We start from the raw sequence: 144179 nt of genomic DNA, 5'->3' as shown, positions 1-144179 counted from the left end.
CAATTACAAACTGGCTGGATTGGAATTCAAATCTTATCACTTGATTTTGAATTCTGGGTTCTTTCCTGGCAGCTTTCCTCCTCCCCTCCCTACCCTTTCCCCATCCCTGTTCTTTCCTTCCACAAATGCCAAGTGACTACTGTGTGCCAGGGCAGTGTTAAGACCTGGAGATGAATAGATTCTGTTTTAGAGAAAATTCCTCGTCTCTCTCTCAGTACAGAAAGACATATGATGATTATAACCCAATGTGATGAGAGCATTGATAGAGTCATGTTGACTGTGTTGGGTCACCAAGGATGTAAGGCAATTTACCTGTCAGAGAAGGAGGAAAAGGGGAGATGATTTCAGGCCAAGAGACAAGCAAACATTAAAGCACAGATTTGTGGAAAGGACATAGCATTTTCAGAGAAATGGTAAGGGGTAGAAGATGGAGTGGGGCCTGGAGCCAGAATGTGACAACCTTTGTATGCCAGGCAGAGTACTTTGGACTGTAACCTCTATATTTACACAATTCCTGAAACTTATAAGGGACGACGCTCTCTAGGCTATCACCCCCCCCCCCCACACACACACACCAAACTGTTTAATTTGTCAGGCAGGCCAAAAAAAAAATAAATTATTTCTAAGCTTGCCCAGAGACACAGTGTAAATCTAGGGCTGAATGGGGCCCAAACTCTGGTCTCCTGCCCTCTAGGTCTTCTGATGTTGATCAAAATGGAGGATAGGAGGCAGATATGGAGAAAATAACTAAAAAATAATGGGCAGATTCCAGATATCTGGACCTGTCTCAGGTAAATCAATATGCAGACTATGGCCTATTCACTCTGGCTTTTACATTACTTAAACACCTAGGGATTGGATGGGAAGCAAATGTTAACTCACCAAAGTGAATCTCCAGAATATTTTCAGGGATGGTTGCAGTTCCATTGAAAACATGCGGGCCACAACACATTAGCCTCAAACTACACAGGAATCCCCATATAGTACTCCCTCTGTTCTCATGTATTATCTGACTGCATGTATTAATGATTATTAGCCTACCAATTCCACTTCTTCACAGTTATGGAGATTCTTATGAATAAAGTCCTCTCACAACCACTGGGATCTTCAATAATCCCAGGAGGGAAGTTAAGAGGCAAATTTAGCTCCTTGTTTTGCAGAAGAAGAAATAGTTTCAGAGATGGAGTTGCCCCCAGCTAAGGGAAGGAAGCAGAGCAAAACTCCAAATTCAGTACTGTTGCTACCAATCCAGTTCCTGTCAGGAAATGTAATCAAAGGAACACTAAAGCCTCGAGCTATTTGAAGACTCATTAATAGCACTTTCATTAAAAATACCTCACAGTTAATTTTTATTTGCTGCACATTTTCTCCAGACTCAGGTCCTAAGACCCAGAGGAGCCATACTGAACCATTTCTGTGACCAATGTGATGCTTTGATGCATTTACATTAAGAGCCAAAATGTCAAGGAAGGTCCTTCTTACCTTTCAAAAGAGGGCACTTCAAGGGAAGAAAGGCCCTTAAGGAGTGCATGACCACTTGAGCAGAATTTATGCTTAGCACTCCAAGATTTGGAAATGTACCAAAGAATTGACTTATTTTCCCCCACCAGATAAAATAGCCCTTACAAACCTGAGTTTTTCAGTGACATTAAAGCATTTTTCTACCTTTAGCTGCTTTTCTTTGATAACTGACTTTCTCTTCCTTTGCACCTCCTGACCTCAGGGGATGGGCTTCAGGGATCTGCCACTGTCTTTCTCTAAACATTCTTTCTCTATGTATCTTGTATCTCTATCACTCTGTGTATGTTTCTAAGAGATCTCATCTCTTCTGTGCTGAGACTCCCACATGTCTGTATGTGGTATCAAACCACATATAATATAATAACAAAGGTTAAGATATTTGAGCAAAGTCAACCAGTTTAAAAGTGCAAGATATGAACCCAAGTAGTCTGGTTCTAGAGCCTGTATATTAAAGTATCATCCATTTTGTCTTGATTTTAATTTCAGCATTCAGAGCCTCTCACCCCTTGCCCCTTGTCCCAGTTGTATCAGGTTTATTCTAAACCTTATATCTTTTTTTTTGGTTGTTGTTTATGAGAAACAGACTTTATTATTTATTTATTTATTTATTTATGTATTAGTGTTCAACGATTCATTAGTTGCATATAACACCAAGCTGGTATAGCCACTCTGGAAAACAGTATGGGGGTTCCTCAAGATATTAAAAATAGAGCTACCTTGTGACCCAGAAATTGCACTACTAAGTATTTACCCCAAAGATAGAGGTGTAGTGAAAAGAAGGGGCACCTGAACCCCAATGTTCATGGCAGCAATGTCCACAATAGCCAAACTGTGGAAGAAACTGAGATGTCCTCATATCTTTTTTCTAAGGTTTATTTATTTATTTATTTATTTACTTGAGAGAGAGAGAGAGACAGAGAGAGGGAGTAGGAGAAGGGGGGGAGGAGAGGGAAAAGGAGAGGGAGAGAGAGAAAATCTTCAGCAAACTCCCCACTGAGTGCAGAGTCCACTGGAGTCCAATGTGGAGCTGGATTCCACAACCATGAGATCATGACCTGAGTTGAGGCTTAACCAACTGAGCAACCCAGGTGCCCCTCCAAACCTTATATCTTGAGTTAAGCTATTCCCCTGCCTCCCATTTTCTTTCCATTTCTCTGTACCTGTTACAGACATTTGGAGGCTTAATTCAAGTCCTGTTTTCTCTACAAAACGTTTCCTAAACATGCCATTATTAGGATATCTAACAATTTGATTGCAATTAGCGTAGTATCTCAGAATCATCTCAGAATCTTTTCATTGATCTCTTAGTATTCAAGGATAAATATCTTTTCAATTTTTTTTTAACTTTTTCAAGATCAGAGACACGTCTTTGCTTTTACTCACATAGATTTAGCACAATACCTAGGTACATACTTCTGCTGAACCCATTTTCCAAATCTAAATAAATATTGGTTTGACAACAGTTCAAATTACTTGAATCTGGAATGAATGATTTCAGTCCATTGAAACAGTGTTAAATTAAATAATCAATTGCCTTATCAGTTAATCACTTCATGTTTATCAGAATGTAATCAGATTGAGCTGAGTGCCAATCAGTGCACTGAGTAATAATCGTATACTCCTTTCATAAAACTCTCACAACAGTCCTGAGAATGACTTCCCACCTACTGAATGAGCTAATCCTTATGACTTGCATGAAAAATATTTTTACATGTCAGGCCACTTTTCATGGAGGAGTGTCTAACCAGGATCAATATTTGACGATAGCTTTCCAAAACAGGGCAAAGTTGAATTCATTCAGTGTAGAAGTGTAAGAGTTTGTGTCCATCTCTTTTTATTTTTTAAATTTTTTTAAAGATTTTATTTATTTATTTGACAGAGAGAGACACAGCGAGAGAGGGAACACAAGCAGGGAGAGTGGGAGAGGGAGAAGCAGGCTTCCCGAAGAACAGGGAGCCGGATGGAGGGCTCAATCCCAGGATTCTGGGATCATGACCTGAAATGAAGGCAGACGCTTAATGACTGAGCCACCCAGATGCCCCTGTCCATCTCTTTTTAAAGGGCTATAGATTAAGCCAGTGCCTTATTATAAATTAGAATACAGATAAGAAAGGTTCCTTAGGAGAATCCTTTTAATGTGAAACCAGCAAAAAGGCTTAAGGTTTTTTTTAAGTGTTTTATAGCAAGCTAGCTAGCTATAATGTTATATAGAAGGATATATACTGTCTATCTATCATCTATCATCTGAATAAGAATCCTTAAGTAAGTTCATACCTTTTCACTCAACATTTCCACTTACCTCTAGAAACCTATTCCAAGGAAATAAAGGTTCTGACAAAGACATCTGCACAAAGCTATTCAGTGCTTCCAGAGGTTACATTTTTTGCCAGTACAGCAAGCTGGACATTGGAAATAGAAATTAAATTGAGTTATAAAAAGACAAAATTATTTTTCTTGTACATGCATGTTTATAAATTTACTGAGATTCATACCTGATATAGATAGACAAACATATACATATACATATAGATTTATGGTGGACCACATTAAATGTTCCAGGGAATGACTAAATAAATATGGTATAACTGCAAGAGATAACATAGAACCATTTCAAAGAATATTTACCAACAGGGGGAAATGTCAGTTTTATGACATTAGGTGAATAATGGAGGACACAACAGAGTGTAATGATTATAATCTCAATTAAGAAAAACAAGTAATACAAACACACATACACACACGTTCAGAAAAAAGGACTGGAAAGAAATGAACCAACAAACTTAACTGTGGTTGTTTCTGGGTTGTGGGATTATGGGATTTTTTTCCATTACATATATTTTCTTCTCTGTATTTCGGGGGGATTTTCCCCAATGATCATTATTTTTTATTAATTTATTTTATCTGAGTATAGCTGGCACACAATGTTATGTTAGTTTCAGGTGTATAACATAGTGATTCAACAAGTTTATACATTATGCTATACTCACCATGAGTATAGCTACTATCTTTCACCATACATTACAATACCATTCACTACATTCCTTATTGGTAAAGAAGTTAAACTGTCGCTATTTGCAGATGACATGATACTCCACATAGAAAACCCTAAAGACTGTATGAAAAATTTACTAGAAGTAATAAATGAGGAGGATGGGGCAAAATGGCAGAGGAGTAGGAGACCCCATTTCAATGGGTCCCCTGAATTTAGCTGGATATCTACCAAACCATTCTGAACACCTACAAAATTAGCCTGAGATGTAAGAATATATATCTGGATCTCTACAAGCAGAAAAACATCACCTGTCATGAGGTAGGAAGGGCAGAATCCTGAATCTGTAGGCAGATATAGGAAGATAAACAGAAGGGGGAGGGAGCCACCATAAGCTGGCGCCTGGAAAGTGATGTAACACTGGAGCACAAAAGCATCCTGCCCCAGAGAGCAGGCAAAAACTTGCAGAGCGGTAGCAGCCATGAAAGGGCTTTAAAGCAGCGCTCAAATAGGATCCAGGAGCTGCAGGGGGTGTGCATGCAAACCTGGGACTGCTCCTGGTTTTAGAAACACAAAAGGCAGAGACAAGCCCTGGACCCTAGATGGACCGCAGAAAAGGTTGTTGTGGGCATGCACAGCTCATGGAAGGCTGTGATTTTCAGCTGCACCTACAGAAATGGAGACTGTGTGTTCTGGAAGATGCAGAGAAGAGTAGACTGGGATTTCTCAGCTCTGGGACAGAAATCTGGGTGTGGCCATTTTTGCTCTGACCCTCAGAAGAGGCTCAGAAAGCCTACCAGAGAACAAAAGCTCAAAAATCCGGTTTCCACTGAGCCCAGCTTCCCGACAGGGGGCAGGGCAACTCTGCGCAAGCAGGGTTGCCTGAGAAACAGTGGGCAGGCCCCTCACCCAGAAGACAGGCTGGGAGAACAGGAGGACAACAACCCTAGAGCCACCATAAAACTGTAAAACCCCAACACCAGGGCAAAATATTATATTGAGCTCCAAGCGTTGCTTCACGGCTTGTGTATTTTTCAGATACAACTCTCTTTTTCTTTTTATTCTTTCTCTTCTTCTTCTTCTCTGTTTGGTCTTTTTACCTTTTTCTCATTTCAACTAGATGTTAAATATATCATATTTCATAGTAGCTTTTTAACTTGTACTTCTCCATACATATTTTTTTATAGATATATGCTTCAATATAGTCTGTTTTTCCCTATTCAATATTACCTTTATAAATATATACCAGTATTACTTTTCCTGTAATTCTGGGAAGTAGTGTCCTCTAACAAATAGAAAAAATACATCCAGGGAAAACTGAAACACCCTACTTTTTTTTTTTTTTTTTTTTTAAGATTTCATTTATTTATTCATGAGAGAGAGAGAGAGAGAGAGAGAAGCAGAGGGAGAAGCAGGCTCCCAAGGAGCAGGGAGCCCGATGCGGGACTCGATCCCAGGACCCTGGGATCATGACCTGAGCTGAAGGCAGACGCTCAACCATCTGAGCCACCCAGGCGCCCAACACCCTACTTTTTTGCCCACAATGAAAGAGTATAGCCTCTTTCTCACTCCCCCCCTTTTTAAAAACATTTTAAAAATTCAAAATTTTATAAATTTTATTCTTTTGCTTTGTTTTTTTCGGTGGTGGTTTCCAACAGCACCAGATATTTCCTGGGGTGCATCTTGGCTTGGGTTGTGGTTGATATTTTGGACTCTGTACATTCCCTCAGCCATCCCTCAACAGAATAACTAGGAGGAGGAACTCCCAACAAAGAAAAGAACCAGAGACAATGTCCTCAGGCACAGATCTAATGGGTATGGATATAAGCAAGATGTCAGAGAGAGACTTCAGGGTATCAATTATGAAGTTAATAGCTAGGCTTGAGAAAACTATCAGCCACAATATAGAATCTCTAAGGGCAGAATTAAGAACTAATCAGGCCAAACTTAAAACTGATATGAATGAGATCTGGTCTAAATAGGATACTCTAAAAGCTAGGGTAAATGAGGCAGAAGAACAAATTAGTGATCTAAAGAATAAGTTAATACAAAGGAAGGAAGGGAGCAGGGAAAGGATGGCAGAGGAGAGGGGGACCCTATTCCAACTGGTCCCTGGAATTGAGCTGGATATCTACCAGACCACTCTAAGCACCCACGAAATCAGCCTGAGATGTAAGAAGATCTGGATCTCTACAAACAGAAGATTGCAGGTGGTAGGTTTCAAGGTACAAAGTGGGGAGCCGTGATTCCAAGGGCAGATATCGGAGGATAAATGGCAGTGGGAGGGAGCCGGGCCATGGGGATCCTACACCGCCAGTGAGCGATAACCTCCCGCGCTGGAGACCGGGCACAGACACACACATCAGTAGCATCAGGGAAAGGACTTTAGATGGAAACTGGAGCAGCGGGGCCATGCGTGTGAACTGTGGGTGGCTGGCGGTTTTAGAGGCACAAAGGGCAGAGACGTGCCCCCACCTGGAGGCAAGACCGGGAGTGCTGTGGAGGGGCGCACAACCCAGGATGCTGCAGGTCATAACAGCACAGACAGAAATGGAGAGACTGTGGCCTGGAGAGCTCACTGAAAAACAGACTGCGATCTCTCTGCTCTGAGGCAGAGGGTTGGAAAAAGTCTCTTTGAAGAGAAACAGAAAGCCACCAGGGAAAGCCGCCAGAGAACAAAAGCCACAAAAAACCGGTTCCCATTAAGCCCATCCCCTGCAACAGGGGGACAGGGGAACTCTGTCCAAACAGGGTTGCCTGAGTAACAGTGCGGCAAGCCCCTCCCCCAGAAGACAGGCTGGGAGAACAAGAGGCCAGCAACCCTAAGGTCCCTAGAAAACAGGTGCATCTTGCTTGGGTTCTAGTCAATAATTTGGACTCTATACAATCCCTCAACCACCAGAATGACGAGGAGGAGGAATGCCAAAAATAGGAAAGACTCAGAGATTATGATTTATGCTGCAGATTTACAAATGGATGCAGATATAACCAAGATGTCAGAGATGGAATTCAGGCTAGCAACAGTAAAGACAATAGCTAGAATGGTGAAATCAATTAATGGCAACATAGAGTCTCTAAGGGCAGAAATGAAAGCAGAATGGGAGGAACGTAAAAATGCTATCAATGAGATCCAATCTAATCTAGATAATCTAAAAACTAGGGTAAGTGAGACAGAAGAAGGAATTAATGACCTGGAAGACAATTTAGTAGATAAAAAGGGAAAAGAGGAGGCCAGGGAAAAACAACTCAGAATCCATGAAAATAGAATCAGAGAAATAAGTGACACCATGAAGCATTCCAATGTGACAATTATTGGAATCCCGGAGGGGGTGTAGAGAAAGAGAGGACTAGAAAATATATTTGAGCAAATCATAGCTGAGAACTTCCCTAATCTGGGGAATGAAACAAACATTCGTGCCCTGGAAGCAGAAAGGACCCCTCCCAAGATCAAGGAAAACAGGCCAAAACCCCAGCATGTATTACTAAAACTCGCAAATCTTAGAACCAAGGAAACCATCTTAATGGCAGTTAGGGGGAAGAAATTCCTTACATACAGAGCTAATGGCATTTAGCAGGAAAAGAGTCCTTACTTACAAAGGGAGGAACATCAGAATAGCGTCAGACCTATCCACAGAGACCTGGCAAGCCAGAAAGGCCTGGCAAGACATATTCAGGGTAGTAAATGAGAAGAACATGCAGCCAAGAATACTTTATCCGGCAAGGCTGTCAATTAGACTGGATAGAGAGATGCAGAGCTTCCAAGGCCAGCAGAAACTGAAAGAATATGTGACCACTAAGCCGGCCCTGCAAGAAATATTAAGGGGGATTCTATAAAAGGAGAAAGACCCCAAGAGTGATCTACAACAGAAATTTACAGGGACAATCTATAAAAACAACGTCTTCACAGGCAACATGATGACAATTAATTCGTATCTTTCAATAATCACTCTCAACGTGAATGGCAAAAATGCTCCCATAAAACACCACAGGGTTGCAGATTGGATTAAAAGACAGGACCCATCCATATGCTGTCTACAAGAGACTAATTTTGAACCTAAAGATACATCCAGACTGAAAGTGAAGGGATGGAGATCCATCTTCCATGCCAGTGGACCTCAAAAGAAAGCTTGGGTAGCAATTCTTATATCAGACAAATTAGATTTTAAACTAAAGACTGTAGTTAGAGACACAGAAGGACACTATATCATTCTTAAAGGGTCTGTCCAACAAAAAGATCTAACAATTGTAAATATCTATGCCCCCAACATGGGAGCAGCCATCTACATAAGCCAACTGTTAACCAAAATAAAGAGTCATATTGATAACAATACGGTAATTGTAGGAGACCTCAATACTCCACTCTCAGCAATAGACAGATCATCTAAGCAGAAAATCAACAAAGAAACAAGAGCTTTGAATGACACACTGAACGAGATGGACCTAATAAATATATACAGAACATTCCACCCTAAAACAACAGAATACTCATTCTTCTCGAATGCACATAGAATTTTCTCCAGAATAGACCACATACTGGGTCACAAATCATGTCTCAACTGATACCAAAAGATTGAGATTATTCCCGGCATATCCTCAGACCCCAATGCTTTAAAACTGGAACTCAATCACAAGAGAAAATTTGGCAGGAATTCAAACACTTGGAAGCTAAAGACCACTCTGCTTAGGAATGTTTGGGTCAACCAGGAAAACACAGAAGAACTTAAACAATTCATGGAAATCAAGGAGAATGAAAACCCATCATTCCAAAACCTATGGGACACTACCAAGGCGGTCCTAAGGGGGAAATATATGGCCATGCAAAACTCACTCAAAAAAATAGAAAAACCCTGAGTTCACCAACTAACTCTACACCTTAAAGAACTAGAGAAAAAGCAAGAAACGATGCATAAGCCATGCATTAGAAGAGAAATAATTAAGATTAGAGCAGAGATCAATGAATTAGAAACCAGAAACACATTGATCAGATCAACGAAACTAGAAGTTGGTTCTTTGAAAGAATTCATAAGATCGATAAACCACTGGCCAGATTTACCCAAAAGAAAAGAGAAAGGACCCAAATTGATAAAATTATGAACGAAAAGGGAGAGATCACGACTAACACCAAGGAAATAGAAACAACTCTTAGAAATTATTATAAAAAACTCTATGCCAATAAACTGAGCAATCTGGATGAAATGGATGCATTCCTGGAAACCTATAAGCTGCCAAGACTGAAACAGGAAGAAATTGACAACTTGAATAGGCCAATAACCAGTAATGAGATAGAAGCAGTGATCAAAAACCTCCCCAAAACAAGAGTCCATGGCTGGATGGATTCTCTGGGGAATTCTACCAAACATTCAAAGAAGAAATAATACCTATTCTCCTGAAGCTGTTTTAAAAAATAGAAACAGAAGGACAGCTTCCAGACTCATTCTATGAGGCCAACATTACCTTAATCCTCAAACAAGGTAAAGACCCCATCAAAAGGAGGATTTCAGACCAATATCCCTGATGAATATGGATTCCAAAATCCTCAACAAAATCCTAGCTAATAGGATCCAACAATACATTGAAATGATCATCCACCACGACCAAGTGGGATTTATCCCCAGGATGCAAGGGTGGTTCAACATTCACAAATCAATCAATGTGATAGAACACATTAATAAGAGGAGGGAGAAGAACCATATGGTCCTCTCAATTGATACAGAAAAAGCATTTGACAAAATACAGCATCCTTTCCTGATTAAAACTCTTCAGAGTATAGGGATAGAGGGAACATTCCTCAAGTTCATAATATCCATCTATGAAAAACCCACAGCGAATATCATATTCAGTGGGGGAAAGCTGAGAGCTTTTCCCTTAAAACAGAACACGTCAAGGATGCCAACTCTCACCACTATTGTTCAACATACTACTAGAAGTCCTAGCCACAGCAATCAGACAACAAAAAGAAATAAAAGGTATTCAAATTGGCAAAGAAGAAGTCAAACTCTCTCTTTTCTCAGACGACATGATACTTTATGTGGAAAACCCAAAAGACTCCACCCCCAAATTACTAGAACACATACAGCAATTCAGTAATGTGGCAGGATACAAAATCAATGCACAGAAATCAGTTGCTTTCTTTTACACTAACAATGCAACTGTAGAAAGAGAAATTAGAGAAACGATTCCATTTACAATAGCACCAAAAACCGTAAGATACCTCGGAATAAACCTAACCAAAGAGGTAAAGGATCTATACTCTAGGAACTACAAAACACTCATGAAAGAAATAGAAGACGACAGAAAAAGATGGAAAAATATTCCATGCTCATGGATAGGAAGGATAAACATTGTTAAAATGTCTATGCTAGGGTGCCTGGGTGGCTCAGTCGTTAAGCGTCTGCCTTCGGCTCAGGTCATGGTCCCAGGGTCCTGGGATTGAGTCCCACATCGGGCTCCCTGTTCGGCGGGAAGCCTGCTTCTCCCTCTCCCACTCCCCCTGCTTGTGTTCCCTCTCTCACTGTGTCTCTCTCTGTCAAATAAATAAATAAAATCTTAAAAAAAAAAAAAAAGTCTATGCTACCCAGAGCAATCTATAGCTTCAATGCCATCCCGATTAAAATTCCAACGACATTTTTCAAAGTGCTGGAACAAACAATCCTAAAATTTGTATGGAATCAGAAAAGACCCCGAATCACCAAGAAAATGTTGAAAAGAAAAACAAAGCTGGGGGCACCACATTGCCCAATTTCAAGCTATATTACAAAGCAGTGATCACCAAAACAGCATGGTGCTGACACAATAACAGACACATAGACCAATGGAACAGAATAGAGGACCCAGATATGGAACCTCAACTCTATGGTCAAGTAATCTTCGACAAAGCAGGAAAAAATATGCAATGGAAAAAAGACAGTCTCTTCAATAAATGATGCTGGGAAAATTGGACAGCCACATGCAGAAGAATGAAACTTGACCATTCTCTAACACCATACACAAAGATAAACTCAAAATGGATGAAAGACCTAAATGTGAGACAGGAATCCATCAAGATCTTAAAGGAGAACATAGGCAGTAACCTCTTTGACATCGGCCACAGCAACTTCTTTCAAGATACATCTCCAAAAGCTAGTAAAACAAAAGCAAAAATGAACTTTTGGGACTTTATCAAGATAAAAGTTTCTGCACAGCAACGGAAACAGTCAATAAAACAAAGAGAAAACCCACAGAATGGGAGAAGATGTTTGCAAATGACACTATAGATAAAGGGCTGGTATCCAAGATCTATAAAGAACTTCTCAAACTCAGCACCCAAAAAACAAATAATCAAGTCAAAAAATGGGCAGAAGACATGAAAAGACACTTCTCTGAAGAAAACATACAAATGGCTACCAGACACATGAAGAAATGTTCATCATCATTAGTCATCACAGAAATTCAAATCAAAACCACATTGAAATACCACCTTACACCATTTAGAATGGCAAAAATGGACAGGGCAAGAGACAACAAATGTTGGAGAGTTTGTGGAGAAAGGGGAACCCTCTTACACTGTTGGTGGGAATGCAAGTTGGTACAGCCACTTTGGTAAACTGTGTGGAGGTTCCTCAAAAAATTAAAAATCGAGCTACCCTATGACCCAGCAATAGCACCAATGGGTATTTACCCCAAGACACAGATGTATTGAAAAGAAGGGCCATATGCACCCCAATGTTCATAGCACCAATGTCTGCAATAGCCGAACTGTGGAAAGAAGTGAGATGGCCTTCAACAGATGAATGGATAAGGAAGATATGGTCCATATATACAATGGAATATTACTCAGCCATCAGAAAGGATGAATACCCAACTTTTACATCAACATGGGTGGGACTGGAGGAGATTATGCTAAGTGAAATAAGTCAAGCAGAGAAAGTCAATTATCATATGGTTTCACTTATTTGTGGAACATAAGGAATAGCATGGAGGACATTAGGAGAAGGAATGGAAAAATGAAGGAAGGGAATCGGAGGGACAGTGAACCATGAGAGACTATGGTCCCTGAGAAACAAACAGGGTTTTAGAGGGGAGGGGTTGGGAGGATGGATTAGCCCGGTGATAGGTATTAAGGAGGGCACGTACTGCATGGAGCACTGGGTCTTATACGAAAACAATGGATCGTGGATCACCACATCAAAAACTAATGATGTATGGTGACTAACATAACATAATAAAATTAAAAAGAAAAAGAAAGGAGGGTAGTTAGGCAGTCTAAGGATAAACAACTAGAAGCCCATGCGATCAGAATTAGGGACATCAATGACACCATGAGACGTTCCAAAGTCAGAATTATTGGGGTCCCTGAGGGGGTGGAGAGAGATAGAGAGGACTAGAAGATATATTTCAGCAAATGATAGCTGAGAACTTCCCTAATCTGGGGAAGGAAACAAGCTTTTATGTCAAAGAGGTAGAGAGAACTCCTCCCAAGATTAATAAAAATAGACCAACACCAACACCCCAGCATATAATAGTAAAATTTCCTAATCTTAGAGCCAAGGAAGCTATCCTGAGAGCAGGTAAGGGGGAGAGATTTCTTACGTATGGAGGGAGGAACATCAGAATAACGTCAGACATGTCCACAGAGACCTGGCAAGACAAAAAGGGCTGGAAGACATATTCAGGGTACTAAATGAAAAGAACATGCACCCAAGAATACTTTATCCAGTAAGACTGTCACTCTGAACAGAGAGAGAAAACGACCTTCCAGGACTGGCAGAAACTGAATGAATATGTGACCACCAAGCCAGCCCTGCAAGAATTACTAAGAGGGATTCTATAAAAGAAGAAAGACCCCAAGAGTAATATAGACCAGAAATTTACAGAGACAATCTATAGAAACAGGGACTTTATAGGCAATATGATGGCACTAAATTCATATCTTTCAGTAGTTACTCTCAATGTGAATGGCCTAAATGCTCCCACAAAAAGGCACAAGTTTGCAGATTGGATACAAAGACAGAATCCATCAATATGCTGTCCACAAGATACTCATTTTGAACCTAAAGACACCCCCAAGCTGAAAGTGAGGGGATGGAGGACAATTTATCATGCCAACAGACCTCAAAAGAAAGCTGTGGTAACAATTCTCATATTAGACAAATTAGATTTTAAACCAAAGACTGTAGTAAGAGTTGTAGAGGGACACTATATCATACTTAAAGGGTCCTTCCAACAAGAAAATCTAACAATTGTAAATATCTATGCCCCCAACACGGGAGCAGCCAACTACATAAGCCAGTTGTTAACCAAAAACAAAAAACAAACAAACAAACAAAAAATCATATTGATAACAACACATTAATAGTAGGAGACTTCAACACTCCACTCAGAGCAATGGACAGATCATCTAAGGAGAAAATCAACAAAGAAACAAGAGCTTTGAATGACACATTGGAGCAGATGGACTTCACAGATATATACAGAACATCCCACCCTAAAACAACAGAATACTCATTCTTCTCGAATGCACACAGAACTTTCTCCAAAATAGACCACATACTGGGTCACAAATCAGGTCTCAGCTGATACCAAAAGAACTAGATTATTCCCTTCATGATATCAGACAACAATGCCTTGAAACTGGAGCTCAATCATAAGAAAAAAGTTGGAAGGAATTCAGACACTTGGAAGTTAAAGAGCATCCTGCTAAAGAATGATTGGATCAACCAGGAAATGAAAGAAGAACTTAAACAATTCATGGAAACTAATGATAATGAAAACACATTGGTCCAAAATCTATGGGATACTGCAGAGGTGGTCCTAAGAGGGAAATATATAGCCATCAAGCTTCTTTCATAAAATTAGAAAATCCCAAATGCACAAGCTAACCTCAAACCTAAAGGAGTTAGAGAAAGAAGAGCAAATAAAGCCTAAACCAAACAGGAAAATTAGAGCAGAGATCAATGAAATAGAAACCAAAAAACAGTAGAACAGATTAAAGAAACTAGAAGCTGGTTCTTTGAAAGAATTAATAAGATCAATAAACCTCTGGCCAGACTTATCCAAAAGAAAAGAGAAAGGACACAAACTAATAAAATCATGAATGAAAGGGGAGAGATCATGACTAACACCAAGGAAATAGAAACAATTATTAGAAAGTATTACCAGCAATAATATGCCAACATATTAAGCAACCTGGAAGAAATGGATGCCTTCCTGGAAACTTATAAACTACTTACATTGAAACGGGAAGAAATAGAAAATCTTAATAGACCAATAACCAATAACGAAATTGAAGCAGTAATCAAAAACCTCCCAAAAGACAAGGGTCCAGGGCCAGATGTCTTCCCAGGGGAATTCTATCAAACATTTAAAGAAGAAATAATACCTACTCTACTGAAGCTGTTTCAAAAAATAGAAATAGAAAGCAAACTTCCAAACTTCTTCTATGAGGCCAGCATTATCCTGATCCCAAAACCTGGTAAAGACCCCATCAAAAAAGAGAATTACAGACCAATATCACTGATGAACATGGATGCCAAAATACTCATCAATATCCTAGCCAATAGGATCCAACTGTACATTGAAAGGATTATTCACCTTGACCAAGTGGGATTTATTCCTGGGATGCAAGGTTGTTCAACGTTTGCAAATCAATCAGTGTGATACAGCACATTAATAAAAGAAAAGACAAGCTCCATATGATCCTCTCTATTGATGCAGAAAAAGCATTTGACAAAATACAACATCCTTTCCTGATTAAAATTCTTCAGAGTGTAGGCATAGAGGGAACATTCCTCAATATCCAAAAAACCATCTATGAAAAGGCCCAACAGCGAATATCATTCTCAATGAGGAAAAACTGAGAGCTTTTCCCTTAAGATCAGGAACACCCATGACAGGGATGCCCACTCTCACCTCCATTGTTCAACATAGTGCTAGAAGTCCTAGCCTCAGCAATCAGAGAACAAAAAGAAACAAAATGCATCCAAATTGGCAAAGCAGCAAACTCCCTCTCTTTGCTGATGACATGATACTTTATGAGGAAAACCCAAAAGACTCCACCCCCAAATTACTAGAACTCATACAGCAATTCAGCAAGGCGGCAGGATAAAAAATCAATGCACAGAAATCAGTTGCTATTCTATACACTAACAATATAACTGTAGAAAGAGAAAATAAGGAATCCATTCCATTTACAGTAGCACAAAAACAGTAAGATACCTAGGAATAAACCTAACTAAAGAGGTAAAGGATCTATACTCTATAAACTACAGAACACTTATGAAAGAAATTGAGGAAGACACAAGGAGATGGAAAAATATTCCATGCTCATGGATTGGAGTAATAAAGATTGTTAAAATATCTATGCTGCCCAGAGCAATCTACACTTTCAGTGTCCTCCCTATTAAAACACCATTGGCATTTTTCAGGAGGTGAAACAAAAAATCCTAAAATTTGAAAGGAACCAGAAAACACCCTGAATCACCAGGGGAATGTTGAAAAAGAAAACCAAAGCTGGAGGCATCACAATGCCTGACTTCTAGCTATATTACAAAGCTGTGATCATCAAGACAGCATGGTATTGGCACAAAAACAGACACATAGACCAATGGAACAGAGTAGAGACCCCAGAAATGGACCCTCAACTCTATGGTCAACTAAACTTCGACAAAGCAGGAAGAATATTCAATGGCAAAAAAAGACAGTCTCTTCAATAAAAGGTGCTGGGATAATTGGAGAGCTATATACAGAAGAATGAAACTGGACCATTCTCTTACATCATACACAAAGATAAACTCAAAACAGATGAAAGATCTCAATGTGAGACGGAATCCATCAAAATCCTAGAGGAGAACATAGGCAGTAACCTCTTCAACATCAGCCACAGCAACTTCTTTCAAGACACATCTCTAAAGGGAAGGGAAACAAAAGCAAAAATGAACTTTTGGGATTTCCTCAAGATAAAAAGCTTCTGCATGGCAAAGGAAACTGTCAACAAAACTAAAAGGCAACCCACGGAATAGGCGAAGATATTTGCAAATGACCTATCAGATAAAGGGCTGGTATTCAAGATGTATAAAGAACTTCTCAAACTCAGCACCCAAAAACAAATAATCCAGTCAAAAAATGGGCAGAAGACATGAAAAGACACTTCTCCAAAGAAGACATACAAATGGCTAATAGACACATGAAAAAATGCTCAACATCACTCATCATCAGGGAAATGCAAATCAAAACCACAATGAGATACCACCTTACACCAGTTAGAATGGCTAAAATTAACAAGACAGGGAACAACAAATGTTGGTGAGGATGTGGAGAAAGGGGAACCCTCTTACACTGTTGATGGGAATGCAAGCTGGTATAGCGACTCTGGAAAACAGTTATGGAGGTTCCTCAGGAAGTTAAAAATAGAGCTACCCTATGACTCAGCAATTGCACTAGTAGGTATTTACCCCAAAGATACAGATGTAGTGAAAATAAGGAGCACATGCACCCAAATGTACAGAGCAACAATGTCCACAAGAGCCAAACTGTGGAAGGAGCTGAGATGAATGGATAAAGAAGATATGGTTCATGTACACAATGAGCTATTACTCAGCCATCAGAAAGGATGAATACATACCATTTACATCAACATGGATGGAACTGGAGAGGATTATGCTAAGTGAAATAAGTCAAGCAGAGAAAGACAATTATCATATTGTTTTACTCATATGTGGAACATAAGGAATAGCACAGAGGACCATAGGGGAATGGAGGGAAAACTGAAGGGGAAGTCAGAGAGGAAGATGACCATGAGGGACTATGGACTCCGGGCAACAAACTGATGGTTTCAGAGGGGACGGGCATGGGGTGATGGGGTAGCCAGATGATGTGTATTGAGGAGAGCAGGTGTTGTGATGAACTCTGGGTGTTATATGCAACTAAAATGAATTATTGAACACTACATTAAAAACTAATGATTTCCTATACAGTGGCTAATTGAACATAATAAAAAAATAAAATGAGATGCAAATCCCTTAAAAAAAAAAACCCCAAAGTAACACATGAAATCAGTGAAGCTGTAGGATACAGAATTAAAATCCAGTAATCAGTGGCATTTCTATACACTGTTAACTAAGCAGCAGAAAAATAAATTTAAAAAACAATTCCATTTATAATTGCATCAAAAATAATAAAATACCTAGGAATAAACTTAACTGAGGAGATGAAAGATCTGTACTCTGAAACTATAAAACACTGATGAAAGAAATTGAAGATGACACAAACAAATGAAAAGATATTTCATTCTCATGGATTGGAAGAATTAACATTGTTATGTCCACATTACCCAAAACAATGAACAGATTCAATGTAATCCCTATCAAAATACCAGCAATATTTTTCATGAAGCAAGACCAAATAATACTAAACTTTGTATGGAACCACAAAAGACCCTGAATAGCCAAAACAATCTTGAGAAAACCAAACAAAACTAAAAAACAAAGCAAGAGGTATCACAATCCCAGATTTCAAGAATACTACAAAGCTGTAGTAATCAAAACAGTATGGTGCTGACATGAAAATAGACACATAGATCAATGAAACAAAATAGAGAGTGCAGAATCAAACCCACATTTATATGGTGAATTAATCTATGACAAAGGAGGCAAAAAAAATGCAGTAAGGAGAAGACTCTCTTTTCAATAAATGGTGTTGGGAAAACTGGATAAGTACAATAAAAGAATGAAACTGGACCTCTTTCTCACACCATACACAAAAACAAACTCAGTGTAAATTAAAAACCTAAATGTGAGACCTGAAACCATAAAAATCCTAGAAGAGAACACAGGCAGTAATTTATCTGACATTGGCAGCAGCAACATTTTTCTAGATATGTCTCCTGGGGCAAGAGAAACAAAAACAAAAATGAACTATTGGGACTAGATCAAAATAAAAAGCTTTTGCACAGTGAAGGAAACCATCAACAAAACAAAAAGGCAACCTACTGAATGAGTGAAGATATTTGCAAATGATTTATCCAATAAGGGGTTAATACCGAATATACATTTAGAAACTCAACACACACACACACACACACACACACACACACACACACACACACACACACAAAACCAAAAAACCTGTTCTCTGTACTCTTAAAGTTTTATATTTTCAGTATCTTTTACTTTTATAATAGCAAGAAAAAAGAAAAAATATTTTACACAAAGGAAGGTTGTGTGTGTGTGTGTGTGTGTGTGTGTTTGGGAATGGGGTGGAAGAACACTAATGAGATAAGGTTCTTGGCACTAGGGGACTGGAAGAGAAGGAATGCAGCCAAGGTTAGAGCAGCCCAATGGGAAGCTGAAAATAGCTATTTAAAAGAATTGGAGCTCTTTGGTTGCTTTTCAGAAGGAATTTAGAACCTGAAATGGGTATATTGAAAGCAAATTTTCCATGTTTGTATTCTCTGTAATGGTAGGGGTTAGGAAGGAGAAGGTAGGTGCCTGGGCAAGGTGGTAGCAGTGGGAGGTATAGTGACAGAGCCTCAAGCTCAAGTTCAGACTTAGGACAGAAATTTGGTTTTCATCCTACCACTCCCTCCATCCCCTCACCTCTGCCCCACTCTCCATACCCTAAACAGGGCCTAACACAGAATAAACTGCTGTGTTTCAGTGTTTGTTGATGGGAACATTGAGTGGCAAAGAGATAGAGGCCCTTCTACCTAGAGGTTTCTTTCTAGGCTTTTCCTCTGCTTCAGTGTTTTTTTTTTTTTCTTTCTTTCTTTTTAAATGGAGGCTGTTTTCTTATATAAGCAAACTCAATGACTATCGTATGTTATTTTTAGCTTGTTTTTATTTTCTTATACAAATATTATATATTTATTACAATAAAATGTAAAAATACAGGTTTGCAAATACAACATAAATAAAGTATGAATGAATGAATGAATGAATGAATGAATGAAACTACCTGCAAATCCACCACCACCACTTAAAGATAACCCTGATACATTTTGGTGTATATCCATTCAGACATTTTTCTGTGTATTTATTCTTGCAATATAATTATGTTGTTTTGTATCCTATTTCCTTTCACTTAGCAACTTAACATAAACATCTTTCCAGGTTTTTAAACATTTTTATTTTTGGATCTTTAAAAAGTTTCTTTAAGGTATTCAACACTTTAATGTACTCCCCTTGTAAAAAATGAAATATATAAAATGTACTGATAAGATCAATGCTGTGTTGGGGCACCTGGGTGGCTCAGTCGTTAAGCGTCTGCCTTCGGCTCAGGTCATGATCCCAGAGTCCTGGGATCAAGCCGCACATCGGGCTCCCTGCTCGGCGGGAGGCCTGCTTCTCCCTCTCCCCCTCCCCCTGCTTGTGTTCCCTCTCTCACTGTGTCTCTCTCTGTCAAATAAATAAATAAAATCTTAAAAAAAAAAAGATCAGTGCTGTGTTTAACCACCAGTCTCACCTCTACACTAGTCCTTGTCCCCTTCTCCATTCCTCAGAAATAACTACTATCATCATAGGTGTGTATTCTTACAGGTGATTCTCTAAAGATTTCTATCTATCATCTATATCTATGTATCTATTATCTGTCTCTGTCTCTGTCTCTGTTGGAATAGAAAAAGGGTTAGTAGCAGTTGCTCCCATTCAAAGGGCCAGAACCAATAGGAAAGAATATCTCATCTCCTGAATACATTCACCCTTTAAGTCTGTTTCTCATTGCTATAGTGTCACAATCTGCTTGGAAGGTATTGTTTTATGAAATAGAGTTAGCTGTAAAAACACTGGTTGAATGTGTGACCTAGTGCTTCAGTATTAATCTTTGGCCAAAAGAGAATGGTCCAGTTTCATTCTTCTGTATATAGCTCTCCAATTATCCCAGCACCTTTTATTGAAGAGACTGTCTTTTTTTGCCATTGAATATTCTTCCTGCTTTGTCGAAGTTTAGTTGACCATAGAGTTGAGGGTCCATTTCTGGGGTCTCTACTCTGTTCCATTGGTCTATGTGTCTGTTTTTGTGCCAATACCATGCTGTCTTGATGATCACAGCTTTGTAATATAGCTAGAAGTTAGGCATTGTGATGCCTCCAGCTTTGGTTTTCTTTTTCAACATTCCCCTGGAGATTTGGGGTCTTTTTTGGTTCCATACAAATTTTAGGATTGTTGGTTTCAGCTCTGTGAATAATGTCGATGGCATATCTTATTTATGCATTTTTAATGCATCTGTTCTTTATTTATTTAAACCTATAAGGTGGACTAGTTTCAGCCCAACCTCTAAGGAACAGAATACAATGTTATGGGCTAAGTTGTGTCTCCTCACCAAAATTCCTATACTAAAGTCCCCAGAACCTCAGAATGTGATTGTATTAGGAGATAGGGCCTTTTTTTTTTTTTTAAGATTTTATTTATTTATTCATGAGAGACAGGGAGAGAGAGAGGCAGAGGGAGAAGCAGGCTCCCAAGGAGCAGAGAGCCTGACGCGGGACTTGATCCCAGGACTCTGGGATCATGACCTGAGCCGAAGGCAGACACTTAACCATCTGAGCCACCCAGGCACCCGAGATAGGGCCATTAAAGGGTTGATTTTAACTTAAGATATGACCATTACGATGGACCATATTCCAATCTGACTAGTGTCCTTGTAAGAAGAGAAAATTTGGACACAAAAGAGACACCTGGTATATGTGTATGCAGAGGAAAGACCATGTGAAGATACCGTGAGAAGGTGGCCATCTACAATCCAGGAAAGAGGCCTGGGAAGAAACAAAACCCGACAACACCTTAATCTTGGAGTTCTAGCCTCCAGAACTATGAGAAAATAAATTTCTGTTTTTGTTTTTTTTTTAAGCTATTCAGTCTGTGGTCTTTTGTTATGGTGGCCTTAAAAAACTAATACAGGCAGGAATCATTTTTTTTACTCTACTTTCCACTGATATCCCTCTTAAGGCATCAAGAGTGCCTGGCAAGGCGAGGCCTTCTTAATGGTCTGGTAAGGTCTCTCTCTGCCTCTTTAACTAGTATGACCAGGACACCTCATGGGCAGAAGAGCCTAAGCACTAAGACCAGTTTCTTGCATCCTTTACATCAGGTCTGAACAAGGTACAAGTGATTTTTGTCACTGGAACATTTTGTTCCCTCTTTGAGGTCTCCAGAAGTGGCCAGAGACAGGAAAGTCCTGGCAGGAAGAGCATAGATGGGACATCCCACCAGCTTTTAGGTAAGGCCAAATGGAAAGGCAGAAAAGCCCTGGATATGAGTAAAGAAACCTTCTGTGTACTATAAGTTGGCTATAGGCTAATTGAATTTAAATTTTAAAAAAGGAAAGCTTCTGTGTTCAGCTCTGTTCTTAACTAGTTGTATAACTCTAAGCCCTTAGCGTCTCTAGACCTTGGCTTTCTCATAAATAAACAGATGATAATGTATATCTCACGGGTCTCTTACAGTGATTAAATGAAATATCATGTAAGAGCTGATTATTATAAATTCTGGAGGAGTTGGAACTTGGATAGTTACTATGAAGGCATGCCAAATCCCACAAGGGGCACACCCTCCATCCAATCCCAGCTCCTCTACTTACTCATGAAGAGGCCAAGTTAGACCAAATTTAATTTGGCTTGGAAACTGGCCCAAACAGAGTCAACAAGAAGCATATGAGCTGAACCCTCTGCAGAAAGAGTTGAGCTTGTAAAAAGAATTTGTACCCATATTACTAATATAATGGGAATTGAACATAATCCTAGTGTCCATCAAGGGACCTAAGTTGAATCTTTAGGAAGACATAGCAGGAATGGAATTTGGTATACAGAAAACAGTAAACTACTCAATTATGTTATAACTTAGCTGAAGTTACTGTTGTGTTGTCATAACAGAGAGGATGAGGGTGGGGGGGGGAGGTTGTCCATGGAGGCTAGAGAAAAAGGAGACAAATACAGAATGTATCGATGTGGTACTGACACCATCCACGGAGAGAGCCCACTGAGTCTATGGCTCAACCTGTGCCACAGGAACAGATCTGGGTAATTCAGCTTTGTTTATGGTGAATAGGAATTAGTGCCTCTGTGCCTGATAAACTATGGATGAGGTTTCTGGTCTCACCAAGCTAAATCCAGACCTTGAACCTATGGTGATCCTTTTCTGAAGCCCACTCTCTGCCAGTGGTCATCTCTTTGTAATAACACTTAACTAATTGGTGGGGCTTTTTGGATCAGAAGTTCCTACACAGTTCTGAATTCTTCCTGGCCTTCTTTGTCTCTTCTCCCCAAACTTCCTTAACACACACACACACACACACACACACACACACACAATGGAGGAGATATGGCCTAGAAATGGCCTAGAAGCAGCATGTGTAATCCAGCTTAGGGATTTTGGTAGATAGCTCAATATGTGTCAGTTGTGAGATGTGGTGGCCAAAAGTTAACACCATCTTTGACTGCATTGGCAAAAATGCAGTTGCAGTGTCTGGAACCAGGAAGGTGACAGTCTTGTTCTACTTAGCACTGGTCATACCACAGAACATTTTCCTTTATGGGCACCACACTCTGAGGAACATTGATAAATGGGACAGCCTCAGCCTCCACATTTCCCTAGATATGGTTGTGGGTTCACACTTCCCCCAAAGCAACCTTATCCTGCAAGCTCACCACAACCCAGCCCTGCTTGCAGCCTAGCTTCAAGCCATATCAGGAAGCTCTCATCAGCCAGAGAGCCATGAGTCCTGAAGAATTTGAGGTCTTATATTTTTCTGCCTCTCAAGCATTAAGGACTTAAAATCATGAGTCAATTCAAGTAAAGGCCATTCTATTTTATTATAAAGCATCATACATAGAAGCCATTCAGGCCACTGCCACCCACCATAGGCCAAACTGTTTTCTGCTTTAGGAAGACTTCCTTAGGTCCCAAGCCTATGTAGGTATCTCACAGTCAAACATAAAAAAGTGGAAATGTGGAGGTACAGAACAGATGAAATGGACTACTTCCCCCAAATTCTTTGGACTTGCATACATTATGAACAGTTTGGAGCAGTTCTTGCTTAGTATTATGGTTTTCCTAACGGTGGATGGTGTCTCTCCAGTGGATTCCTGGAATTTGATGGATCACTCTGGGGCCATACTTTACCCTGCATATCATGGCTCCTGAAGGTGGAGATGGTTTCTCATGCAGAGCATGTCAGCAATTATAAGCATCTTTGAGCATGGTGTTACTGTTTTCTTGAAAGAGTAGGTACAAAAATGTCTGAGATGTCCTTATAATCCTGTTGATGTGGTTGATGTTCTTGCCTTAGTTGATGTTGTTGCTCTTGTTCTTATAGATCTTGATATTCCTACTATTGCTCTGAGTTTTCATGTTACTAGTATTGTTGCTTCTGCTGGTGTCAATAGTGCTATAAATCCAGTAGCACACAGTCCTACTGGATTTCCCCAAGTCACAGTTTCCCCGGTTTCCTCAGAAGGTACTTAGTCTATCCATTGCATGTTTTTATTGGCTTCCCTAGAAAGATTCTAGCAGTGGAGTTGCCCTGGGGATACAGAAGATAGTCTCTCATTTTTGGCCAAACTGTGGAAGGAGCTGAGATGTCTTTCAACAGATGAATGGATATAGAAGATATGGTTCATATACACAATGGGATATTAGCCATCAGAAAGGATAAATACCTACCATTTGCATCGACACGGCTGGAACTGGAGGGGATTATGCTAAGTGAAATAAGTCAAGCAGGGAAAGACAATTATTATATGGTTTCATTAATATGTGGAATATAAGGAATAGCACAGAGGACCATAGGGGAAGGGAAAGAAAACTGAATGGGATTAATCAGCGAGGGTGACAAACCATGAGAGACTCTGGACTCTGGGAAACACACTGAGGGTTACAGAGGGAGGAGGTGGGGGGATGGGGTAACTGGGTGGTAGGTGTTAAGGAGGACATATGATGTGATGAGCACTGGGTGTTATACAAAACTAATGAATTGTTGAACACTCCATCAAAAACTAATGATGTTGGCTAATTGAACATAATAAAAAAAGAAAAGAAAAAATAAGATATGAGATAATGGATATGGGGTGGGAAGGATCAAGGATATTAATTGCAATTACTATCTATAACTCTTTCCCCTAGAATTTCAGGGATGCTTGGCAACCACCCATTGTTCTCTTGCTAGCATAATCTTGTTTTTTTTCCTGAGGAACTCTTTCTTTTCTCCATTTTGGCCAATATTTGACCACTTGAGAAAAATTGGGGCTCTTGACTTCCTTTCTAGAAATAAGCAAAATAAGAATTTGGTCTACTCAGAAATGGAAATGGACAGTTCTACCTTTAGGCAGTGTTAATCATAAATATGGTGCACATAGATTTCAGATTTCCCAAGATAGCTTCAGGTCCAAAAATTTTGTCCTGTTGATCCCATAACAACATGCACATTTTTCCAGACTGGTTGTTCAAATCTGGGTTCAGAAAATATACTTTAGGGAGATGCTAAATGGATTTTAGCATTCTCTTCAATTACTTTCCATTGATTTGAAGACAAATTCTAAACTCAGCATGACATTCACGGTCTTCAGCGATGTAGACCTATACATCTATTCAGTTTTATCTCCTGTCACTCCTCAACATAAATCTTGCATTCAAACCATATAGAATTTTAGTCACCCAAACTTACCTGTCTGTTTTATATATCCACATCTTTACACATGCTGTCATAGGATACTCTTTAGAGTGCATATGGTGCCTTCCCCCCCCCAGCCCTACCTATAAACTGCTTTCTATCTTATTTATCTTTAAGTCTCAGTTCAAATCTTCTTTGTGAAACTGTTCCTGTCCTCCCCAGAAAGTTGATTACTCCTGTTATGCCATTGTAGCTTAAACATAACATATTACATATTTTCCTTGAACATATTATAGTGATGAGCACATTGGGCTAATTGGAAGTCTGTTTATTTGGTTATCTTCCACACTAGACAGGGACCTAGCTCAGAGTAAGTACTCATGTGTTTGTTAATTGAATAAATGAAAGAATTGGAAAAGGACACTGCTAAGGATGAATGCCTTCCCTTTCCCATCCTCTAACACGATCAACATGATTTCTGTGATTAAGGTGCTAAGATGAGTGTGAGGTAGAGGTACAACTCAGCCTAGGCTTCTAGCTTGTTTTACCAGTTATGGGATCTGTTCTGATCTAAGCTGCATTTCTAATGCTGGGCCCTAAAAAGAACAAAGCAGGTGGTCAAATTAACCTAAACCCCCAAAAGTGTAAGTACTTGAAGGGAGTATAGGATGGCTTGATAGACATGTTCCCAGATAGATCAAGTGTTATGTTGAGGAGTCCAATAAACCTGGTTCCTCCCACCCCCTTAACCACTCCAGAGTCCCTGAGACTTTGGGAGATCGGAACATTGCCACAGTGGTGGGGAAATGCCAGGCTGGAAATTGCCACACAGGTTTTGGGGAAGCAGTATGGGGGGTGGGGTTGGGGGCAGAATGGTACAGAGGGACTGATGCAAAAACCAACTGTCATTCTTGAGCAACTGCGGAGGTATGGGCTAGAAGTCCAGACTGTTGCTGCTAGGACTTCCTTTTCACAATGACTCTGCAATTTAGAGGTTGGAGAGGTGGTTACATAAGCTACCTTAGGCCAAGCCTGGGCTAAGGGTGGTGGCAGATAAGCCACCCACTCATGAGTTCCCTCCCCATCCTACTTTCTTCCTTCACATCTATTATTACATCAGATCTGACAATAGCTCTGTAATTTAGGCCGGGAAAAGATCATGACCTCTGTTTTACACTTGAGGATGTCAAGGCCTAGAGATATAGGCCATGAGGCAGCCTCTTTCCCTACTCTATTACCCAGGGTCACAACCTGAGCTCTGCTGTTACTAGAGCTTTATGTCCATCCAACTCAACAGTTCTTTGGCCTTACCATGCCTTCAGCTTCTCTGTTTCAACCTAATCATAAAAATGATGCCAGTAAACCATTTCCTCTCATCTTGACTTATGTTGTATCAGGGGCACCAGTCATCTACTCACTAAATATTATTTAGTATTTCCTACCATGTGCCAGGTACTATGCTAGGCTAATATATCTATGAATGAAACACAGTTCTTGTTTATCTTACAGAGTTCCCAATCACAAAATGTAGTGTCCAGAACTAGAGAGGTGATCAGCAATAAACATGTAAATTGACCAAAATATAAATTACTCCAAATGGTAGGAAGTACTCTGAAGGAAATCCGTAGGGTTCTAAGTGTGTGAGGGAAAATGGGTAAGGAGAGCTACTTTATTTAGCTAGGATTTAAAGGGAAGCCATTCCATGAAAAGAATATTTTAAGCTAAGATCTGAGGGATGAGAAGGAGTCAGTCAGTTGTAGGGAAGTTCAAAGGCTTGGAGATAGGGTGGGGGGATGGGTGAAATAGGGGATGTAACTTAAGGAGGGCCCCTGTAGTGATGAGCACTGGGTAATGCATGGACTTGTTGAATCACTATATTGTATACCTGAAACTAATGTAAAACTGTATGTTAACTATGCTAGAATTTAAAATAATTTAAAAAAAAAAAAGGCTTGGAGGTAAAAAATCACCAAAGGTGTACATAGCCCAGCCATCCAGAGGGTTGATAGCCATCTGGAGGTAGTGTAGTATGCAAGAAGGACACTAGTTGCAATATTAGAAATCTCCTGCTAAGAGTTCTTTCTTTTTCTTTTTCTTTTATTTTAATTCCAGTATAGCTAACATACAGTATTATATTAGTTTTAGGTGTACAATATAGTGATTCGACAATTTCATACATCACCCAGTACTCATCACAAGTGATCTCCTTAATCCCCACCACATATTTAACCCATCCACCCACCCACCTCCCTTCTGGTAACTATCAGTTTGTTCTCTATAGATGAGTCTGTTTCTTGCCTTGTCTCTCTCTTCTCTCTCTTTTTACTTTGCTTGTTTTGTTTCTTAAATTCCACATGTGAGTGGAATTATATGGTATTTGTCTTTCTCTGACTTATTTCACCTAGCATTATACTCTGTAGCTCCATCCATGTTGTTGCAAATGACAAGAGTTCATTCTTTTTTTAAGGCTGAGTAATATTCCAATATATATCACATCTTCTTTATCTATTCATCAACTGATGGACACTTTGCTGTTTCCATATCTTGGCTATTGTAAATAATGCTGCTATAAACATAGGGGTGCATGTATCTCTTTGAATTAATGTTATTGTATTCTTTGGGTAAATACCCAGTAGTGTGATTGCTGGATCATAAGTAGTTCTATTTTTAACTTTTTGAGGAACCTCAATGCTGTTTTCTAGAGTGGCTGCACAAGTTTGCTTTCCCACTAACAGTGCAAGAGGGTTCCTTTTTCTCCACTTCCTTGCCAACACCTGTTGTTTCTTGTGTCATTGATTTTTGCCATTCTGACAGGTGTGAGGTGTTGTTTTGATTTGTATTTCCCTGATGATGAGTGATGTTGAGCATCTTTCCATGTGTCTGTTAACCATCTGGATGTCTTCTTTGGAGAAATGTTTGTTCATTTCTTCTGCCCATTTTTATATTAGATTATTTGGGTTTTCTTTGAGTGTTTAGTTTTATAAGACCTTTATATACTTTGGATACTAACCCTTTATCGAATCTATTGCATTTCTTTTTTTAAGTTTTTAATTCTGGTTAGTTAACATACAGTGTTATAGTAATCTCAGGTGTACAATATAGCAATTCAACAGTTCCATACATCATCCTGTGCTCATCACAAGTGATCTGTTGCATTTCTATACACTAACAATGAAGCAGCAGAAAGAGAAATTAAGAAATTTCTATTTACAATTACACAAAAAAATAAAATACCTAGGAATAAATCTAACCAAAGATGTGAAAGACCTGTACTCTGAAAACTATAAAACACTGATGAACAAAATTGAAGACAATACAAACAAATAGAAAGACATTACATGCTCATGGATTAGAAGAACAAATATTTTTAAAATGTCTATACTGCCCCAAAAAATCTAGTTTTAATTCAATTCCTGTCAAAAAAAGAATTTTTTAAATGGAGCAGAAAGGAACTGATATTTCCTGAGTGTCTACTATGTGCCATGTACAAGCTAGTCCCTTTCCCACATGAATTTTTTATTTTCTTCGGTCTCAGCATTCTCATCTGTATAAAAAGGAGGTGAGGGTATTTGGTTCCTAAGGGCTGTTATAGCTTGGAGAGATTAGACTATCTATGACCCCATCTTTCTTAGGCAGCTGAAGTTCTGGGAGATGGAGTACTTCTGCCTCAGTTTGTCCAATGAATAAGTACATCTCTTTTCAACTCTAAGCCTGATTGACTAGGGTAGGTCTGAAACAGTCTCATCTGAACTAAAAATAAATGGACACACCAGACTCTTGGCACTGTCCAGGAAGAAGGTGCAAATGGAGGGACTCCATCTTGGATGCAGAAGGAAGAAGTCATCTTGTGAGCCCTTTGACAGTATGGTTGTGCCTTTGGATGCCAGCAAAGCTTTTCTTAGCAGAAGATATTTCCAAGAAGAACAGAACCTACAGCACAGTGTTTTGGGTGGATAAGGCTTATCCTGTTTGGGGCAGAGGTCTTGGAAGGAGTTTAAATATAAAGTCCAAAATCTATGTGCTTTCCTGAGAGGGGACCTGGCATTTCAAATCCATTATCATTTGCTTCCAATATCCCTCTTTGCTGTTGCTTCTGCTTCTTCTGCTTTCTCCTCCTCCTCACCCCCTTCTCCTCCTTTCTCCTCTTCCTTCTTCTTTCTTCTTCTTCTTCTTCTTCTTCTTCTTCTTCTTCTTCTTCTTCTTCTTCTTCTTCTTCTTCTTCTTCTTCTTCTCCTCCTCCTCCTCCTCCTCCTCCTCCTCCTCCTCCTCCTCCTCCTTCTTCTTCTTCTCCTCTTTCCTCTGCAACTCAAAGTGCTCATAGTGGCTATACCCAGTTATAATCCAAGGATCAGTCTCAGGTTTATCCCACCATTGGTCCTAATATCTATCCCAACTTCAAAAAGAGATTAGGAAAAGGTGAAGGAGATGAGGAAAGAAAAAAAAAAAAAGATAGGGGGATGACAGGAGACAATAGAGGAGAGAGGTGAGTAAAAGAAGAAGGAAAGAAGAGGGGAACAGGAGGAAGGAGAGGATAACCTCTTTGACTAGTACGCTCACCAATCTTGCCTCACCATGGAAGTAACTTCTCTATGGCCTAAGGCTTTTCCCGTAAAATTGTATTTGACCCTGATAAGAACACAGCAGTTTAGTTACCAAACTTTTCAATCAACAACCTCAATAAAAAATAAAGTGTATCTGCAAATCCCCTGAATCTTCCTGAGTCCCTAAAGTCCACCCTTATTTCTACCAGGGGAGAGAGCAGAGCTCTTTGTACCTAAGAGTAAGGGCAAAGTGAGGCCCTCTTCTGTCATCTCATCCACCTAAGGCAAAAGGTTCTCCTGAGATTTCACCTAGTAAAATCAGCATACAATAGATTATCTAGAGAAGTTCTTAAGGGAACAGGAGCTCCAGTTATCAGAGTAGGAAAGAACAGGGCATCACAGAAATCAGAAATCTAATTAAGATGGAATCTCAAGAGGTCTGACTAAATGTTAAAGAAGTTATAGAAGTCTCATCAACAGGATTAGCTCAACTTCAGAGATAACAAAGGGTGGGTGGGGGTTCTGCATGAACACTAGGGGGAAAAAAAAAAACAGCACCAAGAACTGATAGTGGTAATTGTATTCATGGTAGTATCAAAGGGACAGAGAAAAAAAAATAGATGATTCCGATCCTCGTTTTCACCCCTTCTTGGATGAAGAGATTTGAAGAAAGGAAGAATTCATTAAGTTTACCTGGTCTCCTTTGTAATATCTGTGTTCTTATCAAATAACTTTCTGATTAATTTGGCTTCCAGAATAGATATTTCTGAGCAAGAGAGAATTTTTCAGCCAACATGAGCATTCCCAGTTGTTTAGGGGTTATATTTGCTCTGAAATTAACAAACGAACAAACAAACCCCCTCTGTATTACATCTCCTCCGTGTGAATTTAAATTGCATAAGTCAGTTCATGGAATACGGTCAAGTTAACTCTAGGTGTCTTCTCAAAAATGGGAGTTGGAGGTTGTCTGAAACCAAAACTTGTGTCTCATGGTGAGAGATCTCTGCTTTAGAAGTAAGTCCACATTTTTCAAAAGCATTTCTGTCTCACTCTGTAATGTCAAGGAACCAATCTCCTTATTTTTCACTTGAGAGCACTGAAGCCCAGAAAGGGAAAGAAACTTGCTTAAGTGGGTCAGTGGCAAAGCCAGAATATAAACCTAAGTCATAGCTTTATCTTACCTCAGCTCTTGTCCTACACCATTCTATGTCTACGTTCTGTAAACTCTTTCTTAGTTTTTAATACAGGATCGGGAATTCTGTGAATTCTAAGAAAAATAGTCATTAAATAAATTGAACACAGTTATTTTTCTAGTATCTACCCAAGGACTGAGGTCTATTTACAACTTTGTCTTTTGATTTTAGATGAGAGATTCTCTCCTTCCAGCTCCACCCCAGCTTTTCCACTTCTTTCTGATTTTCATTTCCTCTTTTTCCTTACCTAAGGTGACAAGAATGTAACCCTGATTGAAACTGTGTTTCTTATCAAATTTTATCCCAGTATGTTCATGGGAAGAAAGTAGAGGTTTGGAAGACAACTCAGTTGCTGTGCCATCCTAGTCACCTCTAGACAGATCCTGATTCTAGATCTTTCACTGAGAGCCTACTGTGTGGTAAGTATGGAGCCTAAGAAAAGAAGAGACTCTTGCCATATGAAGAGATTTGGATTGGGGTAGGACTGGCGTTGGAGACTAAACATGTACGGAAATGATTTTTCAATGGGCCTTTTAATCAGATTTAATAAGAATTTATAGAAAGTCTGCTTCATAGTGGAACTTACTCTAGGATCTGAGAATCCCAAAACAAGTAAGTCAAGGCTAGTGCTTGGTAGAGCTCACCTTCTAGCCATGTAAACAGATAACCTAAATGCAATGTGATCAGTCCATAAATGAGGGATATACAAAGTACAAGAGACTTTGGGGGGGCAGAAGAGGTTTCTCAGAAGAGGTTATAATTGAGCTGGGCTTGAAGAACAAACACCAAGTCTCTTGTCAAGATAGATATGAGAGGTCAAGGAAACTTTCTAGGTCCACAGAGAGGCATGTGGAAAGGTCAGAGGTGTATTAGTGTATAAGATGTGTTGTATCTGGAATCTAGGATAGGTGGAAAATGATGAAAACCTGGGTTACAGACAGATTGTGAAGGGTCCTGACTTCCTGACTGAGGAATTTTGAACTTTTTTTTTTTTTATTTTTTTATTGTTATGTTAATCCCCATACATTACATCATTAGTTTTAGATATAGTGTTCCATGATTCATTGTTTGTGCATAACACCCAGTGCTCCATGCAGAACGTGCCCTCCTCAATACCCATCACCAGGCTAACCCATCCTCCCACCCCCCTCCCCTCCAGAACCCTCAGTTTGTTTTTCAGAGTCCATCGTCTCTCATGGTTCTTCTCCCCCTCCGATTTCCCCCCCTTCATTCTTCCCCTCCTGCTACATTCTTCTTCTTTTTTTCTTTCTTAACATATATTGCATTATTTGTTTCAGAGGTACAGATCTGAGATTCAACAGTCTTGCACAATTCACACCGCTTACCAGAGCACATACCCGCCCCAGTGTCCAACACCCAGTCACCCCATCCCTCCCACGCCACCCCCCACTCCAGCAACCCTCAGTTTGTCTCCTGAGATTAAGAATTCCTCATATCAATGAGGTCATATGATACATGTCTTTCTCTGTTTGACTTATTTCGCTCAGCATAACACCCTCCAGTTCCATCCACGTCATTGCAAATGGCAAGATCTCATTCCTTTTGATGGCTGCATAATATTCCATTGTATATATATACCACTTCTTCTTTATCCATTTATCTGTTGATGGACATCTTGGCTCTTTCCACCGTTTGGCCACTGTGGACATTGCTGCTATAAACATCGGGGTGCACGTACCCTTTCGGGTCCCTACTTTTGTATCTTTGGTGTAAATACCCAGGATTGCAATTGCTGGATCATATGGTAGCTCTATTTTCAACTTTTTGAGGAACCTCCACACTGTTTTCCAGAGTGGCTGCACCAGCTTGCATTCCCACCAACAGTGCAGGAGGGTTCCCCTTTCTCCGCATCCCCGCCAACATCTGTCATTTCCTGACTTGTTAATTTTAGCCATTCTGACTGGTGTGAGGTGGTATCTCATTGAGGTTTTGATTTGGATTTCCCTGATGCCGAGCGATATTGAACACTTTTTCATGGGTCTCTTGGCCATTTGGATGTCTTCTTTGGAAAAATGTCTGTTCATGTCTTCTGCCCATTTCTTGATTGGATTCTTTGTTCTTTTGGTGTTGAGTTTGATGAGTTCTTTAAAGATTTTGGATACTAGCCCTTTATCTGATATGTCATTTGCAAATATCTTCTCCCATTCTGTCAGTTGTCTTTTAGTTTTGTTGACTGTTTCCTTTGCTTTGCAAAAGCTTTTTATCTTGATGAAGTCCCAATAGTTCATTTTTGCCCTTGCTTCCCTTGCCTTTGGCGATGTTTCTAGGAAGAAGTTGCTGCGGCTGAGGTTGAAGAGGTTGCTGCCTGTGTTCTCCTTTAGGATTTTGATGGACTCCTGTCTCACATTTAGGTCTTTCGTCCATTTTGAGTCTAATTTTGTGTGTGGTGTAAGGAAATGGTCCAGTTTCATTCTTCTGCATGTGGCTGTCCAATTTTCCCAACACCATTTGTTGAAGAGACTGTCTTTTTTCCATTGGACATTCTTTCCTGCTTTGTCAAAGATTAGTTGACCATAGAGTTGAGGGTCCATTTCTGGGCTCTCTATTCTGTTCCATTGATCTATGTGCCTGTTTTTGTGCCAGTACCATACTGTCTTGATGATGACAGCTTTGTAGTAGAGCTGGAAGTCCGGAATTGTGATGCCGCCAGCTTTGCTTTTCTTTTGCAACATTCCTCTGGCTATACGGGGTCTTTTCTGGTTCCATACAAATTTTAGGATTATTTGTTCCATTTCTTTGAAAAAAGTGGATGGTATTTTGATGGGGATTGCACTGAATGTGTAGATTGCTCTAGGTAGCATTGACATCTTCACAATATTTGTTCTTCCAATCCATGAGCATGGAACGTTTTTCCATTTCTTTGTGTCTTCCTCAATTTCTTTCATGAGTATTTTATACTTTTCTGAGTACAGATCCTTTGCCTCTTTGGTTAGATTTATTCCTAGGTATCTTATGGTTTTGGGTGCAATTGTAAATGAGATCGACTCCTTAATTTCTCTTTCTTCTGACTTGTTGGTGTATAGGAATGCCACTGATTTCTGTGCATTGATTTTATATCCTACCACTTGACTGAATTCCTGTATGAGTTCTAGCAGTTTTGGGGTGGAGTCTTTGGGATTTTCCACATAAAGTATCATATCATCTGCAAAGAGTGAGAGTTTGACTTCTTCTTTGCCGATTTGGATGCCTTTTATTTCTTTTTGTTGTCTGATTGCTGTGGCTAGGACTTCCAATACTATGTTGAATAGCAGTGGTGATAGTGGACATCCCTGCCGCATTCCTGACCTTAGGGGGAAAGCTCTCAGTTTTTCCCCATTGAGAACGATATTCGCTGTAGGTTTTTCATAGATGGCTTTTATGATATTGAGGTATGTACCCTCTATCCCTATACTCTGAAGAGTTTTGATCAAGAAAGATGCTGTACTTTGTCAAATGCTTTTTCTGCATCTATTGAGAGGATCATATGATTCTTGTTCTTTCTTTTGTTAATGTATTGTATCACGTTGATTGATTTGCGGATGTTGAACCAACCTTGCAGCCCAGGGATAAATCCGACTTGGTCGTGGTGAATAATCCTTTTAATGTACTGTTGGATCCTATTGGCTAGTATTTTGGTGAGAATTTTTGCATCCATGTTCATCAAGGATATTGGTCTGTAATTCTCCTTTTTGATGGGGTCTTTGTCTGGTTTTGGGATCAAGGTAATGGTGGCCTCATAAAATGAGTTTGGAAGTTTTCCTTCCATTTCTATTTTTTGGAACAGTTTCAGAAGAATAGGTATTCATTCTTCTTTAAATGTTTGGTAGAATTCCCCTGGGAAGCCATCTGGCCCTGGGCTTTTGTGTTTTGGGAGATTTTTGATGACTATTTCAATTTCCTTAGTGGTTATAGGTCTGTTCAGGTTTTCTATTTCTTCCTGGTTTAGTTTTGGTAGTTGATACATCTCTAGGAATGCATCCATTTCTTCCAGGTTATCTAATTTGTTGGCATAGAGTTGCTCATAATATGTTCTTATAATTGTTTGTATTTCTTTGGTGTTGGTTGTGATCTCTCCTTTTTCATTCATTTGGTGTTGGTTGTGATCTCTCCTCTTTCATTCATTTTGTTGATTTGGGTCATTTCTCTTTTCTTTTTGATAAGTCTGGCCAGGGGTTTATCAATCTTGTTAATTCTTTCAAAGAACCAGCTCCTAGTTTCGTTGATCTGCTCTACTGTTCTTTTGGTTTCTATTTCATTGATTTCTGCTCTGATCTTTATTATTTCTCTTCTCCTGCTGGGTTTAGGCTTTATTTGCTGTTCTTTCTCCAGCTCCTTTAGGTGTAGTGTTAGGTTGTGTACTTGAGACCTTTCTTGTTTCTTGAGAAAGGCTTTTATTGCTATATACTTCCCTCTTAGGACCACCTTTGCTGTATCCCAAAGATTTTGAACAGTTGTGTTTTCATTTTCATTGGTTTCCATGAATTTCTTTAATTCTTCTTTAATTTCCTGGTTGACCCATTCATTCTTCAGTAGGATGCTCTTTAGCCTCCATGTATTTGAGTTCATTCCGACTTTCCTCTTGTGACTGAGTTCTAGTTTCAAAGCATTGTGGTCTGAAAATAGGCAGGGAATGATCCCAATCTTTTGGTACCGGTTGAGACCTGATTTACGACCTAGGATGTGATCTATTCTGGAGAATGTTCCATGGGCACTAGAGAAGAATATGTATTCCATTGCTTTGGGATGGAATGTTCTGAATATGTCTGTGAAGTCCATTTGGTCCAGTGTGTCATTTAAAGTCTTTATTTCCTTGTTGATCTTTTGCTTAGACGATCGTCCATTTCAGTGAGGGGGGTGTTAAAGTCCCCCACTATTATTGTATTGTTGTCGATGTGTTTCTTTGCTTTTGTTATTAATTGCCTTATATAATTGGCTGCTCCCATGTTAGGGGCATAGATATTTACAATTGTTAGATCTTCTTGTTGGATAGACCCTTTAAGTAGGATATAGTGTCCTTCCTCATCTCTTATTACAGTCTTTGCTTTAAAATCTAATTTGTCTGATATAAGGATTGCCACCCCAGCTTTCTTTTGGTGTCCATTAGCATGGTAAATGGTTTTCCACCCCCTCACTTTAAATCTGGGGGTGTCTTTGGGTCTAAAATGAGTCTCTTGCAGACAGCATATCGATCGTCTTGTTTTTTAATCCAATCTGATAGCCTCTGTCTTTTGATTGGGGCATTTAGCCCATTTACATTCAGGGTAACTATTGAAAGATAGGAATTTAGTGCCATTGTATTGCCTGTACAGTGACTGTTACTGTATATTGTTTGTGTTCCTTTCTGGTCTATGTTACTTTTAGGCTCTCTCTTTGCTTAGAGGACCCCTTTCAAGATTTCTTGTAGGGCTGGTTTTGTGTTTGCAAATTCCTTTAGTTTTTGTTTGTCCTGGAAGCTTTTTATCTCTCCTTCTATTTTCAATGACAGCCTAGCTGGATATAGTATTCTTGGCTGCATATTTTTCTCATTTAGTGCTCTGAATATATCATGCCAGTCCTTTCTGGCCTGCCAGGTCTCTGTGGATAGGTCTGTTGCCAATCTAATGTTTCTACCATTGCAGGTTACAGATCTCTTCTCCCAAGCTGCTTTCAGGATTTTCTCTTTGTCTCTGAGACTCATAAGTTTTACTATTACATGTCGGGGTGTTGACCTATTTTTATTGATTTTGAGAGGGATTCTCCTGGATTTTGATGCCTGTTTCCTTCCCCAAATTAGGGAAGTTCTCTGCTCTAATTTTCTCCAATATACCTTCTGCCCCTCTCTCTCTTTCTTCTTCTTCTGGGATCCCAATTATTCTAATGTTGTTTCATCTTATGGTATCGTTTATCTCTCGAATTCTGCCCTCATGATCCAGTAGTTGTTTATCTCTCTTTTTCTCAGCTTCTTTATTTTCCATCATTTGGTCTTCTATCTCACTGATTCTTTCTTCTACCTCATTTATCGTAGCAGTTAGCGCCCCCATATTTGATTGCACCTCATTAATAGCCTTTTTGATTTCTACTTGGTTAGATTTTAGTTCTTTTTTTTGCCCCAGAAAGGGTTTCTCTAATAACTTCCATGCTTTTTTCAAGCCCAGCTAGTATCTTTAAAGTGATGATTCTGAACTCTAGATCCGACATCGTACTAATGTCCGTATTGAGTAGGTCCCTGGCAGTCGGTATTACCTCTTGTTCTTTTTGTTGAGGTGATTTTTTCCGTCTTGTCATTTTGTGCAGAGGAGAATAGATTAATGAGAGAACAAAATGCTAGCAGGGTAACAACGTCCCCAGAAAATATACTCTAAACAAATCAGAAAAGACCTGAAGCAGTGGGAAAAGAAAGGGAAAGAGAGAAAAAAGAAAAAGAAAGAAAAAAAGAAAAAAGAAAAAGATAAAGATAAAAACAAACAAAAGCAGAACAAAACAGAACAAAACAAAAACAGAATGTGATCAAATATGATCAGGGTGGTTTATAGATCAGTGCCACACACTAGATTTTGGGTGTATTTTGGTCTGTTAAAAGAAAGTGCTTCCCAAAATTTTAAAGAAAGAAAAACTTATATATGTACAAAAATAAGGGTTAATATGATGAAGGGATGGAATATGACTGTAAAGATGGAAATTATAAAAAATTTTATAAAAGGAATTGATAAGTTGTTTGAAAAAAGAAAGAAGAGGATTTAAAAAAAAAAGAAAAAAGAAAAAAGGGAGAGAATGTGATCAGGCAGGGGAGTAGAAAAAAACCATACACTAGAGATTTAGAGTATATTTTGATCTGTTAGAAGAAACTATCTCAAAATTTTAAAGAGAGAACAACTTATAAATATATGCCAAAAATACGGGTAACTACTATGAAGGGATAGAATATGACTCTAAAAATGAAAAATAAAAATGTTTTTTTTAAAAAAGGGATTGATAAGATGTTGGTTGAAAAAGGGAAAAAGGAAAATTCAAAAAAAAAAAAGAAAAAAAGAAAAAAGAAAAAAAGACAGTTAAAAAAAATAATTTACTTTGAAAGACTAAAGAATCATGGTAAAAAAGCCATGAATTCTATGTGCAGTAGTCCCCTAGCGCTGGAGTTCTGCCGCTCTCACTGATCGGTAAACCTGGTCTTGGCTGGCTGTTCTCGCTGATCTTCTGGGGGAGGGGCCTGTTGCCGTGGTTCCCAAATGTCTTTGCCAGAGGCAGAATTGCCCCGCCCTTGCCCGGTCCGGGCTAAGTAATCTGCTCGGGTTTGCTCTCGGGAGCTTTTGTTCCCTGCAAGCTTTCCGTACAGCTTTGGAGGCGGAGAGTGAAAATGGCGGCCTCCCAGTCTCCGCCTCGGAGGAGCCGAGAACTCGGGGTCCCGCTTCTCAGTGAGCCCCCAGAGAAAAGCAGTCAGTCACTCCCGTCTCCCCGGTCTCCGGCCGCACTCCGTGCTCACCCGGCCTGTGACCGCGCGTTTCTATCTCTGGCACCCGACCCCGGGTGGAGTCTCCAAACCCAGCAGATCCCCGCGGTGCGCTCCCGCACCTCTCCTCCTGGGGGAGGAAGGGGAGTCTCCCCGGATCTGCCGCTTTTTGGGTCCCTGCTGGAGGAGAAGTGGCCTGACTGTGCCGTGGATCACGGTTTATGGCAACCCCGAGCTGAGAGCCCGCGCCTGGGCTCCGTCTCTGCAGCCGGCTTCCCTGCTCCGATACCTGGGAGCTCCGCCACACTCAGGCACCCCCGGTCTTTCTGTGACCCCGAAGGTCTTGAGACCACACTGTACTGCGAGGGTTCCACCCCCCGCTTAGCCACTGGGGCGACGTCCCTCAGCGGAGCCGATTTCTAAAAGTTCCGATTTTGTGCTCCGCAGCTCTATCACTTGCCAGAAGCAGGCACCGGAGGCCCCTCCCCCGCCGTCTATCCTCCGAATATCGCCTTGGATTCACTTCTCCGCACGTCCTACCTTCCAGAAAGTGGTCGCTTTTCTGTTCAGAGAGTTGTTGCTATTCTTTTCTTCGATCTCCTGTTGAGTTTGTAGGTGTTCAGAATGGTTTGATCCCTATCAGCTGAATTCCTGAGAGGAGACGAAATCCAGGTCTCCTACTCCTCTGCCATCTTGCTCCGCCCCCGGAATTTTGAACTTTTAACTTCAGGAAATGGGAAGCCTCTGATCACTTTTTAAGCACTGGAATAACACCATTAGAACTGTATTGTTAAGAGATAATCCTGGCAATAAATACCAAATAAGGAGAAAGATGTTATTGACTGAAAATGAAGATTAAGTTTATATATATTTTTTCATTTTCTTTTTAATCATTAAGAACAAGATCATTGTCCCTCTTAATATAGGCACTCTTGGAGCTGACCTCATTGCTTTCCATTCAGCCAACACTTCCTAAACAGTAACTTACTCTGTGCAAAAAAAAAATGGGGATGCAGAAATTAGTTTATACAGAGACCCTTGTCTTTAAGGGAACCCCTGGATATAATGATGGAAGAGCAAGGCATAAAATATCGTGTTAAAAGGTAGTAAGTGTTATAATTAAAGTATTAATAAAAATACATAATGGGGGCCAAAGATGACTTATTTTTCTATCTTGGATTCCTTCCATGGAGATATAGATTCCCTCCAGGATGATGGGCAGGTTTGTTTGAGGTGTAAGTTTGAGGACATGAAGACTTAGACATTCAGGAAGATATGTTCAATATCAATTTAATCTTCTGTTCTAGATGTGGGGAAGATAGTGAACAAGCATGCAGACACACGTATATATACACAAAGAAAAATACAGAGCTCTGGGAAACACTGATATGTAATGAGGAGCAAGAAAAGAAAGAGGAGCCCATGAAGAAAACCAAGAATGATTAGGAAGATATGTGAATTAGGAGAGTGGAGGTAAACATATTTAACAATTATCACTAAACACTACCCTGGACCAGGTTCTGAGTTAGGCACTAGGGAAGCAAATGAAGAAGGCAGTCACTGCTATGAGCTATGATCCTTTGGCAGGAAACTGATCTTTACATCTCATCTGAACCATGCTTGTGTAGCTTCTGATGATAGAATTCAATCTGAGGAGGGAGGATATCCTCCAAACCAGTTGATGACAGGGCTTTAAGAAAGAAGTAATGGCTAATAGGATCCAGCAATACATTAAAAGGATCATCCACCACGACCAAGTGGGATTTATCCCCAGGATGCAAGGGTGGTTCAACATTCGCAAATCAATCAATCTCATGGAACACATTAATAAGAGGAGGGAGAAGAACCATATGGTCCTCTCAATTGATGCAGAAAAAGCATTTGACAAAATACAGCATCCTTTCCTGATTAAAACTCTTCAGAGTATAGGGATAGAGGGAACATTCCTCAAGTTCATAAAATCCACCTATGAAAAACCCACAGTGAATATCATCTTCAGTGAGGGAAAAGCTGAGAGCTTTTCCCTTAAAACTGAACATGTCAAGGATGCCTCTCTCACCACTATTGTTCAACATACTACTAGAAGTCCTAGCAACAGCAATCAGACAACAAAAAGAAATAAAAGGTATTCAAATTGGCAAAGAAGAAGTCAAACTCTCTCTTTTCACAGATGACATGATACTTTATGTGGAAAACCCAAAAGACTCCACCCCCAAATTACTAGAACTCATACAGCAATTCAGTAATGTGGCAGGGTACAAAATCAATGCACAGAAATCAGTTGCTTTCTTTTACACTAACAATGCAACTGTAGAAAGAGAAATTAGAGAAACGATTCCATTTACAATAGCACCAAAAATGATAAGATACCTCAGAATAAACCTAACCAAAGAGGTAAACGATCTATACTCTAGGAACTACAGAACACTCATGAAAGAAATTGAAGAAGACACAAAAAGATGGGAAAATATTCCATGCTCATGGATCAGAAGAAAAACATTGTTAAAATGTCTATGCTACCCAGAGCAATCTATACGTTCAATGCCATCCCAATCAAAATTCCAATGACATTTTTCAAAGTGCTGGAACAAACAATCCTAAAATTTGTATGGAATCAGAAAAGACCTCGAATCGCCAAGGAAATGTTGAAAAAGAAAAACAAAGCTGGGGGCATCACTTTGTCCGATTTCAAGCTATATTACAAAGCAGTGATCACCAAGACAGCATGATACTGGCACAAAAACAGACATCTAGACCAATGGAACAGAATAGAGAACCCAGATATGGACCCTCAACTCTATGGTCAGATAATCTTTGACAAAGCAGGAAAAAACATGCAATAAATGTTCAATTCAAACTCTTCAATAAATGGTGCTGGGAAAATTGGACAGCCACATGCTGAAGAATGAAACTGGACCATTCTCTAACACCATTCACAAAGATAAACTCAAAGTGGATGAAAGACCTCAATATGAGACAGAAATCTATCAAAATCCTAGAGGAGAACATAGGCAATAACCTCTTCGACATCGGCCACAGCAACTTCTTTCAAAATACATCTCCAAAAGCTAGTGAAACAAAAGCAAAAATGAACTTTTGGGACTTCATCAAGATAAAAAGCTTCTGCACAGCAAAGGAAACAGTCAACAAAACAAAGAGGCAACCCATAGAATGGGAGAAGATTTTTGGAAATGACACTACAGATAAAGGGCTGGTATCCAAGATCTATAAAGAAGTTCTCAAATTCAACACCCAAAAAACAAATAATCAAGTCAAAAAGTGGGCAGAAGATATGAAAAGACACTTCTCTGAAGAAGACATACAAATGGCTAACAGACACATGAAAAAATGTTCATCATCATTAGCCATCAGGGAAATTCAAATCAAAACCACATTGAGAAACCACCTTACACCATTTAGAATGGCAAAAATGGACAAGGCAAGAAACAACAAATGTTGGAGAGGTTGTGGAGAAAGGGGAGCTCTCTTACACTGTTGGTGGGAATGCAAGTTGGTACAGCCACTTTGGAAAACAGTGTGGAGGTTCCTCAAAAATTTAAAAATAGAGCTACCTTATGACCCAGCAATTGCACTCCAGGGTATTTACCCCAAACACACAGATGTAGTGAAAAGAAGGGCCATATGCTCCCCAATGTTCATAGCAGCAATGTCCGCAATAGCCAAACTGTGGAAAGAGCCAAGATGCCCTTCAACAGATGAATGGATAAAGAAAATGTGGTCCATATATACAATGGAATATTACTCAGCCATCACAAAGGATGAATACCCAACTTTACATCAACATGGATGGGACTGGAGGAGATTTTGCTAAGTGAAATAAGTCAAGCGGAGAAAGTCAATTATCATATGGTTTCACTTATTTGTGGAACATAAGGAATAGCCTGGAGGACACTAGGAGAAGGAAGGGAAAAAGGGGAGGGGGGGAATTGGAGGGAGAGATGAACCATGAGAGACTATGGACTCTGAGAAACAAACAGGGTTTTAGAGGGGAGGGGGGAGGGGGGATTGGTTAGCCCGGTGATGGGTATTAAGGAGGGCACGTACTGCATGTAGCACTGGGTGTTACACGAAAACAATGGATCGTGGATCACCACATCAAAAACTAATGATGTATTGTATGGTGACTAACATAACATAATAAAATTAAAAAAAAAAAAAAAAAGAAAGAAGTAATGGCCAACAGAGTTATCTTTTGCAGAGACATTGAGGGAGATGAGGGCTAGTAAAGAGGCTTTTGACTTTGTTGATTAGGAGTTCATGGTAATTTGATGACACCAGATACCAGGGTCAGTGCAGAAATAGGAACAAATAAAAAAACTAAGTTATGGTGGATTAGGAAGTTAAGAGTTTAGAAACTACTTTCCAAGAAGGTTGTATTCAATGTATTGAAGAATGATGGGATAAACATTGGAAAGAGATTTTTTGGGGGGGTTGGTTGTAACTTGACTATGTTTATAGGCTGAAAGATCAATAAATGAAGGACCAAATAGAATGACATTTGAAAAGGGGCCAAAGTTGATGACCTGTGTGAAAATGGAGTAGTGGAAGTAGGTGGTGGAAGTGGTCCCAATCTCAGTTCTGAAACCCCTTTGCTTGGCTTAGGGGTCAAAATGGGAGGTTCAAAAGAGGCACCAGATTATAGAAGCTGAAGCATGCAACTCAGGGGAAAATGTTTGGAGGAGAAGTAGGATAAGGGGACAGGAAGTTGACTTAAACCACAACAGGCATGGTTCAGATGAGATGAGAAGATCAACTTCATACCAGAGGAGCATAACTCATGGCAAGAGAAGTGAGAGGATCTCTATATTTGCAATTCCCTAAAATTTACAATTATCCCTCTTCTTTGGAATAAAAATTGATATGATCCAGCCTGGAGGTAGTGGGATATACTAAAATGATTCTTCCAAGTGTCATGTGGTATAGAAGAAAGTAGGAACATTAGTTTGAACTCCAGCTCAGTTGCTTAATGAGTGACTTGGAGTAATTTGAGCACTCTGGACTTCATTTTTCTCATCTGTGGAAAAGGAAAAACAACTCCTACTTCCTAGAATAGTTAGAAAGATTACATGAGAGGATGTGCATAAAATATCTAGCACCAGTGCCTGGGACATAACAGCCATTAGTTGACTGTTGGCTCTCATCCTTCACTTCCTTTTCCCCAGTCCTATCAACACAGTGTGCTGGAGTCCCCAGATGTCTTGCCCTTTTCTTCACCATTTTTGTTTTTAATAGATAATGAGAATATGGAAAAACCTGTGGATTCTGGTAATACATGCCACAATGTCCAAGAGCTGATCATCTCCTGGACAGAGTCAAGCTGACCAGAGAGGACTGCAAAACACCCCTCCTCTTACTTCCACTACCAAGGATTGAGACAAACCAGGCAGCTTCCACGATGTCTGATAGCATCAGTGGGTCAGAGAAATGGGCATAATATTTAGTTAGAGACACTTTCAGGCTCTGAAACATATTTTTGATTTTCAGAGCTGAGAGTATCTGTTTCACACTATTGAAAGCAGTAGCAGATCCCCCTACAAGTCCCATGGAGACTGGGTTCAGGCTCAGGTCCAGCTTTAAAGGGCCCTGGGGTGAGGGCTACCCATGGTGTCCTAAAGCAGGTCCAGAAAAATCCCCAGCCACATGAAAAAAGACATCCCTCACATTTGTGTTATTATTTTACAGTCTAAAAATCTTTCTTCACATGTTAGGTAAAGATTTATATGTATAAATATAAATAATATAAATATAAATATAAATATTATATATATATATACACGTGTGTGTTTATACTTATAAGTATATAAGTATATTAATATACGTTTAGGGGCACTTGCTTGGCTCAGTCTGTTGTGTCTGCCTTTGGCTCAGGTCATGATCCCAGGTTCCTGAGATAAAACCCCACGTCAGGTTCCCTGCTCAGTGTGGAGTCTGCTTCTCCCTCTCCCTCTGCCACTCCCCCTACTCTGCTCTCTCTCTCTCAAATAAATAAATAAAATCTTTAGAAATACACTGTACCTCTGAAACAAATAATACATTATATGTTAAAAAAAAAAAGATAGCAGGAAGGGAAAAATGAAGGGGGGGAAATCGGAGGGGGAGACAAATCATGAGAGACTATGGACTCTGGAGAAATAAACTGAGGATTCTAGAGGGGAGGGGGTGGGGGATGGGTTAGCGGGATGATGGGTATTAAAGAGGGCACGTACTGAATGGAGCACTGGGTGTTATATGCAAACAATGAATCATGGAACACTACATCAAAAACTAATGATGTAATGTATGGTGATTAACATAACATAATAAAATAAATAAATAAATAAAAATACACTGGTTATAATAAAAATATATATTATATAACAAGTATTATTTGTAATACAACAAACAATATAACATATAATATAAATACATATGATATAATGAACTTTATATATATATTAAAGAATCCAGACCCAGAGAATTTTATATAGTCTGGATCATCCTTTAGTTCTTAATTTTAGACAGTTTTGAAGAAAGACTTCCTTAAACTCTTATACCAGATTAGATTTACTGTTATTTTCTCTCATAACATCCTACATTTACCTTCCATAACACATTTTTATTGTGAGATTGTTTGGTGAGTGCCTCTTTCCCTCATTAGAACATGAGTTCCAGGAAGGCAAGGTGTTAGTTAGTCATAGTATCTTTGGTATCTTTATCACCCAGACCATTTGGAAAATTTATGAATGCAAAAAAAGAGCTCTTAAAGACCATCTAGTCTACCATCCTTATAAAGAAGAACAAAGAAGGGACTTTCCCAAGGTCATACAAAAAGGCATGGCATAGCTAGGTCTGAAACTCAGGTCTCCTGATACTCTTTGTCTAGGTCTTTATTCAATGAATCTTCAATTCTGGTTAATTCCAGGTCCCAGGTCATCAGGAACCAGTGCCAAGGGAAGACCATGGCATTCAGTATTTAGATGTCACCTCATCTTCAGGCTTGTGCAACAGGAAGAATTGTTTTTCATCAATAAATATTTATCAAGCACCTACTATAAACAAGGCATATTACTAGTCATTAGGGATATTGTAAATAAGATAAGATCACAGCCCTTATAAAGCTTGGTGGAGGACACTGGCAATAAACAAAAGTACAAAATTCTAGAAGCAAAGTCAAAAGGCAAATGATAAACTAGTGGAAATACTTGCAATTCTTATACAAAGGGAAATTTTCTCTAATATGTAAAGAAATCCCAAAATAAATTTAGGAAAAAAATAGCAACTTAATAAAAAAGACTGGGCGTAATAGACGTTGTTCTTGCTCTCATCGAGCTTGTAATCTCGTGGAATAATTCCTTTTTCTCTAAGGCTGAGGAAGTGGCTGGCCTGCATGGTTTTAAGGAACCAAAGGAAATATTGAGTGCTTGAGTAGCCACTCTCATGTCTTTTTAGGGGCATAGCTAATAAAAGTCTGAATCTCAGTTCTGCCACTCACTAAATATGTGACTTGGAGGGAAATTGTTTAATGTCTTTGAGTTTCAGTGTCCCAATTTTTGATATGGGAATGATTCTTATTCTATAAGGTTGTTGAGAAGAATAAGTGATGTAATAGATATGATAATACTTAGTATAATAAGCACTAATAAACCTTTTCCCCTTCCATTTTCCATTTCTTATTCTGCCTAAAACTGAGAATAGAGGAGCAGTGCCCCTTATTGTGACAACACGTAGGGGTTTTTTTCTTTATTCTTTTTTTTTTTTTTTTTTTTTTTTTTTTGCTTCTTACCTTGTATTATCTAGTTTTGACAAAAAGCTCTTAGGTATATCACTTCCCTGAAATCCCATGAGGTACCTATTCCTTAGCTCAATTTTGAAATGGGGAAATCGATAGTCAGAAATATTAGTAATTTACCCAAGCCTCTACAGCTGGAAAGTGGTAAATTGGAATTCAAATCCAGGTCTTTGAACTGCACGCGCAATGCTTTTGTCGCTATAGCACAAGGCCTCACATGACAACCTGAAATACTTGTCACCAGGCAAGAGTCCACTTGAGTATCTTTGATATTTTTTTTATTATGTTATGTTAATCACCATACATTACATCATTAGTTTTTGATGTAGTGTTCCATGATTCATTGTTTGCGTATATCACCCAGTGCTCCATGCAGAACGTGCCCTCTTTAATACCTATCACCAGGCTAACCCATCCTCCCACCGCTCTCCCCTCCAGAACCCTCAGTTTGTTTTTCAGAGTCCATAGTCTCTCATGGTTCGTCTCCCCCTCCGATTTCCCCCCCTTCATTCTTCCCCTCCTGCTATCTTCTTCTTCCTTTTTTTTTTTTTTTAAACATATAATGTATTATTTGCTTCAGAGGTACAGATCTGTGATTCAACAGTCTTGCACACTTCACAGCGCTCACCATAGCAAATACCCTCCCCAATGTCTATCACCCAGCCACCCCATCCCTCCTACCACCCACCACTCCAGCAACCCTCACTTTGTCTCCTGAGATTAAGAATTCCTCATATCAGTGAAGTCATATGATACATGTCTTCTCTGATTGACTTATTTCGCTCAGCATAACACCCTCCAGTTCCATCCACGTCGTTGCAAATGGCAAGATCTCATTCTTTTTGATGGCTGCATAATATTCCATTGTATATATATACCACATCTTCTTTATCCATTCATCTGTCGATGGATATCTTGCCTCTTTCCACAGTTTGGCTATTGTGGACATGGCTGCTATAAACATTGGGGTGCTCATACCCCTTCAGATCCCTACATTTGTATCTTTGGGGTAAATACCCAGTAGTGCAATTGCTTGATCATATGGTACCTCTATTTTCAACTTTTTGAGGAACCTCCATACTGTTTTACAGAGTGGCTGCACCAGCTTGCATTCCTGCCAACAGTGTAGGAGGGTTCCCCTTTCTCCGCATCCCCACCAACATCCATTGCTTCCTGACGTTAATTTTAGCCATTCTGACTGGTGTGAGGTGATATCTCATTGAGGTTTTGATTTGGATTTCCCTGATGCCGAGTGATGTTGAGCACTTTTTCATGTGTCTATTGGCCATTTGGATGTCTTCTTTGGAAAAATGTCTGTTCATGTCTTTTGCCCATTTCTTGATTGGATCATTTGTTCTTTGGGTGTTGAGTTTGAGAAGTTCTTTATAGATTTTGGATACTAGCCCTTTATCTGATACATCATTTGCAAATATCTTCTCCCATTCTGTCAGTTGTCTTTTGGTTTTGTTGACTGTTTCTTTTGTTCTGCAAAAGCTTTTTATCTTGATGAAGTCCCAATAGTTCATTTTTGCCCTTGCTTCCCTTGCCTTTGGTGATGTTTCTAGGAAGAAGTTGCTGCGGCTGAGGTCGAAGAGGTTGCTGTCTGTGTTCTCCTTTAGGATGTTGATGGACTCCTGTCTCACATTGAGGTCTTTCAACCATTTGGAGTCTATTTTTGTGTGTGGTGTAAGGAAATGGTCCAGTTTCATTCTTCTGCATGTGGCTGTCCAATTTTCCCAACACCATTTGTTGAAGAGACTGTCTTTTTTCCATTGGACATTCCTTCCTGCTTTGTCAAAGATTAGTTGACCATAGAGTTGAAGGTCCATTCCTGGGCTCTCTATTCTGTTCCATTGATCTAGGTGTCTGTTTTTGTGCCAGTACCATACTGTCTTGATGATGACAGCTTTGTAGTAGAGCTGGAAGTCCGGAATTGTGATGCTGCCAGCTTTGCTTTTCTTTTGCAACATTCCTCTGGCTATGCGGGGTCTTTTCTGGTTCCATACACATTTTAGGATTATTTGTTCCATTTCTTTGAAAAAAGTGGATGGTATTTTGATGGGGATTGCATTGAATGTGTAGTTTGCTCTAGGTAGCATTGACATCTTCACAATATTTGTTCTTCCAATCCATGAGCATGGAACGTTTTTCCATTTCTTTGTGTCTTCCTCAATTTCTTTCATGAATATTTTATAGTTTTCTGAGTACACATCCTTTGCTTCTTTGGTTAGATTTATTCCAAGTATCTTATGGTTTTGGGTGCAATTGTAAATGGGGTTGACTCCTTAAGTTCTCTTTCTTCTATCTTGTGGCTGGTGTATAGGAATGCCACTGATTTCTGTGCATTGATTTTATATCCTACCACTTGACTGAATTCCTGTATGAGTTCTAGCAGTTTTGGGGTGGAGTCTTTTGGGTTTTCCACATGAAGTATCATATCACCTGCCAAGAATGAGAGTATGACTTCTTCTTTGCCAATTTGGATGCCTTTTATTTCTTTTTGTTTTCTGATTGCTGTGGCTAGGACTTCTAATACTATGTTGAACAGCAGTGGTGATAGTGGACATCCCTGCCGTGTTCCTGACCTTAGGGGAAAGCTCTCAGTTTTTCCCCATTGAGAATGATACTTGCTGTGGGTTTTTCATAGATGGCTTTTGTGATATTGAGGTATGTACCCTCTATCCCTATACTCTGAAGAGTTTTGATCAAGAAAGATGCTGTACTTTGTCAAATGCTTTTTCTGCATCTATTGAGAGGATCATATGGTTTTTGTTCTTTCTTTTATTAATGTATTGTATCACCAAATTAATGATTGATTTGTGGATGTTGAACCAACCTTGCAGCCCAGGGATAAATCCAACTTGGTCGTGGTGAATAATCCTTTTAATGTACTGTTGGATCCTATTGGTTAGTATTTTGGTGAGAATTTTTGCATCCATGTTCATCAAGGATATTGGTCTGTAATTCTCCTTTTTGATGGGGTCTTTGTCTGGTTTTGGGATCAAGGTAATGGTGGCCTCATAAAATGAGTTTGGAAGTTTTCCTTCCATTTCTATTTTTTGGAACAGTTTCAGAAGAATAGGTAATAATTCTTTTTTAAATGTTTGGTAGAATTTCCCTGGGAAGCCATCTGGCCCTGGGCTTTTGTTTTTTAGGAGATTTTTGATTGCTACTTCAATTTCCTTAGTGTTTATAGGTCTCTTCAGGTTTTCTATTTCTTCCTGGTTCAGTTTTGGTAGTTGACACATCTCTAGGAATGCATCCATTTCTTCCAGATTATCCAATTTGTTGGCATATAGTTGCTCATAATATGTTCTTATAATTGTTTGTATTTCTTTGGTGTTGGTTGTGATCTCTCCTCTTTCATTCATGATTTTGTTGATTTGGGTCATTTCTCTTTTCTTTTTGATAAGTCTGGCCAGGGGTTTATCAATCTTGTTAATTCTTTCAAAGAACCAGCTCCTTGTTTCATTGATCTGTTCTACTCTTCTTTTGGTTTCTATTTCATTGATTTCTGCTCTCTTCTTTATTATTTCTCTTCTCCTGCTGGGTTTAGGCTTTATTTGCTGTTCTCTTTCCAGCTCCTTTAGGTGTAGGGTTAGGTTGTGTATTTGAGACCTTTCTTGTTTCTTGAGAAAGGCTTGTATTGCTATATACTTTCCTCTTAGGACTGCCTTTGCTGTATCCCAAAGATTTTGAACAGTTGTGTTTTCATTTTCATTTGTTTCCATGAATTTTTTAAATTCTGCTTTAATTTCCTGGTTGACCCATTCATTCTTCAGTAGGATGCTCTTTAGCCTCCATGTATCTGAGTTCTTTCCGACTTTCCTCTTGTGATTGAGTTCTAGTTTCAAAGCATTGTGGTCTGAAAATATGCAGGGAATGATTCCAAACTTCTGGTACTGTTTGAGACCTGATTTGTGACCTAGGATGTGATCTATTCTGGAGAATGTTCCATGGGCACTAGAGAAGAATGTGTATTCTGTTGCTTTGGGATGGAATGTTCTGAATATGTCTGTGAAGTCCATTTGGTCCAGTGTGTCATTTAAAGTCTATATTTCCTTGTTGATCTTTTGCTTAGATGATCTGTCCATTTCAGTGAGGGGTGTGTTAAAGTCCCCCACTATTATTGTATTGTTGTCCATGTGTTTCTTTGCTTTTGTTATTAACTGCCTTTATAATTGGCTGCTCCCATGTTAGGGGCATAGATATTTATATTTGTTAGATCTTCTTGTTGGATAGACACTTTAAGTAGGATATAGTGTCCTTCCTCATCTCTTATTACAGGCTTTGGTTTAAAATCTAATTTGTCTGATATAAGGATTGCCACCCCAGCTTTCTTTTGGTGTCCATTAGCATGGTAAGTGGTTTTCCACCCCCTCACTTTAAATCTGGGGGTGTCTTTGGGTCTAAAATGAGTCTCTTGCAGACAGCATATCGATGGGTCTTGTTTTTTAATCCAATCTGATAGCCTCTGTCTTTTGATTGGGGCATTTAGCCCATTTACATTCAGGGTAACTATTGAAAGGTATGAATTTAGTGCCATTGTATTGCCTGTAAGGTGACTGTTACTGTATATTGTCTGTGTTCCTTTCTGGTCTATGTTGCTTTTAGGCTCTCTCTTTGCTTAGAGGACCCCTTTCAAGATTTCTTGTAGGGCTGGTTTTGTGTTTGCAAATTCCTTTAGTTTTTGTTTGTCCTGGAAGTTTTTTCTCTCATTCTATTTTCAATGACAGCCTAGCTGGATATAGTATTCTTGGCTGCATATTTTTCTCATTTAGTGCTCTGAATATATCATGCCAGTCCTTTCTGGCCTGCCAGGTCTCTGTGGATAGGTCTGTTGCCAATCTAATGTTTCTACCATTGCAGGTTACAGATCTCTTCTCCCAAGCTGCTTTCAGGATTTTCTCTTTGTCTCTGAGACTCATAAGTTTTACTATTACATGTCGGGGTGTTGACCTATTTTTATTGATTTTGAGAGGGATTCTCCTGGATTTTGATGCCTGTTTCCTTCCCCAAATTAGGGAAGTTCTCTGCTCTAATTTTCTCCAATATACCTTCTGCCCCTCTCTCTCTTTCTTCTTCTTCTGGGATCCCAATTATTCTAATGTTGTTTCATCTTATGGTATCGCTTATCTCTCAAATTCTGCCCTCGTGATCCAGTAGTTGTTTATCTCTCTTTTTCTCAGCTTCTTTATTTTCCATGATTTGGTCTTCTATATCACTAATTCTCTCTTCTGCCTCATTTATCCTAGCAGTTAGGGCACCCATTTTTGATTGCACCTCATTAATGACATTTTTTATTTTGACTTGGTTAGATTTTAGTTCTTTTTTTTTTCTCCAGAAAGGGTTTCTCTAATAACTTCCATGCTTTTTCAAGCCCAGCTAGTATCTTTAAAATCATCATTCTGAACTCTAGTTCCGACATCGTACTAATGTCCGTATTGAGTAGGTCCCTGGCAGTCAGCACTGCCTTTTGTTCTTTTTTCTGTCTTGTCCTTTTGTCCGAGGAGAATAGATGAGTGAGAGAACAAAATGCTAACAGGGTAACAATGTCCCCAGAAAATATACTCTAAACAAATCAGAAAAGACCTGAAGGCAGGGGAAAAGAAAGGGAAAGAAATGAAAAAGAAAAAGAAAAAAAAGAAAAAGAAAAAGATAAAAACAAACAAAAACAGAACAAAACAAAAAAAACAGAATATGATCACATATGATCAGGCTGGTGCATAGATCAGTGCCACACACTAGAGTTTGAGTGTATTTTGGTCTGCTAGAAGAAATTGCCTCCCAAAATTTTAAAGATAGAAAATCTTATATATGTACAAATATAAGGGTTAATACGATGAAGGTATGGAATATGACTGTAAAGATGAAAATTAGAAAAGATTTTATAAAAAGAATTGATAAGAAGTTGTTTGAAAAAAGAAAGAAGAGGATTTTTAAAAAAAAGAAAAGGAAAGAAGAAAAAAAAAGGGAGAGAATGTGATCAGGCAGGAGACTAGAACAAAACCATAGCTTAGAGATTTAGGGTATATGTTGATCTGTTAGAAGAAACAGTATCTCAAAATTTTAAAGAGAGAACAACTTATATATATATGCCAAAAATAAGGGTAACTACTCTGAAGGGATAAAATATGACTGTAAAAATGAAAAATAAAAATGTTTTTTAAAAAAGAGAGTGATAAGATGTTGGTTGGAAAAGGGAAAAAGAAAAATTCAAAAAAAAGAAAAAAAAAGTTAAAAAAATTAACTTTGAAAGACTAAAGAATCATGGTAAAAAAGCCATGAATTCTATGTGCAGTATTCCCCTAGCGCTGGAGTTCTGCCATTCTCATTGATAGGTAAATTTGGTCTTGGCTCGCTGTTCTTGCTGATCTTCTGGGGGTTCCCAAATATCTTTGCTGGAGATGGAATTGCCCCACCCTTGCAGGGTCCAGGCTAAGTAATCTGCTCGGGTTTGCTCTCAGGAGCTTTTGTTCCCTGCAAGCTTTCCCTTCAGCTTTGGAGGACGAGACTGAAAATGGCGGCCTCCCAATCTCCACCCCAGGGGAGCCAAGAATTTGGGGCCCCACTCCTCAGCGTGCCCCCAGAGAAAAGCAGTCAATCACTCCTGTCTCCCCGGTCTCTGGCCGCACTCCATGCTCACCCAGTCTGTGACCGAGCATTTCTATCTCTGGCGCACGACCCCGTGTGGAGTCTCCAAACCCAGCAGATCCCTGTAGTGCACTCTCGCACCACTCCTCCCGGGGGAGGAAGGGGAGTCTCCCCAGATCTGCCGCTTGTTGGGTCCCTGCTGGAGGAGCAGTGGCCCTACTGTGCTGCAGATCATGGTTTATGGCAACCCCGAGCTGAGAGCCCGCTCCTCAGCTCCGTCTCTGCAGCCAGCTTCCCCGCTCCGATACCTGGGAGCTCTGCTGCACTCAGGCACCCCCGGTCTTTTTTTTTTTTTTTTTAAGATTTTATTTATTTATTTGTCTGAGAGAGAGAGAGAGCACAAGCAGGTGGAGCACAGGCAGAGGGAGAAGCAGGCTCCCCGCTGAGCAGGGAGCCCGATGTGGGACTCGATCCCAGGACCCCAGGATCACGACCTGAGCCAAAGGCAGACACTTAACTGACTGAGCCACCCAGGTGTCCCAGGCACCCCCGGCCTTTCTTGACTCCAAGGGTGGTCTCAGGACCACGAGGGTTCCACCCCCCGCTTAGCCACTGGAGCAATGTCCCTCAGTGGAGCCGACTTCTAAAAGTTCCGATTTTATGCTCCGTGGCTCTATCACTTGCCAGAAGCAGCAGACGGAAGCCCCCTCCCCCGCCGTCTATCCTCCCGAACATCGCCTTGGATTCACTTCTCCGCACATCCTACCTCCCAGAAAGTGGTCGCTTTTCTGTTCAGAGAGTTGTTGTTATTCTTTTCTTAGATCTCCTGTTGAGTTTTTAGGTGTTCAGAATGGTTTGATCCCTATCCAGCTGAATTCCTGAGACCAGAGGAAATCCAGGTCTCCTACTTCTCCACCATCTTGCTCCGCCCCTCTCTTTGATATTTTTTTTCCCACTTAACACAGTTGTGGCACTCCTCAACAGTGAGACATTTGACCATCTACATCATAATATCTGCTTTTAGGTTAGAAAAGTTCAGTTTATACATTGGAGAAATTACGATGGTTGACACTCTTTAGATGAGCCTACAAAAACTGACATATGCAAATATAGAATGAGAACATTAAGGAAAATTGTTATGGTAACTAACCCTAGAGAGAAGTATGTAAGAATTAACTGCCTCCTAAATCAGTGCTAAACCAAGTTCTAGCATCCTAGTTCTAGAAGATGTTTAGTTGTAGAGTAAGCTCAAGGGTTTGGCCCTTTATCCTCCACAAATGCACTATTTTTGTCCTTCCTTTTACCAGAGGATATACTAGGAAGATGAAAACGGTCTGTGTGTGTAATATCAAAGACAATAGGGGAACCCATCCCATTTTTAATCAAAGAATATATATTTTAAAGAAATGCAGCTTTGTTCCTTCCAAATATCACAAGTTAGTTCGTCCTTCCTCCCTTCCTTCCTTCCCCATCCATTCAAAACTGTTGCCTAAAAGTTCATTTTTGCTTTTGTTTCCCTTGCCTTTAGAGACGTGCCTTGAAAGAAGTTGCTGTGACCAATGTTGAAGAGGCTACTGCCTATGTTCTTCTCTAGGATTTTGATGGATTCTTGTCTCACATTGAAGTCTTTCATACATTTTGAGTTTATCTTTGTGTATGGTGTGATAGAATGGTCTAGTTTCATTCTTCTGCATGTGGCTGTCCAGTTTTCCCAGCACCGTTTATTGAAGAGACTGTTTTTTTTCCACTGGATATTTTTTCCTGATTTGTTGAAGATTAATTGACCATAGAGTTGAGGGTTCATTTTTGGGGTCTCTATTCTGTTCCATTGATCTATATGTCTGTTTTTGACTTCGTCAAGATAAAAAGCTTCTGCACAGCAAAGGAAACAGTCAACAAAACTAAAAGGCAACCCACGGAATGGGAGAAGATATTTGCAAATGACATATCAGATAAAGGGCTGGTATCCAAGATGTATAAAGAACTTATCAAACTATGGGGCACCTGGGTGGCTCAGTCATTAAGCGTCTGCCTTCGGCTCAGGTCATGATCCTGGAGTCCCGGGATCGAGTCCCGCATCAGGCTCCCTGCTCGGCGGGGAGTCTGCTTCTCCCTCTGACCCTCCCCCCTCTCGTGCTCTCTCACTCTCATTCTCTCTCTCTCAAATAAATAAATGAAATCTTAAAAAAAAAATTTAAAAAAAAAAAGAACTTATCAAACTCAACACCCAAAAAACAAATAATCCAGTCATGAAATGGGCAGAAGACATGAACAGACACTTGTCCAAAGAAGACATACAAATGGCTAACAGACTCATGAAAAAATGCTCAACGTGGGCGCTTCAGTGGCTTTGTCATTAAGCTTCTGCCTTTGGCTCAGGTCATGGTCCCAGGGTCCTGGGGTCCCAGGATCGAGTCCCACATCAGGCTCCCTACTTGGCGGGAAGCCTACTTCTCCCTCTCCCACTCCCCCTGCTTGTGTTCCCTCTCTCGCTGTGTCTCTCTCTGTCAAATAAATAAAATCCTTTTAAAAAAGTCTCAACATCACTAGCCATCAAGGAAATACAAATCAAAACCACAATGAGTTACCACCTTACACCAGTTAGAATGGCTAAAATTAACAAGACAGGGAACAACAAATGTTGGTGAGGATGTGGAGAAAGGGGAACCCTCTTGCACTGTTGGTGGGAATGCAAGCTGGTATAGCCACTCTGGAAAACAATATGGAAGTTCCTCAAGATGTTAAAAATACAGCTACCCTCTGACCCAGCAATTGCACTACTAGACATTTACCCCAAAGATACAGATGTAGTGAAAAGAAGGGGCACATGTACCCCAATGTTCATAGCAGCAAAGTCCACAATAGCCAAACTGTGGAAGGAGCCGAGATGCACTTCAACAGATGAATGGATAAAGAAGATGTGGTTCATATATACAAAGGAATATTACTCAGCCATGACAAAGAATGAATACCTACCATTTGCATTGACATGGATGGAACTGGAGGGGATTATAAGTGAAATAAGTCAAGCAGAGAAAGACAATTATCATATGGTTTCACTCCTATGTGGAACATAAGGAATAGTGCAAAGGACCATAGGGGAAGGGAGGGAAAACTGAATGGGAAAAAATCAAAGATTTTTCTCACAAACCATGAAAGACTCTGGACTCTGGGAAACAAACTGAGAGTTAAAGAAGGGAGGGGCTGGGGGAATGGGGTAACCGGGTGATGGATATTAAGGTGGGCATGTGTTGTGATGAGCACTGGGTGTTATACACAACTAATGAATTGTTGATCACTACATCAAAAACTAACGATGTACTAGTTGGCTAACTGAACATAACAAAAAAGAAAAAAAACTGTTGCCTATGGATTTTTCCCTTAGGTGGACCATTCTAGAAAATAGATGGGGATGGTTGGCAAGGGCACTCCAATTACTTCTGTCATAGATGGAAACTTCTGAAGGACTCTGGGAGTAAGGTACAGAGAGTTAAGAGTGGAACCAGTTTGTTTTTCTAAGTCTTTAAACAACTTTCTGGGACTCTTATCTTATTTATTTCATTTATTTTTATTTCTAAGAAGTTAAGCAAAGATCAGCTTCAGCTCAGCCTGCCTAATGATCATAAATTGGAAATTGAGTTCTTTTCTGGATAAAACCGCCCTTGTAGACTATGATGATAGCTGGTCTGAATTTCATATTTATTAGCCAGAACCATATTATATATTTTTGTAGATTGCTTCAAAACCCCTACCCTTCATAAATTGTTGCATGGTATTTCAATCCTGCCTCTGCCATTTACTAGCTGTTTAACTTAGGCAAGTAACAGCTCCTCATCTGTTAAAGGGAGATAATTATAGTATCTTCCTCATAAAGTAATTGTGATCAAATTGCATAAACAAATACATGTAAAGGCCTCGAGATAGTGCCTGTTACTTAGGAAGTTCATGCAGTGTGATGATGATGATGATGATGATGATTATACAAAATTAACCTCTTTGTAGGTCCAAGATCTTTGTCTGGTTTCTCCCAGAACACATTTAGCGTGTTGGATAGGACTTTGGGCTTCTATTACTCTAGGACATCTGTAGATACTAAAAGATATTCTTAGGCTAATATTTACTTTGTTACATAAGTCGTCCCTCGTTCACACAAGCTCACCATGTTCTTTCCCATCTCTGCATGTTTATACTTATGTTCTCTCCTCTGCCTGGAAGACTTCTCTCACTACTGATCTTATTATCCTTTATGTTGGCTAACTGAACATAAGGAATTTTTTTTTTTTTTTAAAAAGAGTCTTTTAAAACACTGCCTCTTCTGTGAAGTTACTTGTCCAGCTTGTTGGAATAAACTTTTCTTTTCATGGCCTAACTTTCAAAATTCCTTGTCTTGGAGATGAAAGATCATGGCATCATCTGTACCTTCTCTGGCTATTCATGACTCATTGGATAAATTTCAAACCCTCAACATAGTATATAAGACCTTTCCCACTTTGGTCCCCTGCTTACCTATCTTACTACCATTTTTTTTAGTTATTCTTTCCTTTGCTCACTCAATTCTAGGCCACATGAGTCTCCTTATCTTCCTGGAATATAACACATTCTTTGCCATCACGGAGCCTTTACACATGCTGTTTCTTCTGCTTGGAATGGCCTTTCACCAGATATTCACTTGGTTCACATCTTCTCATTCTGCAGATAGCCTTCAAAGGTTACTTCTTTTGAGAGGCTTCCTTGACCTATCCAAGTCTGGTGGATTATATTTCCCTTGTTATGTGTTCTCCCAGCCCTCTGTGCTTCCCCCTTTCTTGTCATATTTACCCACAAATGTTTGTTTAATAACTACTTTCCACCACACTGCAAGTTTCAAGAAGGCAAACATTGTTATGTGTCTTGTTCATCTCTGTATCCTCACTGCCTGGCACCATGCCTGATACTTACAAAACATTCAACATATATTTGTTGAATGAAAAAATCTAGTCCAGCTTCATTGTAGAGATGAAAATATGGAGGCCCATAGAGGGAGAGGGATTTACTCAAGGTCACACAGAGAACCAGTGGCAGAGAAAAGACTGTATCCCAGGACTTCTAACTTCTGGTGAAATTCTCCTTTCTATACATGCACCTCCACTACAGTACTTGTTACTTGTACATACTTATGTGAATTCCTTGAGGGAAGGGACCACATTTTATACATGTGCTGTCCAATTAGCTACTAGCTACATGTGGCAATTGACCTGGAAACATGGCTAGTCCAAATTGCAATGTACTATAAGTGTAAAATGCACACTGCATTTCAAAAAATGTAGAATATCTCATTAATAAATTTTTACATTGTTTATAGGTTAAGACAACATTTTGGATGCATTGGGTTAAATAAAATATATTATGAAAATTACTTGCACCTATTTATTTTTCAAATTTTAATGTAGCTATTAGAAAATTTAGAGCTCACATTATATTCTATTGGATATATATTACTGGTCTGTTCTATAGTTTTCCCCCTTTGTACCAAACATAGAGTTTTGCAGCCAGTAAGGCTCAACACAGCCTGTTGAATAAAGTTGAGCTGTAGTTGGTAGGTTAGTTGCTGCCACCTCTCTTGTCAATGTCACTGGGCTTGTGGGGAACATCACAGTAAATCTTCTATGCCCAGGCCCAGGTACACATGAAGTTTTTCCATCCTGGCCTGGAGGTGCCCTATAAATTGCATCAGCCTTTGGTTTCTTTTCAGAGGAAGCCCCAGTGCAATCATATGCACAGCAATCACTGGGGTTAAGGTGGAGTGTGTAGACACTGCCCTCTTACACAGGAAGTGGCCTCAGCTTTGCAATTGTTCTTGGGGCTTTTTCTTGACAGGTTTCCAATAAGAGATGGGATTAAATGAGCAGGGAAATAAACTTGAAATTAAAAGAAAGATTTCATGGAGATGAGGTAAGCCAAGGAATGTGGGGAACTTGGGCCATGAGGATTCCTTCTTTTGATAGTGCACTGGTACATTAATTTATTCAACTTGCAGTTCTGGGGTAACTATTTCATGTATGGCCCTGTGAAGAAAAGAAGGGATCAGACATGAGTCTGACTTTGGGCAGTTCTTGGGAGAGACAGACACATAAGTGTACTATGAACAGGTTTTGGGCACTAGAGGCAAGCACAGCGGGGAGCAATTATTTTCAGTGGGAGAAGGGTGGTCAGAGAAGGCTTTTCAGAGATCATGAACATCATTATTTTGTCTCTCCATCTTTTAAGATATAGCTAAAATCCTACCTTCCCAAGAACCACTTCCTTGTCCCCTGCCCTAGAACAGTCACACTCTTCTGACAGCACTTTGTATTTTTGTCAAATTATCTTATCTCATACTGAAGAGAGACATAGTTCCTTGGGTGCATGCCTTCCCAAGAATCCCTCAATATGATGTGGTGGCTGAGGCTCAAACAGGCTGTGCATGATTTTTCAAGGGCATATAGTTAATGAGTTACAGTGGTGGGTCTATAACTCAGGGGCTAAATCCTACAATGTAAGACACAATGACTCTGACTCAAAATTCAGTTGTTCCTTCCATTCCAGCACTGAGTGAATAAATGAATGTGTCTACAGTGTGGGACTCCCACACTGCCTAACAGCTCTGTCCATCCAACTCTCTTCTCCCTCATCCCCCTTAATAGGCTTAGCCAAGTAAAAAAGCATCCAAAATGAGAGAACTGTGAGTCTTTTGGTTGGACAACAGACGTAGAGGAAAGTTCCCTTTGTGCTATTGCTGCAAAGTTGGCCCTTCTCAACATGCTTTGTGCTTATGAGGTAAAGAGGAACTTCAAGGATCCCAATATCTTTGCTCTAATTCAGGTCTTCTGCATAGATGGCATGATTTGCAGGTCCTTCTGGCTCCCAAGGCTCTCATTCATGGACATACTATGTGGTTCAAAGTGATCACTATTAATTACTATTTTAGGTAAAAACATTGTCTCTAAAAGGCCCCTGTTAAAAAGCTAGTAGATTACTTTAACTGATAGGTGAAAAAAAAAAAGGAGTGGGCAGCTGAAATTACTCAATCTCTGTGAAGTAAGTAGAAAGGATGGAGTCCCTCCCTAAGAAAGTGCCCACGGGACAATCCTGACTCCACCCCAAGCTTTTAGTCAGAAACCAAAAATAAAAAGGAACTGAATCTTTCTAGAAGCCATATCTGGGGAAACTGGTCTCAAGGACACAGCCAATAAATTATTCTGGTAGAAGGAAGTTTCTGCATAGTAGTGTAACTGCAAGTGAATCTCTATCCCAAGCTGTCCCTAGTCTCTAGACCCTGCAACCACAAGGAAGCCCACAGTGAGGGAGGGGCAAGGATAGAGCAGTTTATAAAGAAACCAAGGAATATTTGAGTCGGAGAGGCCACTAAGATCATCTAGTTGAGCTTCTGTTGATTAAATAGAAAACCAAAGCTAAGGGAGGAGACAGACCTAACAGATCTAGGACTGGGGCACCAAACTCCTGGATCCCAGCATATAGTCTTTTCTCTTGAACCTTAATTTATAAGACTGTATGTAGCTTGGATAGATTGATTATTCACCAGGGTTTGAGCACTGCTCAGGGTCCTACTTCTGTTATGTAGATTAAGGACTGGGACTTGAGCACTGCAATCATTGAAAGCAATCACAAGTATACCCTAAAAGCATTGAAAAATTGCCTCTCCCTTCTGCCATGTTATCAGGATTCATGATGTAGAGCACTGCATAATGGGAATCCAATGTCTTCCAGACTGTGAATGGGGACTGCCCAAGGATTGCAAACATGTGGCACTAGGAAGTCACTCTCTTTCTTCTCACACTTTTCATGAAGCCTGAATCTCACAGTTGAACTTAATATGGTCTGGCACCATATTTTCCTTCTCAAGGTCAACTACTTTCTTCTCTCCTTGTAGCCATTGTGGGAGAGTAGAAAACACTTAACATTTGGAGTCAAAAAGACCTGAATGCAAATTCTGTCTTCTCCATTAATTCTTAGTTTTGTGTTTGTAGGCAAGTCATTTTACTTCTATGTGCCTCAGTTTCTTCATCCTCTCATAGGGATGATAATACCATAACAGAGTTGATGATTAAATGAGATAATACATGTAAAGCACATAATCTTATTATTAATAGACGTGAATTTCCTTCTTTCCTTCTTTCTGTAAGTGGCTGGATGCCAAAATGTGATCTGTGGCCAGAGCTGTGCCAGCAAGGGCCAGCTTCATAAGCATGTGACTTGTAAAGTTTCCCAGGTCTCCATGCTTAAGAAGACCTCACACAATAGGGGTTAATGTTCTGCTGTCACCATCCTGAAATTCTTACTTTTTTTAAATAGGAGGCCCCTCATGTACATTTTACACTAGGCCTTGCAAATTATGCAGCTGTGCCAGGTGAGAAGCCATGTCAAAGGGAAGTAAAAAGGGTATTTCAGGACCAGGAGGCATTCTGACAGCAAAATAACCCATGCTTTGGAGTTGATAGAAGTGGATTTAAATTCCAGCTATGCCACTAATTTGCTTTTTGATATCAGGAATTTTCTTTCATCTATCAGAAGGTCTGTTTCTTAATTTTGACAATGTGGATTTTCATTTGATAATGTCTCAGCTGTGACATCCCAGGATTCCCTCATTAACATTGAGATAAGTGTTAATGCAGCATGGAGCTCCCTCATTGCAGCCTGGAGAACCAGTATCTGTTGGAGGTCAGCTATGAGTGGGCAGGGGTGGGGGGGTGGGGGGGTGCATGGCAGTGGGAACTGTTGCTGCAGTAGCGAACCCTTTCACAACAGCACTGTTTTGTCATTTTGCACCCAGATTTCCGTTGGCTAACCTCAGCCTTATCTTCCTCATTTCTGTTTCCTCTTGAAGACACCAAAGGCCCTTCAAAACACACGACCTTCCTCCTCCAGGCAAAAAGCCCAGTTACCTCTGGCCTCTGCAGTTTGGCTCATCACCAGGGAACTTTTGCCTCCTTTGAGACCAAGACACCACTCCAGTAACAGGTATAATATCTATTTGTCCTCTCTGCTTGGATTCCCAAGCTGGGGCAGTGTCCATGGCTACCAAACATGGCTTGGACCTGCCTTTCCCATTCTCCTTATACTCTCCTCAGGGATCCTAGGTCAAGGGTGGGTGAGAAGAATGTTCCCAGTGGTATTCTATCCTGAAACTTCTAATAGTGAGAAAAGAGGATGACATTTCTTCTTCAAACAGGCTTTTTAAGAGATAGCCACATGAAAGTGGAATGTTCTCTGGACTCAGGGGTCAGGAAATTTGAGTAGCAGCCCTGATTTTGCCATTTACCTAAAGACTTTTTGTTTTTATATCCCTTATTTTGATGGATGTCAACTCTCTGTTGAGAAAGGACATAAGAGTGATGCTGAGTAAATATCTCTGGGTGGAGCTGAATGGGGGGATGAACCATGCCTAAAAAAATTCCATACTGCCTCCAGTGTGTATGAGGAGGCCCAACTGGATTAGGTGCAGGGCAAGTCCTGCTGTTTGTTGTGTTAACCCTGCCAGGGTAGGTCAGGGGAAAAATGATGTTGTTTTGTCTAGTATGACAGAACCAAGAGAAGAGCTTTCAGAGTTCCTTAATATCTCTATGTAGCTATTCACATCTTCTTCCTATGGGTCTGACCAGCCTTTCTCAACTGAGCCTACTTTTCTTATATATACTCTTTTGGAGAGGCATGGACTAAAACATCAAGAATGGAAATAAAACCTATTTGGTTTCAGCTTAGCTACTGACTCTTTCCATTAATACTGGGGTGACATGGTCTCTAAGGCTCTTCAACTTTGAGTGTACTAAGAAGAAATCTTTAGCCATTTTATATTTCTCTCTTTTTTTTTTATGAAGTCAGAAAGGGCTTTCAGGAGGCTGCAGACATCTCCAGTTTATCCAGGTCTTCTCACTGGAGCTGGTAGCCAATGAGGGTAATTATAGAAAAAGGCACCAGTCCAGTTTTCTCTGTCTTGCCATCCTGAACTCAAACTCTATTAATCAGCTTTCTTGGCTGGCTTCCACCCACAGCTCCAGGGACTGAACCAAGGTGCCTGTGACCACCTATATGGGAAACTCTGGAAAGCTCACCAAACACTTTCCAGAGCTAGACCAAACACTTCATCAAACAATTCTGCCAGGTAAGTCTTGTCCCCATTTCCAGAGAAGACAACTGAAGCTCAAAGAAAGACTTGCCCAATGCCATGATTGGTTAGTTGGTACCTAAGGCAGCGTTAGAATCCAAGTTTTTATGATTCTTTGCACTATACCATATATGGTGACCAAGATTGTTGCTTTGGCTGAAAGAACCACAATTCTGGGTGGTTTGAGGTGGATTGAATAGATAAGGGATGTGAGGGGATGGGAAAAACTCTTTATAGACTTATATTTGAAGTCATTCCTAGATCTCAAATTGGAGAAGCATGTCACCCTCTCACCAACATACATTAAACTAAAAGAGTTGAGGTTTTTTTTTTTTTTTTTTTAACTACTTTTTTTTGTTGTTGTTCCTGAAAGACAAGTCCCTCTGCCTTGTCTTAGCTGGGACAGGGCATTCTGACCTCATGGGGCAGTTTTCTATTCCTGAAAATCTTGCAATGTTTGCCACTTTTCATGCCAGTATTTAATATAGGCCAGCTACTTTCTCACAGATCAATTGCCACAGTGGGGAGGGTGAGACATTTGACACAGACAACCTGGAATTTTTATCAACAGGATCTGGGTGTTACCAAGGGAATTTCCCTAGAAGTTCCAGACCTGACCATGCTGCGGGCAGCTTCCTCATTTCCCTAATGGCTGTGGGTGGAAAGATCCCAGTGCCTAACTGCCAAGTCTACTGCTTGTCTTTTGCCATCCTTGTGGATGTGTCTCCCTTTTCCCAGAGAGATATACATAACAGGGAGGTAAAAGAACCAATGAGGAAAACTGAAAGGCACAATGGGGTGATAAGGCACAGCCCAAACTGTACAGCTTGTATAACTTTTAGCAACTCTCTTCCTCAATATGAACCTTTGTTTCCTCATTTATAATATGAGTGGGTAAGACTAGATGATGGTCATTTTATAGCTGTCATTCTTGAGTCCTGATGGGACAAGGGAGACCATGTTAGGAAAGGCTGAGGCCATAAAGCATTCCTGTTTCATCTGTCCTGACCCTGTTAAATCAATTGTCAATGGCCCTTGCTTTCCTTCTGGTAGCACAACCACCATTTTTGAACATTTTTTATGCATCAAGTACTGAACTAAAAGCTTTATATACATTACCTCATGCCATTTTCACAATAACTTATTAGGTAGGTACTCATACCCATTTTGTGGATGTGGAAAACAAGCTCAGAGAGATGAATAATTTATCTGAAGTTTCTTAGCTACTTAGTGACAGAGCCAAAATTCAAGCCTATGTTTAACCTCAAAGTCTATGTTCATAACCACAAGACTGTGGGAGGGTAGGGAAGGGGGGTGCATGGACACTGACTCTGGGGCCTAGTCCTTTCCTGAGGTCAGAGCGGCAGGAAAATGACCAAATTCTCTCCCTACTGCATATAGGAGTCCACTGAAGCTTGGAACCCCAAGAAATGCCATAGCTATAGTACTCAAGCCTGAGGACCCCAACTTGAGCACTGGGGCCTCATCTGTGATCTCAACTGGGCCTTCCTTTAGGATCCATCTTCTGGTTGGGAGCCTTATGCTTATTTTGCTCACTTCCCTATTCTGATGTTTCAGCTAGTCCTTATCCTCAACAGTTTCTCTGGAGTTCAGGGTGTGACTCATTTTTCTTTCTTTCCCTCCAGGGCCACATCTTCCAGGAAGATCTTGCCTCCCCACTGAAGCCCCTGGCCTGGCCTCCTGCAGTGCCACGCTCCGTGTATTTGACAAGCTGAGTTGGACACTCCGTGTGGTAGAGTGTCAGTTTGTCAAATACCCCAAGTGCGGCACATGCCTAACAGCTCCAGGCCAGGGCAGTTGGGATACAACAAATAAATTGCCAACTGGATACAAGATCACTTGCCAAACATGAACTAATCTGTCACAAGTTATTTCCAGTGACTCTGAGGGAACTGAAGCATTGTATCTGAGGTTGCCAGGGGAAAAGTGAGGCAACTCTTGAAGCTACAGCCCTGTACTGTTTCTATATTGTCAGAGCCTGAGGGGGGCATAATGGTCTTGGAAAGGTATATAGGGCCCAGGGACGGATGTGCTCTTTGATTCATATTTCCTTTCTTCACATTCCTCTACAGAGTCTCCCAGTAAGGACACCAGAACTTTCACACAAGCTTCATGACAGGGCTTAGAAACCCACTTTCCTGATATTCAGCCTTGACTTCTAAATGCATTTTGACCTTATCTATTTTTTCCTCTTCCTCATGTCTTTTCTCCTTCTGGTTATACTTTCTCCATTTTTTTTTTCTGCCTATTCAATTATTTCTCATACTTCTGGTCCAGCCAAAATCTAGTCTCTCCAAAGACTTGTGAAAGTTAACCTACACTTTTTTTCTTCTTCATTCGAACACTCCTTGCTTTGGTCCTTATATGTACCCCTTTCTTCTCCCATTGCCTAATAGCACCTCTTGAACTGTTAGTAAACTTTTCCAGGGGATATTTTTGAATTCCCCAGTAAATTGTGAGGACAGCACTATGTTTCCTTGATTGCGGTCTCCCCTTTCCATCCCTACCCCAGCATGCAGCTCAGTACTCTGGATACAGAAAACAATAAATATTTACTGATTGATTGACTTTGTACTAGACCATTATCCTTGGTTTTGGATCAAAATGCCATCCAGGAATTTTGTGAAAAAAATTAAACTGTGGTCATGATAATGCTATAGGGTATGTGAGGGGTTTTCTTCCTGAGAAATAGAGTCAGGGGTGGAGGAGAAAGGCAAAAAACAGTAGGCTCAGAGGACAAATAGGTTTTGGAATTATGTGGGAACTCAAAGTTATACAGGTGTTTTATATCACGATTTTCAGAGCCTTTAATATTCTAATGTTGCATTGGAAATCTCCAATAGAGAGCTATAGAATGAAACATTTCTCGTGTCTATCTAATCGTGGAATTTTTTTTCTGTAGGCCATCTCTTGGAAAAAACTTGGAAAACTGTCCTAGAGAGACTTCGTATCTTCTCTCTTTTTTTGGGAATCTCCTTTTTTCAGTCTTCCAGCTTTCCCTGACTAGCCATCTGCCTAAAACAATTATATATTATCATCCCATGTTTATTTAGCTTACTCTGCAGGCTTGGGCTAGCCCTATACCCAGGACTCTCTTACTGGCTTGTCTTGTATGGAAAAAAAGTATTAGTTTTTGGGCAAAGATGATATCCATAAGCTTTCTACTGCAATGAATATGCTCCTAGGAGTTCACAGACCTGTTTTCTGGTGTCTGTTCTGTCATTGACTTGATGTGTGTGACTTTAGACTGTTACTGTTCCTCTCTAGGCTTTATTTCCTCATCTGTAATAAGGGAGAATTAAAATCAATGATCTCTAAGCTTTTTAAGACAAGAGACTCTGAAATATCCCCGGGAGTCCATAGCTCCTATGGGGGTAACAGGGAAGTGTCCCTGGGTTTGGGGCTCCTTTTATTAATGGACATATGGTTAGGATTCTCTTCTTAAGCCCAGTCATTCCTTTCTCCAAGGGTAGTAGGAAGAGATAATTTTTTTTTCCTGAGGCTGTGGGGTCTGGACACAGCTGTTTCGTGAAAGAAGCTGAAGTTTCTCCTGGGTGGGTCCCTGTTTCAGAGGCTTGTAAGCATGGTGGGGAAGAATATGTTGCTCCTTTCACCAGCTATGTGAATCTGGCTTATTGGGGAAAACACTGAGATTTTGACCATGGACTCGGTGGGTTGATGGTGGTGAAGCAGAGGATTCCTTCTTGTTCATTTCTTTGTACTATTTTGACTTATGTAATCATCCAAAGAGAAGCTCTTGGTGAAACCTGAGCTGACCTTGGGACTGCACTGGAATCAAAAGCAGCAAAAACAGGTTGCATGAAGAGCAAAGAGGTTGATTTGACATGAATTATATGAGGGAAAGGAAGTAGTGTTGAGCCAGCCTAGAACAGGTCCTCACAGAGGAGACTGAAATAAAGCTGTATGCATGTGTGCACACACACAAATGGACAAACACACACACACACACACACACACACACACACACACACCCCTACACTCTTATTTCCCATTTATGCTTGATGAAAAAGACTTCCTTGCTTTGACCCTCACTCTACATTGTAAGAAGAGGCCAGGGGATAGAGATGAGTTATGATGAATACAACTACTGCAAAGATTTTAGGATTCTAGGAGGTAGAAATCTTTGAGGGTGATATATCCATACTTTGGAAAGAAAGGAGCCCTTTATCTCTGCATCCACAGTCTCCTGAAATAGAAGAAAGGATTCTTCATTTTCAGGTTTCCAATTGACTTAAGAGAGTCATCCAGGTGGAGTTGGCATGGTTACAGAGAAAGGGATGGAAGACAGTTGGGTACTAACTTGCCAAACATTCATTGTGTCCCAGATGGGTCCACCTCTGAAGTAAGGTAAAGATGGCATGGGTGGGAAAGAGAAAGACCAAAAAAGAAAAAGTGCTATTTATAATTCCAAGTCCCCAAACATCTCAACTAGTCTCACTTTATTCACTTGGTAGGTACTTGAGAGAAGACCAATACAACCAAGGTTGCTATCATGATTAGATATTTATTGAGCATCAAAAGAATAGCAGAGCACTAGACTCACAGTTCAGGAGCAAAACTGAATCCTGACCTGTTACTTACAAATCTTAGTTAAAAGCTATCTGGCTCTAAAAAAAAAGGAAGTGATCCTGGAAACAACTGGTCCCCTCAGCTGGCAAAGCTGAGTTTCCCTCTGGTCTTCTGGTGGCAAGAGGCCAAAGTTGTGTGGTATCTGGAAGCATGATGACCAAGTCTTAATGCTATGGGAACTTCCCTCTGGTGTTCAAAGAGAAGCAGTAGAAGAAGGGAAAACAGAAGGGTCTAAGACCTGACCCAGTAGCAGTGCATATGGTAACTTCTTAGGCAAAGCCAGTCACTCTTAGGAACCTCAGTGTTGGGCAAGGAAGACATGTTGGGTCATCCAGGAAGAGAGGTAGCAGGAAGGTGGCTATGCAGAAAGCAGGGGCTTAATAGGCAATTATATCAGCAGGCCCTGGCTTAGCAGGGCATTTTTAGCAGACGTCCTTGTCCTTGGTGGCCAAAAGTTCATAATCTGGGGGAACTGTATGCAGCAGGTGAGCATAGTCATTGTTGATCTGGGCGATGATCTTGTACTCCTGGCCCAGCCAGGGATCCTCGGAGTAGTCATTGCCTGGAGTCTGGGAAAATGGCTCTTCGCTGGAGCAGCCACTTGTGAAAATGGCCACTCTCCAGGTTTCACCAGAATTGCTGGCCTCCCTGGCATGTGCCCTGTGGCCCAAGATCCCACCACCCGTAAAGAGGGAATTGAGGCTGGGATTCTAGTTTCCCACACTTCTGTCCCAATTCTTGCCAACTGACCCTTAGGTTCTTGTTTTATCAAGGGATTCTGGGAACAGGAGGTTGATGGACCTGGATTATCCTGTGTGATCAGTGAGCCAAGAAAGAACCTCAGGAGGTGCTTCAGAGAGGGAAGAAAGCAGTGTCCTGACCCTGAAGGCCTCTGGGCTTAGAATTGGGTTTGTGCCAACCTCCTTTTCCTCCATGCCAGTGACTAACAGAATGAGAGCAGGGAAGGGTTCTGAAGATGGAAGAGAAGAGGCAGTCTTACCTGGCCACTTCGTAGACATGCTCTAGAAAAGAAGGAGGAATCAAGTCAGAAGTCACCATGGGGAGTGGACAAGGGCTAAAAGTGGACACTGGTTACCAGTCAAAGGGTAAGGGAAGGGGAGAGAGAAGGGAGGACTGGGAGGTATTGGGAAGGTAAACTGAAGCACAGGGATACAGATTTCTCAGAGAAAGGAAGAGGAAGCACACTTGGTTACTATCCTCTTTGGCATACTCTGACTCAGGACATTGGGCTGGAACAGTTGCTTGGTGTGGTGGGGGAAGGACATTGGAACTGGACCCACTCCCCACCCAGGAATCTTGCCAAAGATTCCAGGGAATTTTTGTGGAAACTTGGTGGCCAGGCCAGAGCCCAGACAGAAGGGGCTGAATTAATCTGTCAGGGACCATGACCAAAGCCAAAATGCATTCACTTCCACGGTGCACCCAAGATAGGTCTTTAAATAGAACACCATTGCCCCCTAGTGTCTGTGGAGGAGAACTACCTACATTCTGTGCAGGCTTAAAGGCTCTATAAATCCTGGTACAAAGATAGATGTCTCTTGGTACTGCCCTCTAGGAGTTTATAATCTTACAGGAATACAACTGGGAATGCATGCATTAAACCTCAAAAAAGCAAACAGAGCATGCCATACACCCTTTACTTTGTGATACAGGCATTGTGTTTCCATGTCTTACCTCCCCTATTGGCCTGGTAGTTCCCATAACACAGGTATTGTCTTTTTCATTATTATATTCCCACTGCCTGGCACATAGTAGGCAATCAGTAACTACATGTTAAATTGAACTGATGGCCCAAGGCTATCTCTCTCTTATAGAGAGGTAAATAATAGAAATTTTGGGAAGGCAATCTAGATGGGAAAAAAACATAAGACCATGAGGTGTATGGCTTATTTGCCTGTTTGACTCCAGTGATTGGAAATGAAAATAAGGAGTGGTGGGGGTCAAGAAGATAGGCTACATCAGAGAGGACCTTAAATGGAATGCAACATTTTGACTTTTATCCCCTGGGCCATGAGAAGCCCCGGAAGGTTTTTGAGAGGGAAACAATCAAATATGGTTACAGTTTATACCTAGTCTCATTGAGACATGATGAGTATTTTTCCTTTAGTATTCCCGGGATTTGTGGCTACTTGAGATATCTCTACTTTCAAGTTCAGCCTCATGAGTCATAGCTATGTTAACTGGCCAAGACTAGAACTTATACTTAAGACCCAGGAGAAGGAAATACTCAAGGCTCCTTTCTCCCCTTCAGCTGGAGAAAGTTATGGTGGAAACCAGGCTACTTGGGAATAGGAGCTGCTACAGAGAAAAAGACACTAATGTTAGGCAAAATGGCCAGTGCAGCAGGTATTGAGGTGTAGCTAGGCTTTACTTAGAAATCAACATCCAAACTCTCTTTTTCCTCCTCTGTTGGCTCACAGTTGTTAAATGGTCCTGACAACTGCACCTTCATAATGTCACTCCTTTGCTTAAAAAAAAAATATTGTTGACTTTGAGTTCCTTTGCAAGGCCTAGAGAAAAATTTCCAAGTTCCTTAGGCTGTTATTTAAGACACTCCATAATCAGGAGTAAACTTTTCTTTCCCCCTGCATTTACCCATGTATTTTCTACATTGACCCCGCTCACAGTCATCTTTTAAACATTTGCACCTTTACTCTTATAGTTCCTCCTTTCTGGAATGCTGCCTTCAAATTTGTTTTCATTCTCCAAGGCCTGGTCTAAGTCCCATCTCCTTCTAAAAGCCCTTGTTAATCACTTCAGCCCTAACTGATTCTCTTCTCTGAAAACATTTAGCATTGATTGTTCTCTCCAGGCTTTGAGTCTATAACCTATATTGCTATGTATGGATATTGATAAATTCCATGTTTCTACTTTGAATTTTCTAAATAAATTCTAAGCAACTTGAGGCCAAAGATTGTGACTTCTCTTTCTCTTACATCCTTGTTAGACAATCCATTACAGAGATGGCTTGTACTAAGCTTGGTACTAAAGATTTGTGAATTAACTTCAATAAATCATATTGTCATTGTTGGCTTGCATGTCTGCCTCCATGCATCCCTACCCTCAATCCCAAACTACGCTAAGAGCACTTTGAAGTGCATAGCACAGTGGCTGGCACAGAATTTATGCTTAACTATACTCTCAGAATGAATTAATGAGCAAAGTCACTCAGTCATACTCATCACTCACCTTGTTGGGATGTCTTCCGGCAGAGCATAACATAAGCCATGATGAAGACCACCATACAGCACAGGGAAATGATGAGAACAATGGAAAAGACAGGCAGGCCCTTTCCTAGGAGGTGAAACAAGACAAAGAGGTATATGATTGAAAATGAGTTCAGAAACAGAGATTCCAAGGATCAGCCCAGACTAGCCCATAACTCTTTTTTTTTCCATTTTTAATTTTCTCCTAGCTTTATTAGCTATCCAGAGAGACAAACAAGACCCCAAACCTATGAAAAAGACTGGAAAGAGGCTAGAGACTCCATGTATAAACACATTCTTCCAAACCCACTAATTGATGGCTGATTGGCATGGGCATTTGAATTAGTACTCCATGTTTTCCATGGGGCCAAGAGTAGAGATTTCCACCTACTCTTTTTTTTTTTTTTTTCACCTACTCTTAAGAGAAAATAGTACTTTGACTTCCCTCTTCACAAAAATGCTACCTTATTGATATTCTGGTCAATTACTTCTAGCCAAAACATTTTTTTTTCTTTCCCTTGGGGAACCATCTTACACTGTGGGAATGCAAACTGGCGCAACCACTCTGGAAAATATCATTGATGTTCCTCAAAAAGTTAAAGATAGAACTACCCTATAACTATAAATAACTTCTAGGTATTTATCCAAAGGTTACAAACATAGTGATTTGAAGGGGCACATGCACCCTAATGTTTATAGCAGCAATGTCCACAATAGCCAAAATGTGGAAAGAGCTCAGACATCCATTGACAGATGAATGGATAAAGAAGATGTGGTATATGTATATATGCAATGGAATATTACCCAACCATCAAAAAGAATGAAATCTTGCCATCTGCAATGATGTGGGTGGAACTAGAAGGTATTATGCTAAGCAAAATAAGTCAGTCAGAGAAAGACAAATACCATATGATTTCATTCATACGTGTAACTTAACAAACAAAAAAGATGAGCATAAGGACACCTGGGTGACTCAGTTGGTTAAGCGTCTGCCTTTGGCACAGGTCATGATCCCAGGATCCCGGGATTGAGTCCCACATCAGGCTCCTTGCTCAGCGGAGAGCCCACTTCTCCCTCTGCCTGTTCTGGCTCCTCTGCCTGCCACTCCCCTTGCTTGTGCTCTCTCTCTCTCTGACAAATAAATAAATAAAATCTTTTTAAAAAGATGAGCACGGGGGAAGATAAGGAAAAATAAAATAAGATAAAAACAGAGAAGGAGGCAAACCATAAGAGACTCTTAACTCTAGGAAACAAACTGAAGGGTTGCTGGAGGGGAGGTGGGTGGAGGGATGACGTAATTGGGTGATGGGCATTAAGGAGGACACATTCTGTAATGAGCACTGAGCATTATATGCAACTATTAAATCACTAAATCCTACCCCTGAAACTAATAATACACTATATGTTAACTAAATTGAAATAAAATTTTAAAAAATTAAGAAAATAATTCTTTTCTTCACACTCTCTGGGCAAGTGCTCAGGTTTCTTTTTCTTCAAAAAATATGTCCACTGAGTCTCCTGAGTTAGCTATCCCAATTGTGCCTACAAACTCAAGGAAACCACTGGACTGGGCTTCTAGTCCTGGATCTGTTATTTACTTGTTGTATGACTGTCGTAGGCAGAATAATCGTTATCCAAGATGTTCACATCCAAATCCCCGGGATCGATGAGTTTTTTAGTTTAAATTATAAGGAGGAATTAAGGTTGTAGATATATTTAAGTTTGCTAATTAACTGATCATGAGATGGGGAGATTATCTTGATTACCTGGGCAGGCTCAATGTAATCAAAAGGGTCATTTAAAAGTGGAAGAGGGAAACAAAGGAGATCAGAGTTAAAGAGAGACTTGAGGATGCTACATTGCTAGTTTTGAAAATGGTGGAAGGGGGCCAAGAGCCAAGGAACATGAGTAGCTTCTAGAAGCTGGAAAAAAGGAAAGAACCTGATTCTTCCTCAGAGCCTCCAGAAAAACATAGCTCTGCTAATACCTTGATCTTAGCTCAGTGTGTCAGATGTCTGATCTCCAGGAGTGTATGATAATACACTTGTGTTATTTTAAGGCACTAAGTTTGAGGCACTAAATTTTATAGTCCTCAGAGAAAAATAAATAGTGACTACTCAAATTATTGAGTAAGATTTAGCGTTCCCATAAGTTCAATGAAAAGATTGTATAATGTCTAATGCACTTGTAGCTACAGTATTCTGAATCTAGGGGGTGAGATCAGGGGATAGAGAGGGGTAGGAATCCCACTGCCCTTAGGATTTGTTGCTGCAACTGGTTTTATTTTTACCAGACCCCAAAATACTTTGTCTTAGAAATCTGGAATATTACTCAGTCATAAAAAATAATGCGATTTTTTGTCATTTGCAAAAACATGGATGAATCTAGAAGGTACCATGCTAAGTGAAAGAAGTCAGAGAAAGACAAATACCATATGACCTTACTCATATGTGAAATTTAAGAAACAAAGCAAATGAACAAAGAAAACAAGAAAACAACAACAAAAACAGACTCTTAAATATAGAGAACTGGTGATTGCCATCAGGGAGGTGGGTGGGGGGATGGGTGAAATAGGTGAAAGGGATTAAGAGTACACTTATAGGGCACGTGTGTGGCTCAGTTGGTTAAGCGGCTGCCTTCGGCTCAGGTCATGATCCCAGAGTCCCAGGATCGAGTACCACATTGGGCTCCCTGCTCAGAGGGGAGTCTGCTTCTCCCTCTGACCCTCTCTCCTCTCATGCTCTCTCTCACTCTCTCTCTGTCTCTCAAATAAATAAATAAAATCTTAAAAAAAAAGTACACTTATCATGATGAGTGCTGAGCAATGTATAGAATTGTTGAATCATTACATTATATACCTGAAACTAATATAGCACTGTGTGTTAATTACACTTGAATTAAAAAAAATAAATTTTAAAAATCTGACATTTGTGGTCCTCAGAACTATGGTTGGAGCTGAGAGTACCCAAACTATATTTCTTCTTTGATTTCCTGATCGACCTATTCATTGTTTAGTAGCATGTTGTTTCACATCCATGTATTTGTGGTTTTTCCAAATTTTTTTTTCGTGTGGTTGACTTCAAGTTTCATAGTGTTGTGGTCAGAAAATATGCCTGGTATGATCTCAATCTTTTTGTACATGCTGAAGCCTTATTTCTGACCTAGGTTGTAATCTATTCTGGAGAGTGAACCATGTGCACTTGGAAAAGAATGTGTATTCTGCTGCTTTGGATGGAATGAGAGAACCCAAGCTATAAACTGATGGAGATTAAAGGAAGGATCCCCCTTAGAGGGAGCCAAGTAGTGAACAAAACAAAACAAAAACGGATGGAGGATGTTGGGCACACACAAAATATCTGAGAATTTCCATTCCCCTTGGGTTATCTTCTCATTTTCTCAAGCCAACTCTCCAAAAATTATCTTCTAATCTCCCTTGTCTCATTGGATGTTGCTCTGCAAGAGGCATGGAATTATGGAAGCCTTTAAGTCAAAGGTGGCAACGCAAAAGTAGCCCACAAAACAGGTTTGAACTATACCTAAAGATAGACAAAAAGCTGTGCAACCAGCAGGGGAGAAGTACATGAGCATTAAGAAATCCACAATTATTGAACATAATAAAATAAATAAATAAATAAATAAATAATAAATAAAGGTCCTATCTCTCCCCCCAAAATTAAAAGAAATAAAATAAAATAGTTAAGAAATCCACCATTAATGATACACAATTAGAGGATGAAACCAGTCGTAATAGTCATCACTATTTAGCATCAACTAACTGAAACAGATGCTTACTGTAAACCTGGAGTCTCAGAAGCCCCCTGCTATACTAGGCATCAACACTTTTGTTGCAGGACCCTGTGTTGTCTGGAGAGCTCTAAGGGATAAGGCAGACCAGCTCAGGTGATGATAGGTTGTTCAGTGACTAAGGAAAGCATCTAATTATCAACTACTATAACTTTTTTTTCACTATTTTAACCATCAGTGCAGTCATATCAGTGCATACAAGCTGACTACAAGCTCCAGGTGAAACACAAAAAAGCTTCTCTTTGGGGTTTGGAACTTTGAGATCATGACTTAGGGATCCTTGAAACTTTGGAGAAATCAGAAATCAGCTGCAAGCTGCTTGGTGAGCCCTGGTTAAGAGCTCAAGTAATGAGGCCCTGAAATTACCCTTATGTAGTCCAATGTCCATCTCCCTAAGAGAGTTGGCTGAGGTCATGGTCCCATTCCTATTCTTGCTTAGAGTATTTGGGAGGTGTATTACTATGACAACAGAGAAGCAGCTAAGAACACATCTACCACTTAACCCCACTTTGACTTTGCTCATTACTGAATTTGTATCTCTCCCTCTCCATACCACCAACTCTGCTCATCTCCAGGGCCTTTGAGCTTTGTGTGGTAAAGTTTTGAAGAATTAAATTCCACATAACAGTGTGTATTGTGGAAAGTTTCAGTTGCAAAGTTCAAAGCCAAGAAGGAAGGATAGACATCCTGAATTTCCTTACCTGGCTCAGCACTGGTCTTCCCAAGGTAGCCATCCACTTCAGTGGTCCAGTTCCAAATCAGGTTCACTGTAGAAGTTGCTATGAGAACAAAGTACTAGGCTCAGAGGCCTCTTTTCCAGCCAAGAACTATGAGGTAGAGTGTGACTGCAAAGTTTGGGTACCTTCATCAGGCATCAATGCTGAGCTTTCTAGAATTCCTTGACATGTATTGATCATTAGTACCATGAGATGAGGTATCTTAGTTTCTTATTGTTAGTGGTGGGAAGAGGCCCATGGAGGGGGTGGTGCAACATATCCAAAATCCCACAGAAAGTCAAATTAGGAGCAAAACAGAAGTCAGAGCTTTCTCTTTTCTCACATGAATATTCCAACTCTCTCTTACTTTTGCCTCAGAAGTTCTCACAAAGAAGAGTATACATATTTATGATTCCACTTTTTCACAACTTTTTAATCATTGCTATCTTTCTTTTATTTCCATTCTGTTATTGTCATGTTTTCTCTGAGGAACCCAGTGACCTCTTGTTACCCATATAATGGCATGGAGTCTCCTCCTTTGGATTCCATGGCATCATTTCAGGACTCTATTGCACCCAAACCATACTGAAACTCACCTTCCAAGGGAGATTTCATGGTTGTAGGTGCTTCAGTCTTAGCCTTGAGTGGCTTTGAGGAATCTGCAAAGAAAAGAGAGCCCAGTCAAGGGCTCTGGCACCCTTGAGTGAACAGTTGAATGCCCTGGAGAAATTAGTAAATGAGTAAGAAAGCTAACTAAGAGGAAGGAAGTAAAGGCCAGTCAGGTCTATACCTGGACCTCTCTCAACACTTTTCTCATGATGCTGGAAAGTTGGGTGTTACCTGTTCATCCTTCACATCATTTCAAGGTAGGATTCTTAAACCAGGGTTCATAGACCCCCAAGGAATGTGTAACTAGAGTCTAGAGGGTCTTTCAACATGAATTGGAAAGACATTTTGTTTTTACTATCTTCTCAAATTTAGCTACTAATTTTCTTGAGAGGGACTTAGAAAATATTACAAAGAAGTTGGCTGTGGGTGACATCAATGGGAATAGTAGAGTTATGACCTCTGGATATTTGTTTCTTCACAGAAGCAATACAATAACTGACAAAATTTTTCAAAATCAACATTTTTTTTCCAAAATTAAAAAAAAATAACCAAAGGTTTGCATCAATCCAGGGAAAATTTTTAGAAACAAAACAAAACAAAACAAAAAACACTTCACTGTTGTTAATAACAGCAATTTGGTGCCATTTGAACTTTCCATAACTCTCTTACTCCTCCCCAGGCCAATAGTAGCTTTGAGTGAGCAGAACAGATCAATTCCCAAATAACTGTCATTATTGACCTGTGCAGTGGTTTCCTGACTCAAAAGGCTTGTCTTTATTAGTTATCCAGTGCTACAACTCTCCCTTGGGAGAGGGGTATATGTATCACACAGCTGCCTGAGACAATGGATAAGAGTTGAGGGAAACAAGAGACTGACCAAAAAACCTAAAAAGAAAAACTGAAGAATGAAATGTCAATAGGAGCTTTGAAAATCTCTGACACATTCCTAAGACTCTAGAAGGTCACTGCCAAGCATAGTGCTGTGTGCATGTTCAGGAAAGACATGAGAAGGTTATAAGGTTTTACCTCTGGCTAGCCTTGAGACTCCATGTAAGCAAGGAGTAAAGGTTATGACACAGTTATAAGTTGCCTGGGTGAGTGCTAAAGACATATTTCAACAGGCAACAGAGACCTTTAAAAAAGATTTATTAGTTTTAGGTATTTAAGGAAATCTCTATTCAATCATTAGCTGACCACTAAGCTAATATAGTAGAGACTTCACTGGCAATCTATGACAAAGAATACCAAAAACTATACTGGATTAATTCAGAAAAGTCAATAAACAAATAAACAGCAAATAGCGCAACAAGCAATGTCAACAAGAGGCCCTGGAGAAAGTGAGAATCAGACTTCCATAATTGTCACATTATATTATTTAAAAACTTGTTTTCAACAAAAAATATGAGATATTCAAAAAAACTAGAAAGCTCATAAACAGGTAAAAAATCAATAAACGGAAACTGTTTCTGAGGAAGCACAGGTATTAGACTTGCTAAACAAAGATTTTGACTAAATTATTTTAAATATGTTATAAAAAACTAAAGGAAACCATGCCTAAAGAACTGAAAAAATGAAACTGATTCAAACCATATAGAGAATATTAATAAAGAGACATACATTATAAGAGAAGAACCATCTAGAAATACTGGAGTTGAAAAGTAAAATCACCAAAAAGAAAAAAAAAAAACATGAGGGGGAGAAAAATTTACTAGAGCTGATTAAAATGGCAAAAGAAAGAATCCATAAACTTGAAAAGATGACAATTAACATTAGCCACAAAAACAAAAAAGAAAAAGAATGAGGAAAAATGAGCAGTACCTCAGAGACTTGTGGGACACCATCAAGTGTACCAATGTACACATAATAAAAGTCCTAGAAATACAGGATGGAAAAGGACAGAATATTATTTTTAAATAATGTCAAAAAAATCCCAATTTGATGAAAAGCATTATTCTGCAAATATGAGAAGCTCAATGAACTCTAAGTAGGAAAATTAAAAACAAAATCTACACCTAGATACATAATTAAAAGCCAAACCCATGAAACAATATTGAAAGCAGCAAGAGAGAAGCATATCAGCATGTGTAAGAGATTCTCAATAAGATTTATGACTGATTTCTCACTATGTAAAACAGGAAAGAGGTTCCTCAAAAAGTTAAAAATAGAACTACCTTATGACCCAGCATTTGCACAACTAGGCAGTAGTCTAAGGGATAAAGACAAAAGTGATTTGAAGAGGCACATGGACCCCAATGTTTACAGCAGCATTATCTACAATAGCTAAAACATGGAAAGAGCCCAAATGTTCATCAACTGATGAATGGATAAATAAGATGTAATATATATATATATATATATATATATATATATATATATATATATATATATATCAGTCATCAAAAAGAATCAAATTTTGCCATTTGTGATGATGTGGATGGAACTAGAGGATATTATGCTAAACAAAAGTAGTCAGTCAGAGAAAGACAAATACCATATGATTTCACTCATATGTGGAATTTAAGAAACAAAACAGATGAACATAGGGGAAGGGGAGGAAAAACAAAATAAGATAAAGATAGTGAGTGAGGCAAACCATAAGAGACTCTTAACTATAAGGAACAAACTGAGGGTTGCTGGAGGGGAGGTGGAGGAGGATGGGGTAATTGGGTATTAGGGAGGGCACTTGATGTAATGAACACTGGGTGTTATATGCAACTGATGAGTCACTAAACTCTACCCCTGAAACTAATATTACACTATATGTGAGCTAACTTGAATTTAAATAAAATCTTTAAAGAAAAAAATATTTATGGCTGATTTCTTATTGGAAACAATGGAAGTTTTGACACACTGAGATGACATTCAAAGTTCTAAAACAAACATCCCATCAATCAAGAATTCTATATTTAACAAAACTGTCCTTCAAAAACAAAGGAGAAATTAAAGCATTCCAAGATAAACAATAACTGGGAGAGTTTGTCACCAGCCAATTCGTCCTATGAGGAATCCTAAAAAGAATTCCTCAAACTCAAATAAAAGGACACTAGGTAGTAACTTGAATCGACATGAAATAAAGCATCAGTGAAGATAACTACATAAGTAAATATAAAGAAGGTATAAATGTTTTTTGTTAGTAACTATTTTTCTTCTATCTGATTTAAAAGACAATTACATAGTCTCCAGATGGCTGAGTAGTAAGGGGGACCCTATGCTTGCTTTGTCCCTCAAACACAGCCATATAAATGTCAAATCATTCTGAACACCCAAGAAATTGATCTGAGGACTGAGAGAACAAACTGCACATCTAGAGACAGAAAAATGGCCACACTGTGGAAGGTAGTGCAGAGAGTTGATTTGGGGGAGGAAAGAATTGTGGGTGCTGCAGAGGTGAGGTACCCCTGATCAGAGAGAGAGGAGTGAGATAGAAAGAGAGAGAGAATGAAAGAATGAAAACAGCGTGCAGGGGACTGAACAACAACAAAAACTCTTCCCCAAAACCATTGGTTGGGAAAAGGAGTAGGGCTGACTATCACAAGTTTTTTATAAGCAGGGAAGCTCAAAGTCTGAAGTTTTAGAAGTCCGTACCATCAACAGTGTTGTGCCTGGTGGGCTTAGCAGTGCTCCTGTGGGGAAGGAGGGCAGAAGCCCAAGAGCAGATAGTGTGGGCTGAGGATCTCCTGGGTTGCATGTGGAGAAACAGTTCCCCTTCTTAGAGTGCATTTGGGAGAGGTGGTACTGCCTCTCAGGGGACAAAAGAGAAGGCGGGAGCTATTGGCGGTCCCATTAATTAGCATAGCAGCAGAGGCAACTGTTGAAGGCAACTAACCTGGAAGCCAGTTTTTGGCTGTTCTTTACTGTGAACTCCTAGCCCCACATGGTCGTGTGACTGTGTTTCTAGGACAAAACAGCAGCAGCCACAGCATGGTGAGACCCTCCCCCAGAGGATCAGTGCAGGTCTGATCTATGCCAGGTCCCCAAAATTTGGAGCTTTGAAACTCAGTCGCATGCCAGAGATAGACACAGGAGTACAGTGCCGTCAGGTAGACAGATGGCTCAGACACAGACAGAGTGAAGGCACAAGAGGGGACAGAAGAGGGGAGATTGTTCACTCTTCTGTGAGGGCTTCCTAAACAGCAACAGGTGCAAACTCCCCTTTCTGGGGTTGAGAGAGTGGAGTGACACCATTTTCCCCCTGCCCACCAGAAGGGACAGACTTCAGTGAGCAACACAGTGCTCCCAGTGGAGGCTGGAACAACTTACACCAAGCCCCACCCTACTGCACACTGCAGATACATCTATACAAGGACAAGTAGCCTGAGAACCAGTGCAGCAAGTCCCTGCCCCGGAAGACCAGCCCAACACCCCTGCATGCGCCAAGTCTACTGATCATAAAGTGCTGCAAAGCTTCAGTTCTAGGGGAAATAGGACCTAGCCTTTTCTAACAAGCACACTGAAACACACCTAGTTAAAAGTTGCCACACACTGGACCAGGTCCAAACACTCCACACTGCAAGCAAGAAGAAACTCGGCAGAGGACTGATCAGAAGGAAAGAGCAGTCAAAACACAAGAGTGGAGTGCACACAGCATACACTAAAAAAAGCTTCCTAAAGCACCATGCTCTGGACAGTATATGACCTCTTCTTAATATAGCCATTACTCTCAAGATCAGAAAACATAACAGCTTTTCCTAACACACAGTAAACAGAGGTCTAGGCAAAATGCCAAGATGGAATAATTCATTCCAAAAGAAAGAACTTGAAGACATCATGTCCAGGGATCTAATCAAAACAAATATAAGTGGGGAGTGGGGGGTGAGGCATTAAGATGGTGGAGGAGTGGGGACCATAAGTTTGTCTGGACCATGGAATTCAGCTAGATAGTTATCACATCATTCCGAATGCCTGAAAAATCAGAGATCCAACAAAAGAAATGTTGCAATTCTAATAAAAAAATGATGACTTTTTGGAAGGTAGGATGTGCAGAGACTTGAATCCAGGGTGATATATCTGAGGATATGGTGGAGGGGAGGGAGCTGGCTTAAGGAGGCTACCTCAAACGATGTTAAGCAGCTGAGCACAAAATCGGAACTTTTAGAAGTCTGCTTCAGTGGGGGACAATCCTAGCTTACAGATGCTCAGGTGGCAAAGCAGAGCAGAGTCCCAGGTGGAGCAGTATGGTCTCAGGATTCCTGAGGTCACAAGAAGAACAGGGGTGCCTGAGTATGGCAGAGTTCCCAGGCATAAGAGTGAGGAAGCCAGATGAAAAGAGTGAGTCTAGGTGCCAACTTTCTGTGCTGTGTTGCCATAAACTGCAAACCGCTGCATGGTCATGCCACCATTCTTCTGGCAGGGGCCCAGCAAAAGGCAAAGGTGTGACAAGATACCCCCCCCACACCTCTACTGGGAGGAAGAACATGGTCTGTACTGCAGGAGTCTGTAAAAATTGTAGTCTTGAAACTCAGTTGCATGCCTCAGATAAAAACACTCAATCACAGGCTGGGTGAACACAGAGTTCAGACAGAAACCAGGGAGACAAGAGTGATTGACTGCTTCTCTGTGAGGGATCACTGAATAGTGGCAGGTGTGAATCTTCAGCTCCAGGGCTAGAGAGTGGAGTGCTGCCATTTTCATACCTCCCATAGGTCCTGAAAGCCTTCAGGGAGCATAACAGCGCCATATAGTGGAATCTGAAGCCACTTACACTGACCCCGGCTCCCTGGCAAGGAAGGCACATTTCCACAACTTCAAGGGCACTTGAGAATCAGCTCAACAGGCGCCTCCTGCAGAAGACCACTAGGAACAACTGACTAGCACAAAGTTTACAGGTAATAGAGAACTGCAAAACTTCAGCTCTTGGGGAAAACAGAATACAGCATTTGTGGGTTTCTTTAAATTCTTTAGTCCTTCAGTATTATTTTCAGCTATTTTCTTATTCTTTCAATTCTTTTTTACTCTTTTTAAAAATTTTTATTTTATATAAATGTTTTATATATATATATATCTATTATTTTTATTTCCTTTCATTGTTATATATATATATATATATATATATATATATATATATATATATATATATATATATATGTTTGCTCCCAGTGGAGGCTGGAACAACTTACACCAAGCCCAAAAACATATATATATATATATAAAAACATATATATATGTTTTTCTTCCTTTCCTATTTTGGGATCTAGTTTATTTTAACAAGCAGACTGAAACACACTGAGGATCTAGTTTTTTGTATTCTGTTTTGTTTCTTGTTTGATTCTTTCTTATTTTGTTTTGTTGTTTTGTTTCTGTTTTTTTCTCTGTTGTTCTTGTTATTACTGTCTTTTCTTTTTCTTCTACTTTTTTCTAGATAAAATGACAAGATGAAGAAATTCACCCCAAAAGAAAGAACAGGAGGTAGTACTGACTGCCAGGGATTTAATCAATATATATACAAGGAAGATGTCTGAACTAGAATTTAAAACAATGATTATAATGATACTAGCTGGGCTTGAGAAAAGCATAGAGGACACTAGAGAATCCCTTACAGTAGAAATAAAAGAACTAAAAGCTTGGGGCACCTGGGTGGCTCAGTCAGTTAAGCGTTTGCCTTTGGCTCAGGTCATGATCTCAGGGTCCTGGGATCAAGCCCCGCATCAGGCTCCTTGCTCAGCGGGAAGCCTGCTTCTCCCTCTCCCTCTCCCCCTACTTGTGTTAACTCTCTCGCTGTGTCTCTCTCTGTCAAATAAATAAATAAATAAATAAAATCTTTAATAAAAAAGAACTAAAATCTATTCAGGCCAAAATTAAAAATATTATTAATGAGATGCAGGCACAAATGGAGGCTTCAATAGCAAGGATAAATGAGGCAGAAGAGAGAGTCAGTGATATAGAAGATAAAATGATGGGGAATAAGGAAGCTGAAAAGAGGAGAGAAAGAGAAATACTGGATCACAAAGGGAGACTTAGAGAACTCAGTGATTCCATAAAGCAAACTACTATCCAGATAATAGGGGTCCCAGAAGATGAAGAGAAAGACAGAGGGACAGAAAGCTTATTTGAACAAATTGTAGCTGTGAACTTACCTAATTTGGGAAAGGAAACAGGCATTCAAATCCAGGAGGCACAGAGAACCCCCCTCAAAATTAATAAAAATAGGTCAACACCTTGACATAAGATAGAGAAGCTTGCAAATTTCAAAGATAAATAGAAAATCCTGAAATCAGCTTGGGACAAGAGGTCCTTAACCTACAAGGGAGGGTAGAAGCATAAGGCTGGCAGCAGTCTTGTCCACAGAGACCTGGCAGGCCAGAAAGGACTGGCATGATATATTCAAGGTGTTAAGTGGGAAAAATATGCAGCCAAGAATACTTTATCCAGCAAGACTGTCATTCAGAATAGAATGAGAGCTAAAGAGTTTCCAGGAAAAACAGAAACTAAAGGAATTTCTGAACACTTAAGCAGCCTTGCAACAAATATTAAAGGGGATCCTTTGAGTGAAGAGAGAGTCAAAAAGTAACAAAGACCAGAAAAGAACAGACAGAATCTACAGGAATGGCAACTTCACAGGTAATACAATGACACTAAATTCATATTTTTCAATAATTACTCTGAAAGTAAATGGACTCAATACTCCAACCAAAAGACATATGGTATCAGATTGGATTAAAAAAAAAAAAGGAAGGCCCACCAATATGCTGGCTACAAGAGATTCATTTTAGACCCAAATAAATCTCCAAACTGAAAGTGAGGGGGTGGAGAACAATTTACATGCTAATGGACATAAAAAAGCTAGAGTAGCAATCCTTATATCAGAAGAACTAGATTTTAAAACAAAGGCAGTAATAAGAGGTGAAGAAGGACACCATTATCAGAAGGAAAGAGCCTAGCCAACAAGAAGGTCTAACTATTGCAAATATTTATGGCCCAAAATTGGAAGCAGCCAAATATATAAATCAACTAAGAACAAAGTTAAAGAAACTCATTGATAATAATACAATAAGAGTAGGGGATGTTAATACCTCACTCACAGCAATGGACCGATCATCTAAGCAGATCATCAAGGAAACAAGAGCTTTGAATGACACACTAGACCAGATGGACCTAACAGATATTTTCAGAGCATTTCATCCTAAAGCAGCAGAATACACATTATTTTCAAGTGCACATAGAGCATTCTCCAAAAAAATCACATACAGGGTCACAAATCAGGTCCCAACCAGTACCAAAAGACTGAGATTATACCATGCATATTTTCAGACCACAATGCTTTGAAACTTGAAGTCAATCACGAGATGTATTTGGAAGGAACACAAATAAAAGGAGGTTAAAGAGCATCCTAATAAAGAATGAATGGGTAAACCAAGAAATTAAAGAATAAAAAAAACCCAAAAACACATGGAAGCAAATGAAAATGAAAAGACGACATTTCAAACCTTTGGGAAGAAGAAAAGGTGGTCCTACAAGGGAAGTATATAGCAATACAGGCCTTTCTCAAGAAACAAGAAAAGTCTCAAATACACAACCTAACATTACACTTAAAGGAACTGGTAAAAGAAGAGTAAATAAAGCCTAAATCCAGCAGGAGAAGAGAAATAATAAGAACTCAACGATATAGAAATTAAAAAATAGTAGAAGAGATCAACAAAACTAGGAGCTGGGCCTTGAAAGAACTATTTAGATCAATTAACGCTTAGCCAGACTTAACAACAAGAAAAGAGAAAGGAATAAATAAATAAATAAATAAATAAATAAAATAAATAAAACCATGAATGAAAGAGAAGAGATCACAACCAACACTGAAGAAATACAAACAAATAAAAGAGAATAGTATGAGCAATTATATGCCAGCAAATTAGGCTATCTGGAAGATATGGATGCATTCCTAGAAGCATATAAACTACCAAAACTGAAAAAGGAAGAAAGAGAAAACCTAAACAGACCCATAACCAGCAAAACATTTGAATCAGTAATCAATAATCTCCCAACAAACAGGAGTCCAGTGTTTTATGGCCTCCCAGAGGAATTTGACCAAACCTTTAAAGAAGAATTAATAACTATTCTTCTGAAACTGTTTCAAAAAAATAGAAAAGGAAGGAAAACTTCCAAACTCCTTCTATGAGGCTAGCATTACTTTGATCCCCAAACCAGAAAATACCACACCAAAAAGGAGAATTACAGACCAATATCCCTGATAAGCATGGATGCAAGAATTCTCAACATGATACTAACTAATAGGATTCAAAAGTACATTAAAAAGATTATTCACCATGACCAAGTGAGATTTATTCCTGGGCTTCAAGAGTGATTCACCATCCACAAATCAATGTGGTACACCACATTAATAAAAGAAATGACAAAAACCATATGATCCTCTCAATAGATGCAGAAAAAGCATTTGACACAATACAGTATACTATCTTGATGAAAACTCTCCACAGTGTAGGGATAGAAGGAATATACCTCATATCATAAAAGCCATATGAGAAAAACCTACAGCAAATATCATTCTGAATGGGAAAACCTGAGAGCTTTTCCCCTAAGGTCAGGAACATGACCGAGATGTCCACTGTTGTTCAACATAGTACTGGAAGCCCTAGCTTCAGCAGACAACAAAAAGAAATAAAAGGCATCCATATTGGCAAGGAAGAATTCAAACTTTCACTCTTCACAGATGACATGATACTCTATGTTGAAAAACCAAAAGACTACCAAAACTTGCTAAAACTGACACAGGAATTCAGCAAAGCTGCAGGACATAAAATAAATGCACAGAAGTCAGTTGTATTTCTGTACACTAAAAATGAGGTGGGAAAAAGAAAAATCAAGGAATTGGTCCATTTACAATTACACCAAAACCATAAGAATAACTAGGAATAAACCTAACTAAAGAGGTAATACATCTGTACTCTGAAAAATGTAGAACACTTATGAATGAAATTGAGAGACACAAAGAAATGGGAAAACATTCCACGTTCATGGACTGGAAGAACAAATATTGTTAAATTGTCTATGCTACCCAAAGCAATCTACACACTCAATGAAATTCCTATGACAATACTATCATTTTTCACAGAGGTGGAACAAACAATCTAAAATTTGTATGGGACCAGAAAAGACCCCAAATAGCCAAAGGAATGTTAAAAAAGAAAACCAAAGCTGGAGGTATTACAATTCCAGACTTCAAACTGTATTACAAAGCTGTAATCATCAAGACAGTATGGTAATTGCACAAAACCAGATACATAGATCAAGGGACAGAATACAGAACCCAGAAATGGACCCTCCATTCTATGTTCAACTAATCTTTGACAAAGCAGGAAAGAATATCTAATGGAAAAAAGACAGTCTCTTCAACAAATTGTGCTGGGAAAACTGGACAGCCACATGCAGAACAAAACTGGATCACTTTCTTACACCATACATAAAAATAAACTCAACATGGATGAAAGACCTAAGCATGAGACAGGAAAACATCAAAATCATAGAAGAGAACACAGGCAGCAACCTCTTTGTCTGTAGCAACTTCTTGCTAGATACATCTCCAAAGGCAAGAGAGGAAAAAAAAAAAAGCAAAAATGAACTATTGGGACTCATCAAGATAAAATCTTTTGGACAGTGAAGGAAACAGTCAACAAAAAATAAAAGGCAACCTACAAAATAGGCAAATATATTTACAAATGTCTTACCAGACAAAGGACTAGTATCCAAAATCTATAAAGAACGTATCAAACTCAATATCCCAGAAACAAAATATCCAGTCAAGAAATGGGCAGAAGACATGGCCAACATGTCAATGGCCAACAGACACATGAAAAAATGTTCAACATCCCTGGGCATCAGGGAAATACAAAAGAAAACCAAAATGAGATTCCACTTCACACTGATGAGAATGGCAAAAATCAACAATTCAGTAAACAATAGATGTTGGTGAGTGCACAGAGAAAGGAACCCTGTTATGCTGTTCGGTTAGAATGCAAACTGGTATAACCACTGTGGTAAACAATATGGAGGTCCCTCAAAAAGTTAAAAATAGAGCTACCCTATGACCCAGCAATTGTACTTCTTGATATTTATCTAAAAGATACAATTGTAGTGATTCAAAGGGGCACATGCACACCAATGTTTATAGCAGCAATGTTCACAATAGCCAAACTGTAGAAAAAGCTCAGACGTCCATTGACAGATGAATGGATAAAGAAGAGGTGATATATCTATATCTATATCTATATCTATATCTATATCTATATCTATATCTATATCTATATCTATCTATCTCTATATCTATATCTATCTTTCTATATCTATCTATCTATATATAGTGTAATATTACTCAGCCATCAAAAAGAATCACATCTTGCCATTTGCAATGACATGGAGCCAGAAGGTATTATGCAAAGTGAAATAAGTCAGTCAGAGAAAGACAAATACATATGATTTCACTCTTGTGGAATTTATAAACAAAACAGATGAACATAAGGGAAGGGAAGGAAAAATAAAATAAGATGGAAATTGAGAGGGAAGCAAACTATAAGAGAAGCTGAACTCTAGGAAACAAACTGAGGGCTGCTGTAGGGGAGGTGGTTGGGGGAAAGGGATAACTGGGTGATGGGCATTAAGGAGGGTACTTGATGTAATGAGCACCGGTGTTGTATGCAATTGATGAATCACTAAATTCTACTCTGAAACGAATATAAAAGACATAAATAAGTAATATGTTTGAACCAGAATTTAAAAAAAAATCATAAACATGCTAACTGGGCTTGAGAAAAGTATACAAGAAACCAGAGATATCCTTACTCAGAGATAAAAGACTTATAAACTAATCAGGCTGAAATAAAAAAATGCTATACCCACAATGCAAACAGACTGGACGTTTTGACAACAGGATGGATAAAGGAAAGGAACAAGTCAGTGATATAGAAGATAAAATTATGGAAAATAATGAAACTGAAAAGAAGAGGGAAAAAATATTGGATCACAAATGTAGACCTAGGGAACTCAGTGACTCCATAAAGCATAATAACATTTGTATCATCAGAGTCCCAGAAGAAGAACGGGGAAAAGGGTCAGATGGTTTATTTGTGCAAGTTATAGTTGAAAACTTCCCTAAACTGGGGAAAGAAACAGACATCAAAATCCAAGACACATAGAGACTCCCCATCAAAATCAATAAAAAGCCAGCCAACACCAAGACATATCATAGACAAGTACACAAAATACACAGACAAGGAAAGAATCTTGAAAGCTGTAAGGAGAAAAATCCCTTAACCTAAGGCAAATCAGGTTCACAACAAATCTCTCCACAGAAAATTGGCAGAGTAGAAAAAAAGTGGCATGATATATTCAGTGTGCTGAATTGGAAAAAAAAAAAAAATGCAGCCAAAAATACTTTGTCCAGAAAAGCTGTCATTCAAAATACAAGGAGAGATAAAGAGTTTCCCAGACCAACAAAAAGTAAAGGAGTTCATATACACTAAACCAGCCCTCCAAGAAATATTAAACAGGACTCTGTGAGTGGAAAAGATAGACCAAAAGCAACAAAGACTAGAAAGGAACAGAGAACGTCAACAGAAACACCAACTTTACTAACATAATTGAACTAAATTCATATCTATCTATAATCACTCTGAATATAAATGGACTAAATTCTCCAATCAAAAGACATAAGATATCAGAATGGAAAAACAAACAAACAAAGAAGACCTATCTATATGGTGGCCACAAGAGACTCATTTTAGACCTAAGACACCTGCAGATTGAAAGGGAGGGGATGAAGAACCATCTACCATCTATCATTCTAATGGATATCAAAGGAAAGCTGGTGTAGCCATACTTATATCAGACAAGCTAGACTTTAAACAAAAGACTGTAGCAATAGATGAAGAAAGGCACTATATCATAATTAAGGAGCCTATCAATCAAGATCTAACAATTGCAAATATTTATGCTCCCAACTTGGGAATACTCAGATATATAAATCAATTAATAACAAACATAAAGAAACTCATTGATAATAATACAATGAGAGTAGGAGACTTTAACACCCCATTTACAGCAATGGACAGATCATCTAAGCAGAAAAACAACAAGGGGACAATGAGATTGAATGACACACTGAACTAGATGGACATAACAGATAAATTCAGAATATTTCATCCTTAAACAGCAGAATACACATTCTTTTGAAGTGCACATGGAGCATTCTCCAAAATAGATCACATACTGGGTCATAAATCAAGCCTCAGCAAGTACAAATTGACTGAGATCATACCATGCATATTTTCAGACCACAGTGTTATGAAACTTGAAGTCAACTACAAGAAAAAATTTGGAAAGACCACAAATACATGGAGGTTAAAGAACATTCTAAGAGGGAAGTATATAGCAGTACATGTCTATCTCAAGAAGCAAGACAAATATCAAATACACAATCTAACCTTACACCTAAAGGAGCTAGAAAAGGAACAGAAAATAAAGCCTAAAGCCAACAGAAGGTGGGAAATAATAAGGATTAGAACAGAAAGAAACGTTACAGAAACAAACAAAAAACAGTAGAATAGATCAATGAAACCAGGAGCTACTTCCTTGAAAAAAATGATAAAATTGATAAACCTCTAGCCAGACTTATCAAAAAGAAAAGAGAAAGGATAGAAATAAATAAAATCATGAATGAGAGAGGAGAGATCACAACCAACACCACAGAAATAAAAACTATCATAAGAAAATATTATGAAAAACCACATTTCAACAAACTGAGCAATCTGGAAGAAATGAAAAATTCCTAGAAACATAGAAACTACCAAAATTGAAACAGGAAGAAATAGAAAATTTGAATAGACACATAACCAGCAAATAAATTGAATCAATAATCAAGTTTGATTCCAAAACCAGACAAAGACTCTACTAAAAACAAGAATTACAGGCCAATATCCCTGATGCAAAAAATGGATGCAAAAATGGGTGCAAAAATTTGCAACAGGATACTAGCATATGGAATCTAAAAGTACATTAAAAGAATTATTCACCAAGATCAAGTGGGATTTATTCCTTGAGCTGCAGGGGTGGTTCAATAGTCACAAATCAATTAATATGATATACCACATTAATAAAAGAAAGAGTACAAACTATAGTATCCTCTCAATAGATGCAGAAAAAGCATTTCACAAAATACGGCATCCATTTTTGATAAAAACCCTCAACAAAGTAAGGATATAGGGAATATACTGCAACATCATAAAGGTTATATACAAAAGACCCACAACTAATATCATCCTGAATGGGGAAAAACTGAAAGCTTTTCTTCTATGATCAGGAACAAGACAGGTATGTCCACTCTCACCATTATTATTTAACATAGTACTAGAAGACCTAGCCTCACCAATCAGACAAGAAAAAGAAATAAGAGGCATCCAAAATGGCAAAGAAGAAGTCAAACTTTCACTGTAGATGACATGATACTCTATGTAGAAAACCTGAAAAACACCAAAAAATTGCTAGAATTAATACATGAATTCAACAAAGTCACAGGATATAAAATCAATATACAGAAATCTGTAGCGTTTCTATACACCAATAATGAAACACCAGAAAGAAAAATCAAGGAATTGATGCCATTTACCATTGCACCGAAACCCATAAAATACTTAGGAATAAACCTAACCAAAGAAGTAAAAGATCTGCACTCTGAAACCTATAAAACACTTATGAATGAAATTGAATAGGACACAAAGAAACAGAAAAACATTCCATGCTTATGGATTGAAAGAACAAACATTTTAAAAATGTCTGTATTACCAAAGGCAATCTACACATTTAATGCAATCCTTATCAAAATACCAACAGCATTTTTTCACAGAGCTAGAATTTCCCTAAAATTTTATGGAACCACAAAAGACTCTGAATAGCCAAAACAATCCCGAAACAAAACAAAACAAAACAAAGCTGGAGGCACCACGACTCCAGACTTCAAGCTATATTACAAAGCTGTAGTCATCAAAACAATATGGTAGTGACACACAAACAGACACATAGATCAATGGAATAGAATAGAAACCCCAGAAAATGACCCAGAATATTATGGTCAATTAATCTCCAAGAAAGCAGGAAAGAATATCCAATGGCAAAAAAACAGTCTTTTCAACAAATGGTGTTGGGAAAACTGGGCAGCAACATGCAGAGGAATGAACCGGGACCACTTCCTTACACCATACGCAAAAATAAATCCAAAATGGATGAAAGACCTAAATTTGAGACAGGAAAGCATCAAAATCCTAGAAGAGAACACAGGCAGCAACCTCTTTTACCTCAGCCATAGCAACTTCTTAGTAGACATGTCTCTGGAGGCAACATTGAGATACCACCTTACACCAGTTAGAATGGCAAAAATTGAGAAGGCAAGAAACAACAAATGTTGGAGAGGTTGTGGAGAAAGGGGAGCTCTCTTACACTGTTGGTGGGAATGCAAGTTGGTACAGCCACTTTGGAAAACAGTGTGGTGGTTCCTCAAAAAATTAAAAATGGAGCTACCCTATGACCCAGCAATTGCACTCCTGGGTATTTACCCCAAAGACACAGATGTAGTGAAAAGAAGGGCCATATACACCTCAATGTTCATAGCAGCAATGTCCGCAATAGCCAAACTGTGGAAAGAGCCGAGATGCCCTTCAACAGATGAATGGATCAAGAAGATGTGGTCCATATATACAATGGAATATTAGCCATCAGAAAGGATGAATACCCAACTTTTGCATCAACATGGATGGGATTGGAGGAGATTATGCTAAGTGAAATAAGTCAAGCAGAGAAAGTCAATTATCATATGGTTTCACTTATTTGTGGAACATAAGGAATAGCATGGAGGACATTAGGAGAAGGAAGGGAAAAATGAAGAGGGGGAAATCAGAGCGGGAGATGAACCATGAGAGACTATGGACTCTGAGAAACAACCTGAGGGTTTTAGAGGGGAGGGGAGTGGGGGATGGGTTAGCCTGGTGATGGTTATTAAGGAGGGCACGTACTGCATGGAGCACTGGGTGTCATATGAAAACAATGAATCATGGATCACCACATCAAAAACTACTGTTGTATTGTATGGTGACTAACATAACATAATAAAATAAAATTTAAAAAAAGATAAAAACGCTTCTACACAGCAAAGGAAACAATCCACAAAACTAAAATATAGCCTATGGAATGGGAGAAGATATTTGACAATGACATATCAGATAAAGAGTTACTATCCAAAATCTATAAATAACATATTTCACTCAACACCTGAAAAACAAATAATCCAGTTAAGAAATGGGCAGAAGATATTAATAGACATTTTTCCAAAGAAGATATCCATATGCCTAACACACATGAAAGATGCTCAACATCACTCATCATGAGGGAAATACAAATTAAAACCACATTGGGATACCGCCTCACACCTGTCAGAATGGCTTAAAAAATAACATACAAGAAACAGCAGATGTTAGCAAGGAGGAGGAAAAAGGGGAAAACTGTTACACTGGTGATGGGAATGCAAACGGTGAAGTCACTCTGGAAAGTAGTATGGAGCTTCTTGTATGAGTTAAAAATATAAGTACCTTATGATCCAGCAATTGCAGTACTAGGTATTTACTCAAAGGATACTAAAATACAGATTTGAAAGGGTACATACATCCCAATGTTTATAGCAGCATTATCAACTACAGCCAAACCATGGAAAGAGCCGAAGTGTCCACTGACTGATGAATGGATAAAGAATAGGTGGTATGTATATATATATATATATATATATATATATATATATATATATATATATATTACTCAGCCATCAAAAGAATGAAATATTGCCATTTTCAATGATGTGGATGGAGCAATAGTGTATTATGCTAAATGAAATGTCAGTCATAGAAAGACAAATACCATATGATTTTACTCATATCTAGAATTTAAGAAACGAAACAGATGAACATATAGGAAGGCCAAAATAAGAGAGAGGGAAGCAAACATAAGAGAGTCTTAACTATCAAGAACAAACTGAGGGTTGATGGAGGGAGTTTTGAGGGGGCTTGGCTAAATGGGTAATGGGTATTAAGGAGGGTACTTGCTGTGCTGAGCACTGAGTGTTAGATGGATGTGATGAATCACTAAATTCTACACCTGAAATCAAACCAATTTTACCATATACGTTAACTAACTATAATTTAAATTAAAAAATGAAAAGAAAAAAATAAATAACAACTACATAAAACAATAACATTGATGTGATTATAATATATAAAGATGTGATTTGTTACAATAATAACATAAAGGATGGGAAATGGAGTTATATAGAAACAAAGTTTTTATATATTATTGAAATTAAAGTGGTATGAATCCAAACTAGATTGTAGCAAATTAAGGATTAATGGTATTCCCCAGGCAACCATCTAGAAAATAACTAAAAATATATATTGGTAGAAACAACATGGGAATTACATGGTACACTAGATAATATCTATTTAATGCCAAAGTCAGCAATAATAAAGCAATAGAGGAATAAGAAAAAGATATATATAAAACAGACTCTTAACCATAGAGAACTAACTGATGGTTACCAGAAGGGAGGTGTGTGGGGCCATGGATTAAATAGGTGATAGGGATTAATGAGTGCACTTGTCATGAGCACCGGGGGTTTTATGGAAGTGTTGAATCACTATTTTGTATACCTGAAACTAATATTATACTATATGTTCACTGACTGGAATTTAAATTAAAATAAAAAAAAAAATAAAAAAGAAGATATATATAAAAGAAATAACAAAATGGCAGACATAAATCTATTTTGTCAACAATTACATTAAATATGAATAGATTAAATTATCAAATTTAAAGGCAGAGATTGGCAGAGTGAATAAGAAAACGTAATTATGTGGAATCTAAAAAACAACACAAATGAACAAATAAACAAAAAGCAGAAGCAGACCTATACATACAGAGAACAAACTGATGGTTGCCAAAGGGAAGGGGAGTTGGGGTAAGGGCAAAATGGGTGAAAGGTAGTGGGAGATATAGGCCTCCAATTATGGAATGAATGTCATGGGAATAAAAGATATAACATAGGGAATATATTCAATGATATTTCAATGGCATTGTATGTTGGCAGATGGTAGGTACACTTGAGGTGAGCATAGCATAACATACAGAGATGTTGGATCATTATGTTGTACACCTGAAGCTAATGTAAAATTATGTGTCAACTGTAACCAAATTAAAAAAAAAAAAGTTTAAAAAGGCAACTTGAATAAAAAAGAAAAAAACAATCTAACTGCATGCTATGTATATTTAGGATTCAAACACATAAATAGTTTGAAAGTAAAAGGATGGAAAAATATATACCATGCAAACAGTAACTAAAATAAAGCTGGAGTAGCTATATGAATATCAAACAAAATAGACTTAATGAAAAAATTATTAGAGATAAAGAAGGACATTTTATAATTTTAAAGAATCAATCCATCAAGAAGATGTTACAATTACAAACATATGCTTCTAATAAAAGAGCACCAAAATACATGAAGCAAAACTGACAGAATTTTAAGGAGAAATCAATAATTCAACAATAATAGTTTGAGGCTTCAGTACTCTAGTTTCAATTATGGATAGAACAACCAGACCAAAGATCAACAAGGAAATCGGAGACTTGAACAATACTATTAACTAAATGGACTTAAACGACATATACAGTACACCCCACAGAACAGCAGAGTAAACATGCTTCTCAAGTGCATACGGAACGTTATCCAGAATAAACCATATGTTAGGCCACAAAATAAGGCTGAGTAAATCTGAAACAATTAAAATAATGCAGAGTATTTTCTCCAACCACAGTGAAACAAAATTAAAAATAATTAAGAGATGAAAATTAGAGAAATTCACAAATATGTGGAAATTAAATGACACATTACCAGTTAACCAGTGGGTAAAATAAAAAAAAAAGTCATTAGACAATTATTAAACACTTTGAGATGATCAAAAATGAAAACAGCATATTGAAACTTATTGGAAGCAGTGAAAGCATTACTGAAAGAAAAAAAATAATAGCTGTAAATACCTACATCAAAAAATAAGGAAGGGACGCCTGGGTGGCTCAGTCGTTAAGCGTCTGCCTTCGGCTCAGGTCATGATCCCAGGGTCCTGGGATCGAGCCCCACATCAGGCTCCCTGCTCTGCGGGAAGCCTGCTTCTCTCTCTCCCACTCCCCCTGCTTGTGTTCCCTCTCTCACTGTGTCTCTCTCTGTCAAATAAATAAATAAAATCTTTAAAAAAACAAAAAAACAAAAAACAAAAAAACAAAAAATAAGGAAGCTCTCAAGTCAATAATCTTCCACCTTAGAAAGAAAACTAGAAAGAGAAAAGCAAACTAAACAGAAAACAAACAGAAGGAAGAAAATAAAGATTTAGCAGAGATAAATGAAATAGTAAATAGAAACTAATAGAGAAAATCAACAAAACCAAAATTTAGTTATTAGAAATGATCAACATAATTAGCAAGCCTTTGGCTAGACCAACCTATAAAAAAAGAAAGAAAACTCAAATTGCTAAAATCTTTAATAAAAGAAGGGATATTACTACTAACTTTGTAGAAGTAAAAAATAATTATAAGGGAATACAACAGTAAGACAGTGAAATAGTGGATATAAGAGACAAATTCCTAGAAATTTACAAATTACTGAAACACTAAAGAAGAGATAGAAAACCTGAATGGGCTGAACGTTAACAAGTAAAAAGATTGGATCTCTAATCAAATGCCTTCCCTCAAAGTAAAGACTAGGCCCAGGTGGCTTCACTGGTGAATTCTACCAAAGATTTGAAGAAAAATTGATGCCTATTCTTCACCAATTCTTTCAAAGAATAAGTGAGGTAACACTTCCCAAATTCGTATTTGAGACCAGTATTACCCTGATACAAAAGCAGAAAAAGACATGAAAAGAAAAGAAAACTAAGAACAAATATTCCTTATGAATATAGATGTAAAACTACTTAATAAAATACAAGCATATCAAATCCAGCAGCATATTAAAAGGAGTATGCACTATGACCATTAGGGCTAATCCCAGGAAGGCAAGATTGGTTCAACATATGAAAACAAGTCAATGCAATACACTCTATTAATAGAATAGAGGACAAACAATCATCTTAATAGACACAGAAAATGCACTTGACATAATCCGATGCTCTTTAATTATAAAAAAAAAATTCAACAAACTAGGAATAGAAGCAACTTTTGCAATATGAGTATTTACAAAAAACACACAGCTAGAACTCAGGGGGAAGGAGGAAAGATGGTGGAAAAGTAGGGGACCTCATTTCGTCTGGTCCCTTGAATTTAGCTGGATAACTATCAAATCATTCTGAACACCCATGAATTCAGCCTGAGATGTAAGAAAATATATCTGGAACTCTACAAATAGAAACGCAACTGTTTTTTGCAAGGTAGGAGGTGTGAAGACGTGAATCTGAGGGAAGATATCAGAAGATAAAAGGAGAGGGGAGGGAGCCTCCATAAGCCAGCTACCAGAAAGTAATATAGCCCTGGAGGACAAAATTGGAACCCTTAGTAATCTAATCTGCTCAATGACCGACATCCCTGTCTGAAAGGGGCTCAGGGAATGAAAAGGGCAGAATTCTAGATGGGTCAGTGTGGTCTCAGGATCCCAGGAGTCACAGAACTAATGGGGGTGCTTGAGCCAGTAGAGTGCCCAAGCAGTGGATCAGGGAAACTGTTTATGGTCAGTGAGCTCAGGAGGGGAATCTCAGCTTGGGTCACCATAAGCTATAAGCTAGGCTGGTCAGAGCACCACTCTCAGCCTGAGCACCCTGAAAAGGACTGGAATGCATGGACCATTTGCCGTCCTCCCAGCCCCCCTGCCCCCATGACTGGGAAACAGCTCTCAGGGTGGCAGCCCTGGAAAGGACAGTAGGGTGACACTCAGACATCCCCTGGGAGTGGCAGAGCCCTCGACCACTTTCAGCTCCAGAGCACATAAAGGGCATTAAAGCAGGTCCCTTGGAATAACCTCAGGAGGATTGCTTTGGACATGCACCACAGGAGTCTGTGGAGTCTGGCACACACAAAAGTGAAGCCTAGAGGATATACTAAAGGGGGGGGGTGCTAATCTTTTGGCTCTGGGGCTGGAGATTGGGGCACAGCCATTTTTATTCTGGTCTAATAAAGAGGCATGGAAAGGCTTCAGGGAACAAAAGCCACACAGAGGACCAGCTTACATTGAACCCAGCCTCCTGGCAAGGGGCGGGGCAACTCCGCCCAGGCAAAGACACCTGAGAAGCAGCACAGCAGGCCTCTCCCCCAGAAGACAAACTGGAAGAACAATGTGTATTTTGCTTGGTCATGGTTGATATTTTTGATCTGCTCACTTGCTCACCCATCCTTCTCTGGGTAAAATGAATAGAAGGAGAAATTCACAACAAAAGAAAGAACCAGAGGTAATGTTTTCTGCCACAGATCTAATAGACAGGGATATAAGTAAGATGTCAGATATGGAATTCAGGATAGCAACTATAAAGTTAATAGCTGGGTTTGAAAAAAGCACAAAAGACTGTAGAGAATCTCTTAGTGCAGAAATGAGATCTAATCAGGCCAAATGTAAAAATGTTATAACTGAGATGAGGTCTAAATAGGATGCTCTAACACCTAGGGTGAATGAGGCAGAAGAGAGAGTAAGTGATCTAGAAGACAAGCTGATGGAAAGCAAGGAAGTTGAAGAAAAGAGAGAAAGACAGCTAAGAGCCTAACAGCCCATGAAGAAAGGAAATTAATGATGCCCTGAAATGAACCAATGTCAGAATTATTGGGGTGCCTGAAGGTGAAGAGACAGAGGGCCAGAAGGTATATTTGAGCAAATTATAGCTGAACTTCCCTAATCCGGGAAAGGAAACAAGTATTCATGTCCAAGAGACAGAGAGGACTCCTCCCAAAATCAGTAAAAATAGATCAACATCTTGACATACAATAGCGAAGCTTGCAAATTTTAGAGAAAAAGTGAATCCTGAGAGCAACCTGGGACAAGGGGCTCCTTACCTACAGAGGAACATCAGACTACATCAGACCTATCTACCGAAACCCAGCAGGCCAGAAAAGGCTGCCATGATATATTAAGGGTACTAAATGAGAAGAACATGCAGCCAAGAATACTTTATCCAAGGGTGCCTGGGTGGCTCAGTCATTAAGCATCTGCCTTTGGCTCAAGTCATCATCCTAGGGTCCTGGGATCAAGCCCCACATCAGGCTACCTGCTCAGCGGGAAGCCTGCTTCTGCCTCTCCCACTCCCCTGCTTGTGTCCCCTATCTCACTGTGTCTCTCTCTGTCAAATAAATAAATAAAATCTTTTAAAAAAGAGAGTACTTTATCCAGCAAGGCTGTCATTCAGAATGGAAGGAGAGATAAAGAGATAAACAGAAACAAAAAAGAATTTGTTATCACTAAATCAGCCCTGCAAGAAATACTAAGCAGGATACTGTAAGTGAAGTGCAACCCCAAGAGTAACATATACCAGAAAGAAACATAGACAATCTGCAGAAACGGGGACTTTACAGGCAATGCAATGGCATTAAATTCATACCTATCAATAGTTACTCTGAATGTAAATGGACTAAATGCCACAATCAAGAGACAGGGTATCAGATTGGATTAAAAAGCAAGACCCAACCATATGCTGTCTACAAGAGACTCATTTTAAACCTATAGGAACCTCCAGACTGAAAGTGAAGGGGTGGAGAACAATTTACCATGCTAATGGACCTCAAAAGAAAGCTGGGGTATCAATCTTTATATCAGACAAATTAGATTTTAAACCAAATACTGTAGTAAGAGATGAAGATGGACACTATATCATACTTAAAGGGTCTATCCAACAAGAGCATCTAACAATTGTAAACATGGGAGCTCCCAACATGGGAGCACCATTTATATAAACCAATTAATAACCGAAGTAAAGAAAGACATTGATAGCAATACATTAATAGTAGGGGATTTCAACACCCCACTCACAGCAATGGACAGATCATCTAAACAGAAGATCAACAAAAAAAAAGGGCTTTGAATGACAAACTGGACCAGATGGACTTCACAGATATATACAGAACACTCCATCCTAAAACAACAGAATACTCATTCTTCTTGAGTGCACGTGGAACCTTCTCCAGAACACATCTCATACTGGGTAACAAATCAGGTCTCAACTGATACCAAAAGACTGGGATTTTTCCCTGCATATTTTCAGACCACAATGCTGTGAAACTTGAACTCAATCACAAGAGGAAATTTGGAAGGAACTCAAACACTTGCAGGTTAAAGAGTATCCTGCTAAAGATGGGTCAACCAGGAAATTAAAGAAGAATTTAAAAAATTCAAGGAAACTAATGACAATGAAAACATATCTGTTCAAAACCTTTGGGATACAGCAAAGGCAGTACCAACAGGGAAGTAAATTGCAATACAAGCTTCTCTCAAAAAATTAGAAAAATCTCAAATTCACAAGCCAAACTTATACCTAAAAGAGCTGGAGAAAGAACAACAAATAAAGCCTAAACCAAGCAAGGGAAGAGAAATAATAAAGATTAGAGCAGGAATCAATGACATAGAAACCAGATCAGTAGAACAGATTTACTAGAAAGCTGGCTCTTTGAAAGAATTAATCAGACTGGTAAACTCTAGCCTGACTTATCCAAAAGAAAAGAGAAAGGACCCAAATTAATAAAATCATGAATGAAAGGGGAGTGATCATGACCAACACCAAAAAAATACAGATAATTTTAAGAACAACTTATTAGCACCTATATGCCAACAAATTAGGCAATCTGGAAAAAACAATAGATGCATTCCTGGAAACTTATAAACTACCTGAACTGAAGCAGGAAGAAATAGAAAATCTGAACAGACCCATAACCAGCAAGGAAATTGAAGCAGTAATCAAAACCTCCCAAAAAACAAGAGTCCTTGGCCAGATGGCTTCCCAGAGGAATTCTACCAAACATTTAAAGAAGAAATAATATCTATTCTACCGAAGCTGTTTCAAAAAATAGAAATGGAAGGAAAACTTTCAAACTTGTCCTATGAGGCCAGCATTACCTTGATCCAAAAATCAAAGACCCCATCAAAAAGGAGAATTACAGACTGATATCCCTGATGAGCATGGATGCCAAAATACTCACCAAGATACTAGCCAATAGGATCAAACAGTACATGAGAAGGATTATTCACCACAACCAAGTGGGATTTATTCCTGGGATGCAAGTGTGGTTCAACATTCACAAATCCATCAACGTGATACATCACATTAATAAAAGAAAGGACAAGAACCATATGATCCTCTCAATTGATGCAGAAAAAGCATTTGACAAAATACAGCATCTTTTCTTGATTAAAACTCTTCAAAGTGTAGAGATAGAGGGAACATATCTCAATATCATAAAAGCCATCTATGGAAACTCCAAGCGAATATCATTCTCAATGAGTAAAAACTGAGAGCTTTTCCCTTAAGGTCAGAATTATGACAGGAATGCCCACTCTCACCACTGTTGTTCAATATAATACTAGAAGTCCTAGACTCACATATCAGAGAACAAAAAGAAATAAATGGCATTCAAATTGGCAAAGAAGAAATCAAACTTTCTCTTTGCAGATGACATGATAGTTTATGTGAAAAACCCAAAAGGCTCCACCCCCAAATTGCTACAACTCATACAGCAATTCAGCAAGGTGGCAGGATACAATATCAATGCACAGAAATCAGTTGCATTTCTATACACTAACAATGTGACTGAAGATACAGAAATTAGGGAATCGATTCCATTTACAATTGCACCCCAAACCATAAGATACCTAGGAATAAACCTAAGGAAAGTGGTAAATGATCTGTACTCTAAATACTACAGAACACTTATGAAAGAAATTGAGGAAGACACAAAGAGATGGAAAAACATTCCATGGTCCTGGATTGGAAGAATAAATATTGTTAAAATGTCTGTGCTGTCCAGAGGAATCTACACATTCAATGCAATCCTTATCAAAATACCATGAGCATTTTTTCACAGAGCTGGAACAAACAATCCCAAAATTTGTATGAAACCAGAAAAGACCACGAATCACCGGGAGAATGTTGAAAAGAAAACCAAAGCTGGGGGCATCACAATGCCTGACTTCAACCTCTATTACAAAGCTGTGATCATTAAGACAGCATGGTACTGGCACAAAAACAGACCCATAGATCAATGGAACAGAACAGAGACCCCAGAAAAGGACCCTCAACTCTATGGTCAACTAATAATCGACAAAGCAGAAAAGAATATCCAATGGAAAAAAGAGAGTCATTTCAATAAATGGTACTAGGAATATTGGACCACCACCTGAAGAAGAATGAAGCTGGACCTACACCATACACTCAAAATGGGTGAAAGACCTACATGTGAGACAGGAATCCATCAAAATCTTAAGGGAGAACAAAAGCAGTAACCTCTTTGACCTTGGCTGCAGCAACCTCTTGTAAGACACATCTCTAAATCAAGGGAAACAAAAGCAAAAATGAACTTCTGGGACTTCACCAAGTTAAAAAGCTTCTGCACAGCAGAGGAAACAGTCAACAAAACTAAGAGGCAACCCATGGAATGGGAGAAGATATTTTCAAATGACATATCAGATAAAGGGCTGGTATCCAAGATCTATAAAAACTTCTCAAACTCAACACCCAAAAAACAAATAATCCAGTCAAGAAATGGGCAGAAGACATGAAAAAACAGTTCTCCAAAAAAGACATATAAATGGCCAACAGACACATGAAAAACTGCTCCACATCACTAGCCATCAAGGAAATACAAATCAAAACCACAATGAGATACCACTTTTCACCAGTTAGAATGGCAAAAATTAACAAGACAGGGAGCAACAAATGTTGGTGAGGATGTGGAGAAAGGGGAACCCTCTTACACTGTTGGTGGGAATGCAAGCTGGTACAGCCACTCTGGAAAACAGTATGGAGGTTCCTCAAGACGTTAAAAATAGAGCTACCCTAGGACCCAGCAATTGCACTACTAGGTATTTTCCCCAAAGATACAGATGTAGTGAAAAGAAGGGGCACATGCACCCCAATGTTCATAGCAGCAATGTCCACAAAGCCAAACTGTGGAAGAAGCCAAGATGTCCTTCAACAGATGAATGGATAAAGAAGATGTAGTTCATACCTACAATGGCATATTACTCAGCCATGAGAAAGGATGAATATCTACCATTTACACTGACATGGATGGAACTGGATGGGATTATGCCAGGTGAAATAAGTCAGGCAGAGAAAGACACTTATCATATGGTTTCACTCATATGTGGAATATAAGAAATAGTGCAGAGGATCATAGGGGAAAGGAGGTAATATGAATGGGAAGAAATCAGAGGGGTGACAAACCATGAGAGACTTGAATCTGGGAAACAAATTGAGGATTGTGGAAGGGGAGGCAGGTGGGGCAATGGGATAACTGGGTGTTGGGCCTTAAGGAAGGCAAATGATGTGATGAGCACTGGATGTTATATGCAACTGATGAATCCTTGAACACTACATCTCAAAATAATGATGTACTCTATGTTGGCTAATTGAATTTAAGTAAAAAAAAACCCCACAACGTACAGTATACTTAATGGTAAGAGACTGAATGCTTTTCGTGTAAGATCCAAAACAAGGCAATTATGTCCACTATCACCATCCTTATTTACAATTGTACTGTAGGTACTTGCCAGGGAAATTATATGAGAAATAACAAGCACCCATATTGGAAAAGAAGAATACAAATATTTATATTTTCAGATTACATAATCATATATAGAAAATCCTAAAGGATTCATAAAACAATGATTAGAGCTAATAAATGAGTTTAGCAAGGTTGAAGGATTTAGGAACAATATACAAATTGTATATTGTTCCTAAATCCTTGTATTTCTGTACACAAGCAACAAACTGTCCAAAAAATTATGTTAAGAAAACAATTCTATTATACTAGCATCAAAAATAATAAATTACTCAGAAACAAATTTAACATATTGAAAACTACAAGACACTGTTGAGTGCAGATTCAGATAACTGGAAAAACATCTCATGTCCATGGATTAAAAGATTTAATGTTGTTAAGGTGGTAACACTGTCCCAATCTGCAAAATCAATTCAATCATATGAAAATCTCAATTACCTATTTGCAGAAAGGAAAAGCTGATCCTGAATGGATCAATATAGACCCATATGTAATTGCCACAAATCCTAAATAGCCAAAACAATCTTGAAAAAGAAAAACAAAATTTGAAGACTCACTTAACAATTTCAAAACTTACTACAAAGCTATGGAAATCGAGCAATGTGATACTAGTATAAAAATAGATACATAGATCATGTAAAACAATTGAGAGTCCAGAAATAAATCTGTATATCTCTGGTCATTGATATTTGAAAAGGCTCCCATTCAGTGGGAAAGCATAGTTCCTTCAAATAATAATGCTGGGACAACCAGACAATAAAATAATGGAAATGGGCACCTATCTCATGCTATATACAAAACAATTAATTCAAAATGAATCAAATACCTAAACATATGAGCTAAAACTATAAAACTCTTTTAAAAAAGCATAGCAGTATATATTTATGCCCTTGAGTTTGGTAGTGGATTCTTAGATATGACACCAAAAGCACAAGCATAAAAAGAAAACAAAAATAGATCAGTTGGATGTCATCAAAATTAAAAACTTTTGTGCATCAAAGGACACTATCAAGAAAGTGAAAGGCAACCTACTGAATGGGATAAAATATTTGCAAACAATATATATGAAAAGAATCTAGCATTCAGAATATATAAAAAAACTCTCACAACTCAACATTTACAAAGGCAAACAATCAGATTTTAAAATGAGGAAACTTCCAATTATAAAATAAGAATGGGTATACAATGTACAACATGGGAAATATAGTTAACAATATGTAATAATATGCAACAACTTTGTATGGTAACAGATGATAGCTAGATTTATCATGGTGATCACTTCACAATGTTTATAGATGTTGAATTACCATGTTGTACACCCAAAACTAATATTGTATGTCAACTACACTTCAATAAAAAATAATGTGCAAAGTATTTGAATAATACTTCTTCTCTGAAGAAGGCATACAAATGACCAATAAGGACATGATAAGATACTCAACATCATTAGTCATTAGGGACATGCAAACTGCAACCACAATGTGATACTACTTCACACCCACTTAGTTTACTATAATTTAATAAATAAAATAGAAAGTAAACTGATGAGAGTGTGGAGAAATTGAAACCCTTACACATTGCTGATAAGAATGTAAAATAATGCAGCCACTTTGGAGAAGAGTTTGGCAGTTACTCAAATAGTTAAACATAGAGTGACTGTATGACCCAGCAATTCCATTCTTAGTCATGTACCTAAGAGAATTGGGAAAAAAAATTCACATGAAAAAATTTACATGATTGTTAATAGCAGCATTATTCATAATAGCTAAAAAGTAGATATAATTCAAATTCCCATCAACTGATGAATGAATGATAACATGTGTTATACCCATGCAATGGAATATTATTTAGCAATGAAAGGAATGAAATGCTGATGCATGCTACAGCATGGATGAACTTTAAAAAAACATTATGCTAAATAAAACAACCACACACAAGAAGTCACTATTGTATGGTTCAATTAATTTCAAACACCCACAATAGATAAATCCATAGAGACAGAAAGTAGATTAGTGATTTCTAGAGGCTGCAGGAATGGGGGATGAGAATGACTGCTTAATAGACATGGGTTTTACTTTTGTTTTTGTTTTTTATTTTATATTTTATTTTATTTTATTTTATTTTATTTTTTTATGTTATGTTAGTCACCATACAGTACGTCATTAGTTTTTGATGTAGTGTTCCATGATTCATTGTTTTCGTATAACACCCAGTGCTCCATGCAGTGTGTGCCCTCCTTAATAGCCATCACTGGGCTAACCCATCCCCCCACCCACCTCCCCTCTAAAAACCTCAGTTTGGGGCGCCTGGGTGGCTCAGTTGGTTAAGCGACTGCCTTTGGCTCGGGTCATGGTCCTGGGATCGAGTCCCGCATTGGGCTCCCGGCTCGGCAGGGAGCCTGCTTCTCCCTCTGACCCTCTCCCCTCTCATGCTGTTTCTCTCTCTCTCTCTCTCTCTCAAATAAGTAAATAAATAAAATCTTTAAAAAAATAAAATAAAAATAAAATAAAAACCTCAGTTTGTTTCTCGGAGTCCATAGTGTTTCATGGTTCGTCTTCCCCTCCGATTTCTCCCCCTTCATTTTCCCTTCCTTCTCCTAATGTCCTCCATGCTATTCCTTATGTTCCACAAATAAGTGAAACCATATGATAATTGACTTTCTCTGCTTGACTTAGTTCACTTAGCATAATCTCCTCCAGTCCCATCCATGTTGATATAAAAGTTGGGTATTCATCTTTCCTGATGGCTGAGTAATATTCCATTGTATATATGGACCACATCTTCTTGATCCATTCATCTGTTGAAGGGCATCTCGGCTCTTTCCACAGTTGGCTATTGCAGACATTGCTGTTATGAACATTGGGGTGCATGTGCCCCTTCTTTTCACTACATCTGTATCTTTGGGGTAAATACCCTGGAGTGCAATTGCTGGGTCATAGGGTAGCACTATTTTTAATTTTTTGAGGAATCGCCCCACTGTTTTCCAAAGTGGCTGTACCAACTTGCATTCCCACCAACAGTGTAAGAGGGTTCCCCTTTCTCCACAACCTCTCCAACATTTGTTGTTTCTTGCCTTGTCAATTTTTGTCATTCTAACTGGGGTAAGGTGGTGTCTCAATGTGGTTTTGATTTGAATTTCCGTGATGGATAATGATGATGAACATGTTTTCATGTGTCTGTTAGCCATTTTTATGTCTTCTTTGGACAAGTGTCTGTTCATGTCTTCTGCCCATTTTTTGACTTGATTATTTGTGGTTAGAATGCTCTGGAATTAGATAATGGTGATGGTTGCACAACCAACCTAACCACTGAATTGTATACATTAAAATGTTGAATTTTATATTATGCAAATTATATCTCATTTAAAAAAACATGTCAATGAAAGGTTTCTAGAATTTCTTTAGGCTAAGAAAGAGGAAGAACATTGCAGGCAGGGAGAACAGCATTTTATGTTACTAAAGCTGGATAGGTAGGTTGAGGACACACTAAGGGAGTTAGGCATTGTTTTTTGGTAGAAGAATCCATGGGGAGTAACAGAAGTTTTCTGAGGAAGGAATAAAAATTGCCCAATCTAAGTTTTGGGAAAAGAATTCTGACAACAGTGTGGTGAGGATTTTGAAGGTGAGGGAGTGACATATTTTGTCCATTCATTTACAAATATTCATTAAGTGCATCCTATGTGCCAAGTACTTTTCAAGACCACCAAGAACCAGTGATGGATTTTATAACTTGTGACATGAAATAGATACTCAATAAATGTTCAATAAATTGATGGTTTGGTGAGGATGGATGGACACGGAGAAGTCATTTAAAAAGCTATTGAAATTGTTCAGGAAAAAAGATAATGAAACTATGAGGGTATGCGAAAATAAAGACAGAGCTTAATAAGAGCTGATTTAGTAGTTGAATTCACAGCACTTAGTGATATTGATGATTATGTGAGAGGTAAAGGGGGGGGGAGTCATAGATATTGCCAAATCTTCAAACTAAGTCTTTGACACTTATGATCAAGAGATAAATTAGGGAAAAGCCAGCAACAAGGCCTGAGAAGGATCAGTCAGATAGGTCTTAGGAAAACCAAGAGAGAATGGTGGTGTTGATAGTGTAAGTTGAAAGAGCTTTGAGGAGGAAGGAATGTCAACTGTTACCTTGATGTTAAGAAAGATGGGTGTGAATGAAGGGGTCTTGGGCTTTGGTAATTTAGAGGTCAGTGATGACTCCAGTTTATAAAGTTATGTTATAGTGAATCAAGAGGGTCATCTGGTGGAAACTCTTTTTCAGAAGGTTGGTAGTGGTCATAAGAGAGAGATGGAGTGGCAGATGTTATTTACAGATATGTATATTAGATTTAAACACATACATATTATAATACATGCATACATACATATTCGGCTTAGCCATAGAATAATAAGTGGGTCAGGGAATTAGATTAGCTGAAGTTAAAAGCACAGTTGGAGGGTTTGCTGTGGAGAGAAGAAAGGCACATCTTACTCTGAGCCAAGAAGGAATAGGTACAGAAATGTCAAGTCAGAGAGAGTAGTTGATAGACTTCACAACTGAAGGGGCTCTGGATATTCTCCAAGAAGGAGGAGATTGACCTCATGTTCTGAGAGCAGGTCTGGGGCCTAAAATAAAGTGAAAGTGTTCTGAACAGCTGCTATCAGGAATGGGACAAAAATAAGCAAATTGGTAAGCAGCATGAGGATAATCAGTTGACATCCTAGAGCATGAAACTAAACTGAGACCAATGCATCTCTGCTGTTTGTTTGTTTGTTTGTTTTATGAGAGCTTAGCAGTCCAAGAGTGTGAAGAAGGGCAAAGCAGACAGGGCCATCCCAGAACTGAGGAACAGCATAGAAGGTAAGGCAAAAGGATGACAGTTGAGAGCTATGTAGGTCAGAAATGAAACAGGGAACCAGAATCATGGAACCAGGTTGAGATAACAGAAGAAAGAGATGGCTCAGAGAGCAGGGAAGGGTACAAAGCTGAGAGTAACTTCTCTGAGCCTGTTTCCTTTTTCATCAGTAGGGGGCAATGGTAAGTACTGCCTAACAGCTTTGTTGCCTGTAAGCTTAAACTTTGATAAGGAATAGACAGGTTGATTGCTTGTAAGCAAGGTCCTTCCCAGATGGGCTAAGAACTAACTCACAGAAAGGTGAGAATGTTCAACTTATGTCTTTATAAAGTATACATTCTTGAACTTTCTGGCCATGCTATGTCCCCTCTGCTTGACCATATGGTCAACTCTCAGAGAACTGAACCATATAATTCTCTAAGAGTGAGATTGCCCTTGTTCCCCTAACAACTAGCAGACCAGAACCTACAGCACACATATACTCATTACAACTCAGCTTTGGGAAACAAATGCTTCCAGGCAAACACAGGAGTCTCAAACCAACATTAGCCTCCTAATCCAAATAGTTAGAGCCAGTTTGCTCATTTTCCTTATACAGCACTATATTCTGAGGATAGTAATTTTCAGGTGGCTCTGAGGATAAGTCCCTAAAAGCAGTTAGTTCCCAACATGTTTTGGGCAATGGCGACATTGTTGCAATAAGTGTCTTCCCTTCCAAGGAGATCTCTTGGAAGGCAACAAGATTCACTTAGATGTATCACTGTTGGGCTATTCATTAAAACCCCAGCCTGCAGTCTTCATGTACACAGTTTGTAGTGCTCCCAGGATAATGCTGTAAGAAGCTGCCAGACCTTGAATAACCGGAGTCAATCTTCATTGAGACCTCAACCAGAACTTGCATTTGACTTTAGGAACAAGATTGGGGGGTGGTATTTAAAGAAACTATGTAGATATCTGAGCTTTATTTCATGAAACAAAACCAAACACAAACAATAAAATAACAATAAAAAATCCTCGCTGAACAAAACAAAACAAAAAGAGCAATGAGATATCACCTTACACCTGTCAGAATGGCTAAAATAAAAAAGAGAAGATGTAACAAGTGTTGGTGAATATGTGGAGAAAAAGACCCTCATAGATTATTGGTGAAAATGTAAACTGGTACAGCCACTGTGGAAAACAGTATGAAGGTTTTTCAAAAAAATTAAAAATAGAAATACTATATGATCCAATAATTCTGCTACTGGGAATTTACTCATAGAAAATGAAAACACGGTGGGGATCCCACACTGCTGGTGAGTGACAGCCTCGCTCGCTGGGGACGGGGCATAGACTCGCAGACCAGTAGCGGCGGGGAAAGGACTTTAGGGCAGCCCCAGGGGCAGAAACCCAGAGCTGTGGGGTCGCGCGTGCGAACTGGGAGCAGCTGGTGGTTTTAGAAGCACAAAGGGCAGAGACGAGCCCTGACACGGAGGCAGGACTGGGAGCACTGCGGAGGGGCGCAAAACCCAGGACGCTGCAGTTTATAGCAGCATGGACAGAAACGGAAACAGTGTGCCCTGGAGAGCTCACTGAAGAACAGACTGCGATCTCTCTGCTCTGAGGCAGAGGGTTGGAAACAGTCTCTTCTGCTCTGACTCTCGGAAGAGACGCAGAAAGCCACCAGGGAAAGCCACCAGAGAACAAAAGCCCCCAAAACTGATTCCTACTGAGCCCATCCCCCACCACAGGGGGGCAGGGCAACTCCGCCCAACCAAGGTTGCCTGAGTAACAGCCCGGCATTACCCTCCCACAGAAGACAGGCTGGGAAAACAAGAGGCCAGCAACCCTAAGGTCCTTAGAAAACAGGTGCATCGTGCTTGGGTTCTGGTCAATAATTTGGACTCTATACATTCCTTCAACCACACATCAACAGAATGACTAGGAGGAGCAACCCCCAAAATAGAAAAGACTCAGAGATTATGACTTATGCTGCAGATTTACAAATGGATGCAGATATAACCAAGATGTCGGAGATGGAATTCAGGCTAGCAATTATGAAGACAATAGCTAGAATGGAGAAATCAATTAATGGCAACATAGAGTCTCTAAGGGCAAAAATGAAAGCTGAATTGGAGGAACATAAAAATGCTATCAATGAGATCCAATCCAATCTAGATAATCTAAAAGCTAGGGTAAGTGAGGCAGAAGAACGAATAAGCAACCCGGAAGACAATATAATAGATTAAAAGGAAAAAGGGGAAGCCAGGGAAAAACAATTCAGAATCCATGAAAATAGAATCAGAGAAATAAGTGACACCATGAAGGGTTCCAATGTCAGAATAATTGGAATCCCAGCGAGAGTGGAGAGAGAGAGAGGACTAGAAGATGTATTTGGGCAAATTGTAGCTGAGAATTTCCCTAATCTGGGGAATGAAACAAACATTCGCATCCTAGAGGCAGAGAGGACCGCTCCCAAGATCAAGGAAAACAGGCCAACACCCCGGCATGTAATAGTAAAACTCGCAAATCTTAGAACCAAGGAAACCATCTTAAGGGCAGTTAGGGGGAAGAGATTCCTTACCTACAGAGGGAAGAACGTCAGAGTAACGTCAGACCTATCCACAGAGACCTGGCAAGCCAGAAAGGCCTGGCAAGACATACTCAGGGTACTAAACGAGAAGAACATGCAGCCAAGAATACTGTATCCGGCAAGGCTTTCATTTAGAATGGATGGAGAGATGCCAAGCTTCCACAACTGGCAGAAACTGAAAGAATATGTGACCACTAAGCTGGCCCTGCAGGAAATATTAAGGGGGATTCTATAAAAGGAGAAAGACCCCAACAGTGATATACAACAGAAATTTACAGGGACAATCTATAGAAACAACATCTTCACAGGCAACATGATGACAAATAATTCATATCTTTCAATAATCACTCTCAACGTGAATGGCATAAATGCTCCCATAAAATGGCACAGGGTTGCAGATTAGATAAAAAGACAGGACCCATCCATATGCTGCCTACAAGAGACTCATTTTGAACCTGAAGATACATCCAGACTGAAAGTGAAGGGATGGAGATCCATCTTCCATGCCAGTGGACCTCAAAAGAAAGCTGGGGTAGCAATTCTTATATCTGACAATTTAGATATTAAACTAAAGTCTGTAATTATTGACACAGAAGGACACTATATCATTCTTAAAGTGTCTATCCAACAAGAAGATCTAACAATTGTAAATATCTATGCCCCCAACATGGGAGCAGCCATCTACATAAGCCAACTGTTCACCAAAATACTCACTCATACTGATAACAATACATTAATTGTAGGAGACGTCAATACTCCACTCTCAGCAATGGACAGATCATCTAAGCAGAAAATCAAAAAGGAAACAAGAGCTTTGAATGATACACTGGACCAGATGGACCTCATAGATATTTACAGAACATTCCACTCTAAAACAACAGAATACTCATTCTTCTCGAGTGCACATGGAACTTTCTCCAGAATAGACCACATACTGGGTCACAAATCTGGTCTCAACCGACCCAAAAGACTGAGATTTTTCCTTGCATATTCTCAGAACACAATGCTTTAAAACTGGAACTCAATCACAAGAAAAAAATTGGCAGAAATTCAAACACTTGGAAGCTAAAGACCACTCTGCTCAAGAATGTTTGGGTCAACCAGGAAATCAAAGAAGAACTTAAACAATTCATGGAAATCAATGAGAACGAAAACACACCAGTCCAAAACCTATGGGATACTGCAAAGGCGGTCCTAAGGGGGAAATACATAGCCATCCAAGCCTCACTCAAAAAAATAGAAAAATCCTGAATTCACCAACTAACTCTACACTTTAAAGAACTAGAGAAAAAGCAAGAAACGATGCCTAAGCCTCACATTAGAAGAGAAATAATTAAAATTAGAGCAGAGATCAATGAATTAGAAACCAGAAACACATTGATCAGATCAACTAAACTAGAAGATGGTTCTTTGAAAGAACCAATAAAATCGATAAACCACTGGCCAGACTTATCCAAAAGAAAAGAGAAAGGACCCAAATTAATAAAATCATGAATGAAAGGGGAGAGATCATGACTAACACCAAGGAAATAGAAACAATTCTTAGATATTATTATCAACAACTATATGCCAATAAACTGAGCAATCTGGATGAAATGGAGGCCTTGCTGGAAACCTATAAGCTGCCAAGACTGAAACAGGAAGAAATTGACAACCTCAATAGGCCAATAACCAGTAACGAGTTTGAAGCAGTAATCAAAAACCTCCCAAAAAACAAGAGTCCAGGGCCTGATGGATTCCCTGAGGAATTTTACCAAACATTCAAAGAAGAAATAATACCTATTCTCCTGAAGCTGTTTCAAAAAATAGAAACAGAAGGAAAACTTCCAAACTCATTCTATGAGGCCAGCTTTACCTTAATCCCCAAAGCAGGCAAAGACCCCATCAAAAAGAATTTCAGACTGATATGCCTGATGAATATGGATTCCAAAACCTCAACAAAATCCTAGCTAATAAGATCCAACAATACATTAAAAGGAGCATCTACCACGACCAAGTAGGATTTATCCCCGAGATGCAAGGGTGGTTCAACATTCACAAATCAATCAATGTGATAGAACAAATTAAAAAGAGGAGAGAGAAGAACCATATGGTCCTCTCAATTAATGCAGAAAAAGCATTTGACAAAATACAACATCCGTTCCTGATTAAAACTCTCCAGAGTATAGGGATAGAGGGCACATTCCTCAAGTTCATTAAATCCATCTATGAAAAACCCACAGCGAATATCATCCTCAATGGGGAAAAGCTGAGAGCCTTTCCCTTAAGATCAGGAACATGTCAAGGATGCCCCCTCTCACCACTATTGTTCAACATACTACTAGAAGTCCTAGCAACAGCAATCAGACAACAAAAGGAAATAAAAGGTATTCAAATTGGCAAAGAAGAAGTCAAACTCTCTCTTTGTGCAGACGACACGATACTTTATGTGGAAAACCCAAAAGACTCCAACCCCAAATTACTTGAACTCATACAACAATTCAGTAATGTGGCAGGATACAAAATCAATGTACAGAAATCAGTTGCTTTCTTATACACTAACAACGCAACTGTAGAAAGAGAAATTAGAGAAACGATTCCATTTACAATAGCACCAAAAACCATAAGATACCTCGGAATAACCCTAACCAAAGAGGTGAAGGATCTATACTCTAGTAACTACAGAACACTCATGAAAGAAATTGAAGAAGACACAAAAGGATGGAAAAACATTCCATGCTCATGGATCGGAAGACTAAACATTGTTAAAATATCTATGGTACCCAGAGCAATCTATACCTTCAATGCCATCCTGATCAAAATTCAATGACATTTCTCAAAGTGCTGGAACAAACAATCCTAAAATTTGTACGGAATCAGAAAAGACCCTGAATCACCAAGGAAATGTTGAAAAGAAAAACAAAGCTGGGGGCATCACCTTGCCTGATTTCAAGCTATATTACAAAGCTGTGACCACCAAGACAGCATGGTACTGGCACAAAAACAGACATATAGACCAATGGAGCAGAATAGAGAACCCAGATATGGACCCTCAACTCTATGGTCAAATAATCTTCGACAAAGCAGGAAAAAACATGCAATGGAAAAAAGACAGTCTCTTTAATAAATGTTGCTGGGAAAATTGGACAGCCACATGCAGTAGAATGAAACTCAACCATTCTCTAACACCATACATTAAGGTAAAGTCAAAATGGATGAAAGACCTCAATGTGAGGCAGGAATCCAACAAAATCCTAGAGGAGAACATAAGCAGTAACTTCTTTGTCATAGGCCACAGCAACTTCTCTCAAGATACATCTCCAAAAGCTAGTGAAACAAAAAGCAAAAAAACAAAAGCAAAAATGAACTTTTGGGACTTCATCAAGATAAAACGCTTCTGCACAGCAAAGGAAACAGTCAACAAAACAAAGAGGCAACCCACAGAATGGGAGAAGATTTTTGCAAATGACACTATAAAGGGCTGGTATCCAAGATCTATAAAGAACTTCTCAAACTCAACACCCAAAAAATAAATAACCAAGTCAAAAAATGGGCAGAAGATATGAAAAGACACTTCTCTTAACAAGACATACAAATGGCTAACAGATACATGAAAAAAAGTTCATCATCATTAGCCATCAGGGAAATTCAAATCAAAACCACATTGAGATACCACCTTACACCAGTTAGAATGGCAAAAATGGACAGGGAAAGAAACAACAAATGTCGGAGAGGTTGTGGAGAAAGGGGAACCCTCTTACACTGTTGGTGGGAATGCAAGTTGGTACAGCCACTTTGGAAAACAGTGTGGAGGTTCCTCAAAATTTTAAAAATAGAGCTACCCTATGACCCAGCAATTGCACTCCAGGGTATTTACCCCAAAGACACAAATGTAGTGAAAAGAAGGGCCATATGCACCCCAATGTTCATAGCAGCAATGTCTGCAATAGCCAAACTGTGGAAAGAGCCAAGATGCCCTTCAACAGATGAATGGATCAAGAAGATGTGGTCCATCTATACAATGGAATATTACTCAGCCATCAGAAAGGATGGATACCTAACTTTTATATCAACATGGATGGGACTGGAGGAGATTATGCTAAGTGAACTAAGTCAAGCAGAGAAAGTCAATTATCATATGGTTTCACTTATTTGTGGAACATAAGGAATAGCATGGAGGACATTAGGAGAAGGAAGGGGAAAATGAAGGGGGGGAAATTGGAGGGAGAGATGAACCATGAGAGACTATGGACTCTGAGAAACCAACAGGGTTTTAGAGTGGAGGGGGGTGGGGGGATCGGTTAGCCCAGTGATGGGTATTAAGGAGGGCACGTATTGCATGGAGCACTGGGTGCTATAGGAAAACAATGGATCGTGGATCACTACATCAAAAACTAATGATGTATTGTATGGTGACTAACATAACTTAGTAAAATTTAAAAAAAAGAAAATGAAATCACTAATTTGAAAAGATATATTCATCCCTATGTTTATTGCAGCATTATTTACAGTAGTCAAGAATGGAAGCATCCTAAGTGTCCATCAATAGACAAATGGATAAGGAAGGTGATATATATATATATATATATGTATATACACACACTCACACACACCCCCATACACACACACAATAGAATATTACACAGTCATAAAGGAGTAAAAAATCATGCCATTTTAGAAAAAATGGATGGACCTAGAGGGCTTTATGTTAAGTGATATATGTCAGACTAAGAAAGACAAATACTGGGACACCTGGCTGGCTCAGTTAGTTGAGTGTCTGACTTCAGCTCAGGTTATGGTCTAGGGTCCTGGGATCAAGCCCCAGGTCAGACTCCCCATTTAGCAGGGAATCTGTTTGTCCCTCTGCCTCTGTCCCTGCCCCTCCCCTGCTTGTGCTTTCTTGTTCTCTCTCTCTCTCCCTTAAATAAATAAATAAATAAATAAATAAATAAATAAATAAATAAATAATAAAGACAAATACCATGTGATTCCACTCATATGTGGGACCTAAATAAATGAATAAACAAAAAGTAGAATCAGACCCATAAACGCAAAGAACAAACTGATGGGGAGGAGAGTGGGGATATGGGCAAAATATGTGAGGAGATGTGGGAGATACAGGCTTCCAGTTAGGGAATAAAAGGGGATAAAAGGCACAGTAAAAAAAGAGTATAGTTAATGATATTATAATAGTGATATAATGGTAGCTACATTTGTGGTGAACATAGCATAATGTATAAATTGTCAAATCACTATGTGGTGTACCTGAAACTAATGTAACATTGTGTGTCAACTATACTCAAAAAAAGAACAAATAAAAAAGATTCGAAGGGTGTCAGGAGCTAATAAAGATTCAATCATAGAGACAATCAGACATAATGGAAAGAGTATGTGATCTGTGTGCAAGTTCCCACTTGAACTTCCTAACTGTTAACCTCTGGGCAAAAAAAATTCCCTTTCTGATTTTCACTTTCTTCTTCTGTAAAATGTGAGTAATGATAGCTATCTCATGAGTTAAATGTGGGATTCAGTTACAGAATGTGTGTTAAGTTCTTGTGAATTGTATCTGGCAAATATGATTTGCTTAGTGAATGTCACTTTCCCCTTTACCATCTTTATCTTCTTAACCTATAACATGACAGGTATTGTCTCCAGCCTTATTACCATCAGTCTGGAATTTTTCTTTTTTTGTGATTGTACAACCCAGGACACCCCCTCTCTCCACACACACAAACTCTCTTCTCTGGAATAAAGGCACTACTTTACTGAGTTATCTCCAGTACAAGGTGGTCCATTGCTAGGATCACCAAGAGAAAGGGTTGCTTACCTTTGACCACAAACTTCACAATGTTGCTGCGTTGCTCAGAGCCTACCCGGCCCTTGGCAGTACAGAAATAGGAGCCCGAGTCAGCCACCGTGGCAGGCTTGAAGAGTAAGGTACTCAAGACTGCTACTTTGATGGGTTCTTGATTGTTGGTCTGTTCCTTGTACCAAACATAACTGATGGGAGGAGAACCCCAAGCCTGGCATTGAAGGCTAATCCTCATTCCCTGGGGCACTGTGAAGCCATAGCCACTGCCAGTCGTCACTGTGGGCTTGGAAACAGAGACTGCAAAGGGAAGACAAGAGAGGAGGCTCTGGGAAGTTACAAGAATATGTGAAGACAAGGCTGAGTCATCCTTGCTGGGTATAGGGATAATTATATATCTGCAAAGGGAACTAAAAGGGGCTCCTGACTTGGGAGGGGGTAAGAAATAGGATAATGTAAATAAAAATAGCTTTCTTTGGAAGATTAGGTACTGTTTTGTGTTATCTAGAGGTTTGGATTATTTGGATTTACAAATCAACTGATTTTTTTTTTTTAAATATATAGAGAGATTATTTTAGCCTTTAGTAGATAGAGATTTTGGATTATCTGCAGTTTTGGATTACCAGGGCCAGGTTTTCACAAAACTGTCAAGTCAGCAAAATGTATCTTGGCTAACCCCCGTATCTCTTTCCCCAGATCTTCTCTGTCAGCATCTATTTACTCTCCAATACTCTGATAGATAGATACTTATTTTTATGAGTTTTAAGACCCATAGCCGAAGGAGGGCAACCAGGGTGTGGATGCTAGAATTTCTGGGATGCCTGAAGGGGTAGAGATTTGAGGGCCAGGAACCCTTCCCAACATTTCTTAAATTATACTGTGAGAGTGATGACCTTGAGGATCCTCTGCCTGTCCACTTCCCCTGATTAGCACATATGACTGAAGAAAGCCTGTGTACAAGTAAATAAAATTCTCTGGATTTCTAAAGCTTTCCTAGTATTATAGTCCTCTATTTGTTCTTTGTCACTCAGTGCTTTCCTATCATCACAGTTACTCACGTTTCTGGACACGGAGCTCAATGATCTTATCTCTCACCACTTGGTTGCCATTAGGGGTCTGCCAAGTGACTTCACATGTGTAGTGGCTCCGGTCATCCATCTCCAGGGTATTCAGTTGGAGGGACACATCTCCTGGAACCTCGTGGTTCACTTGCAGACGGCCCCGGTACTTTGCTTGCTGGATATGGTCTCCAGAGGAATCATGTAGGAAGATGGTGACTGGGTCCAAGCCACGTTGTACCAGCCACTTTACCAAGACTTGAGTGTAGCCTTGCAGAGGACCATAGGTGCAGGGAATATTCACATCTCCTTTCCAAGGCCCTGTCACACTCTCAGGTGCTTCCAGGATGGGATGGCCTGAAAAGGAGGAAGAAAGTGGACATAGATGGCACACCCACTTGGGAGCTAGGATGGCAGTGGCAGACCTCAAGAGACTTCTGAGAAACACCTCTCAAATTTCCTTCCATCATACTTTTGGATTCCATGTGCCCTTTTGTTCTCTGCCAGCCTTCCCATCAATCAGAACCAGTCCTCAGAAGGAAAACTCTTAACACTGTTTGGCTCTTGTCTGTTTCAAGTTCCTTTCCCTTCACTGCCTTGCTGTGAGATGACCCTGGATAAGTCACTTTCCACCATGAGGACCCATTTTTTTCATCTATAATGTAGAGAGTTTGAATGGAATGATCTCTAGGGATTCTTTAAACTCTGAAGTTCTGTAAGTCTATGAAAAAGAACTTCTTTCAGTATTTTCCAAAAGAAGTGTAGGAGCAAATGCTGAACAGTTGTGTCTAGGTTATTTTATTATGTAATTATATACCTGGAGAAATGTGGGGGCTGCAGGGCTAAGAAAGAAAGGGCCATATTCCCCGCTTATTCCCTATTGCTCCCTCAGAAAGCCTCAGTATTTGGGTACCTGACCCTAAGCCCTTCTCTGGAAGGGAGGAAGGACACAGGGCAATTCTGAGGGTGGAAACTTGTGTGAAATGTACTCCTGTTTAACAAAATCATTGGTTATTGTTAAGTTTGAAATCTGCACTTTGTAAGCCTGAACTTTTTTTTCTGATTTATCTTTATTTCCCTTTTGCTTTCTCTTAGATTTCACCAAAGGTACATTGGAAAATTCCATCTTGAGGAGGAATGGAGAGGAAAATGTCTGGAAAGGAAAAGGGTCTGAATAAAATCCTAAAGCTGGCTGTGGTAGGAATGGTAGTAGGACCAAAAAGAGATTGTTCCTTGGTGTGCTGGGGAGGGAAACATGGTGGAGAGGAATTGGGAGTGTTGAGAGAGGCATCACTTCCTATTAGAAATTTTCATTCGGGGTGCCTGGGTGGCTCAGTCAGTTAAGTGTCTGCCTTCATCTCAGGTCATGATCCTGGGGTCCTGGGATTGAGCCCTGTGTCGGGTTCCCTGCTCAGCAAGGAGTGTGCTTCTGCCTTTCCCTCTGCCCCTCTCCCTGCTCATGCTCTCTCTCTCTGAAATAAAAAAAATCTTAAAAAAAGAAATTTTCATTCATAAGCTCATATTTTGAGGATTTTGTGTTTTATTTAACTCCAACCAGGAGTGAGGGATTCTATGTAGACAATTTATTTATGTCTGTCCTAGAAGAAGGAGGTTCAAAATGTGAGATATTACTGAATAAAAGCCTGTTATGTAGCCCAGGATTCTCAGGCTTCAATCAAACAGATGGTAGGGTGGGAGCATGCCTTCTAGCTCCCAGAATTTGTTGCCAAGTACCAAGTCCCAGGGGAGAGGCTTAAGTCAGGCCTCTAGCCTGTGCCCTCACCAGGGATTCTTAGAACATCAGAACATCACTAGCATATTTGGCCTCGAGTAGAAAAGAATAAATAAACATGAGTCCATGTTGCTAAATCCGCCACATAGTCTCTGGAGAGTTTCAGATTAGGCAGGGAGCAGAACTCAGACCCATGAATGGGAGTGCAACAGGGTCAGATTTTGGTTTGCCCTAACAATGAACTTTATAATTAATTAGAGCTGTTTATTGATGAACTAAGCAGTCTGGGAGAAGTTCTGAGCTTTGTTTAAGTCTTGGACAGCATTACTCCTTAAGATCCCCTCCAATCCTAGATGATTCAATGCTAATAGGCTGTAATGGAAATGGAAGTTAAATAATTACATTTTCTAGCTGGTGGTGAACTTTCACCAGATGGTGGTGAGTGTCACTGTACTATTGCTAGTTCAGGCCTCCATATGCATTCAGATGCAGCTTATCATCATCATGAACATGCATGTGTCACTTACAAGCACCCACATACCAGCCTTAAGCCCCATGAAAACCATCTGAACCTTTCAGTTTAATGTGCTCTTTCCCATTAATCTTCCAGCTCTCACAAATCTCCTGCCCCTCCTCTGAAAAGCATTCTCGTATACTTTTCCTGACAACAAACAGCATTCTGCTGTGAGGACATCTGGAACAGCTGAAAATGCCTTTGTCTATGTGTATGTATATCTTCCCTCTGGCCTTGGGGGAACTGCAAAGCTTGGCTTGCATTACCCTCTCTGGGAACTTACTGGGGATTCTCACATAGCCCACTCTGGTCTGTCAATTATGTGAATAGCCAGTCTCAATTTCTCAATCTTGAAAGTCACTTCTAAAAGTATGTCAGGCTTGATTCCTACATTCCAGAATAGGGGCATGGGACAGAGTTAGTAACCAGACTTCAAAGAATTACATGTTTTTGCCCCCTTTACTTCCCCCCTTCCTTCTTCTTTCCTTCCTTCAGTGTATCCTTCCATCTAATTTCTATTCTTCCTCCTTCTTGTTTCCTCCTCTTTCTCCTCCTGCTTCATTAGTATCACAAAGAGACAGTTTATGGTAGGCACGAGGCATCACACACCTAAAAAGGACATTGTATATTATGTACTCTGATTTCCAAAGTGAAGGTAACCTCAATAGAATTGACTTATACCTTCCAACTATCCTTGTGGTTTTCAGAGAGCCTAGAGAAACACTGAATAGAAGCACCTAGTGAGATCAGGAGAATAGTGAAGGAGCACATGGTGTAGTAAGAAGAATAACACCAATCCAAGTCCAAGGTCTGTCTTAACACGTGACCCGTGTCACCATGTCTCTATGCGACCCTGAGTAAATTGCTAAACCTGTCTGAGCTTTAGGTCATTACCAATAAAATGGAGGCAATAATATACCTTTCATGGAGGATTATTTTGAAGATCAAATGAGCTTATAGGTGTGAAAGCACCTAGAATACTGGCTGGCATTCAGTAGGTGTTGGACAGATTAGCTTAGATAATAAATGTTAATAAAATATTTGTAATGTTTATAAAATAAAAATGTTTAGGATTTATTTTATTACGATTATTTCTTTTTTTTTAAGATTTTATTTATTTATTTGAGAGAGAGAGAATGAGAGAGAGCACATGAGAGCGGGGAGGGTCAGAGGGAGAAGCAGACTCCCTGCCGAGCAGGGAGCCCGATGCGGGACTCGATCCCGGACTCCAGGATCATGACCTGAGCCGAAGGCAGTCGCTTAACCAACTGAGCCACCCAGGCGCCCCATTATTATGATTATTTCAACATGTGCTTTAACCTAGCAGCTGATTCTGGCCCCTAGAAGCTTTTTAGAAGTGAAGCTACAGTCCTACAAAGCTGTCCAGCTGGCAGGGCCATTTGAGGCCAGCCAAGTTGATCTCCTCACTGTACAAATAGGCTGGAGACACTGAGATCCAGGGAGAGGGAATGTGTCATTGGCTATTTGTATGTCCTGAGCTTCAGGTCTATAGTGTTAAACACTCCACACAAAAGGAAGACCTGTTTCCAGGTCTAGAGGAACTCACAGGCTGAGGATGGAACAATATACATGAGAGTACTCATATGTACACATACACAATTTAGCTTTGACATGTACAACATGTTATTCTGAGCCCCAGTCCTGCCTCTGTAAATATCAGCTCAAACCAACAGATTTGGAGAAGATAGAAAGGGACACTTTAAAACATGTTAGAGAATGAAAATATATTTGTAAAAAAAAAAAAACAAAACTCTATTACTTAGTAGTATTAACTGCCACTAAGGCTCTGTGGCCTGGAGAACATTCTTTTCCCTCTCAGGTGACTTATTTAGTATCCTTTTTAGCTTTGAGGCTCTAGAATTTTATTGGTCACAGAGCCCCAGGACAGAGTAGCATAATTTGAGTAAGCTATGAAAAGCTGAGTTCTTTCTGACCACATAAGGGACACCAAGCTAACATATATCTGGCATCTCCCTCTAAAGATATGGAACAAGTAGATGTGCAGTAAGAATCCCTTTGCTGTATCTTGGGTCTCACTTAGTTATTACTTAGGCTTAGTTACCTAAAAGTCTATCTCAATTCTCAGGGATGTAAAAGAGGATGGAGGAATACTCAAGGAAATAATGCTTCTATGGGATAGTAAGACCTCTTTTCGGATACATATCCAGCATTAATTTCCCACACATAGCCTGGACAAACTGGGCCATATTCACAGGAAACTGAGTTACCCCAGGAGATGGTAAGAAACAAGTCCTGTGAAGACCAGTTGAAGGAGTTAGGGCTTGTTTATCTTGGAGAAGAGATGAATCAAGAGGACATGATGTCTGCCCTCAGAACTCTAAAGGGCTGTCACAGCATCGAGGGAGTAGATATGTTCTATGTGTCTCTAAGAAAAAGAGCTAGGGCCTTAGGATGGAAGCCACAAGGAAGTGTATTTAGTTCAACACAAGGAAGAACATCTTAACATTTGTAGCTGCCCCTGGATAGACTAGATACTCTGGAAATGTCATCAACTCTCAGTCACTGGAAGTTATGTGAACAGATATTTTGACCACTGTTCATAACAGCAAAGTTCTAGGTTACTTTTAAGGTCCCATCTAGCTTTTAGACAACATTCCTTCTTTGAGGGTTATATATATTAACAGGGATCAAGACCTGGAGACAGAGGGGTTAATGTATAATGGTAGAATTTCAGGTGAAATAAGATGGAGGAGGGATTTGGATGGCATTGGGCACCTTCTTAATGTCCCTGAGATATGACAAGTACTAGAAAATCATGTGGATGTTTTTCAAGAGAGGATCTTTTTCAATTTCCATCCAAACTTACCTCCTGGCTTCTTCAGCAGGCTTCAACTACCCAAAGCTGAGAGAGTCTGCAGCACAGTCTGAGAACATTCACCTATTCAGCAGGAATAGGCTTTCCCCAGTAGCCATTCAATCCCAAACCCCCAGCCTTTTGCTGGTGCCAGCAGTGGTAACCAGGCCCCCATTTGCTGCCTTACCATAGGTGACCACTGTTAGGTGGTCCAGGAGCAGGAGGCCCAGTAAGAGCCCCATCGCAGCCAGAACCACTTCTGTCCTTTCTTCTCGCCTCCTATTGTCAAAGAGGCTTGAACTTCTGATGGCTGCCAGCGTATGTGCTTGCTCACTTCCCTTCCTTCTCTATATCTCTCACTTGGATTCCCAGCCCCATCTCACATTCTCCTTCCTTCCCTATTTCAGCACAAGTCACGTGAGTATCCCCACCCTCCCCTGCCTGGGATTGGAGGTTCAGGGTGAGTGAAGAAATCCCCCCCACCCCAGGGTGTTGACTTGACTTTCCATGGAGCCAGTAAGGTTCTCTGGTCTTTGATCTCCCAGGCTGTGTTTATTTTAGGTTTCTTCCACAAGACTCAGAGGTAGGGGGGTGACCTTTGGGATGCGTTTTCTCACTCCAGTATGGTGGTATTTTCCTTTCTGGTGGGCCTAGGAAGGAGAGATTAACATTGCTGACCTGTGCAATATTCAGCAGTCATACTGTTAACTCCTGCCTGATACACTTTTGCAAATGAACAGAGTGTTGGGAGTGGGTGCCTGTGGGCTTCAGAGTATAAGAGATTAAGTGTATGAAAGAGCTTTCTACAAATCAAAGCTTAAATAATTGGCAAGCCCATGGATAAAGTTGTTATGGGGATATATATTCCCATATCGCATAACTTTGAATCACTTTCTCCAATAGCTCCACCTCTTTGGTGGTAAGTGTTCCTATTAGTGCTCATTTGGGGTCTATTATATTTTTCTTAAAGGGAAAATTAAGTTTAACATCCAGTGTACTTGCCCATTGATGAGGTAGTGGTATGTCTATTAGGTTAACTTTTCAATGACTTTTAATTGGTACATATCTGTGATCAGCAAGAGAGAGGCATTAGGCTTACTAAGAAGCTTAATTGCATCACTTCACAAGCCCCCGAGTGACTCTAAGTTCACCAGCAGTTTACCCCTAGGTTTGGCACTGCTCACAGTCTACTAAACATTGAAAATATAAACACCTCCAAAAGGAGAAATACATCAACAAACTCATACCAAACTGTAAATAAAGTCTAAGCTTGGCTTCTTTTTTTAATTGGAGAGATAAGAGAGGCCTTGGTCAGGGGAGGGGTGAGCTGTGTAGAAAGGGGTAGTGAGACCCCAAGGACAGACAGTATCTCCTCCACATGCTTGCCAAGGGGTAGTTATATACAGATGATTTGGGACTGGAAAAAGGCTAAGCGAAGACTACAGCATTTCAGGCCCAGACATTGTTACATGGAATTCTGTCAAGCACCTCTGCTTCCCAGATTCAATCCCTCTTGTCTGGTTGTCCCTTGATTTTTGGTTATTTCATTCAGTCCACCTCATTTGAACTTCTAGTCATTGTTTTCCATTGGGTTCCTCACACAGAGAACCCTGAGCTTTGGAGAGCCCCTTTTTTTGTATTTTACAACTAAAACCCTAACAGACACACACACACACACACACAGGCACACACACATGCACACGTGCATGCGTGCACACACACACACACCTCCCCTTTATGGTTTTTCCTAATGAGGAGCTGAAAACCCATGCCTCATTGGACTAGTGTCAATTTCTGTCTGACCTGGTGACTGTATTTTTGAACTGCCTCTGGCCTCTTGTTAGGACCTTCTAGATGTGAAGATAAATGTCCCAGAAAACATGCACAGCATTTCTCTGGGGAAGAATTCCAATCCTGCAGTGGGATCAGTAGCACTGAGAACATTGAAGAGGAAGTCAGGAAACAGAGGAGGGCCTGGCTCTGCATCTACTTCATTCTGAGAATTTGAGCAAGTTAAATCTGAACTTCAGCTTCCTCAATTGTAACATGAGCACTGTTAGATTTGATGTTTACATCATTTAAGATTTTTAAAAATCAAACTACACTATAAATACAATAACAACTATAAAAATGATAGTCACTATCTCTTGAACTTTTACTTTTCCATGCCCTGTACTAAGCACTTTTCATGGATTAATTCATTTGGTACTTACACAATCTTTCATGATGAGTATTGTACTCTTTCCTTTTTTGCAGTTTTTATCTTAATTCCAATTAGTTAACATATAGTGTTATATTAGTTTCAGGTACATAATAGGGTCATTCAACACTTCCATACAAACCTGGTGCTCATCACAGCAAGTACATTCCTTAATCTTCATCACATATTTAACCTTGACCCACCCAACTCCCCTCTAGTAACCATCAGTTTGTTCTCTATAATTAAGAGTCTGCTTTTGACTTCTCTCTATCCCTCACTGTCTCTCTTCCCTTTGCTCAGTTGTTTTGTTTCTTAAATTCCACATACAAGGAAGTCATATTATATTTGTCTTTCTCTGACTGATTTATTTCATTTAGCATTATACTCTCAAGCTCCATCCATGTTGTTGCAAATGGTAAGATTTCATCCTTTTTTATGGCTGAATATGGTTAAATATGTAATATTTATATATTATATATTTATATATAATCCTCTTAATCATTCGTCAATCAGTGAACACTTAGGCTGCTTCTATATCTTGGCTATTGTAAATAATGCTGCTATAAACATAGGGGTGCATGTATCCCTTCAAATTAGTGTTTTAATATTCTTTGGGTAAATCCCTAGTAGTGCAATTACTGGATCATAGGGTAGTTCTATTCTTAACTTTTTTAATATTATCACTTTTTTTAAGTTGTTGTTTTAATTCCAGTTAGCTAACTTACAATGTTACATTAGTTTCAGGTGTACACTATACTAATTCAACAGTTCTATACATCACCCTGTGCTCATCATGACAAGTGGACTCCTTAACCCCCATCACTTACTTAACCCATCCTCTCACCCACCTCCCATCTGGTAAATCAGTTTGCTCTCTATAGTTAAGAGTCTGTTTCTTGGTTTGCTGATCTTTCTTTCCTTCCCTTATGTTCATCTGTTTTGTTTCTTAAATTCCACGTATGAGAGAAATCATATGGTATTGTCTTTCTCTGACTGACTTATTTCACTGAGCATAATACTCTCTAGCTCTGTCCACATCACTGTAACTGGCAAGATTTCATTATTTTTTTTATGGCTGAATAGTGTTCCGCTGTATATAAATACCACATCGTCTTTTACCTATTCATCAGTTGATGGACACAGGCTGATTCCATATCTTGGTTATTGTAAATGATACTCTAGAAAAATAAGAGTGCATGTATCCCTTTGAATTAGTGTTTTGGTATTCTTTGGCTAAATACCTAGTAGTGCAATAGTTGGATCATAGGGTAGTTCTATTTTTAACTTTCTGAGGGACCTCCATACTGTTTTCTAGAGTGGCTGCACCAGTTTGCACTCCCACCAGAAATGCAAGAGGATTCTACTTCCTCCACATCCTCACCAACAGCTGTTGTTGATTTTACCCATTCTCAAAGGTGTCAGGTGGTAGCTTATTGTAGTTTTGATTTGAATTTCCCTGATGATGAGTGCTGTTGAGCATCTTTTCATGTGTCCGTTAGTCATCTGTACATCTTTGAAAAAATGTCTATTCAGGTCTTCTGCCCATTTTTTAATAGGATTGTTTTTTGGGAGTTTAATTTTTTTAGAGGGCGTTGAGCTTTATAAGTTTTATATATATGTAAAATGTTATGTTAGTCACCATATAGTACATCATTAGTTTTTGATGTAGTGTTCCATGATTCATTGTTTGTGTATAACACCCAGTGCTCCATGCAATACGTGCCCTCCTTAATACCCATCACTGAGCTAACCCATCTCCCCACTCCCCTCCCCTCTAAAACCCTCAGTTTGTTACTTGGAGTCCATAGTCTCTCATGGTTCACCTCCCACTCCGATTTCCCCCCCTTCATTTTTCCCTTCCTTCTCCTAATGTCCTCCATTCTATTCCTTGTGTTCCACAAATAAGTGAAACCATATGATAATTGACTTTCTCTGCTTGACTTAGTTCACTTAGCATAATCTCCTCCAGTCCCATCCATGTTGATGCAAAAGTTGGGTATTCATCCTTTCTGATGGCTGAGTAATATTCCATCATATATATGGACCACATCTTCTTTATCCATTCATCTGTTGAAGGGCATCTCAGCTCTTTCCATGGTTTGGTTATTGTGGACATTGCTGCTATGAACATTGGGGTGCATATGGCCCTTCTTTTCACTACATCTGTGTCTTTGGGGTAAATACCCTGGAGTGCAATTGTTGGGTCATAGGATAGCTCTATTTTTAATTTTTTGAGGAACCTCCACACTGTTTTCCAAAGTGGCTGTACCAACTTGCATTCCCACCAACAGTGCAAGAGGGTTCCCCTTTCTCCACAACCTCTCCGACATTTGTTGTTTCTTGCCTTGTCAATTTTTGCCATTCTAACTGGTGTAAGGTGTTATCTCAATGTGGTTTTGATATGAATTTCCCTGATGGCTAATGATGATTAACATGTTTTCTTGTGTCCGTTAGCCATTTGTATGTCTTCTTTGGAGAAGTGTCTGTTCATGTCTTCTGCCCATTTTTTGACTTGATTATTTGTTTTTTGGGTGTTGAGTTTGAGAAGTTCTTTATAGATCTTGGATATCAGCCCTTTGTCTGTAGTGCCATTTTCTCTTTCCTGTATAAAGAACAGTTTGTAAAGAAAACTACAATCTTTAGAAAATTAAGTAAATGAAAATACTCTTCTGTCAGTTTTGTTAATCTCTCAAGAGATAAGATTTTACTCAAAGTATTTAACTAAACTCTAAGAATGATTCGCTGATAAAGACACCAGTACTCTTGGGGCTCCTGGGTAACTCAATCAGTTGAGCAGCCAACTCTTGGTTTTGGCTCAGGTCATGATCTCAGGGTCATGAGATCAAGCCCTACATCAGTCTCTGTGCTCACCATGGAGTCTGTTTGAGATTCTTCCCCCATCTCCTGCCCTCCCCCTCTGCTCCTCCCCATGCTCATGTGTACTCTCTTTCTCTTTCTTTTGAAAATAAATAAATAAAATATTTAAAAAATATACCAGTGCTCTCTCTTTCTACCTAGAGTATAAATTTAATTAAAAAATTAATAACGAGAGGTAAGTCCACTTGAAGTTGATGGGAAAAAAGGTATGAAATCATACTTGCAGAAGAATCAGAACACTTATCATCCTAGTCCTAGTCCCACCACTTACTACTTAGTTAATTGACAAGGCAATTAACCTCTTTGAATCTGAGTTCACTTTTATGTAGCCTAAGGATAATAATAACTGCTTTTCTTGCTTCATGCGTTATTGTGAATATCAAATGAGATAATATATATGAAGAGTCCTGAAAACTGTTATATAAACTTGAGAAAATATATTATGATGTCTCTGATTTTAAGACAAAAATCATGAAAAAATTACCAAAGGGATGTGCTAAAATAAATTTGAGTTTGCACATGGCATTCAAATAAGTTCTTTCTTAGAAAGAACCTCCTTTGTTGCTTACTGATACTAGTCTTCCACAGTCTGCCTTAGATTTTATGAGAAGCGGGTCCTGCAGAGATCTATGTCATAGTGTTTAGCACTATTCCAAAATCAATGGATGTTGATGTGATTACACAAAAGATCTTTTTAAATTTTTTTTTACATGAAAAATCTTTATTCTTCTTCTGTGGAAATATGAAGATTGAAATAGTGGCTATATTAAGGAAGGATGATGTTAGCTTCTCAGACCAGAGATGAATACATTAGTCATTGTTGAGATACTCTTCCAGGAGACATTTTGTACAGTGTGACTCAGAAGAGTGATAGAATAACCCTAATCCTGTGTCCTGATACATTTAGAAGTGTAGGACTTGTTAAATATAATTTCTCTTGGACTCCCTTTTCTTCCACATCATATATAAAAAACATCTTTCTACATACAAGAAGATGGTAGAATACATGAAAATTCCCCTGCATTTCCTGTTTGATGAGGTGCTGGTAAGTGACTTTGGAGAAAGATTTCAAGATTCTAATGACCTAATTTGGATGATCTGAAGAACCCATTCAATGTTTTACCAAATTTAAATGACCATGATTTTATAGCTTTGAATGGTCCTTCTCCACCATAATATGTCCCAAATCTTAATGAAATGTTTGAACCCCAGATATCTGCAGAAACCACTGGGCAGTACAAGCTATTCCCTTTGTTGTTTCTCAACACTGTGTCCAATTTTACTGAAGATTACACTAAAATTGAGATTTCCACTTGAATTTATTTTTGAATTCCCCCTCAATCCAGCTTCCTGCTGGAAAATAGACAGGGTTCCCACTACCTTTGGCTGTCTGATGTATTTCCTTCTGTCTGTTACATGCCATAACTTAAAAACGTGGTTTAAATTGTTACTTCCTGGTGCCTAAGCAAGATTTAATATCTAGGAGACAATTAAGACCACACAAAAAGGATGAGGAATACATCAAAGTTGGAGGGAATAAAAACGGTTTTTTGTTTTTTTTTTTAAGTTCTAAACAATATTCTAAGACCTTATTAATGTCTAGAACAGGAATTTGTGTTAAACACCAAAAGTGTGGCAGTTTTCTAAATAATTTGCAATTCCACGTAGGTTGATTCTACATACAACAAATGACTTCTATTATTCCAGGGTTTTCTGAAACCTGTTTTTGAAAAGCAGGGATTTTTGCTAGTATTTAAAATATGGGACTGAAGTTTTTCCTAGATTTTCATGTACATTTATTTTAGAATTTTATAAATAAATAAACTAAAATTAAATCTAGTTTTATTATTTATAAAATTTGTAACTCCTGTGGAGTTCAATTTTCAACATAAAACATTTTTTCATTCAAGATTTTATTTAAATTAGTTAGTTAACATATAGTGTAATATTAGTTTCAAGGGTAGAATTTAGAGATTCATCACTTGCATATAACACCCAGTGTTCATTATAACAAATGCCCTCCTTAATGCCCATCACCCATTTACTCCATCCCCCACCCCCTCCCACCCAGCAATCCTCTGTTTGTTCCCAATAGTTAAGAGTCTTATGATTTGCCTCCCTTTCTGTTTTTATCTTATTTTTCCTTCCCTTCCCCTATGTTTATCTGTTTTGTTTATTAAATTCCACATATGAGTAAAATCATACAGTATTTGTCATTCTCTGACTGACTTACTTTGCTTAGCATAATACACTAATTCCATCCATGTCATTGTAAATGGCAAGATTTCATCTTTTGATGACTGAATAATATTCAATTGTATATATACCACATCTTCTTTATCCACTCACCATTCGATGGACATTTGGGCTCTTTCCACATTTTAGCTTTTGTGCATAGTGCTGCTATAAACATTTGGGTTCATATGCCCTTCAAATCACTATGTTTGTATCCTTTGGATAAATACCTAACAATGCAATTGCTGGGTCATAGGGTAGTTTTAACTTTTTTTTTTTTTTTGCTTGCATTGAGTTTTAATTGAAAATATTAAAACAATTTAACCATTCATAATGAATTACAAAACTTTGACAGTTAAATTGTACTATCATTTATGAGGCATTTATTCATCATTAGTTTTGTAGACCTGAAAGAAACTTTGCATACTTGTGTTTTCTGTTCTCATCTCAGAGGAAGATTATGAAGAGAAAGTCTAAAATATTTATAAATCAAAAGCCAACTGAGTTAGAAGTGAAGTATAAAGGGAACAAAATCTACACAAGAAAAGGGCAGAGGTGGGTTTTAGCTCATGTTTTGAGCTCATCTCACACAAAACAAAAGCAGATGCAATAGTAAAGCTAAATCATGAAAACCCTAATTAGTTATTTTTAGCATGCCTCTTAATTTTTCTTTCCCCTGGTTTCTTGTCTTCTGAGCCTGAGTCTTGAACAGGTAACCACTTGATGGAATGTCAATGATAAATAGGCCATGGAGGAAGTGTCAACAAACATGAAAAAGCAAATCCTGTCATAACTATATAGATAGTCCACCCCAACTGTTGAGCCACGTACCTGTAGATAAATTGAACTATTGCAGGAAAAAGAATAATTCCCTGAAACATCTGTTCAGCTAGCTTCTGGCCCTTGTAATCCATTTGTGTGGGCATCAAGCTCAGATGATCTAGCATGACTGGCTGAGAAGTCTGACAGTGGCACAAGGGCAGCCAGGACTCAGAGATTGGAGGTGCCTGTTTCTGGTACCAGGTGCAGCTCAGCGGCCTGCTGAGGCTGGGAATGTGATGGCCACAGCCCCAGAAGCAGATGTCTCCCTATTTTTAATTTTTTGAGGAACCTTCACACTGTTTTCTAGAATGACTTCACCAGCTTGCTTTCTCACCAACAGTGCAATAGGGTTCCCCTTTCTCCATATCTTCACTAACATCTGTTGTTTCCTGAGTTGTTAATTTCAGCCATTCTGATGGTGTGAGTTGGTATTTCATTGTGGTTTTGATTTGTATTTCCCTGACGATGAGTGACATTGAGCATCTTTTTGTGTATCTCTTAGACATTTGTATGCCTTCTTTTGGGAAATATCTGTTCATGTCTTCTGTCCATTTCTTGACTGGATTTTTTTTTTTTTTGGGGGGGTGTTAAGTTTGATCACTTCTTTATACATTTTGGATACTAGCCCTTTATCTGATATGTCATTTGCAAATATCTTCTTTCATTCCATTGGTTGTGTGTTAGTTTTCTTGTTTCCTTTACTGTGCAGAAGCTTTTTATCTTGATGAAGATAATAGCTCATTTTTGCTTTTCTTTCCCTTGCCTCTGGAGACCTGTTTAGTAAGAACTTGTGGTGGTCAAGGTCAAAGAGGTTTCTGTCTGTGTTCTCCCCTAGGTTTTTGATGGAATGCTGTCTCACATTTAGGTCTTTCATTCATGTGGAATTTACTTTTGTGTATGGTGTAAGAAAGTGGTCCAGTTAGATTCTTCTGCATGTGACTATCCAATTTTCCCAACACCATTTGAAGAGACTGTCTTTTTTCCATTGGATATTCTTCCCTGCTTTGTCACGGATTAGTTGACCACATAGTTGTGGGTACATTTCTGTGTTCTCTATTTTGTTTCATTGATCTGTGTGTCTGTTTTTGTGCCAGTACCATGCTAACCTTGATGATTACAGCTTTGTAATACAGCTTGAAGTCCAGAACTGTGATGCCTCCAGCTTTGGTTTTCTTTTTGAACATTACTCTGGCTATTCTGGGTCTTTACTGGTTACATACAAATTTTAGCATTCTTTGTTCCACTTCTGTGAAAAATGCTGGTGTTATTTTGGTAGAGATTGCATTGAATATGTAGACTCTTTTCGGTAAGTATAGACATTTTATCAATATTTGTTCTTCCAATCCATGAACATGGAATGTTTTTCCATTCTCTGTATCTTCCTCAATTTTTTTCATAAGGGTTCTATAGTTTTCAAAGTATGGATCCTTTACCTCTTTGAATAGGTTTATTCCTAGGTATCTTATGGTTTTGGGTGCAATTGTAAATGCGATTGATTCCTTGATTTCTCTTTCTGCTGATTCATTTTTGGTGCATAGAAATGCAACAGATTTCTGTGCATTCATTTTATATCCTGTGACTTGGCTGAATTCTTCTATCAGTTCTACCAATTTTTTGGTGGACTCTTTTGGTTTTTCTACATTGAGAATCATGTTGTCCATGAAGAGTAAAAATCTGAATTCTTCCTTGCCTATTTGGATGCAGTTTATTTCTTTTGTTGTCTGATTACTGAGGTAAGGATTTCCAGTACTATGTTGAACAATAGTGGTGAGAGTGGACATCATAGTCATATTCCTGACCTTAGAGGGAAAACTCTCAGTTTTTTCCCATTGAGGGTATTAGCTGTGTGTCTTTTTTTTTAATTCCTATAAATCATCTTTTATTTTTTTCTATTTTTTTAAATTTTATTATGTTATGTTAGTCACCATACACTACATCATTAGTTTTTGATGTAGTGTTCCATGATTCATTGTTTGCATATAACACCCAGTGCTCCATGCAATACTTGCCCTCCTTAATACCCATCACTGGGCTAACACATCCCTCCACCCCCCCTCCACTCTAAAACCCTCAGTTTGTTACTTGGAGTCCATAGTCTCTCATGGTTCATCTCACTCCCCCCGCCCCCGATTTCCCTTCCTTCATTTTTCCCTTCCTTCTCCTAATGTCCTCCATGCTATCCCTTATGTTCCACAAGTAAGTGAAACCATATGATAATTGACTTTCTCTGCTTGACTTATTTCACTTAGCATAATCTCCTCTAGTCCCATCCATGTTGATATAAAAGTTGGGCATCCATCCTTTCTGATGGCTGAGTAATATTCCATTGTATATATGGACCACATCTTCTTGATCCATTCATCTGTTGAATGGCATCTTGGCTCTTTCCACAGTTTGGCTATTGTGGACATTGTTGCTATGAACATTGGGGTGCATATGGTCCTTCTTTTCACTACATCTGAGTCTTTGGGGTAAATACCCAGGAGTGCAATTGCTGGGTCATAGGGTAGCTCGATTTTTAAATTTTTGAGGAACCTCCACACTGTTTTCCAAAGTGGCTGTACCAACTTGCATTCCCACCAACAGTGTAAGAGGGTTCCCCTTTCTCCACAACCTCTCCAACATTTGTTGTTTCTTGCCTTGTCAATTTTTGTCATTCTAACTGGTGTAAGGTGGTATCTCAATGTGGTTTTGATTTGAATTTCCGTGATGGCTAATGATGATGAACATGTTTTCATGTGTCTGTTGGCCATTTGTATGTCTTCTTTGGAGAAGTGTCTGTTCATGTCTTCTGCTCATATTTTGACGTGATTATTTGTTTTTTGGGTGCTGAGTTTGAGAAGTTCTTTATAGATCTTTGATATCAGCCCTTTGTCTGAAGTGTCATTTGCAAAAATCTTCTCCCATTCCATGGGTTACCACTTTGTTTTGTTGACTCTTTCTTTTGCTGTGCAGAAGCTTTTTATCTTGATGAAGTCCCAAAAGTTTATTTTCACTTTTGTTTCCCTGGCCTTTGGAGATGCGTCTTGAAAGAAGTTGTTGTGGCCGATGTCAAAGTTGTTACTGCTTATGTTCTCCTCTAGGATTTTGATGGATTCCTGTCTCACATTGAGGTCTTCCATCCCTCTTGAGTTTATCTTTGTGTATGGTGTTAGAGAGTGGTCCAGTTTCATTCTTCTGTATATAGCTGTCCGATTTTCCCAGCACCATTTATTGAAGAGACTTTTTTCCATTGCATATTTTCTCCTACTTTGTCAAAGATTTTTGACCATAGAGTTGATGGCCCATATCTGGGCTCTCTATTCTGTTCTATTGGTCTATGTGTCTGTTTTTGTGCCAGTACCATGCAGTCTTGGTGATCATGGCTTTGCAATATAGCTTGAAATCAGGCAACGTGATGCCCCCAGCTTTGTTTTTCTTTTTCAACATTTCCTTGGTGATTCGGGGTCTTTTCTGATTCCATACCAAGTTTAGGATTGTTTGTTCCAGCACTTTGAAAAATGCCATTGGTAGTTTGATCGGGATGGCGTTGAAAGTGCACATTGCTCTGGGCAGCATAGACATTTTAACAATGTTTATTCTTCCGATCCATGAGCATAGAATGTTTTTCCATCTTTTTGTGTCTTCTTCAATTTATTTCATGAGTGTTCTGTAGTTCCTAGAATATAGATCCTTTACCTCTTTGGTTAGGTTTATTCTGAGGTATCTTATGGTTTTTGGTGCTAATGTAAGTGGAATCGATTCCCTAATTTCTCTTTGTACAGTTACATTGTTAGTGTAAAAGAAAGCAACTGATTTCTGTGCATTAATTTTGTATCTTGCCACATTACTGAATTGCTGTATGAGTTCTAGTAATTTGGGGGTGGAGTCTTTTGGGTTTTCCACATAAAGTATCATGTCATCTGCGAAGAGAGTTTGACTTCTTCTTTGCCAATTTGAATACCTTTTATTTCTTTTTGTTGTCTGATTGTTGTTGCTAAGACTTCTAGTAGTATGTTGAACAATAGTGGCGAGAATGGGCATCCTTGTCATGTTACTGATCATAAGGGAAAGGCTCTTAGATTTTCCTCATTGAGAATAATATTCAATGTGGGTTTTTCATAGATGAATTTTATGAAATTGAGGAATATTCACTCCATCCCTATACTCTGAAAAGTTTTAATCAGGAAAGGATGCTGTATTTTGTCAAATGCTTTTTCTGCATCGAGAGGACCATATGGTTCTTCACCCTCCTCTTATTAATGTGATCTATCACATTGATTGATTTGTGAATGTTGAACCACCCTTGCATCCCGGGGATAAAACCCACTTGGTCGTGGTGGATGATCCTTTTAATGTATTGTTGGATCCTATTAGCTAGGATTTTGTTGAGAATTTTGAATCCATACTCATCAGGGATAGCGATCTAAAATTCTCCTTTTTGATGGGATCTTTGCCTGCTTTGGGAATCAAGGTAATGCTGGCCTCATAAAATGAGTCTGGAAGCTTTCCTTCTGTTTCTATTTTTTGAAACAGCTTCAGGAAAATAGGTATTATTTCTTCTTTGAATGTTTGGTAGAATTCCCCAGGGAGTCCGTCAGGCCCTGGACTCTTGTTTTTTGGGAGGTTTTTATCACTGCTTCAATCTTGTTACTGTTTATTGGCTTATTCAGGTTGTCGATTTCTTCCTGTTTCAGTCTTGGCAGCTTATAGGTTTCAAAGAAGGCATCCATTTCTTCCAGGTTGCTTAATTTATTGGCATATAGTTTTTGATAATAATTTCTTTCTTTCTTTTTAGGCTTTTATTTATTTATTTGACAGAGAGACAGAGTGCACAGATAGTCAGAGTGGCAGGCAGAGGGAGAAGCAGGCTCTCTGCTGAACAGGGAGCCTGATGGGGCCTCAATCCCAGGGCCCTGGGATCATGACCTGAGCTGAAGGCAGATGCTTAACCGACTGAGCCACTCAGGGACCCCTGTAATTTCTAATAATTGTTTCTATTTCCTTGGTGTTAGTCGTGGTCTCTCCTCTTTGGTTCATAATTTTACTAATTTGGGTCCTTTCTCTTTTCTTTTAGATAAGTCTGGCCAGTGGTTTATCAATCTTATTAATTCTTTCAGTGAATCAGCTTCTAGTTTTGTTGATCTGATCTACTGTGTTTCTGGTTTCTAATTTATTGATCTCTGCTCTAATCTTAATTATTTCTCTTCTAATGTGTGGCTTAGGTATCATTTTGTTTTTCTCCAATTGTTTAATGTGTAAAGTTAGCTGGTGAATTCAGAATTTTTCTTTTTTTTTTTTTTTTTTTTGAGTGATGCATGGATAGCTTTATTTTTCCCCCTTAGGACCACCTTTGCAGTATCCCATAGGATTTGGACCAATATGTTGTTCTCATTGGTTTCCTTGAATTGTTTAAGTTCTTCTTTGATTTCCTGGTTGATCCAAACATTCTTAAGCAGAGTGGTCTTTAGCTTCCAAGTGTTTGAATTTCTGCCAAATTTTTTCTTGTGATTGACTTCCAGTTTTAAAGCATTATGGTCTGAGACAATGCAGGGAACAATCTCAATCTTTTGGTATCAGTTAATACCTGCCTTGTGGCCCAGTATGTCTTCTATTCTGGAGAAAGTTCCATGTGTGCTCGAGAAGAATGAGTATTCTGTTGTTTTAGGGTGGAATGTCCTGTATGTATCTATGAGGTCCATCTGGTCCAGTGTATCATTCAAAGCTCTTGTTTCCTTGTTGATTTTCTGCTTAGATGATCTGTCTATTGCTGAGAGTGGAGTATTGAGGTTTCCTACAATTAACGTATTGTTATCAATATGACTCTTTATTTTGGTTAACAGTTGGCTTATGTAGTTGGCTGCTCCCAAGTTGGGGGCATAGATATTTACAATTGTTAGACCTTCTTGTTGGATAGACCCTTTAAGAATGATATAGTGTCCTTCTGTGTCTCTAACTACAGTGTTTATCTTAAAATCTAATTTGTCTGATATAAGAATTGCTACCCCAGGTTTCTTTTGATGTCCATTAGCATGGAAGATGGATCTCCATCCCTTCACTTTCAGTCTGGATATATCTTTAGGTTCAAAATGAGTCTCTTGTAGATAGCATATGGATGGGTCCTGTCTTTTTATCCAATCTGCAAACCTGTGCCATTTTATGGGAGCATTTAGGCTGTTCATGTTGAGAGTGATTATTGAAATATAAATTTATTGTCATCATGTTGCCTTGTTTTTATAGATTGTCCCTGTAAATTTCTGTTGTAGATCACTCTTGGGGTCTTTCTCCTTTTATAGAACCACCCTTAATATTTCTTGCAGGGCCAGCTTATTAGGCACATATTCTTTCAGTTTCTGCCAGTCGTGGAAGCTCTGCATCTCTCCATCCATTCTAAATGACAGCCTTGCTGGATAAAGTATTCTTGGCTGCATGTTCTTCTCATTTAGTACCCTGAATATGTTTTGCCAGCCCTTTCTGGCTTGCCAGATCTCTGTGGATAGGTCTGACATTATGTTGATGTTCTTCCCTCTGTTTTTAAGGAATCTCTTTCCCCTAACTGCCTTTAAGATGGTTTCCTTTGTTCTAAGATTTACAAGTTTTACTATTACATGCTGGGGAATTGGCCTGTTTTTCTTGATCTTGGGAGGGGTCCTCTCTGCCTGTAGGACACGAATGTTTGTTTCATTCCCCAGATTAGGGATGTTCTCAGCTATGATTTGCTCAAATATATCTTCTAGTCCTCTCTCTCTCTCCACCCCCTCAGGGATCCCAATAATTCTGACATTGGAATGTTTCATGGCTTCACTTATTTCTCTCATTCTGTTTTCATGGATTTTAATCTGTTTCTCCCAGGCCTCCTCATTTTCCTTCTTTCCTATCAGTTTGTCTTCTAGATCACTAATTCTTTCTTCTCCCTCGTTTACCCTAGCTGTTGTGTATCTAGATTAGATTGGATCTCATTGATAGCATTTTTTTAATTTTTATTTATTTATTTTTTAAAGATTTTATTTATTTATTTGACAGAGACACAGCGAGAGAGGGAACACAAGCAGGGGGAGTGGGAGAGGGAGAAGCAGGCTTCCCGCAGAGCAAGGAGCCCGATGCGGGTCTCGATCCCAGGACCCTGGGATCATGACCTGAGCCACAGGCAGATGCTTAACGACCGAGCCACCCAGGCGCCCCAATAGCATTTTTAAATTTTGCCAGATCAGCTCTTATTTCTGCCCTTCGAGACTCTAGGTCGCCATTAATCAATTTCTCCATCTTAGCTATTTTCTTCATAATTGTTACCCTGAAGTCTATTTCTGACATCTTGTTTATATCTATATCCATTTGTAAATCTGTGCAGAAGTCACAGTCTGAGTCTTTCTTATTTGGGGGGGTTCCTCCTCTAAGTCATTTTGTTGAGGGGTGGTTGAGGGAATCTACAGAGTTCAAATTATTGACCACAACCCAAGCAAGATGCACCTGTGTTATAGAGACCTTAGGGTTGTCAGCCTCTTGTTCTTCCAGCCTGTCTTCTGGAGGAGGCACTGCTGCACTGTTACTCAGAAAACTCTGTTTGGGCAGAATTGCCTTGCCCCTTGTGGGGGGTTTGGGCTCAGTGAGAACCATTTTTGGGGGGCTTTTGTTCTCTGGTGGCTTTCCCTGGTGGCTCTCCACGTCTCTTCTGAGAGTCAGAGCAGAAGTGACTGTTTCTAACTCCCCTCCTCAGAACAGAGAGATGGCATTTTGTTTTTCAGTGAGCTCTCCAGGCCATACTGTCTCCATTTCTGTCTGTGCAGCATCCTGGATTGTGTGCCCCACAGCAGCACTCCCAACTCTCACTTCCAGGTCCAGGCACCTATCTGTCCTTTGTGCTTCTAAAACCGCCAGCCACCCCCCGTTCACATGCATGCCCCCCAGCTCCAGGTTTCAGTCTGGGGGGCTGCCCTAAAGTCTTTTCCTCACTGCTACCAGTTTGCGAGTCTGTGCTGGGTCCCCATCATGTGAGGCTTCGAGCTCTGGTGGTGCAGAATCCCGGAGGCTCTCTCCCCCTTCTGTTTATCTTCTGTTATCTGCCCGGGGAATCACAGCTCCCTGCTTCATACCTCAAAACGAACCACTGGCAATATTCTCAATTTCCATGGAAGCACCAAACCTTCACTGCGAAGTTTGATGCTAGGGAAACAGAAAAACCTTCTCTAACCTTGCTGGTACCAAGCTTGGCAGAGAATGCATAGGGGCCATGGAGCTCTGGCTGTGTCCTCCAGTCATCTCGCCTAGTGCTATATTGCAGGCCTCTCCTCCCTGGTTGGCTCAGGCCCCGCCCACCCACCAGGGCCTCCCAGCTTTCTTTTCCGACTGAATGGAAAGTGAAACTCAGTGAGAGGAGGGCTGTGCCGGGGCCTTCGGGTCGGGAGGAGGAGCCACTGTGAGTCTTTTGTATATGGCCTTTATACTGTTCAGGTATGTTCCATCTATCCCTACTTTGTGGAGGGTTCTTATCAAGAAAGGATGCTGTAGGGCGCCTGGGTGGCTCAGTCGTTAAGCATCTGCCTTTGGCTCAGGTCATGATCCCAGAGTCCTGGGATCGAGTCCCACATTGGGCTCCCTGCTCAGTGGGAGGCCTGCTTCTCCCTCTCCCACTCCCCCTGCTTGTGTTCCTGCTCTCGCTGTCTCTCTCTCTGTCAGATAAATAAATAAAATCTTTAAAAAAAAAAAAAGAAAGGATGCTGTATTTTGTCAAATGCTTTTTCTGTATTTATTGAGAAGATCATATGGTTCCTATCTTTTCTTTTATTAATGTGGTATATCAGCTTGATTGATTTGCAGATGTTGAACCACTCCTGAAGCCCAGGAATAAATGGTCATGGTGAATAATCCTTTTAATGCACTGTTGGATTTGATTTGCTTATGTTTTATTGAGAATTTTTACATCCATGTTATTGGGGATGTTGGTTTATAATTCTCCTTTTTGGTGGGGTCTTTGGTTTTGTGATCAAAGTAATTTCAGCCTCATAAAATGAGTTTTGAAGTTTCCCTTCCAAATATTTTCAGAGGAATAGGTATTAATTCTTCTTTAAATGTTTGGTACAATTCCCCTGGGAATTGATTGGCCCTGAACTCTTGTTTGTTGAAGATGTTTTATTACTGATTCAATTTCTTGGCTGGTTATGGGTCTGTTCAGATTTTCTATTTCTTCCTGTTTCAGTTTTGGTAGTCTATATGTATCCAGGAATTTATCCATTTCTTCCAGATTGCCTAATTTCTTGGCATATATTTGTGCATAATATTCTCTTATAATTGTTTGTATTTCTGTGGTGTTGGTTATGATCTGTCCTCTTTCATTCATTTTTTTTTTTATTTGGGTCCTTTCATTTCTTTTTTATAAGTCTGACTAAAGGTTTATAAATTTTGTTAACACTTTCAAAGAACCAGTTCCTAGTTTCACTGATCTGTTCTACTGTGTTTTTTGTTGTTGTTGTTGTTGTTTCAATATCATTGATTTCTACTCTAATCGTTATGATCTTCGCCTGCTGGATTTAAGCTTTTCAGTTGTTCTTTTTCCAGCTCCTTTAGGTGTAAGGTTACCTTGTGTGTTTGAGACATTTTGTGCTTCTTTAAGAAAGCATGCATTGCTATATACTTCCTTCTTGGGGCTGCCTTTGCTATGTCCGAAAGGTTTTGGACTGTTGTGTTTTCATTTTCATTGCTTCCATGTACTTTTAAAAAAATTCTTCTTTAATTTCCTGGTTAACCCATGCATTCTTTAATAGGATGTTCTTTAACCTTCATGTATTTGTGGTTCTTCCAATTTTTTCTTGTGGTTGCCTTCAAGTTTCATAGTATTGTGGTCTGAAATTTTGCATGGTTGATCTCAATCTTTTTGTAACAGTTGAAGCCTGATTTGTGACCCAGTATTTGATCCATTCTGGAGAATGTCCCATGTGCACTCAGAAAGAATGTGCCTTCTGGTGCTCCTGGGAGGCTCAGTCAGTTAAGCGTCTGCCTTAGGCTCAGGTCATGATCCCAGGCTCCTGGGATTGAGTATGGCATTGGGCTCTTTGCTCAACTGGGAACCTGCTTCTTCTCTCTCTGCCTGCTGCTCCACTGCTTGTGCTCTCTCGCATGCATTTTCTCTCTTTGTCAAATAAATAAATTTTTTTTTTTTAAAAAGAATGTACATTCTGCTGCTTTAGGATGAATATATCTGCTAAGTCCATCTGGTCCAGTGTGTCCTTCCAAGCCCTTGTTTCCTTATTGATTTTCTGTCCATTGTTTTTAGGGGGGTGTTAACATCCCCTACTATTATTGTATTATTATCATTGAGTTTTTTTAAGTTTGTTATTAATTGATTTACATATTTGGTTGATCCCAAGTTAAGGGCATAAATATTTATAATTGTTAGATCTTCTTGTTAGATAGACTCCTTTGTTATGATATAGTGTTCTTCTTCATCTCTCATAACAGTCTTTGGTTTAAAATCTAATTTGCCTGGTATAAGGAGGGATTCTCCAGCTTTTTTTAATGTCCATTAGCATGATAAATGGTTCTTCACCCCCTCACTTTCAATCTCGAGGTGTCTTTGCGTCTAAAATGAGTCTCTTGTAAAGCAGCATATTGATGGGTCTTGCTCTTTTATCCATTCGGATACCTTATGCCTTTTAAAAAAGATTTATTTGATTATTTTAGAGAAAGAGAGAGAGAGATCGCTTGAGTGGGGAGAGGGGCAGAGTGAGAGGGAGAGAGAGAATCTCCAGCAGACTCCCTGCTAAGCACAGAGCCCAACGCAGGGCTTCATCTCATAACACTGAAATCATGACCTGAGCCAAAACCAAGAGTTGGATGCTTAATCAACTGAGACACCCAGGCACCCCTCTGATACCTTATGCCTTTTGACTGGAGCATTTAGTCCATTTACATTCAGAGTGATTATTTATAGATATCAATTTAGTGCCATTGTATTACCTGTAAAGTCAATGTTCCTGTAGATTGCCTCTGTTCCTTTCTATTCTTTGTTGCTTTTGGTCTCTCTTTCCCAATCAAAAACATCCCTTTTAATATTTCTTGTAGAGGTGGTTTAGTGTTCATGAACTCCTTTGATTTTTGTTTGTCTGGGAAACTTTATCTCTCCTATTCTGAATGACAACCTTGCTGGATAAAGTATCCTTGACTGCATATTTTTCCCATTTAGCATGATGAATATTTCCTGCCACTCTCTTCTGGCTTGTCAAGTTTCAGTGGACTGGTTTCTTGCTAACCGTTTTTGTCTACCATTGTAGGTTAAGGAACATTCATCCCTAGTTGCTTTCAGAATTCTTTATCTTTGCATTTTGCAAGTTTCACTCTGATACATTATGGAGTTGGCCTGTTTTTGTTGGTTTTGAGGGGAGTTCTCTGTGCCTCTTGGAATTGAATGCCTGTTTCCTGCCCCAGATTAAAGAAGTTTTAGTTATAATTTGTTCAAATAAACCTTCTGCCCCCTTTTACTTCTCTCATTCTTCTGGGATTCCTATGACGCAGATATTATTTCACTTTATGGAATCGTTGGGTTCCCTAAGTCTACCTTCTTGATCTAGTAGTTTTCTTTCCCTCTTCTCTACAATTTCATTATTTTCCATAATTTTATCTTCTTTATCACCTTTTGTCTCCTCTGCTTCTTCAGTCCTCCTGTTTATATCCCATCAGTTTTTCTTCTCAGTTATAGCCTTTTGCTATTTCAGCCTGACTAGTTTTTAGGGTTTTTTTTATCACTGAAGCCAGGGTTTCTCTGGTGTCTTCTATTTTTATTTTCAAGTCCAGCTAGTAGTCTTATGACTGTTGTTCTAAATATTGTTCAGATATATTGCTTATATTTGTTTTCAGCAAGTCCCTGGCTGTGGTATCTTCCTGACCTTTCTTTTGGGGAGATTTCCTCCATCTTGTTATTTTGTTTAAATTTCTGTCTTCTGCGTGTTTTGAAAGTTTGTTATTGTTTCCTGCAACTGAGAGTAATGCTGTATTAAAAAGAGGTCATACACTGTCAAGGCCCGGCACTTCAGGAAATGTTTCTGGCGTATGCTGTGTGTATACTGCTGTTGTGTTTTGGCTGCTCTTTCCCACTGTCCATCCTTTGCAGAGTTCCTCCTTCCTTGCAGTGAGGAGTGCTTGGACCTTTAGCTAGGTGTGCTTTGGTGTGTTTGTTAAAATAAGCCTGGAAAAAAAAGGGGGGGGGGAGAAGCCTGATCCAAAAGGGAGAGAGAGAGAGAGAGAAAAGGAAATGAAAAAACAAGGTAACAAACAGGGAGCATTTAGTCCATTTACATTCCCCCCAAAGTGGGGGGGGGGGAAGTAAAGCCTGGTGGTGCATGCAAGGTGCTGCCTGTGCTGGTCTTCTAGGGGAGAGGCCCACTGCACTGGCTCAGAGTGAGACCTGCCCAAGTAAAGATGCATTTGCCAGGCACAGCGGGGTGGGGGTGTGTTTGGATGTAAACTATAAGTCATTCCTGCCTCCACTAGGGGCTGCTGTGTTGTTCTCTGAAGTCTGCCTGTGGTGGTGGCATGGGGTAAAATGTCACCACCCCACTATCTCCACCCCAGACAGGGGATCTCACACTTCTTGCTGTTCAGGAAATTCTCACAGAATAGTAAGGGCCATCAGTGCACCCAGTGCCACAGCTGTCCTGCATTTTATCTTTGGTGTAGGGCTAAGATTCAAAACTCCAAATTTTAAAGGACCCGGAACCATGTGGACCTGCTCCCCTCCTCTGGAGTAGAGCCTGCCCTGCTGTGTCTGGTGTCCTCTTTCCCAGTAAAACAGTCCCACACTTGTCCAATGTGCAGAATCTGTGGTGTAGCACAGGGAAAAGCAGCAACCAGGTTATCCACCATTTTTTGTGTACCTCTGTCCCCTGCTGACGAAAGGCCTTTTGCTGGTGCCTGCAGGGTCTTTTGTCCTTAGAAAGGCAATATACCCTCTTCCAAATGTACTCCACAAAGTGCAACATTCTCTTCCAGTGCGTCCCAGGAACTCCCTACACCATGTTATATGCTCCTGGCCTGTGCCCCCATTTTCCCCAGGAGCTCACAACAGAGCGCCAGTCTGGCAAAAGTTGCACACTTCCAAAACCCCAGAGTTTGAGCTCCTCACACTGTTTGCAAAAAATCTGTGACACTCAGTAACCCTTGCTCCTCAGTCCATGGTCTAGAGAGGTTTTCTTCTTGTGCAAACCCAACACTGCACTGTCTCTACCCCTCTCTTTTGCCCTCCCTTTTCTCTTCCCAAAGAAAGGGCTCCCTCCTCTCTGCAGCATTACAGTTTTTCTCCCCCCCATTCACTTCCATGCACCTAACATCTACCACACTGTCTCCTTCCAACCACTGAGATCTTTCTCCAAGTCCTCCAGTTGATTTCCTGGGTGTTCCAAGTGATCTGACCTCAGTAAAGCTGTGTTCAAGGGCTGAGGAAAGCCCAGGGTCCCCCTACTTCTCTAACACCTTAACTCCTCCTAAAATCTTATATTTATAAACCAGTGGTCATCTGTTGCTCCAAAGTTTTCTCTTTAATCAATGCCTTAAATCACACCTAAAACTTTGTGCAAAATCAAGAGTCATACTCTTGCTAATTTCTTCCCTAAGATAAAAGGAAATTTGAGAACAAGGGACATATTATGTTTTATAGAATACACACACAGTCAATCATTTCTCAACTATAGCTCCCATCTCCCTAGTCTTCCTAGTTGCTTCAAGTACACTCTGAGATATATGCAATTCTTTCAGAATTAATTATGTTTCAGAAACAACTCCAAAGGCTAGTGAAACAAAAGCAAAATGAACTTTTGGGACTTCACCAAGTTTTCTTTCTTCACAGCAAAGGAAACAGCAAAGGAAACAGTCAACAAAACAAAGAGGCAACCTACAGAATGGGAGAAGATATTTGCAAATGACACTACAGATAAAGGGCTGGTATCCAAGATCTATGAAGAACTTCTCAAATTCAACACCCCAAAAACAAATAATCAAGTCAAAAAAATGGGCAGAAGACATGAACAGACACTTTTCAAAGGAAGACATACAAATGGCTAACAGACAAATGAAAACGTGTTCATCATCATTAACCATCAGGGAAATTCAAATCAAAACCACATTGAGACACCACCTTACACCAGTTAGAATAGCAAAAATTGACAAGGCAAGAAACAACAAATGTTAGAGAGGTTGTGGAGAAAGGGGAACCTTCTTA

General features: G+C 39.3%; 1 protein-coding gene, 1 long non-coding RNA gene and 1 pseudogene across 6 annotated transcripts; 1 reads left to right on the top strand and 2 right to left on the bottom strand.

Annotated features, from left to right (window-relative positions):
* The first annotated feature begins 58543 nt into the window (after window positions 1–58543).
* On the top strand, window positions 58544–65356 carry LOC118528453 (uncharacterized). Of its 3 annotated transcripts, none has more exons than XR_013444539.1 (5): window positions 58544–58558; window positions 61228–61324; window positions 61491–61624; window positions 62656–62765; window positions 64415–65356. It is a non-coding gene; the product is annotated as an uncharacterized LOC118528453 (long non-coding RNA). The 3 variants fall into 3 exon arrangements; XR_004913664.2 differs by having other exon boundaries at window positions 61437–61624; XR_004913665.2 differs by lacking the exon at window positions 61228–61324.
* Window positions 65357–67294: 1938 nt separating this feature from the next.
* VSIG4 (V-set and immunoglobulin domain containing 4) lies at window positions 67295–122201 on the bottom strand. 3 transcript variants are annotated; one of them, XM_036080853.2, is made up of 8 exons: window positions 122051–122201; window positions 116782–117138; window positions 115742–116023; window positions 75723–75785; window positions 75112–75189; window positions 70590–70694; window positions 68380–68401; window positions 67295–68039 (listed from the first exon to the last, which is right to left on the bottom strand). In XM_036080853.2, the coding sequence occupies exons 1-8, from the start codon at window positions 122103–122105 to the stop codon at window positions 67802–67804; spliced, it is 1200 nt and encodes a 399-aa protein (XP_035936746.2). In that variant the 5' UTR covers window positions 122106–122201; the 3' UTR covers window positions 67295–67801. The 3 variants fall into 3 exon arrangements, with proteins under 3 accessions (XP_035936746.2, XP_035936745.2, XP_035936744.2); XM_036080852.2 differs by having other exon boundaries at window positions 67295–67565; XM_036080851.2 differs by having other exon boundaries at window positions 67295–67521.
* Window positions 122202–129786: 7585 nt separating this feature from the next.
* On the bottom strand, window positions 129787–130134 carry LOC118528451 (signal peptidase complex subunit 1 pseudogene; annotated as a pseudogene).
* Between the last annotated feature and the right edge of the window lie 14045 nt (window positions 130135–144179).

This window comes from Halichoerus grypus, chromosome X (assembly GCF_964656455.1).
Source record: "Halichoerus grypus chromosome X, mHalGry1.hap1.1, whole genome shotgun sequence".
In the NCBI taxonomy this organism is placed as follows: domain Eukaryota; kingdom Metazoa; phylum Chordata; class Mammalia; order Carnivora; family Phocidae; genus Halichoerus; species Halichoerus grypus.
This window is presented reverse-complemented; position numbering and strand designations above follow the sequence as displayed.

What these genes read in the sequence shown, in the direction of transcription:
- VSIG4 (XM_036080853.2), bottom strand. Translation starts at nt 122,105, where the DNA reads ATGGGGCTCTTACTGGGCCTCCTGCTCCTGGACCACCTAACAGTGGTC. An exon ending in GAAGACCAGTGCTGAGCCAG is followed by an intron (nt 70,695 to 75,111) that starts GTAAGGAAATTC and finishes TTCACCTCCTAG; the next exon opens with GAAAGGGCCTGCCTGTCTTT. An exon ending in CCGGAAGACATCCCAACAAG is followed by an intron (nt 68,402 to 70,589) that starts GTGAGTGATGAG and finishes CTTCTTTTCTAG; the next exon opens with AGCATGTCTACGAAGTGGCC.